The sequence below is a fragment of the Eurytemora carolleeae genome, unplaced genomic scaffold, assembly GCF_000591075.1.
Source record: "Eurytemora carolleeae unplaced genomic scaffold, Eaff_2.0 scaffold350, whole genome shotgun sequence".
NCBI classification, from domain to species: domain Eukaryota; kingdom Metazoa; phylum Arthropoda; class Copepoda; order Calanoida; family Temoridae; genus Eurytemora; species Eurytemora carolleeae.
In genome coordinates this window covers 23,045-167,223 of record NW_019396254.1, presented here as the reverse complement: position 1 = coordinate 167,223, position 144,179 = coordinate 23,045, and the positions used below count along the sequence as shown (strand labels likewise).

Sequence of the window (144,179 nt, the reverse complement as noted above, 5' to 3'; positions counted from 1 at the left end):
ATAGGAACATATCTCTCCGTCCCCCCCCCCCCCTCATGCATATTCAGTTAATTGGGGACATTACTAAAAACTGGCCTGATGATATCTAATTTTGTTCTCCCTAGAATTAGATCTTCAAAAAATCATTTCCCTCTCTCTCTTTATAATTATAACTGTTCAGGTTTATCGGGCGAGGGAATAATAAGCGGATGGCCGAGATTGCTGCGTCTAAGTGTGCACTTAGGAGAATGCAATACCGTCACAACTAAACTGAAAAAGATGAAAATTGATTCTTAATTACGCTTTGCAATGAATAGCAATTATGGACGTTATGTTGCATTTAATTTATGAATTATTGGTTATTGGGATGATGTTATCTACATCATATTTTGCCCCAATATAAATTGATCTCATCTCGAGTGTATTTGAGAGAGAAAATTGCGGGATTTTGATTCAATCCAATGCTTCCAAGTGTTTATTGTTGGTCTAAGCGTTTAAAGGTTTATGTGATTTGTTATTTGTGATTTTCAAGACTTCTTGGAGAAATAGAGACTTTCAGAACTTTTCATTCCATCTTGAAATCTAGATGGTTGCTGGAGATATTATCTGCAGCATTCAGATTTCAGAATCTTTAAAGACTAAGACAGGACTGGCTATCAACCTTGAGACCTTGGACAAAACTTGTTGATGTCCGAAAGACCTAGATAGTTATTAGACCTAGGTAGTCGGTAGGACTGTTAACGTAGAAACCTAAATGAATATGAAGTATACAAAAGACTAAATACCAAGAAACCTTTCGAGTTTTGAAGAACCTTAAAATTGATGGATTGAAATATTCTTGCATTTCAGTAATAGCAAAATTTCCCGAGGTATGAAGACGCATGAGAAACAGAAAACCCTAAACAGGGGAATCAAAAGAAAACTTAAGGAGTTGTAAGATTAAGAAATCTATATCAGAATAATTTCCTGGATGGCTAATAAAGATGAAATATTTTTGTAATTTCAAACCTAGTCTGTATTTTTATTTTTGTGTCGTACTGTTTTAAACAAACATTCTTGTATTGCGTATTATGCTAAAATCTTATATGTTATTATCATTGAGTAAAAACTGATAAATATCTATTAAAAAGTTCTGATTTTAAAGGTTATGCTTTGCTTTAAACAAATATTCTTGTAATGCGTATTATGCTAAAATCTTAAATGTTATTATCATAGAGTAAAAACTGATAAATATCTATTAAAAATGTTTTGATTTTAAAGGTTATGCTTTGCTTTAAACAAACATTCTTGTATTGCGTATTATGCTAAAATCTTAAATGCTATTATCACAGAGTAAAAACTGATAAATATCTATTAAAAAGTTCTGATTTTAAAGGTTATGCTTTGCTTTAAACAAACATTCTTGTATTGCGTATTATGCTAAAATCTTAAATGCTATTATCATAGAGTAAAAACTGATAAATATCTATTAAAAAGTTCTGATTTTAAAGGTTATGCTTTGCTTTAAACAAACATTCTTGTATTGCGTATTATGCTAAAATCTTATATGTTATTATCTTAGAGTAGATATCTATAAAAAATGTTCTGCAAAGCATAACCTTTTAAGATTTTTTTAACATCATATACTCCCGCTTTGGTATCAATTTTTCAATGTAAATTATTTTAGTTTCGATGCTTAAAATGTGATTATGTTGACAGTTACTTTTATTACAATTTATATTATCAAATTAAAATCTATTTTTTAATTCAGACCTATTTAATTATTTCAAATTAATAATTGAGTTAGAAATAATAATTTGTGGGTGTTGTGTTAGCTTAAAAATGGTCAGATTGGGGCCAAATGTTTTTAGGTTATTTGCGTTCACTGCAGGAACCGAGTCTTTGCCATACACAAATCTGTTTGTGTGAATGTTTGATAGAATTTGAGGGGGGGGGGGAGTTATTATTCTAGTGTAACTGAGCACTCGAAAGGGTCTTTAAATCATATGTTTCACTGATGACCCAGGGTACTGCTGAGAGCTCCACAACCCCCTGAGATGAGAAAAGTCAAAAGCTCTATTCCTCTCGTAACGTATTAAAAAGAAATCTGCAAAATGTTACAATTGTGCTTTTTTATATATTGAAGAAATACGATATACGAGAGTGGTGTAAAAGGGAGAGACCGGGTGACATGGTAGATGAACTGCGAGTGCGGAATTGTAGAGAAATGTTTTAGAATTCATTTGAGACCTATATGACGTTTTTACGGTGTAAATTGTTCAGAAAGAGTCCACTGAAAAGGTCTTTAAGGTTTTAATGAACAAACAAATATCTTTCCAGTGATAAACATGAAACTCTGGAATAGGAAGATGACTTCCAGATTTAAGTTATAACTTTAAATAGTCCATTGAACATTAACCACAGCAATTGAGCACTGTACAAGACTGATTATACTTAATTTTAGCGAATATTTAAGTGTCTAGTTGATTAGTAACAAAATCATAAACTCTGAATCAGTGTCTAAATGTCGTCTTCCTACTCCACAGTTTTCTGGTTTTTGCACTGGACAATACTGCAGTCTCAGCTCAACTACAATGTCTAGCCAGTCTCTCCCTTTAAACACTTTTTATTTTTATTTTAAAAAGCAAAGGTGAGAAAACAAAGAAAATTTTCCGTAAAATTGGGTGATTTCCTAGGAGACCAGTTACACTTCACAGGAACTTATTTTGTGTCACGTGACAAACCCTTGGATTAAAATACAGGATGTCCCAAAAAACATGGGAATTCAGTGACGAATTCGATGTCGTCTTTTTTCAGGATTAGTATTTTAATACCTGATGTAAAGACATATTATGTAATTTCGTCTGCAAGAGTATATTTTACGTAAACTTTAATAAAATGCAGTATTATTATTCTGTGTCTTAACACGAAAACGAAGAAAACTGAACAGCCCTGAAAAGTATTTTAATGAGATTGAAATGTTTGTGTACAAAACTAATTGTACTGTGGTGTACAATTATTCCAGTTTATTCATATCCATTAACAAGACAATAAATGCATTAATGGCCCCAATTCATAAACAAGGCCGATAGCGATATACCCTTGAGGAAAGAAGTTTCATTGTGAGAAGTTTTGAGGAATTTAAAACTTTAAAATGATCGTGCCCAGCGGGTTGTATACGCTTTTCAAAGAGCATTTCCTGGCTCAAAAGTACCAAGTAAAAGTACAGTGTATAGAATATGTGAAAAAATTCAAGCAGAAGTTTACAGTTCAGAACCTCCACCAGGGATATAGTGGAAGAAAAAGGTCTGTTCTTACAGAAGCAACCAAGGCCAGAGCGGAAGCTCTGCTTGAACAAGACAGAAACACTTCATATTTAATTCAAGCCGGCTCTGCTCGAAAAAAATAATTTTAACGTGTCTAAATCTTCTTGGAGTAGGTTGATGCAGGAGATGAATCAACAATGTTTTAGGTAAACATTATGTAATTACTTTTTAGTAAAAAGTCCAACTGAAAATAATCAATTTTTAGCAAGAAAAATAAGAATTTCACATTCTTTCTTGACTAGACAAAGGTTTTAAGAGTATGAATCGGAAACGCCACTGTAAAAATTTAATTTCACTGGAAATTTTGCCTTAAGCCCTTTTAAACTTTGTCTGCTTAACGATGAATGAGATATCCTCATTAGTAGGCTACAAAATTGATTAGTTTTAATTATAGTTTTTCTATTAAGTGAGTTTCGAATTTCTACTTCAGAGACAATAAGTAAATAGTTTCTTATCAAAATAAGAAAAAGAGGGGGGGGCAAGTTGACCCTTAGTCAGTCAGTTGGTAAACTAGGTGTAACTGAAATCTAGAAAATGGCATGTTTTAAACTTTATCATTAAAAATGACTATTTGATTCCGCTGCCATTCTCATTATATACATATGGACATTCTTTTACTTGTATTTTGTTTAGATTGATTACAGCACAGCAGCTTCGTCTATCACAGGGGGGGGACAGGGAGAAAAGGTTTGAGATGTGCGAGTGGCTGGTGACGCTCTCAGATGAAGAACTCATCAATATCGCTTTCACTGACGAAGCTAACTTTTACTTGGGTAAGAATTATAAATTTGTGTCAAGCAGAATGAACTTAATATTACTGTTTTTTTTTTCAAATAGATGCAAAGAAAAGAATTTTTTCACACTAAAACTTAAAATGGATGTTTAAATAAAAAATCTCCCTGCATTTTTATTAAGTCATTTCATTTCTCATTTAAACTGTAATATTTAATTATGTAATGGTAAACCCTAAATGAGCCATACATCGAAAAGAATTTTTAAATGTCGTCTTGACAATTTATCAATGGGTTTTATACTATTTTACGTAAATCTCAGTATTTGCGAAAATAAATAAATAGCCATGAATATGCGGGAACAGTTTTCAAGAGTTCTATATAATCATTTAATTAAAAAACTGAATATCTGCAACATTCCATTATGAGAAAGTGAAGAATACGACATTTGATGAATTCTTTTGATGTATGGCTTATTTAGTATATAGGGTGTCCCACGGAACATGACAGTTGATGAATAGCATAAAATGTCTTCTTCCATAATTTGTTAAGTTAATATCAAAATGCATAGTAAAAAATATTATATGGCAGTCAAATTATAGTAAAATTTAATCAAATTAAAATATATTTAAGTAAAAGATTTTTTAAAATAAAATTACCGAAATATGCTGTAAAATGTCTTCATTATCTAATGCAGTATATGGAAAAAGATATTCAAAACTATTCATCAACTGTCATGTTTCGTGGGACCCCCTGTGTGTAAATAAGTAAAATTTACATTGTAAAAATAGGAAGATATGTTTTAAGGGGGAAAGATTTTTCACACATTTTTCACACATTTTTCAAATAGGAAATACAAAATGTATTTTTAATTCTAAGAAACAGTTACAAAAGACATTTTTCGCTAAAATCAAAATTGACAATCGCAAATGGTCTTTTGTGATGCTAGTAAGAGTGTTTTTTTAAATATGTCGATATGGGCATAAAAAAATCCTTCTTTCAAGCCATATTCAATGGAGAAACCATTATACAAAATAATAAATAATAGCCAAATTTAAGCTGAAAACTAAGGAATTTTGTAATTTTCCTAATTTTTTCCACTTTAATGCTCCTAGATTGCTGCGTAAAATTAGGCTTTGCAAGGCGGATTTTGTTTTACCCATATCGACATATTTTGAAAAAAATAAGAAGCACTTGTATAACCGGTTTTTCGGCCCCAAATGGTCATTTGCGATAGTCAGTTTGGATTTTAACTAAAAATGCTATTTGTAAGTGCTGCTTAAAATAAAAATAAAAACATTAAAAGCATAAAATACATGCGTGATGAAGTTTTTCGCAATGCTGTACTTGGCATATCAGGAATATGATAAATCAAAACGTATCAATTTTGTATCGACCACTGAAACTTTGTGATGTAAATATTGCTCAATTGAACAGGTCATGACCACTGACAGGTTGGTCAAACTGGGAAGAATGGCAATGCACCCAAAGAGGCTTGCCTTAATTTTGGACATCAGTGTTTCAAATGCCTCCTTTAGGTTATTTTTAACTCTAAAAATAGACATAAAAACTACTTGCAGTCTCCTGCTAGAAAAATTCAATGATGCAATACAAAAATGGAGATTTTAAGAAAAATAAATATATCGAAAAACTAGTATCTGCTATCATATGATTATTTATACAATTTTGTAATAAAATTTGTTAAAAACATTTTTCTACCCTGTACTGTAAAGAAACTGTAATTTTTATATAGTAGTAAGGGGAAATAAATACACCGTTAGTTCTTTGTTTTCCCATGCTACAGGGTGTCCCAATAAACATGGGAATTCAGTGACGAATTCGATATCGTCTTTGTTATGAATTAGCTTTGCAATACCTGATTTTAAAAGCCATAATATTATTATGTCTGCTAGAGTTTATTTTATGATAACGGTAAATGGCTGTAAAAATGTGTCTATAATGTCTCCGCAAGATGAACATTGAAGACGGACAAGTTTACTCTGTGTGTATACTGTAATTTTCTTGTTTTACTCAGTACAACCGTATGCAGTCAAAACATAAACAAACAAATTGTAAACATAGCAGAAGAAAATCTTACGGATTACAGCTTTCTCAGTTGGTATCACTATACAAAATCAAAGAGTTTTTTGAAAAGACGATATCGAATTCGTCTCTGAATTCCCATGTTTATTGGGACACCCTGTGTTTAAATAGTACCAAGCCAAGCTGTCTTTCCGAGACGGAATCAGATGCTAGGGATAGCTTGGGTTTATCGATCTGAACGTGAAGATAGGGAGGGCTAGGCTAGTCGGCTACAATCTCTGACCGAGCACAGTACAATGGAGTTGTTTGTTTTCAAGATGTTTTATCACTAATATATTTTTATATCAACCATTTGATCTATTTTCATTATTAAAATAAAGTATTTGTTTCATGTTATAATTCAAGCGTCGTGAAGTAAGTTTGCTAATATGACTATTTATTGAGTTAATTTGATCAAGTCCTATAATACTAGAGTCTGGTAAACTCTATTTAATCATACATCTGACGGTCTCGCCTAAAGAAAGGATTAAGTTTGTATATTTTATTCAAATAAAACTCAGAATTGATATTCTTACATTATAATTTCTATCTAAACATTAATATCTGTTTTTTGACAATGCTTTCAAAAAATAAAACATATAAAATTAAAACATTTAACAATATTTTTGTGGAGAAAAAAATGTTAAATTTAGCCCATTTTAGTGCCAATTTTCCACAAACTTAGATTTCTTATTCCTATATCTTAACAACCTGATATTTAAAATTTAGATTATTCTTTCTAACAGAATTTATAGTTTAAAATATATATAAGGTTTACAACATTGGAAATTGCTGAAGTATAGAAATTAAAAAATCAGAGTTTGTGGCAAATGCTCAATTTGTTTTGAATCAGAAGCAGTAATAGGTTTTACAAGTTACCCACAAAGGATGATACTGCAAAGACGACCTAGAACTCCTTAAATATGATGAATCCTAGGTTAGGTTTTCTACCTTATATAGTCACTAAATCTATATAATAAAACAAGACATTTGTATATATATATGTTGCATATAGCCGGCCAAACGGCTGAACCAAATGGACTAAATTTGTTTGTGGACACTCATGGGTGGCCGGGGGGTGTTATAGGCTAAAAAAATCGATTTTTTTTCATAATTTTTTTCTATCTTTTTTAGCACGGGCAACACCGGGCCCCATCTAGTAGTTTATACATTGATTTGGCAAAAATAACAAAACATGGCAACAGTCGCGGGGAATCATAAATAGAAGAAAACAGACAGTACAGTACATTTTGTACAGTCGTATCTGAAGTCTCAATCTTTGTGGCTTACCCTGTTTAAAGGAGAAAGCACTGTATTGTGAGTCAAGGAAAGNTAGGATTATTTTATTGTGACGTATTAGGCTACCTCAGAAACTTGTTTTAGATATTAGTATTGTTAAAGTAGTGGAAGACAAGTCTTGAAAGTCGTCTTTGATTTTTGAAATGAATGATTTCGCCCAGAATTTGACAATTTCGGTTGTATTTCATAAATTGAAATATAAATCGAATTCTTTATATCTCTTGTAATGTTGAAAGTACAAAATGGCCGACCTTATTTTGGCAATTGCAGGACAATAGTTGTTATAGTGATTATTGTGTTATGAAAAGTATTTCTGAAATGGTGCTGTCAAGTAGAAGCTATTAAACCATTAAACAGTTGTAAGTGTACACACTACACAGTACAGTACGGTTTTATAGGTTGGCACGGTTAGCAGGTAGACAACTATCACCCCCCCCCCCCTCTGGTGTATTCCTTTTGCAATTTATATATGTTTACAGTAAATCTGGTTCTAAGGCTGTCCTATTACGTCATAGTAAACAATCTTCCTCTTTTATATCTAAATCCCTTGATGTTGTGAGTATCATATTGTACTGAATTTTCTTATTACAAAAAATTTTCTTTTGAAAAAAAATCAATTATTTTTGTAAAAACCTTACTTTCGAAATGTGCAGTTTTTTGTTTTAATGTAAAGAAAGGTTAATTCACGTTTCGATATCGGTGAAACAGCTTACATTGCTATGTGGTATATATACAGTGATAACCAGAAAACTCTGCAGAAAGACGGCTTTATTGCAAGATATCAGTGTATTTTCTAGACACTTACAGCTAAACCCTAAATAAGCCAGACATCGAAAGAACTCATCAAATGTCGTATTCTTCACTTTCTGATAGCGGAATGTTGCAGATATTTAGTTTTTAATTAAATGATTATATGGAGCTCTTTTAAACTTTTCCCGCATATTCATGGCTATGTATTTATTTTCGCAAATACTGAGATTTACATAAATTAAGGTTTAACTGTATATTAAATTACTACTTATGTGAAATGGGTCTATTTACGCTGCACAATTGCTGTGTCCCATGCTTATTGGACACTTGAAAGCCTTAATTTGAATCTTTTTCTGTTTTCTGGTTATCACTGCAGTGTATAATTGTTTTTAAAAAATTTTGTTAGTGCAGTACTTCTAAATTATGTACATTGTTGAAAAAAAAGACATAACCAACTGTTTTATCTTATTTGATCTTATGTACTAAACACAATATTTGATGAACTGACACCTATCTTTATTGACAACAGGAACGCTGAACCTAAATAAATAGTTGATACTATTTCGTAATATAAAAGATATCTTATAACATTTACCAATAATATAATTATGCATTTAGATTTTACCTGTGCGTTTTCCAGTATTTTTTGTTGTTCGTTATCACCAAGAACAATGGGAAGCTCTGTAACATCTATATCCTAAAAAATAGAACAATGGGAAGCTCTATAACATCTATATCCTAGAAAATAGAACAATGGGAAGCTCTGTAACATCTATATCCTAGAAAAAAGAACAATGGGAAGCTCTTAACATCTATATCCAGAACAATGGGAAGCTCAGTAATATCTATATCCTAGAAAATAGAACAATGGGAAGCTCTGTAACATCTATATCTTAGAAAATAGAACAATGGGAAGCTCTGTAACATCTATATCCTAGAAAATAGAACAATGGGAAGCTCTGTAACATCTTTATCCTAGAAAATAGAACAATGGGAAGCTCAGTAATATCTATATCCTAGAAAATAGAACAATGGGAAGCTCTGTAACATCTATATCTTAGAAAATAGAACAATGGGAAGCTCTGTAACATCTATATCCTAGAAAATATTATGATATCACCAAGAACAATGGGAAGCTCTGTAACATCCATATCCTAGAAAATAGAACAATGGGAAGCTCCGTAACATCTATATCCTAGAAAATAGAACAAGTGGAAGCTCTGTAACATCTTTATCCTAGAAAATAGAACAATGGGAAGCTCTGTAACATCTATATCCTAGAAAATAGAACAATGGGAAGCTCTGTAACATCTATATCCTAGAAAATAGAACAATGAGAAGCTCTGTAACATCTATATACTAGAAAAAAGAACAATGGGAAGCTCTGTAACATCTATATCTTAGAAAATAGAACAATGTGAAGCTCTGTAACATCTATATCCTAGAAAATAGAACAATGGGAAGCTCTGTAGCATCTTTATCCTAGAAAATAGAACAATGGGAAGCTCTGTAACATCTATATTCTAGAAAATAGAACAATGGGAAGCTCTGTAGCATCTTTATCCTAGAAAATAGAACAATGGGAAGCTCTGTAGCATCTTTATCCTAGAAAATAGAACAATGGGAAGCTCTGTCACATCTATATCCTAGAAAATAGAACAATGGGAAGCTCTGTAACATCTATATCCTAGAAAATAGAACAATGGGAAGCTCTGTAACATCTTTATCCTAGAAAATATGAAATCATGAAATTTTGTTCCTCAGAACAAACTACCGAAAGCATTGAAATTTCGAACGTTTTGCACAAAATCACGAACAGAATGCTAGATATCTAAAATATTGCAGATATCTCCAAACTTTTCAGTAATTTGTTAGATTGGTACAAACTATATTGTAAAGCTAGGTCTCAACTCTAACCGTGCAAGGTGTCCCAATGTAACAAGAAGGTTAGGCGACGACATTAAAATCTGTCATCAAGCTTCTTTGCCGGATCATTTTTTAATATAAATCATTAAAATAAAATTGTTAAAAACATTATTTTCCTACTTTTTTTTCAACAATTGGCTTCTCTGTGCTTTCAATATTCTCTATCATTGAGTCCACCAGGAACCTAGGCATACAAAAATACAGGGTGTCCCAATAAACATGACAATTGAGAGACGACTGTACGACTCAAAATTTGCCTTTGATCTTCAAAAAAAAAAGTTTACGATATTGTGAATCAAAAGAAGGGTTTTGAGTTTATGAAAAAAATTAGCTTAATTAGATTTTAACTTCACATTTTTTTATTAAAAAAGAATTATACTGAACATAATGTTGCACACCTATCATGACGATCCTCAGTAGTTACAATTCTTTGAACAACTCTATATATAATATGTATATATATATATAAAGATTCATGAAAATTCTTTTTATGCATTTTTTAAATGTGTACTTTTTTACACAATTTAGTATATATTTAAACAAGACCATTTCCTTCCATAATTAATCTTTGTTTCTCTCTACTAGTAAATATTAATTATGCAAAAACAGTTATGTATTAATTAGTATTTATCAGAAGTTTTAGAGAAAATACAGAATATATCAGAATGTGTTAACAGATTTACAGAGACTAAACTTTTGGTTAGTAAAGCGCTCAGCTCCACCATAGAATTAATTAAATTTTTAATTCTAGGGGTTTAACAAGGTTGTTGTTATGATGGACGCTACTACAGGGTGTCCCACAAATCTTAAGAGTACAAAGACGACTTAAAGGTTGTCTTGATGTTTGAAATAATTTGCAGCATCCACTCGTCAACCTACTTTTACATGTATGAATCATAATGACAAAATTTCTCTAGCTCTGACATTCCCAAAATGTGGTTTGCCCTGTAATATATATATATGTGCTTTTGCTTCATCATTACCATTTAAAAATATTTTACCTCTGATGTAGTTACAGCTCTCTGAACAAGATCGCATTTGTTTGCCAGCAGTAGGGTTGGTATTCCTTTTCCTTCGCACAAACTAACCTATGGTGGAAACTTATAAATGTTCCATCTAAACTGGGTTTAACTAATGCCAGCTATAGAAGTGGTCCTTCCTTCGCACACACTAACCTAAGGTTGAATCTTATGAATGCTTCATCTAAACTGGGTTTAACAAATGCAATAGGGTTGGTATTCCTTTTCCTTCGCACAAACTAACCTAAGGTGGAATCTTATAAATGTTCAATTTAAACTGGGTTTAACAAATGCCAGCAATAGGGTTGGTATTCCTTTACCTTCGCACAAACTAAACTAAGGTGCAAACTTATCAATGTTCCATCTAAACTGGGTTTAACTAATGCTAGCTATAGGGGGGTATACCCTTCCTTCGCACAAACTAACCTAAGGTGGAATCTTATAAATGTTCCATCTAAACTGGGTTTAACTAATGCCAGCTATAGGGGTGGTACACCCTTCCTTCGCACAAACTAACCTAAGGTGGAATCTTATAAATGTTCCATCTAAACTGGGTTTAACAAATGCCAGCAATAAGGTTGGTATTCCTTTACCTTCACACAAACTAACCTAACATGTCCTTTCAACATTCAAGAAAATGCTAAAGGGACTGTAAGCGAAAATGCAAGTAACCCTCTTTGCAAAGATGTCAATGCCCGATTCGCAACAGTACCATAGAAACTTGTTCTAATCAGTAATGGGGAAAATGTTGTATAGCTTGTCAAATTCATACTTAATCAGTTATTGCTTTTAAGGGTACCGTTGTAAATCGGACATTGCCATCTTTGCATTAAGGGATATTGAGACTAGGCTTACAGTCCCTTAGAAGAGGCGAGAGACACCAACTTAATAAAGTAGTAGATATAAAGACAACAAATAGTGAGGAATAAATAATGATATTATATGGGAATAGTAGATATAAAGACAACAAATAGTGAAGAATAAGTAATGATATTATGTGGGAATAGTAGATATAAAGACAACAAATAATGAGGAATAAAATAGTAGATATAAAGACAACAAATAGTGAGGAATAAGTAATGATATTATGTGGGAATAGTAGATATAAAGACAACAAATAATGAGGAATAAAATAGTAGATATAAAGACAACAAATAGTGAGGAATAAGTAATGATATTATGTGGGAATAGTAGATATAAAGACAACAAATAGTGAGGAATAAAATAGTAGATATAAAGACATAAAATAGTGAGGAATAAATAATGATATTATGTGGGAATACCAGTTATGTATAATAATATCTTGCATCCGCATGGCGGACAACATATTTCAAAAAAAAAATTTAAAATATTCATTTCTTCACCTTGCTGTCCAAATCAGCTTTCCATTTTCGTACACTTTCAAGGCTTTTCTTACTGAAACAAATAAGATTTTTATTCAAAAATAAATGGAAAAAATCATAAATTTTGAAAAAAAAAACTTAAACTTAGACAGAAAAAAAATCGAATACTTCAGTTACTTCAGTTTTATTTTCTCAATATTTTTTAACTTTTCAAAAATAGAAGGAGAAAATCCTTATTATTATTATTTAATGTCATTATGTCGGTACTTAATATTTTTTTTTTAACAAAATACGATATACCTTAAACTTTATTTTTATAGTAAGTGTATGAGCCCTATCATAAAAAAGTTGGCGCACCCTAATCAATATCTAATTTTTGAGTTACCATATAACTATGTTAATTCTACATTAAAAGTTCAAAGAACTACTTCCCTGACTTTTTAATAGAAAAATCAAATTATGGCTGCAAACTTTAGTATCTATATATAAATACATTAATATATCTAAATATATATATATCTATATATATATACTCAATTTATTATTCAATCAAAAAAACAGATAAAACAGATAAATATCCTTATACACAATGTTTCATAGACCAATTGTCATGGACCAATCTTCAGTGAGGTCTGTTCTGTTCTGTGTATATATATATATATATATAAATATAAATATACAGGGATACCAAAAAAGGATGAAACTTTAAAGACGACCTGAAACTCTATAAATCTGATGATTTCAAAGTTAAATTAAGTATTCTACCTTGAGTACAATCTTTTAAATGCTTATTCAATGGTTAGGGAAATAAAGAAACAAGTTGTAGTAAATAATAAATATTGGAAAAAAACAGACGGTATAAATTCTGTAAAGTCGTCTCTGAAGTCTCATCCTTTGTGGAGAACTCAAAAACCGAAATTATCGATGTTTTGGAAAAAATTTAAAATAAATAGTTTTGTTCGTAATTAAGGCATACCATTTTTTTCTTTTTGAAATATTAAAAAAAGTCTGCGAACAGGAAAAATATTTAAAATTTTTTGGGAAAATGTTTTCTTATTGTTTTCTAAAATTTTATAAAAATTTATTAAAAATTAAAAAATAACAATAAACGTAAGTCAATTATTTTCATTTGTGAAGACCAGTTGAAAACAATAAAAAAACATTTTCCAACAATTTTACAAAAATATTAGTTTAAAAAAAAAATAATTTAATTTCCCGGATTTTTTCCATTAAAGTTTTATTAGATTCGATAATATATTTCCATGATTCTATCCAAGATTTATAAAATTCGATTAAAGATTAACAAGGTTCTATTAAAGTTTACAAGGTTTTATCATACTTTTATCTAAGATTTGTTAAATACATAAAAGATTTACATGATTCTAACAAAGTTTTATAAGATTCTATCAAAGTTTTTATGATTCAATCAAAGTGTTAGATGATTCTATCATAGTTTTACCTAGTTAGATCAAGCATGATAATACAGCCCTGACTCTCTTTGAAGTAAACACGGGTCATCCAGGTGAATCTGGAATACAACTATCTGGGATTAAGCTCAGATTGTTGTAGAAGCTTGAGCTAAACTTGGACTAAACTTAAGTTGAAACTGGGTCAAGTTTAGATAAAGCTTGGATTAAACTTTGATTAAGCTTTGATTCAGTTTAGATTAAGCTTAAACTAAGCTTGGATTTAGCTTGGATTAAGTTGGGATTAAGCTTGTATTAAGCTTGGATTAAGCTTGGATTAAGTTGAGATTAAGCTTGAATTACTGTAAAGTTGAAACAAATGTATGAATAATTCCTTCAGAAAGGACTTTACTTGTCTTTGTAAAATTGTTTAATTATTATATAAACAGAGACGCGCCATACAGAATATACAATTTTCCAAGATAGATTTCCAGAATAAAATAACTAATATTGCTATATTTCAGACAAAAATTCCAAATAAGAGATATATGAAAACCATACCTTTCTTGACCGGCAATATCCCATAGCTGGAGCCTAAATATAATTGAAAATATTATTATTTTTATTATTTTAATTAATATTAATATTATTATTAATATCATTATTTATAGTAATATCATTATAGTTATTGAAATTATCTATATACAACGTAGAAAAATCTCTGTTTGTTTGTTAGTATGTTAAGAACCTCCGTACCGATTTGCCTCAAAGTTATATTATTATTGATATTATTTTTAATAATATTGTTTATATATTTCATATTTTTCATTTTCATAAATTTAATAAATACAATTATTAGATTAGAGAATATTTGTTATAAATAAACTAAACGCAAAATTATAATTTTCTAATCCCAAAATCTTTGCAACCAGATGATGTAGACGGTAGACCCACTATAGTTTCAGTAGGAGTAAATATCTCCATTTACTGTTAGCGCCTTAAAGGATTCATATCTCTAATTGGATGATGAGAAAGATAAAAAAATACATATACAATTTCTATTGGTTCAGCATTGACAACAAACACATGACTGAACCCTGATTGGATCAGGCGCTAATGAAATCTGTATACAAGTGTGAACCTTTTAGCTTTCAAAGTTTTTTTTATATTTAATATTTGAAATATTAAGATTTACATCTTCATTAATGTTTTGGAGAACAATTTTCATGTAATACAGCTGCAGCTTACCTACACCATCGTTAACCAAAAATATAATCTTAAACGAACATTGATGGAATATATTCTTAAAGGGAATGAAAGCGAAATTTCTGAAAATCCACAAGAAATAATTAAGTTTCAAGTGACCCTTTAATCACTTGAAACTACGCTTACAGTCCCTTTAATCACTTGAAACTACGCTTATAGTCCCTTTAAACACTTGAAACTACGCTTATAGTCCCTTTAATCACTTGAAACTACGCTTACAGTCCCTTTAATCACTTGAAACTACGCTTATAGTCCCTTTAAACACTTGAAACTACGCTTATAGTCCCTTCAAACACTTGAAACTACACTTACAGTCCCTTTAATCACTTGAAATTACGCTTACAGTCCCTTTAAACACTTGAAACTACGCTTATAGTCCCTTTAAACACTTGAAACTACGCTTATAGTCCCTTCAAACTTTTAAAAATAAAATTCGTTAATATTCTCTTTAAAGTTTGTAGAACTGAATAATGCCACCTGACTCTTGTGTTTCCTGGAAGTTCAAGAACCTTGAGGGCAAAATCTACCCCGACAGTTCCTCTGTAGTCAGATCTAAAAAGTACATTATAAAGGGACTGATCTAAAAAGTACATTTTAAAGGGAATGATCTAAAAAGTACATTATAAAGGGACTGATCTAAAAAGTACATTTTAAAGGGACTTATCTAAAAAGTACATTATAAAGGGACTGTTTTAAAAAGTACATTATAAAGGGACTGATCTAAAAAGTATATTTTAAAGGGACTGATCTAAAGAGTACATTATAAAGGGACTGATCTAAAAAGTACATTTTAAAGGGACTTATCTAAAAAGTACATTAGAAAGGGACTGTTTTAAAAAGTACATTATAAAGGGACTGATCTAAAAAGTACATTTTAAAAGGACTGATCTAAAAAGTACATTTTAAAGGGACTGATCTAAAAAGTATATTTTAAAGGGACTGATCTAAAAAGTACATTATAAAGGGACTGATCTAAAAAGTACATTTTAAAGGGACTTATCTAAAAAGTACATTATAAAGGGACTGTAAGTATATTTTAAAGGGACTGATCTAAAAAGTACATTATAAAGGGACTGATCTAAAAAGTACATTTTAAAGGGACTTATCTAAAAAGTACATTATAAAGGGACTGTTTTAAAAAGTACATTATAAAGGGACTGATCTAAAAAGTACATTTTAAAGGGACTGATCTAAAAAGTATATTTTAAAGGGACTGATCTAAAAAGTACATTTTAAAGGGACTGATCTAAAAAGTATATTTTAAAGGGACTGATCTAAAAAGTACATTTTAATGGAACTGTAGACGTCATTTAAAGAGGGCATACACCATTCACAACAGTATAAGTTCAAGTCAATAGTTTTCCATGTTAAAATTTGCCTAATTCAAGTTTTTGTAGCAACAATCTCAATGTGAACTCACAATAGTTTTCAAAGAGAAAAACATGGATATATCAATATTATTGTTTGACAACACTTCTAAGGTTATAACTGTGAATCATGCATGCTCCATCCTCTATGCATTGCATTGCTTATTACTTGAAATTATGTCTACAGTTCCTTAATTAATTCCGCGGTCTATTCACTTAGGAAGATTTCTTCTTTAGCAGAATAAAATTTTGATTTATGATGGCTAGCAATTGTAAATTTGGTAGCCATCACTTTTCGCGAACACTCCCTTTCAAGGCTTTAAACAAAAGTGCTTAACCCTAAACTTTAGAATTTCGTTTAATGTTTATTTAGATTTTTTTTAAATTAAAAGATTACCTAAAAGCGTTTGCTGTATACCGATGAACAAACGATGTTTTTCCAACTCCAGGATCCCCTGAAAATAAAAATTATTACCCTCCTCAAACTCTAGTTTTCTAGTCCTTATATCTTTGCAACCATACCCATTAAACAGAACTGGATGGAGCAAATACTCGTTGAAGAAGCAGATGAACTCTACAATAGTCGTGTAATAACTAGGTGTTAACACCGACTTTTGAACCAAGTTATACAAACAGGGATTCAAAAAGTCGAGTTAAAGTAGCGTTTTTGCCACCAAAATTCTCCAAGACTTCAAAAGTGGTTCAAAACTCAGAGTTAACACGACTATTGCAGAGTGTTACTCCGCTTTAAATCTTGACAAAAACTGCACTTCTGGAGGAGGCAAAAGAAAAGTTAAACTCGAGTTTCTGTTTCTGTTAAATGCAAGTGTCTGTTTGTTGAATTAGATTGAAACGTTAGATATTTTAAACTTTCAAAACTTGATTTACAGTCATAGAGAATAGAATATATAGAGAGGAATTTAATGGAAAAAAGTGTAAAACGGCCATTTTGTTGTACTGTTTCCATACTGCAGGTGTACTTCACATATTTATGCTGTATAACCTGTTGGGCCCTGGAACATCATTTTATAGAAAATCTCAAATTAATATTAAGAGAAAACCAAATTATGAAATAGGCTGGTTTCATGAATTGACCAATGATCATTTCACATAGACTCTATGGCTTCCACTTTACAAACAAACGATGATTTTCCGTAATAACTATAAATTAAATGATGTTTTTATTCACCTAATTCATTGTAAAGTTTATTTAACAGTTTAAAAAATTCGAAATTGAAATGAATAGTCTAGAGAACATACTGTATTAATGTACTCTACTGCATATAATTTGTGAACATTTACATGATTTGTACACTTTGAACTCCCTTTCAGGCTGAAAGGGACTGAAAAAATTCATACCGAGAGATTCTTTAAATTCCTCTCTATATATTATTCTATTCTCTATGGTTACAGATATAATCACAACGAAGCGGAAGTTTTTGATAATTTAGAAACAAATAAAAAATGCGCAAAGTTTGAAGTAGAAAATTAGAGATTGAGGCGAGTAATCAGTTGTATTACTGTGAGAGAGAAAAATTCAGTTTAGTTAACATAATTATAAACTTTTATTTACACATGTTAATTTTCCTTTGTTTTTTTTCTTTTGTGTAAAAAAATGGCAAACAAAAATGTCCCACGACTTTTTACACTAAGTAAAAAAATTTACAATTAAAAATTACGAAATGTTTTTATCATTTTCATTAATAGACAAAGTGCTTTTAGATTAACGCATTTAAAACACTTTTTAGGGTTAAAATAAAAACAATAAAAGTATTATTTATTTATTAATTATATTATTGAAAAATATATTTACCTATAACTAAAACTTTAAAGTGGTAGTCTTTATTAACCACTTTATTCAGCAGATTGGGCCTGGGCTTGATCAGATGTTCTGAAATTTTTTTTTTTTTTTAAATTGTTATTTTAATTTTTTGCATATTTTAAGGAAAACAAAGGGAATTAGGTCTTTGCCACAAACTTTAAATTTTTAAATCCCAAGATCTTTGCTATCCTAACGTCGTAGACTTTTTCAAACTATACAATTCTATTGATAACCTATTAGATTTAAATATTTGAGTTTGTGGCACGAACTCAAGTTCTTTGCTCCGAATAGAGTTTCTGTGCGACTGTCTAAAAACTAAAAGTACAATAAAATTAGTTCTTGTTAATTTCATCTTATCTTAATGTTCTCCGGTTACTGAAATTTAAAGTACTTTCATGGACAGAACTCTTTCAAGATAAAATATTAATATTATTAATATATTACAAATTAGCTCAAAAATTAGCTTCAAATTAGCTTAAACATTAGTTTAAAAATTAGTTTTCTCAATGTATAAGTAATTTGCGGATTTTTTGCCACAGAAATAACAAAATAAATTGTAAGAAATAAATACTTAACGATGGTAACTCAGATAAATATTTAAAGGGCAACATTATAAACTTTACATGCCACTCTTTATATTGAGGGTCACTAACAATTTCAACGACTGAAGTCCCTTTTCTCTGATTGAATTCAACTCTGACGACAGCTTGTGTGATGTGTCACGTGATTGACAGCTGCAAGATCTTCGGCTCGACTTAAGGAGTTAGGCCAAATGAAAATAAAACCGACCTTGGTTGGTTTTAGTACAGAATAAGGCTCATGCAATGTTGAGTATTGTTCTCATCAAAACCCAGAATGCGCCAATTCCTACCATGAAAATCCACCAAATAGAATATTAAACCGGTTTTTTGAACTCAACTCTGTGGAAAATAAGATGCAGCTTGAATCCGAAAGCTCAAGTCGTAGATAAGGCCCAACGACAGCTTAGACCTGAGCTGTATTTTCCCGATTTTTTTAAATCTTGGGCTCAGGTGATGTGCAATAATTTGGTTTTTTTTTTTTCAGGGTTTATATTACTTTTAAAAGTTTCCACACAAAAACTGAACAGTTTAACAAAGGAACTGAGGTTTGCCACACACTCAAATTTACTATAATCCCTTTTTCTTTGCAACCATTAATATTTCAAACTTATACAATGTAATCTAGCAGAATTCATAGTTTTAAATATCAAAGGTCTACAACAACGTGCTGCAAAGATATAGAAGGGGTTGAAAAATCAGAGCTTGCTGCAAAAGCTTCTTTTTCAAAATTTGCTTTTCTTACACTGTAGAACGTAGAAAGTTTTCTTAAAATATTTAAACAAAAAACAAACTAAAACATCTTTTACCTGGCACAGCTATAAGTTCTTCTACCAAAGTATCGGATTCAGGCTGAGAGTCTCCCGAAGAGAAAGAGACTGTTTCAATATCCTAAAATAGTAATGGTTTGGTTTAACATTAGGTGTTGATGATGCTACAAACCTTACAGAGTGAAAAAGTAGGTGTTAGTTCAACATTTTTTGAAAATATATTCCAGTCTTGGTTGACCCTCGTCAGTTCTAACGGTATATAACTATCAAAATCAATATTCAAAATAGTTTTTAAAAAACCCCAAGAAAATAAACAAAAAAACAACAACATGAAAATTGGTTGTCAAATGAAAAAGGGTAACAAACTCAAATTATGATTTTTGAAAGGATAATTTGTAAATATTCACTTTTTACTTTGTTTGTTTAGAGGTTCATTTATTTTTCACAGTATATCACAGTTTAACCCAGAGCGTTTCCTTACAAAACGTTTCTTTACAAAACGTTTCCTTACTGAATGTTTCCTTACAAAACGTTGCCTACACAAAAAATGTATTGTCACAAAACGTTTCATGCCACAAAACGTTTATTGTCACAAAACGTTTCCTGCCACAAAACGTTTCCTTACTGAACGTTTCCCCACTGAACATTTCCTTACTGAACGTTTCTTTACTGAATATTCCTTACTGAATGTTTCCTTACTGAAGGTTTCCTTACTGAACGTTTTTTTACTGAATGTTTCCTTTCTGAACTTTTCCTTGCTAAACATTTCCTTGTTGAACGTTTCCTTACTGAACGTTTCCTTACTGAACGTTTCCTTACTGAATATTTCCTTACTGAACATTTCTTACTGAACATTTCCTTATAAAACGTTTCCTACACAAAATGTTTCTTGTCCCAAAACGTTTCCTGTCCCAGTTTCCTTACAAAAGGCTTCCTGTCACAAAACGTTTCCTTACAAAACATTTCCTTACTTAACATTTCCATAACGTTCCTCCTAAAACGTTTTCTACACAAAACACTTCCTGCCACAAAACGGTTTGTTAAAAAAAGTTTCGTGCCCCAAAAAGGTTCCTTACAAAACGTTTCCTTACTGAACGTTTCCTAACTGAACATTTCCTTATTGAACATTTCCTTACTGAACGTTTTCTTACAAAACATTCCTTACAAAAGGTTGCCTATCACAAAAGGTTTCCTTACAAAACAATCAATTACTGAACGTTTCCTCACAAAACATTTCCTGTCACAAAATGTTCCCGTAAAAAAGTTTCCTTACAGAATGTTTCTTTACTGAAAACCTTTCCTAAACCTTTCTTTACAGAACATTTCCTTACTGAATACTCCTCAGAAAACGTTTCCTCACAAAATGTTTCCTACACAAAATGTTTCCTACACAAAATGTTTCCTTACAAACATTTCCTGACAAAATGTGTGTTACTAAACATTTCCTTACTGAACGTTTCATTACAAAACGAAATTGCCTCTACTACGTTTTTTTCTTTTGATGTTGACAACAATATACATTTTCTGCATCAGAAGAAATTCGAAAAGTTGTAATCGAACTTTTACTCAGTCCTCTTATTGATATTTAGCCCCTCTACAGTTTAATACAGTCATATGTATTTAAATCAATACAATAAAGACAACTTTCCTATATAAATTTTGCTCTCTAACCAAGGTTTTTTAAATTACAAGTTTACAATTGCAAACAATGAGAAGCTGTTTGTTTCTATGTTTATGTGCATCCCTGCTGCTTGAAAAATTGGTATAAATAAAAATTGAAATCAAAAGTCGTCTTCATTGTATTGATATATACAATTACAACTGTACAAGCTGTAAATCCAACCACAAAATTATATGTTTTCCTCTAATAGAAATAGTAAAAATCATTTGTTATGGTATAATGCACTTCTTCTTCTTTTCCTCTCTATTCTTCAATACCTTTCCTCTATTTACTACTTTTCCTTTTCCTCCTTTTCCTTTAGTTCTAAATTGTTTTTGTTTTCATTCAAAACAACCAACAATGGTTAAAGAGACCCTGACTAAATAAAATGTAAAAATTGTGCGATTCAAATTGTTTTTAGTTAAATATTTAGTCAAATATCTATCTATCTATGTCGATGAAGAATTATCTACTTTTCATATGTTTAGACTAAAAAACTCTTAGCAATTCCCGATTCAAACAACATCCTTAAAAACCTTCACCAGAGCCCGCGATTTTAAAAAGTAGGGAAATATGGCTCGGGTCTAAGCTGTCATTGGGCCTTATTTACGGCTGGTTCTTACGGATTCAAGCTGCATCTTATTTTCCACAGCAGAGTTCAAAAAACGGTTTAATATTCTATTTGGCGGATTTTCTTGGTAGAAATCGACACATTCCAGGTTGTATGAGAACAATACTCAACATTGAGCCTTATTCTCCATTATAACCAACCAAGGTCGGTTTTATTTTCATTGGGCCTAACTCCTTATGTCGAACCGAGAATCTTTGAGCTGTCAGTCACGTGACACAAGCTGTCGTAGAGTTGGGTCGAAGATTGGGTCTTAAAGTCGGGTTTAAAGAATTACGGATCAAGCCGAAGTTTTTAAAACGCGGGCTCAGATCAATGATGTGAAAGATATCATCATTTTCCTAAAAATAAATATAAAAATGTTTGACTCAGATAATTTCTATACATTTTACTGCTGTAGAAACCTCATATGAAGGTAATTAGTTTTCAAAATGAGATAACGTTTTTCAGGGTTACCATTGTAAATCATTCATGCCATATTTGCATGGAGGTTCACTTGAATGAATGCTTTTATTACCTTTAAGGGTATAATACAAAAATACTCTATTTGAAATGCATTTACCTTCATTTTCTTATGTTTCATTCTTGAAGTCGAGGGTAGAGACATTGTCCTCATTTCTAAATATTGGGAAAAAGATAAATAAAATTTATGCATAGTATTTTATTTTAAGAACATTATTAAATTCTCAGATTTTATTCTCATTTTTATAAACATTTGAATTTCTACTGCCTCAATATAACCTGTATCTGGCTTATTTAATCATAGGCCGAAAAAAGGAACAAGCTTATATTATCAGGGAAGCATTAATATAAGGAAACAGACAGTATAAATTCTGTGCAGTCGTCTCATCCTTTGAGGGAAACAGTGTAAAAAGAAAAGACTTTTTGAAAGTTAAGACCAAAAACTTTTATTAGATGGTCGTCTGTTTTCCTGTGCAATTTTAGAGGCTTTTGTCGTTAAAATAATTATCAATTTGTAATTGTAAATTCGTCTTGTACAAGATAAATGTATTTTAGCAAAAAACTTTATCTATCTATCTTTCTTCGTTTGGTATGTTATATAGAGAGACTCATAGAGCTGAAGAATAGGATTATGATTCTTGCACTAAAGTTTTAATTTAAAGCAATTGTGTAATGTACACAGACCCAATTTAGTAATTAGTTGGTTTTGCTTTTGCTATATCAAGATAGGGATCGAATGACATTTTTCCAGAACAAAACAAGAAAACTAACGTTTTAAAATGGATAAAACTCACCATATTTTGTTAATTACTACTGTTACATAAAATAACCAAACTTTGCATAACATAATCGTAATAAACCAAATTTTAGTTGAAACAACCAAATTTTATGTAAAGTTACCAGATTTTCAGTAAAATAATCAAATTTCATGTTAAATTACCGCATTTTATATAAAAGAATCAAATTTTATGTAAGTTATCAAATCTTATGTAAAGTAACCAAATTTTATGTAAAGTTACCAAAGTTTATGCAAAAGAACCAAATTTGTGTGATAGCTACCTGGAATGACATGTATTTCATTGATATCTGACATGATAGAACTGGTGTGTGAGCTCTGCTGCAGATACATAGATGACTCCTGGGAACCTGGTGGTGCACCAGTATTAATAAGTTGAAACAAGTTGAAGTGTCTGTAAACGTAGTTTAAAGTGACATCCCAAAGAATTACAATACTCAGATCAACAGCAACCTAATTATTTTATCTAAGACTAGCGGAATTGCCCGGAATCGTCTGTAACTTTAGAAACAATAATTCCAATTTTTTTAGCCAATTCGGTTCAGCCGTTTGGCCAGCAATAGTTAACATAAATATATATGTTCACATCCTAATATATAAATGTAAATGAGGGAAGAGTTTTATAATCTCATCATTCTTTTTTCCTAAATCATGTTGATATTGTTGAATCCTGTCAATTTCCTTTTTTAGTAATGTTGAACCATCCCCAAATTTAAATTTTATAGAAAAACCATGAAAATCACATTCATTTACATACTCTGTAAATAAATGATCAAATAAAATTAAAACTATAGTCTCTTTACAGTACAGTACAGTACAGTACAGTACAGTACAGTACAGTACAGTACAGTACAGTACAGTACAGTACAGTACAGTACAGTACAGTACAGTACAGTACAGTACTGTACAGTACAATACAGTACAGTACAGTATAGTTCGGTACAGTACAGTACAGTACAGTACAGTACAGTACAGTACAGTACAGTACAGTACAGTACAGTACAGTACAGTACAGTACAGTACTGTACAGTACAGTACTGTACAGTACAATACAGTACAGTACAGTATAGTTCGGTACAGTACAGTACAGTACAGTACAATACAGTACAGTACAGCACAGTACAGTACAGTACAGTACAGTACAGTACAGTACAGTACTATAGTCACTTTCATGTTATCATTTATATCTACATATTTAAATATTGACCTATTTTGTCAATGTTTTTATTTGAAAGATGTTTTACAAATTTTTGTAATTTCCACTTTTCCATTTAAAGCTATTTGTTTGTAGCTTATTTGGTTCAAAACGTTTCTGATATAAGATCTTGATTTAAATCTATACTTTAAATCTTATTCTCTGATTATCTGCACCTCTGAATTATAAAGAGGTCCGCAGTTTTCAGTGGATTATCGGTGATCTTGAACTCTTGATCTCGAGATCCAATGTGGCCACTTTTGAGGATCAACGCATTAATTACAGTTATTCTTGCAGTGTATAAAAACAACGAAGAAATCATCAAGGATTATATCAAATCCTTAGCTCTGCATAGGATGGAGATTAATCTTTGCAACCTGATGTTGTTAACCTTTGACATTTCAAACCTTTTCAAACCATTACAAATGTCTAGCAGATTTCATGCTTTGAAATATCAAAGGTCTGGTTGCAAAGATATAAAGATTTATAAATTATAGTTTGATGCAAGTAATCTTTATTTTATTTTTAAGTTTAAAAGTTTAAACCTAGAGTTCTAAGTTGATGTGTCTACTTAGCAAAACTAATTACAAACTTCTTAAACTGGAGAGACAATGATTTGGCATTTTCTAACTAAATTAACAAGTTTCATTATTTTTCATAATTAGGGAAAGCAGCATTAATGGGACTTTAAGTGTAATTTCAAGTGACATGCTATTTATAGGGGGTATATCTTATTCACAACAGTACCTGTAAACCGTTGTCTGAACAACAATGAGGTAGATACCCTCATTTGTATTTGAGTGCCAGGAGGGAGGGAAGGCATCCTCCCCCACACAGCTTCCAAAACTCATTTTACCTATTTGCGGGTAAAAAATAAATAAAAATTTTATGAAAATGATAAGAATACTACAGATGGACTACCATGCTTAAATAATCGAATTAGTCCCATTTTAAGTAGAAATTGACGATTTTAAATGGAAGATCATTCCCAGAAGACTGTTTGGGGAGGTTCATAAGCCCCATGTGGACGCGCACTGCCGTAAATAAAAAAGGTTTTGAAGCTGTGCGGGGGAGGATGCCTTCCCTCCCTCTTGCCAGGAGACTCAAATTTTCCAGTGTAGACTGTACACTCCGTGCTAGTGTACACTTCGTGCTAGTGTACACTCCGTGCTAGTGTACACTACGTGCTAGTGTACACTCCGTGCTAGTGTACACTCCGTGCTAGTGTACACTCCGTGCTAGTGTACACTTCGTGCTAGTGTACACTCCGTGCTAGTGTACACTCCATGCTAGTGTCACTCCGTGCTAGTGTACACTCCGTGCTAGTGTACACTCCGTGCTAGTGTACACTCCGTGCTAGTGTACACTCCGTGCTTGTGTACACTCCATGCTAGTGTACACTCTGTGCTAAAAGTGTACACTCCGTGCTAGTGTACACTCCGTGCTAGTGTACACTCCGTGATAGTGTACACTCCGTGCTAATAGTGTACACTCCGTGTACACTCTACAAAATCCTTGATCAATCAAAGGTTTAAGGATATTGTTGTGAATCTAACATGCCTCTCTAGAAACGGAAGGTCACCTGAAATTATGCTTACCACCAGTCCCTTTAAGATTAGAATAATTGGTGAGAATTTCTGTACTATAGCAATAGAGTTAAACATTGGTTTATTCAATGATGATGAAGATTGCCTGCATATTGTCTCTGAAGTGAAAATGTGCATTGTCCAAGTCACATTATAGCAAAAATGTGCATTGTCCGAGTCACATTATAGCAAAAATGTGCATTGTCCAAGTCACATTATAGCAAAAATGTCCACTGTCCAAGTCACATTATAGCAAAAATGTGCAGTGTCCAAGTCACATTATAGCAAAAATGTGCACTGTCCAAGTCACATTATAGCAAAAATGTGCATTGTCCAATTCACATTATAGCAAAAATGTGCATTGTCCAATTCACATTATAGCGAAAAACAACATTTGAAAATAATCAACTCTCAGCAAAAAGAAGATTAATAATATCTTGCATCCTTGATCAGACAAAGCTTTTCAGAGAACTCTCTAGTCGCTTGAAAATACGCCTGTATTCCCTTTAAAAAAGAAGTTTAAATCCATTAATTCTTGAATAGACTTTAACCGTATTTATTACACAGAATTCTTTATTGAAAATTCCACAGTTTAAAAGAACTGAGTAAAATGGACTGTATACGCGTAATTGCAATGCCCATTTCTTAACGGTACTCATGGCCCTTTAAAGCTTTGTCTGTACCAGAGCTGAAAACTTTAGAATGGTGGATATTGAGATTAATGCTTGATCCTCTCTTTTTCTTAATATTAAGATTAACCTAATCTTGTACTTATATCCTAAAAGTGTATAAAATTCAACCAATCAGAGTCTCATATATGAAGCCGATAAATTTGAAATGTTGAACGCCATATAGGCATAGAGAATAGAATATATAGAGAGGAATTTACTAGAAAAAAGTGTGAAACGGCCATTTTGTTGTACTGTTTCCATACTGCAGGTGAACTTCACATATTTATGCTATATAACCTGTTGGGCCCTGGAATATCATTTTATAGAAAATCTAAAATAATTGTTAAAAGAAAACCAAATTATGAAATAGGCTGGTTTCATAATTGACCACTGATCATTTCACATTTTCCGTTATAACTATAAATCAAATGCTGTTTTTATTCACCTAATTCATTATAAAGTTTATTTAACAGTTTAAAAAATTCGAAATTGAAATGGATAGTCTAGGGAACATACTGTATTAATGTACTCTACTGCATATAATTTGTGAACATTTACATGATTTGTACACTTTGAACTCCCTTTCAGGCTGAAAGGGACTGAAAAAATTCATACCGAGAGATTCTTTTTATTCCTCTCTATATATTCTATTCTCTATGCATATAGGATTATAGACAGAAACGGGAGGAACTCTCTAAATTTAAAAATCGGTTTTGATTCTTCAAGCTACAATATTAAAAAAAGAACGGGTTAAGAAGAACATAAAAAATGTGTCCATTGGATACTCAGATTAAGTATTAGGATTAAGGATATCTCATTCTAAAGTTTTCAGTTCAGTATGATTTAGATATCAACGTATAAAGTTATTAACAAATTATTATTTTCAATGGTAGAATCTCTTGAAAAGTTACTTAGGAATTTCTAGAGTAGGAAGACATATAATTATTAGAATCAAACACTTTTATAACCTAGAACAAGGACTATACTTTCCACATTGTTGATCAGATAAAGGATTCAAGGGTACCATTGTGAATTGGAAATTGCCATCCTTGAATGGAGGGTAGTTTGAGATTATCCGTACAGTCCCTTTAAGGACACATTAGATTCCACAAGTTTAAAATTAATACTGTACACTTTCCTAGATCAAAACCAGAATCACTTCCTCCAGTAGAGTCTGGATAACCTTAATGGTGGAATAGAGTCAATTTGAATTCGAACTGGCCCGACCCCTTGTGACCAGCCATACTGAAACTCCCGCCCGACCCTATCCGATGCTAGTTCGGTTTTAACTTTAATGACGCAGCCAGATTTGTTTTAAAAACTTAGAATACCTCAAGGTACGAATGCAAGGAAAGTTATTTCAGAGGTGTACGCATTTTTTGTACTGCAGTGTACTTTCTTTGGGCGGAAAAGTCTACAAAAGACGGATGTCATAGCCTAACATGGAATCCATAAAAAACTATAAAACTATCCAAAAAGTTCAATAGAAACTTTTTAAAATCTTAATAAAAAAGATTTTCCCTAGTTAGTAGAAAACTACTGTTCTTTAATTTACTTTTTCTAAGAATCTTTGATTCAAGTTCCTAAAACTTAATAATTGCCCCTCTAAAGGAACTGATTACTCGGCTCAAATTCTAATTTTCTACTCCCTATATCTTTGCAAAATGATGGTGTAAACCTTTTTATATTTTGATCTTTGAATATTTTAAAATATCACAAGTATCAAAGGAAACTTATTTAAAACAATTAGACCATAAATTTGAAAAAAAATCGAATTGAAGAATTTTTTTATTTAGGATTATGCCTATCCGTAATTTCCTCAATAAATTTTAGCCAATTTGGTCCAGCCGTTTGGCCAGCTTTAGATTTTATGAATATAAAATTGTAATCACTGTTTGGGTGTCTGTTTGTTTGTTTGTCCGATCATGACTTGGGAACCCCTGAACCGATTTGCCTCAAATTTTGATAGGGAACTCGAGAGACCCACGGGAATGTTCTTAGCTTGGTTTTGAGATTCCTAGTTGAGTAAGTCGACATAAATGTTAAATAGTAAAAATTCAGGTTCCCGGTAAAATCGTTCAAGTGCGGGTATATGGCGGGATTAACTTTTAGTAACCTGGGCAGCGCTGGGTTCCCAAGCTAGTACATATATATACATATATATGTGAGCGATTGTAATCTCGGTTTGTTTGTCCGATCATAACTCAGGAACCCTTGGACCGATGTGCCTTAAATTTTGATGGGGGACCTTGGGAGAACCACGGGAATGTTCCTAGTTTGGTTTTGAGATTCTAAGTTGAGTAGGTCAATTTTTGTAGCGAAAAATTAATGTCCCGGTAAAAATCGTCTAAGTGCAGATAAACGGCGGGGGTAACTTTTAGTAACCTTGGCAGAGCTGTGTTCCTAAGCTAGCTTATATTAGCGAAGAACTTTAATATATAGAGTATGGAGTTATTTAAAATTTTACTCATTAAGGATGAGACTGTAAAGACGACCTATAAATCTTAAAATTTGACGATGCCTTAAATATAGATTTTTATGTCATTTTTAATGATTGAGAGAGAATTATTATTTAAGGAAACAGACGGTATTTATTCTATATAATCTTCTCTAAACAGACGGTATTTATTCTATACAATCTTCTCTAAAGTCTCATCCTTTGCGGGTAACCCTGTACGTTCAAATAAGGATTCGTCAAAATGTCTTATTGTAAAACTACAGTGAGACCCTTAAATCTGTGGTATCAGAAGACGACGGTTAGAATCAAGTTATTTTTTACAAAAGGTTACTGATCATTAAATACTGACCCATTTCTCCAAATAAGTAGTTTTTCAAGCTACAATGTAACTTACTAACAAAAACTCAAATGTCGTCTTCATATTCAAAGTTTTATTGGTCTTTCTGGATAGCTAAAGCAGGTTAAATCGATTAAAAGATTTCTGATATTTAATCAGAACTTCAAACAAAACTTTAGCTTGAATTAACACATTTGAAATAAACTCGAAATCCTTAGTGTAAACTTTTAGAATGAAGGATTTAAGTTAGTTTGTTTTATTTTTGGGAATACACTGAAAATCCATAAGAAATAATTAAGGGGATAGTACGCATAATTTAAGTGACCCTCCATACAAAGATGGCAATCAAGTATGTATAATGATATTCAGGTTTTTTTTGTTAATTTTCATTTGTAGGGTCTCTGCAAAAGTAACATACTTATAAGAAACAAAAGACAAATTCACAGAAATAAACATTAAACACTCACTCACTCACTCACTCACTCACTCACTCACTCACTCACTCACTCACTCACTCACTCACTCACTCACTCNCAAAACATTTCTTTACGTTATGGTCAAAAAAGTTGTAGATATTAGAAAAATAACGTTACATTTCCACAAAACGCTAACGTTGGGGGTATATTCCTCTAACGTTAACGTTTAACGTTAACGTTAGGTATGAGCTCCTATAACGTTAACGTTTAACGTTCACGTTATATAGAATATATCCAAACGTTACACATTATTGTAACGTAATGTACAAAAACGTACATTTTACGTTACGTTACACTATCGTTGACATCTCTAATAAATATAAAGTTCTTTCAAATTATTCTCTGTAAAATGTCTAAAATATAGAATGTCTATTATCCACCATTTCTTGTTTTCTCAAAATTAACATTATAAGAGGGGGGGGGGAGAATGTAAGATTTTCCAGTGTAATGCCCACAACACCACCCCACCCCCTGACCCCAATTCTCTTTCTTACAAATCCTCTAAAAACTTTAAAATCCATTTCATAAGAAAACTTTGAAGCAAACTTTAAACTAACTAACTAACAATTGCTTCATCATAAAGGGATATTATTTTCCCCCACTTTGCTCCCACAATGATTTTCATAGAGTATTAAAAAAGACTCCCCCGCCATAAGTCATTTTTCTCATATTCTGAAATCATATATAACTTACCGATGCCATTCCAGTTGATCTGAGACAAAATTTAATGATATTAAGCTACCTCACTGAACTACCACATTGCCGGTTTAGATCTAATTCAACCGGAAGAAGGCAGTTTAAATTCATTAAATTCGGTTCCTGAATTGGTGAGTGCTTCTCTACGGCGTGGTATTATCATATCTGGGGAATTCGTGTCGAGGGCTTCTTTTCCTCGCGGTATTATCATATCCGGTTGATAAACATTAAACTCCGCCCTGCCTTCAGGAATATTGGGATCATGGGATGGCAACATCAGGAGAGATCGAGGTCTAAATATTTAAAAAGAATTAAAATATCAAAAACAAGAGAAAAAGGTAGTACTTGCAATTTTCCCAAATGCATTTTCCCAAGCGGCAACTTCCAAAATGTTCATTTTCCCAAGCACAACTTCCCAAGGCTGTCCTAGCCCCCACACTTGGCCCTGCGCGACTCAGATGGCCTAACTTTGGGAAGTTGCCGTTTGGGAAATTGTAGATGATGAAGTTGTACTTGGGAAAAACCACCAAAAAAACATGTGTTTATGTAACTGATAAATAGTTATGCTAAAACGTAAGAAAATAATGAAGTCGCATCAAAAAAGATTTTTATTTTAGGCAATACCTTTAGACATTCAGGCAGTTGACCAACTTAGGTTTTTGGTTACTCTTACACAGTGAGAACCAGAAAAATCTGGTTGAAATGAACCTGATACACTGCAATTGTGCACTGTTAACACTAAACAGACCCATTTCACTCGGTAACATATTTAATAAGTTAGTAAAACTATCTGCTTTGTAACAATACAAAATACTATTAATTATTGTTTTAATGTCGTCTTCTTATTCTACAGTTTTCTGGTTCTCACTGCATCTGTTCAGTGAAAGACTCCAATAAAAAGAGAAACCGCAATTGAAAATAACCAATCGGATTTGACAGTTGCTTTGATCCAATGAAGGCTGGAGGGTCTGAATCTGAACAGAATAAAAAATTCTAAAGTACCCATCTTTAATATACCGACCTAACAGTTGGTGAATGGTTTCTACGAGTTCTGGGCAGAGATTCTCCCTTGTTAGGTTAACGGACATTTAAAAATAATTTTTTTTAATTACAATTAATTTTTAATTACAATTTATTTTTCAGTGAGAACTAGACACGACTTTTGTTCTCTTTCAAATAGTCTAATAAACAGTAATTGTGCAGTGTAAACAATCCAATTTAACTTAAAACATGATTTATTAAATTATTAATAAGCTATTTGCTTGGATATAACATCAAATAGACATAAGTAAATTGCTATAATGTCGTCTTCATATTCCCCAGTAGTACATATAACATTTAGAAAATTATATCTGTTTAGAACTATAGCTTGATATTGTGTCCTTTCCTTGTAGATATTCTGAAATGTTTTTGCTGTCGTATCTTTCTGCATATATCAAAGGGTTGAAAATGAAAGCAAGTTTTAATTGTCAAAAGCTTTTTTCGAATTTTACAAGTTAAAAAGAAGCTTTTTCAATTGACAGCTTCTCTTTGTTTCGATTTTTTTGTGTATCCATGCTTGATATAAAAAAAATTAAGATCGAAAGTCGTCTTCATTATATTGATGTAATCGACGACTACCGTAGTTCATCTCTTATACATTACAGCGTTCTTTTCAATATGGAATATAATATTGGATAAGATTTAAAAATGATTTTTTGAATCAAAAAGTTTGTGTTCTTGCAAAGCTGTATACTAGGACCAAAGTTGTAATGCAAGGAAAGTTAATTGCAGTTGCGTATACTTTGCGTACATATTGAAACCAGTTCTCTCTTGGCGGAATTTGTAAACAAAAATAGATGCATCCGTGGAGGATAAAAGCATTAAATTTTGATAATTTTGATAATTCACATAATAGTTTCCTATGACCAGAATATTTCATTGATTTTTTATGTGAAAGATGGATCCCATGTCAGGCTTCGACATCCGTCTTGTGTTTACATAACCGCCCAGAGACAATACACTGCAGTACAAAAGATGAGTACACCTCTGGTATGTTTGAAATTGTTTTTCTTATTTCCAACTCTTCCCTGATCTTGAAACTGTACTCTGAAAAATGAACATATATTATATTAATATTATATTATAATATATTAATATTATAATATATAATATTATATTTAAGCAAAATTCTTTGTACAACTTTATGATCTAGTCTGATTACAATTTACAAATTTATCTAAATAGACTTATTAATTGTTCAAAACTTTTATGTATTTTAATTGTTCTTCAAAAAAAGATGTTTAATGATTGAAAACATTTCAGATTTCATGTTAAGAGTGAGGTTTACTTTTACTTGGCATAAACTATTTAGAATACATTGAAATAACGTGAATAGTCCCTTGAATTACTGATTTTTAATTTGCAAAAAGTTGTTAACAAAGAAATAAGTGGGAAAAAATGCGGGAAATTTTCTTTGGCGCATTTTTCCAGAAAGTTAATCACAATTATGATCTTGATCCCAAAAAACTTAAAAAGGAACTGAGTTTTTGCCACAAACTCAAATATTCTTATCCCTATATCTTGGCAACCCAATGTCATAGACCTTAGATATTTCAAACTATTAATACTGAATTAGATCAAATAACCTAAGTATGAAATATCAAAGGTTTATACCCTCTGGTTGCAGAGATATAGAAATTAGAAAATTTGAGGTTGTGTCATTGGTGGGGGGGGGGGAGAAATGTGCCCATTCCCTTTGAACATAGTTTACCTAGTTTCTTGCGTCTGACGTCTGAAGATAAGATTAATTCAGTTTAAAGTTTGGTTTTAGAATTTGTTTAACAAGGTTATTATATTGAAGCAAGGTTGTATAATAAGGAGGGTTACTCTCGATGCGCTCCAATGTACAGAAAATGTCGTCTCCTAAGACAGATAGATTCAAACCTAATAAGACGTTACTGATTATAGAAGAGATCTTCGTAGACGACATTTTCCGTATATTGGAGCGCATTGTGGAGGGGAGGAAGGCCAGCCACAACAATTTCTCGTCCGAACCATATTCTCCTCATTTTCTCGTCCGAGCCACCTCGAAATCCTCGTCCTTCGCTTATTATTATGTTTTTAAGTGTCTAATTCTTGAAGATAAAGCTATCTTTTAAAAATCAGGCCACGTTAGGACATACAATATGGATAGTATTGCAATGCTTACATCATGTTGAAATCTTCAAAGCCGTGAGAATGATGTCAAACTTTATTTAATTAAAACTTAAATCTCTTCTGCCTCCGTAATGGCAAACCTTCATGATACAAAATAAATAGCAAAATATTCGGCATACCTCTACCTGTAATTTTCCCCATGGAACCACCCGAAAAAATGCCATGGTTTTCGCTATAATTAACAAAAAAGATTCAAGTTCTATAAACTTGCGGCATTCTGCACCTAGATTATCTGTAAATGCGCGAAAAAAAAAGGTAAATATGTTTTAGGATATTGAATTCAAAAACTTTTATTCTATTGAAAATATTTTTTTCGATTTACAAAAATTTAATATTTAGTTTATGCTGTAACGTGACCCGATTCTTGAAAAATTGTTTTATCTTGGAGAATTGAACACTTTAAAAAGATAATATTCGATGGACTAGTATTTCGAGGTGGCTGGGACGAGAAAATGAGGAGAATGTGGCTCGGACTAGAAATTGTTGTGGCTTGCCTTCCTCCCTCCATTGAGAGTAACCAAACTTATTATACAAACTTGTATTAAAGAGATAAAGCAAGCTTCCCCCCTAAATATTTGCACCTATAATGGTGTAAACCTTTAATCTATATATAAATTTGGCTTGTCTGTCTGTCTGTCTGTCTGTCTGTTTGTTTGTATCCAATAAACGTCAAAACGGCTGAACCGATCGGGCCCAAATTTTTTGTGGGACATCTAGGGACCCCAGGGAAGGTTTATGAAAAATCAAAATTTCAAATATTTGTCTCCATCAAAATTCAATCGTCATTAAATTTAATTTTGTAAAAAAATTAAATTCTTGAAAATCCGCCAATTTTTTTTTAAATATCCGCAAAATTTTTTTTTTTAAATCGGCAAAAAGTTTTAAAATGTAAACAAAAAGAACCTGTTCACAATTTAAATAGATGGGGGCGAAGCGCCCTAAAAGCCTAGAAAGAAGGGCGCGAAGCGCGTTGAATTTCTAGTATTTCAAACTTATATTAATTTATCTGACAGAGTTTATAGTTTGAAATATCAAATCTTTAAGGTCGCAAATATAAAAAGGTATTAGAAAATCAGAGTTTTTGAAAAAGACTCAATTCCTTTACTAGTAAAACCAAATAAAATCCTAACTTTCCTTAAAGCTGATCGTGTAGGAAGTGTATAGTGTTTTCTGAAATTGCATTAAAGTGACTATGTAAGTGTAATTTCAAGTGTGAAGAGGGCAATGTCACACTCCTCTGCCGCTTTAGTAATTGTAAATTTGCGGTACAGTCCAATGTAGGACTGCAAAGGTTTGCTCGGCTTGGATATTCAAATGTACACCGGTGGGGAGTGGATTTACAATGGTACCTTTTAAAGCTTTGTCTGATCAAGTATGAATTATATAATATCCATGTTTTGGTTTATTTAAACTGCTCCTTTGTGGTTTCTCTTCAAAAGCGACTTTTGCATTTCTGGCTTACAAGAAACAATGGAGAAATTAACAAGAATAAACAGCAAGTACTCTTTCTAAAACAACGTTATCTTCAATATATGTTTTATTAGAGTAGCGTTTCCAGGGTACGTTTGTAAATCGGGCATTGTCGTTTTTGCACTGAGGGTCAATCGAATTTACGCTTACAGGAACTGAATACTTGTCTCAAACTCTATAATTTTTTTAAGCCAAATATTTTTGCAACCTGTAATCCTGTCATATTCTAAACTCAGCTAATCTATCATTTATAGTTTGAAATATTAGAGTTATTAGTGATTACTTTAACAGATTACGTATCAAAAAATATATAATAATTTTAAAAGAGGTGTAATGATTAAAAAAAAATACAATATTTTAATCCTATGCATACAATTTGCTTAAGCCTGCATAAGATGAAAATCAATGTTTAGTCTTCTTATTCTCAATACAAAAATTCTGATTTCAATTCCTTAATTTAATTTTAAAACTTAATTTGTTGAGAACTTTCCTACCTTGGATCCATAAACAGAGTGCTGTCTTCTACTCTTCTTAAATCCCTCCATCCCTCAAAAATTTGAAATCAAAAAATCAAAAAAAAAATAGATTACATTTAAAAAAAGTTATATTATAATTTTACAGGTTGATTTTTCGAGGTTTCCCTTTGGCTCTGCAAAAAGATAAAATTCTAAACTTTAGAAAATTTTGAAAATTTAGTAAAGAATTTACAAATTTATGTTTAAATGTTGTAAAATATTTTTTTTTGCAGTTCCTTGTTTTTGTTCCGCTAGTTTTCCCATTTTGTTGGTGTCCCTTCTCACACTTGTCCTGAGGTAGAGTTACAGGATTAAATATTTAGACTTTCAAACAAACATTTTTTTATCTATATCTATATTTATATAATAGATGTCTCTGTTTGTCTGGCTCACTGTCTGTTATTTTGTTTGTATAAGCTCATTTACCAATTTGCCTCAAGTTTTGATTGGGGAACTTGGTAGAAACACGAGAATGTTCTTGAATTAAACAATCTAGTTTAATTGTAAGTTTAAAGCGTTCTTTTTCTTCAAAAATGATTAAAACTAAATATGGTTAGTTTGTCAAAACTATACGTTGAACACATCTTCTCAAAAATCTTCTTAAAGGAATTGTCATTAAGGAGCTGATTCTTTTTGGCGTACCTGTTTGCCTTAAATAGTCTGTATATGTGTATTGTACAGCTTGCTTAAGCTACATTTAGCTCACCCCAGTCTTAAAACTGCATGAGCCTTGCCGGTACAACACGTGCTGTACATGCAGTCCGTTGTACTGTCCAGTCAGACTACCCAGTGTAGAGTTAACCCAGCAAGTTTTATGCAACAAATGTAGCCTGGCAAGACACGGTGGACTAAGCCAGTGGGGTCGGTCAAATAGGCCTAGGATTAGGCCGGGTACTGTAAAGTCCGAACGCGCCATGGGAGTTGTCATAGTTAGCCCTCCGACGGGACTATGCCAAGAAAATTGACCCCTGTCGTATGTTAGTCTGGTTAGGGCGAAGTACTGTACCATAGGATTGGGTCAGTACATGCTGTTAATTGGCATCCAAGTACAAACTGGGCAGGTCCTGTACGAATTCAAATTTACTACGGCCCAGAGTGAAGATCACAGTGAGCTGCTTTAAAAGTCGGTACGGTACTTGGACACTATGATCGATCTTGCCAGGCTACATTTGTTGCAAAAAACGCGCTAGTCGACTCTACACTAGGAAGTTCAGACTGGACAGTATACTTTGTACCGGTACAGATAAAGCAGCTTATAAAGGTGTGTGTGTGTAATGAATCGGAGATTACAGTGCTGTCAGCATACGCGATATTCCATGAAAAGATGGGAAATCCCAATTTACAACGGTACCCTTTGACTGATCATCGAGGGCAGAGAACTTTGTGTGTTTTTCTCGTAAACATTGTTCATATTGTTGAAAAATGGATTGCAGTGTACGCGCGCTAACGTAACGTTTTTTTGAAAATTTTTTTATTTTAAATCCCAAATATTCTACAGAGGTCGTCATTTATATTAATACAATGAAGACGACTTTTCTAATTAAGTATTTTCCAAGTTTACAAGTGAACAAAGAAAAGAGTTATTTAACGGCTTCTTTTTGTTTCCATGTTGTATGTGTATCCAGAATGTTTTAAAGCTTAGTAGAAATCAAAATCTGAAATTGAAAGTCGTCTTTTTTTGTATTGACATATTCCATGATGACTGCATGTTCAATGTTGTTTGCAAATATTTATTAGAAAGTAAATATTAATATAAAAAAGTTTACAAACAAGGTGTTAAAGTATTAAACAAGAACAAGCTGTTGATTAATAAATAAATACATAAATGTTGATTCACTAAAAATATATCAAATTCTATAAAAATGCTGGCATTGCAATTGTATTGTAAAAACTATGAATTCTTTTTTTTCTTTTCTTATCAATTAAAAATGACTGTAGACATAACTTCAAGGAACCCTCCATTTATAAAATGTCATGTCCAATCTACAACCTATGTTTGGTCAGGAATGTCATGTCTAATCTACAACCTATCTCTGCTCAGGAATGTCATGTCTAATCTACAACCTATGTCTGCTCAGGAATGACATGTCCTATCTACAACCTATGTCTGCTCAGGAATGTCATGTCCAATCAACAACCTATGTCTGGTCAGGAATGTCATGTCTAATCTACAACCTATGTCTGCTCAGGAATGTCATGTCCAATCTACAACCCATGTCTGCTCAGGAATGACATGTCCAATCTAAAACCTATGTCTTCTCAGGAATGTCATGTCCAATCTACAACCTATGTCTGCTCAGGAATGTCATGTCCAATCTGCAACCTATGTCTGGTCAGGAATGTCATGTCTAATCTACAACCTATGTCTGCTCAGGAATTTCATGTCCAATCTACAACATTTCGATCTAACGGTCGTGTCGAAGTTTCAAGAAAGCCTCGAGATGAACCCAACTACTCCTCTCCACGAGGATTCAAGCAACCTTCCTCCTGAAACCCCTCATCAGGAAGCTCAGAGATGTACAAGAAACAATCCTTGCAAGATGCAAGATTGTACCACGTGCCCAACACCCACCAACCATGTTCGCGATCTAACCGAGGAAATGGGAATCGATGATCCCATGCCAAACCTTCCGACCTCCTCCGGCCTCCCGCTTTTAAAACTGCAATCAAGGAGAATCAAATTCATATTCTGAAGGGCTTATCCAAACAATTCCTACACCAAGTAGACACCAACCTACAGTTCTTCATGTACGATCACTCCGACCTCGAAGCCTGTTACCAAACCGCAAATGACATCATCAACTCCCACTCCACCACCACTGCTGATCCCCCCACCCTCCTTCAACAACCTCGCGCCAGTTTCAAACCTCCCAAGCTTGATACACCTGCCTGGAGCGGCAAGTCTGCAGATTTCTACCCCTGGTTGTCGACCATCCTGAACGGGTTCAACCTGACTCAAGCTGAAGATAATGTTAAAGTGGCTCTCACTCAACAAGCCATCCCTCTTGCTAAACTAGGACCTTTCAACAACATCATTGACTGGCCCACCTTCAAGATCAAGCTGATAGAAGAGTTTGGAAGCATTGACATTTTTGGGAGAGACGTCAACCAAACATTCAACCTCCTCCCTCTTTACGAGTCTGTCCAGGAGGTCGCTGAAGATCTTTCACCAAAAATCAAGACCCTGCAAGCCAACCTGGAGATTATGCAGAACTTTCACGACAAGGAAGACCTTCACAGCGTTGCCCTCACCCAACACCTGGTGCAAAACATCATGAAGAGCCTGCCGCCAGAGGTGAGACCATCCTTCAACGATCAGTTCTCCAAGTTCCGTAAACAGTGTCCAGCCAATGTCCGACCTCCAGCCACCTTTGGGTTCCTCACACAGTTTGTGGAAGACTTGGAGAAGAATTACCGATCCACCCCTTATCTCTATGACCTAGATTCCTCTCCTCTAAACATTGGTGTCAATGTGGTAAGAAAAGGAACCTCCAAACCTAATCCTCAGCCTCCGAAGGTTTCTGGCTCACAACCTCGCCTCCCCCCAAGACCTTGTGCCATGTGTTCAATTAAAGGATTCGAAGCTAACCATTTCTCCCTCTCCAGCGTCTGTGGGACCGGCAAGTTGAGCTCACCCGAGATCCTCAAGTTGATTGCCGACAACGGCCTCTGCTTTACATGTGCTCAGGCTCATTACACCCCCGGCTTCAAGTGCAAAACTACCTACAGCAGCGGTATGTCCAAAGTGTGCCCCAAGGGTTGCTTAGAGAGAGGGATCCCCGTAAATAAGAAGGCCTGCATGCATAACAACCAGGCCCCCTTCATCTCCGTCTCCAAGGTTGGCGCCGACAGGTCAGTTCCCCTGGTAGAAACCATACTCCTGGACAACACCCCAATAGGGATCCAATATGACACAGGTTGTCAACTCAGCCTCATTTCCAGATCAGCCCTCTCTAAAATCCCTCAATCGATGTACTCCCTCGGGAGTTCTTCTCAAGTAAAGATTGCAACCTATGCTGGCGAAGGCAAAGTAGTACTCACCACAGCAGTTAAACTGAGGATTCAGGGCAAGACCCTGAAGTTATCCACAATAGAGGAAGACCTCAACAACGGGTCGGCCTTCTCCTTCACCATCCCACTCAAGTGGAGGAACCTCACGAAGACCTCAACATCAAATCATGACGGTCATGTATCCATTTTACTAGGGGGAGATAATCATCGTTTCTTTCCTACTGAAATTGAACGAGATCCCTTGGGAATGGCACTCTACCAGAGCACCATCACCAACAACTGCATGGTCTACGGCGCGGTCCCCTCCAACTCCATCACCTGGTCCGAGTCCCCCCTCGCCAACACCAACAACACCGTCATCATCAACGCGTTGACAATACAAGACATACAAGATCAACTCCTCCTCCTCACCTCAGCCGAAGAGTTCACCACCCCTTCCAATTGAGAACAGCTCCTCAAGATCACCAAGGAGAAGAACATCCAGGCCATCATGGACAACACTGTCGTGGACCCCGTCAAGGGCAAGGTTCAGGTTAATTGTCTCTACAAACCAAACCTTTCAAGTCTCGGCGAGAATTATTTTGGTGCAACGAAGAGAATCCATGCCCTTCATGTTAGAATTGCTGACAAACCTGAAATTGCGGCAGAGATGGATAAATATATCAATCAACAAATCAACAATGGAAACTACATTGAGATTAACCCCGAGGACTACAGAGAACAATATCAACTACATTTTGTGGCCTACAATTTCGTTGTGTCTTCCACCAGCTCGTCCACCAAAGTTTGAATGACCACGGACAGCTCCATGCGCACCGAGACCGGCCTCAGCCTCAACGACGTCTCCCAGCCAGCCCCAGGAAATGTTCCCAACATGAGAGACATTCAAAAGTTCTTCAGGTCCGTGCTCACTTCTACCAAGGACTCCTTCCTCAGAATCATGTGTGTTCCGTCAGGTTTCTTTTCAAGTGCTCCTACTCTTAACCCTACCTGGAGATACTTCCGAGATCAAGCGATCCCTTTCGGCGACAGCGCATCTGGCGACTATGCAACTTGTGCGAAAGTTGCTACTGTCAAGACATTCATCACAGATTCCCCCCCCCACCTCCAACCTGCCATCCTCCAAGCTATCCTGGAGGACACATATATTGATGACGAAGGTGTCGGTGCCAACTCTCCAAGCGAACTCACTACTCTGCAACAAGAAATAGAAAGGATCCTTAACAGAGGGGGATTCTCTATTAAATCCTGGGAAAAATCTGGTGAGAATGGAATCAGCAAGTACTTGGGCATGACGTGGGACAGAGTTAGGGACCTGTACAGCCTGAAGTTTCGCCTCAACCTCCACAAGAAGTCCCGTGGGATTCCATCCGGTGCGGATTTAGACTCAGATTTCTTGCGAGACGAATCCGTCCCTGTCACCAAGAAAAACATCCTATCTGTTGCGTGTCAGTTCTACGATCCCTCAGGATTAGCTGCTCCCCTCATGTTCTCAATCCGAGCCCTGTTTAGTGAGATCTGTTGTGATCCTCAGTGTTTCATCAACTCAATTCTGTCTGACGAACGAACTGCTAGGTTCAGAGATGCGGTGAGAGAGATCTTACTAACCAGGGGAATATTTTTCTCCAGACAGGTCATATTCCAATACCAAGCTCAACTCTTCATTTTTTTCGACGGCTCCCTACAGGGTTATGGAGCTTGTGTATATGCTCACTCCGGCGATCAGTTCAATCTCCTCTCCAGCTCCTCAAAGATATTGGGAAAGTCTGCATTCTCCGCTCCACAATCTGAAATGGCAGGAGCACTACTCGCCTCCAGGATGGAACAAAAGATAAAGCAAGAGTTGTTCAACGTCTCCCTTTCCCCTCCTACTTTCATTGGAGACTCAGAGATCGTCTTAAAGATGATCGCTAAAAATGATCCATCTGGAAACCCTGTATTTTATGGAGTCAGGTTGATGGAAATCCTAGCAACGTCATCACCTGACAGCTGGTTCTGGTGTCCCGGAAACCTCAACCCAGCTGACCTGCTCACCAGATCTGGAACCAGCTGCGCGCAGGTCAACTCAGAATTCTGGTTGAACAGTAGTTTCTTACCTCAGGATAAATCCTCATGGCCCATCACAGTCTGTTCTTCCATCACCTCAGGCGAAATTCCCACCAGGTCGGTCAACCTCGCTAGATTAGCCCCGAACCATCCTTCCCGGGAATATATTTTGAGTCTTTTGCATCACGAACAGAGCCTCGCCACTGTTATCCGTGCTCTGAATCTCCTCCACAAAGTTTGCAGATCCTGGAGAAATGACCCCAATCCTATTGCTACCTGGAGTTCCATCAAATCGTCCATCAAGTCCTCTGTCCTCAAGTGTTTTACCACGGAGTCGGAGCTCAGTATTGCCAACAACAAGATGAAACACCTCTTTATCCAACTAGTGGACGGAGTATATTATGTGTCGGACCCAAGTTTCCGTTCCAGAATCGGGGTTCCCCTCATCTGCAAGAAGACCATCCTAGCCAAATGCATCCTGAATGATGCTCATGCTGATCTGGGCCACGGTAGAGATGTCCTCCATGTGCTTACTCACATTCAATCCAACTTCTTCATTCCTGGTATTCAAAAGATGATCACGGCTCTGAAGAAATCTTGCCCTGGATGCATCAAACTGAACTAGGTTCCATTTGCTGCATTTGAGGCTGACGTCCCTGATGTCCTCAAATCCATCCAGCCTCCTTTCTCCTACTGTCAAGCTGACATTTTCGGACCCGTCTTTGCTCACAAAGACGGTATCAAAACCAAGAGGTGGATCCTGGTCATTCTCTGTCTTTCCAGTCGCGGGGTGAATCTAGAGGTCCTACATAACTACAGCTCCCAGAGCATCACCAGAGGATTTAACAGAACTTTCGCCCTGCGAGGCACACCTCGCATCATTTGGATTGATGCTGGTCTCAACATTGTTAAGGCTGGCAAGGACCTAGTTAACACAGAGATGAAGGTCATCTCCGACCTCAATCTGAAGTTCACCTCCATCGAATTCAGAGTTACTCTTCCCAAACACCATGCCGGTATCGGAGCAGTTGAAAGAATAGTCGGCTCTATTAAGAACACAGTCAGCAAGTCACTCGTCGGCCCTCACCAGCTGACAATGGACAACGAGGAATTGCTCACCTGGACACATGGAGTTATTGAAAAACTCAACAACCGACGTCTGATCCTCAGAGCTCCACTGGGAATCACCCTCACTCCCAACCACGTTCTCCAGGGGTTCAGAGAAGGTTACGGAGACGAAGTCAACCCTGTTGCTCCTATCAACCAACAGATCTCCAGGTGGAACTTAGCTCTCAACATGTTCCACTCACTATGGGAGCAGGAATATACTCGACGCAGATTCACTGTCACCTGGAGGAACCAGGGCAGCCTTCCCCAGATCGGAGATATAGTCCTGTTCAAGAACGAGCCCATATACAAGAATCCTATTTCTGCAGCCAGGGTGGAACAACTCCTTCGTAGANATTCCAGGAAGAGATTCAGGGGAGAAAGCAGGAGCAGGAAATCTAGCTCCAGCTCCGAAACCCAGACCAGAGCCTACACAGGATGAGTTCCACCCAGATCTCAACAAAATCAATCAATAGAACCATACCCAGCATCAACGCAGGAATCAACTATTTAAACATTGTTGTGTGTATTTGCGGCCGAACGGAAAGGAATTATCTGGACTGAATTTAGTTTCCTCCCCGGAGTTCCGACGGGCCTTTTTTGATCCAAATTCATCTAGCGTGTTGCTGTTATCTGTCAACAATGGTACAATTTGACTCGAAATGTGAATCCTTGTACTATACCAGTTCAAATCACGCAATGCGTACTGCAAAGTGCATTCTGCAAACTGCATAGTGTATAATGCAACTGCATGGAACTGAAAATAATAATAATAATAATAATAATAATAATAATAATAATAATAAAGACAAGCAGTGTAAATAATCATGCGAACTTTAAAACAAGGAAAGTTGTAATATTAAAGAAATGGGCAGTATGAATATATTGAATAGCAGACACTGTCCACTGTCCAGTGTAAATATTAACTAACAGACATTGTCCGATCTGAATATTAACTAACAGCCATTTTTCGATGCAAATTTTGATGAAAATAGAAAATAAACAAAAACAAAAAATTATCAATTTTTTTATCCAAATAACTCTCATCCAAGTTTTCCTGAATACTTTTATCCAATTCTTTGCCAATGGTTCTTAGGTATTCTGAATCCTAGAAAATAATGTTTATAAATAATTAATAATCTTGAGATTTTAAATATTTGATCTTCATTTCTTAAAAACATTTCAAAAATACTATTCGGCGGCACTTCTCAGAATTTAAAAGAATCAAAAGTATAAATTTCTGTATCAAAAACTCGATTCGATTGCATGAAATAAAACCAATTAGCTGGAGTTAGAGGGCGTTTTTTTCAGAAAAAAAATTATCCATCCTGTTTAAGGATTGCCAGGTTGCTACTTTGTACCTTTAAAGACGGATCAGCCCTTGAAGAGCAATATTCTACAGGACAGAACAAAAATTCTGGAAAGCCTAGGCCGGACCACAAATTGTTAGAAACCTGAAATAGATCAATATTAAGCGAGATTAGAAAATGTGCATTGTACATGTACTTTGTTTAAAAATTGTCTGGAATGTTTAAGTAAAAATATTGCAAAAAAGAAGAAAAAAGATCATTTGAAACTGAAAACCATAAAATATATATGTAATACAGTTGTATTATGTAAACAATTGAAAAGTAAGTTAACTAAACTGCCTTTATTAAACAGACCTTCAAGAGAGCTACTTCTTGGCTTGGGAATAAACGTTTTGTTCTTGTAAAGACGTGAATATTCGATCCATTGGAAAAATGGTGCCAATAATCAATAAATCATCTGTTGTCCCATCCTAGCACTTGAAAGAAGTTCTCCTGCAACTATTAAAAAAAGGGGAAATACCTCGCAATGAGCCTGTGCAAACGAGTTAAAATGTTTTGAATCATCTTCGCTTAGTTCAGGTTCAATATCGTCCCATAGAATGGCAAACCCTTAAAATATATTTAATGAACACTGAGGCCGAATTTAAAGAATTTGAGCAGCAGCTTAAATTTAAGCCACGGCTCAAATATGGTTAGTTACACTTAAAATTCTATTCAATGTGTCAAGATTTATGCCTGCGCTCAATTGAAACCGGTTTTAGACGGATTTAAGGTGCAACTCAAAATCATTAAATTCGGACTCTGATCAAAATTCTTATCCAAACATTCTTAAACCAGTTGTGTTGTTATAGAGTGCACAGTAAACCTAGTTTTTCAAAATGTAATCAACTATATTATATTTGTATCTTTAAAAAGCAGACATTTACATAATTATTTCTATTTAATTAACCGAATTAGATCAAAACTCTGAATCATTTTAGGAAGGTTCAAAGCTGACAGACCACAATTTGGAAATCCCAGTAAGATCAAAAACAGTTAGACGTCGTTTATTAGTACCTCAACTGAGTTAGACTTTAAATATAAAAATAGTTGTTCAATGTTAACCTTTACAACCGAGTTTTTGAATTTGTTTCATCTTCTCCAGAAGTTTGTTCAATTCCTCTTTCTTACTTTTCACAGGAAAAAATAAGTGAGCTACTAAACTTATTGATTGTAAAATTAAAAGCGAATGTGTCATAAAAATCCATTTGATGTTAAAAGCACATGGAATAATCTACATTAACAATAATCAGTTCTTTTTACAATCACATTTTCGTGAAATGTCTTCCTCATTTTATCTAAATTTCAATAAGGTATTTCTCTCCAAAATATTTTAAAAAATGTGTATTACTTTTAAGATGTAGCAAAATGGTGTGGCAAATTTTTTCATGTTCCTGTATGCCATATCTAACCCTGGTGAAATACCGTAGATAAACAGTACATTGTTTTCACTAAAATTAAAAGCTTATTTGGACATTGCAAGGAAGGAAAAGAGAAACAGAAAACAAAACAATCAAAACTTTTAAAATCTGGTTTGAATATTTTTCTAAAATTTTTATAATCCACTTTTGTGTTAACGCTTTCTCCATCCATTTTTTGGGCAAAAAAAAAAACCTAATTTTTAAAATAACAAGCCGCCCAAGCGGTAGCCCACTGTCAGGCGGAATATATTTTTTTTTCGACGTTAAATACACACACAAATGGTACAGGGTGTCCCACGAAACATGACAGAAGCAAGACAACTTTAACGTTGTCTTGGATTTTTGATATAATTTGCTGTATTTATTTGTCATCCTAAGTTTCTAGTAAAATACTACAGATAGTTATCACAAAATACTCCTAGTCCTGACAATTCCAAAATGTGGTCTGCCTTTTTTATGCTTTCGATATTACCCGAGTTATGAAGAGTTTCGTTCAGATTTCGACAGTTTTGGTTTTATTTAACATAATTGAAATCTATTCAAAATTCTTAATATCTCCGGTAACACTGACCGCACAAAAAAGGCAGACCACATTTAGGAAATGCAAGGACTAGAAGAATTTTGTGATGACTATCTCTAGAATTATACTTCTAAAATAAGATTGACTATTAAATACAGCAAATTATGTAAAAAATCCAAGACGACGTTCAAGTTGTCTTGCTACTGTCATGTTTCGTGAACACCCTGTATTATAAAAAAAGGTTTGTTAAAATTGAAAACAAATATTGTTAGAAAGCTTGTAATATATCCCTGCAAGCTGTGATGAGCCGATGAAGCTGCTCTGTCTCTGCATCTGTGTACAGTTCCCTCCAACTTGATCTATGCTTCCGGTCATCCTTCAAATATCGTTCGGTCAACTTTAAAGGGACTGTTTTCATAATTTAAATAAGGGCATGCCCGATTGATAACCTTTATCTGATCAAGAACATGGTCGTTTTTCTCGCAGTAAATTTCTTTGTAAAATGAAAATAAATAACATGGATTCTTGAGCACCCAAAGCGTTTAAGGTAACATTGTAAATCAGAAACGTTGCAAACATGTGACAACATGTGAGAATGTATGAGAATATGTGAAAATATCTGTGAGAATGTGTGAACATGTGAGAACATGTGAGAATATGTAAGAACATGTGAGAATATGTGTGAGAACATGAGAATATGTGTGAACATGTGAGAAAATGTGAGAACATGTGAGAACATGTGAGAACATGTGTTACATGTGAGAACATGTGAGAATATGTGGAGAACATGAGAATATGTGTGAACATGTGAGAAAATGTGAGAAAATGTGAGAGCATGTGTGAACATGTGAGAAAATGTGAGAAAATGTGAGAACATGTGAGCATGTGTGAAAATGTGAGAACATGTGAGAGCATGTGTGAACATGTGAGAATGTGAGAACATGAGAATATGTGTGAACATGTGAGAAAATGTGAGAAAAATTACTTTTGTCCAAGGGCGTTTCCGGAATTTGTTCTTAAATTTCTTTAAGTTCTTAAATTTGTTACTTTCTAGTGGAGGGGCTCAGCAATCAGCATTCATTTGGGCACAAAAAAAAACACTGAAAACCTTAGATTTCACAGACCCAGGAGGAAGCGGCTGAGCCCTCATAGCCCCCCTCCCCCCTAAATGCGACTAGCTTTTGTTCTTAACGAACTTAATTTCCTTAGGAGCGTAAAGGTAAGAGTTTAAGGAAAACTTTTTCATTTTCTTGAAAAGATCCAAACGTTGCTCCATAGTCCAAGGTCGATGATAAAACCCCTCGATCACTCCACTGTAAAAGCGGCCATTTTTCTCCGCCATTTTCTTCTGAAAATTAACGAGGAAAAAATATAAGAAATGCGCTAAAAATATTTTATTCGATAAATCAAAATCAAAGAAATCCAACTTTTTCTCGCTTTCTTCCCATCGCTTCCTCCTACAAAATGCCTTTTGTTTGTTAACGAAGTACATTTTAAACATAAACCTTAATCATTGTACGACCTTACTTGAAAGTAAAAATCAAAATGTTTTGCTGAAATGTAGAAAATAGTTATTTCAAGTAAGTTAAGAATAGAAAGTTAATTACTTGTCATCCTTAATTTAAAAAAAAGGTAAAAACAAAACAAAAAACGATAAAAAATTAAAACAAAACCATTTTCCTGTTTAAGTTTTTGAATGAGCTTAATGTTGACATCTACTCCAACCGCAACTGCCTGTTTCGTGGCGGACAAAATGCTATTCGGCTGGAAGCTTCCGCCACCAATCTGAACAAAGAAATATTACACATTAAAGGTAAAATAATTCTCCCCACAAAAAATAAGAAAGCTCTTCTTAAATTTAAGATTTTTGTAACAAATTAAGAACATTTTCCAAAATTAAGATTTTTAAGAACATGGTTTTGATATTGTAAATAGTTTAAGATTTATAGGAACATTTTTAAAATCCCAAAAAAATTCAAAAAAAAATGAAAACTTTAAAGATGGTAAAGTTCTTTTTTTTCAAAACTTATTAGTTCTTAAAACATAAAAATTTTTAATATTCTTTGTGAAAGTTAAACATTTGTACTTTTGTAGAGATTATATGTTTAAAAATATGATTAATCTAAAAAAAAATTACATAATATTTTAGAGTACTGCAAAGTTAAAATATAATTGATATTAGTTTAGGGTGTAAAATCATCAGCTTCTATTCAAAATATTCTTGCACACATGTCAAAGTATGATTGATAGTCAAATAGTTTAATGAAGAATTTCTAATATTTCTGGATTTATAACTTCTCTTATTTTAGCATTGTTGTGAGAGCCTGGGGGGCAATTACTCATATAACACTTAATATGATTAATTTTCTCTTCTTCTTTTTTGAAGATATTACAAAAATTTTGATTAAAATAGTGATAAAAAAATGTTAGGTGAAAAAAATTGATGAAGTTTAAGAACTCCCCCACCCCCGTAAATTTAGAACATTAAGAATTAATTGCAGTTTTTAAGAACAGGGGGCAACAATGAGAATAGAATTTGAGTTTTAATATCCGATCAGAGGTTTGAATGTCAAATTGTCAACAGGGAGGATTTCAAGGATTCCCTCCCAAAAAAATTTTTTTTTTTCCCGAATTTGGCGATAAAAACTTGAAAAGATTTCACACTTTATGCATTTCTCACATACATTCAGAATATATTGTGGAAATTTTTTTTTTTAAACTGGAATAACAACGATATCTTTTAAATTATTGATAAGATATAGGATTCGAATTCGGCATGCTCTTTTTAATCATCTTTCTTTCCAACATTGAGATAATTTATGAATACCTTCTTGACAGTAGTGATGAATCCTGCTGGGGATACAGAGACAAGTAGTGATGCAGAACTACAGGTTTCTTCCTCAGGGGTAGAATCAACTACACAGTGGTTCCCAATACGCGTTAAAGTTACTGAAACAGAGAGATGCAACACAGTGGTTCATTATACGCTTTAAAGTTACTGAACAGGGAGATGCAACACAGTGGTTCCCAATACGCGTTTAAGTTACTGAAACAGAGAGATGCAGCACAGTGGTTCACAATACGCTTTGAAGTTACTGAACAGGCAGATGCAACACAGTGGTTCCCAATACGCGTTTAAGTTACTGAACAGGGAGATACAACACAGTGGTTTACAACACGCGTTTAAGTTACTGAAACAGAGAGATGCAACACAGTGGTTCACAATACGCTTTAAAGTTACTGAACAGGGAGATGCAACACAGTGGTTCCCAATACGCGTTTAAGTTACTTAGGATTTGATAACGACTAACTATATTTTTAATTTAAACTTACAAAGTTAGAAAATATATCATGTTTTAAAATCACATCCTTTCTCTACGTGGCTTCTGGAAAAACTCCCCTTTTCTTTCTCCTTGCCACAAGAAGTTCTCTAAGGAAAGACGACTTTCATAGCCGCCACAAGCCCATACAAAACATATCACCACAAAACTTATCACTACAAAACTTATCACCACAAAACTTATCTTTTCAAAACTTATCAGCAACAAAACTTATCATCACAAAACTTATCAAATTACAAAACTTATCAAACTACAAACTTATCAAAACAAAACTTATCAACTACAAAACTTATCAAACTACAAAACGTATCAAACTACAAAACTTATCAATAAAATTCATGAATCTAATTTTCAAATCATGGAAATTTTCCATACAATTTTTTAAAAAGTTCAAAAAATTCGGTAAACTCTCAGTTTCCCAGCCCGCGGCTTAAATATGGTTGATTCCACTTAAAATTGTATCAAATGTGTCCAGATTTAAGCCGGCGCTTAATTTAAACCGGGTTTTGGCAGATTTAAACCGCGGCTCAAATTCTCTAAATTCCATCTCGGGACACCAAGATAAGAGTAAATCTAGATACAAGCGAAGGTCACAGAAAAGAACGTTTAAAAATGTTAAAAAAAATAAATTTTGTAGTTATTTTAATAAGTTTTGAGTTTGATATGTTTTATAGTTGATAAGTTTTGTTGGTTGATAAGTTTTGTAGTTTGATAAGTTTTGTAGTTTTATAAGTTTAGTGATGATAAGTTTTGTTTTGATAAGTTTTGTTGTTAGATAAGTTTTGTTTTGATAAGTTTTGTGGTGATAAGTTTAGTGACGATATGTTTTGTATGGGATCCATTTTCTGTTCTGATCATTCATAAAATTCTGTAATAATTATTTACATTTGCCTCAAAAGGAACTTCTTTCTCACCTCAAACTTTAATTTACTTATCTCTGATCTTTGCACAAGGGTGTATACTGTATAATGTATATTTTATCAAATAAATTTCCCCCCTCCACCTATTAAAAAATAATTTTCAACCCCAAGATGTTAGGTATAATTTTTATTTACCAAACTGGGGAAAACAATAAAATCTTATAGGAGAAAATAAATAAATGATAAAAGTATCAAAAAGGATAAAATTTTTACAAATAAATACCCCTGTCTTTGCAACCATAAATCAAATTAGAGTTTTAGGGACGTCCTTCTTACACAATACCATCACGAAGTGAATATACTAAATCGGAATGGATTTTATCTCGCAGAATTCATAGTTTGTCACCAGGTTGCAAAGATATTCGGATAGAAAAACAGGAATTTAAGTCAAGTGTTCAGTTTCTTAAATGTACCTGATGTGACTGAAACAATTGGTATTTTGGTTGAGAAGAGAGCAGATTTTACAGCCATAGACACAGCATCATACAGGTTACCACCAACCTCTTAACATCAAGGGTATTAGGAGGAGAAACTTTAACCTTCCATCTTTAAGAGTCCTTAATTCCGTTTGATTATATTTTCTTGATCCCCCTACCCCCGTAAAACCCACATCTTATCCTTGAGGCCTGGGGTAAAGAATTATTTTCTCATCATAATTATTCAACCTCAGTAATAGACAGTTTAAAAACAAGTCTAAAACGTCTTAGGGTGACCCCGGGCGCGAACAAAATGCGTATGGTAATGGGAAGTGCAGAGTGGCCAAAGTAGTCAAATCTAGCCATACGTTGTTTAACCAATTCTTTCCATTCAATAATTCTGACATCTGATTTTTACCCCCCCCCCCCCTTGTTGTCTAGTGAAGGGAAATATTCTCCAATGAAAAAAAACTGTCAAGATTTTACCTAATATAAGAATATCTACGTAAAGAATCCAGCATGTTTTCCCCGCAAGGATACACAGTTTATTCAAATTCATTACGTCAGGACTGTCATATGCTCTAAAATACATAAATGATATATTAGAGTGTGAATTATTTTTATTAAACATTCAGAAAAATAATAAACTATTTTTGTTCTTGAATAAGGGGGGGGGTTTGTATTGCCGAATACATTTTGGAAAACAATTTTATATCAAGAGGGTAAGTGAATAAAAGATCTTTAGATGGGAAATATTCATTACTGTAAAACATGATAACTTGTTTGAATAACAAAAGGATATGTTAAAATATCACCCCAATTGACATCTATTTAAAAAAAAATCAATGAATTCCCCCCCTCTCCCTTTAATCAAATCTTAAAAATACAAAAAAAAGATCAATAAATTTAAAAAAATATATATATATTTTCCTTTCAAAATAAATGACACTCAAAGAATCAAACGCCAACAAAGGCATACAAAATATTATCCATCTGATTAAAGTCAAGGGTGTATATTTAGTTACCAGAATACCCCCCCCCCCCTAGGGATAAAAAATGTACATTTGAACTTCATCTGGGAAGTTTTTACACTGTCAAATACTTTTAAGCAAAAACTTCATTTAAGCTTCCTTATTTGACTTTTTATAACCTAATAGCTGGGGGAAAAATGATTTTCAAGAGGAGGGAGGAGAAGAATAAATAATTTTTCAAGAACATTTTTAACCTTGATAAACATTATACACGATATGCAAAATTTAATAATGCTTTTTAAATATGTATCATCCTATGCAATACAATATACATGACACCTCATCTAAACAAATATTTTAATACAATCAACAATGTATGATGTGTATCCCTACCGTGCTAGTACTCTACTGATATCCGCAGCAAGATTATCCCCGCCTCTTCCTTCAAACCCTGGAGTTGCATTGGCAGAACAGTCGACAAAGAACTCTATCCGGCCTCTGAACAAATTCATTAAAGGGACTGTTGATTTATTATTATAAGCAGTGCTTAGGATCTGGATCCGCAAGATTTTGGCTTCCTGGATCCGGATCCGCAAAAATATGCGGATCCACGGATCCGGATCCAAGGGGTAAAATAATAAAATATCAGCCCAAAACTGCAAAAAAAACTTTTTTAATCCAAAACTCAAATCTGAACTTTTGAAAAAGAGAGATTATAAAAATTTCCTCATTTCTGAATGGTTCATCAAATTTTAGGATAAAAATAAGCGAAAAAAATAAAACAAAAATTTGAAAATTATTTTATGTTAAAAAAATTCAGTAAATCTTAAAGAAATGACCTGGATCCGGATCCGCATCAAAATCAAATGGACCCTACTTTAAAAGGGTTACATGAAACTTTATAAAGTTTAGCTTGGGAACTCATCTTTGCCCAAATAGGTCCATGGATTTATGAATTATGATAGGATATACAAACAGACAAACAGAAATTACTTCTTTAAATATATAGAGATTCAGAAAGTTTTCTTCATCTTTATAACATTTAATTTCAATATTTTTAACCTGTCCGGATATGCCGGAAGTGGAGTCTCAAGTTCCGCCTTAACTCCAACCAGAATATCTGTATTCGCCAACCTCAGATGACAAGACCCAGACGCGTGACTAGATAAACATACAGTTTAAATATACAGGGTGTCCCATCATATTATATCGTTTATAGCTCAAAATTAAGATTTAAGGGATTTTAGAAATTTTAAAAAGTGTATAAGGCTTATAAAAATTTTATTGCTGAAAATATCAGTTTTTTGAGTGTTATGTGCGTATTTTGGCGTTAAAGCTTGAAGATAATATGACGTTGTGTACAAACGTAATGCAAACAGCTGGGGTGTATTCTTACTTGGAGTTGATTTCTTTCCTTACAGAAATTTATCCGATTAATGATAAAAACGTACCTTTTTCTATTTAAAAAAAAACAATTTCCTAATTTAAAAATTTCAGATCGTAAGCTTGATTAGCAGACCTGACGATGTCAGTTTCCATGATGATTGGTCTCAACTCAGATCTTTGTCGGCCATCAACTCTGAACAACAAACAAAATATAATACTTTTTATTACTTGCATAGATTAATAGAGATAGAAAAGTAAAAGAGATACAAAAGATCGAACAGATAAAGATATAAAAGATTGCATGGGAATGGAGTATATGACAAATGTACAATAGAAAGATGAGAGAGGGGCCGGTGTCAAAAGCGTATTAATTACAAGCAGAATGTCGTTTTTAAGAAAACAAAAATTAATTTGTTTTGAAATGTGGACTCGCTCACAATGCCGAGTTTATTTTTTATAGGTCGTCTTTAAACAAAATAATATTTTTAATCATTTTTATTCTAAAATTCACCATTTTAACATTAAGAAAACTATGAACAATTATATTATTCCATTTCAAATTCCAATAACTGACTGAAAAAGTAAAAATAGGTTAAAAATTAAAAAAAACTAATTAAAGACGACTGTTAAAGATCTATTGCGGCACAATTCTTAAACTTGCGCAAACTCGCTTTATTGTTGACTTCCAGCTCGGTTGCAACCGGAAGTTTTTTTTCCGAGTTCGTCTTGTCTCACGCTGATAACCAAAATTCTTCATACGTGAAGGAACGTTAACAAAATATTTTCAATTTTATTGTGCCAGCAAATTTTTCTTTTACGCTGGTTTAGTATTTTATTTGTCGATTATACTATACTACATCGCAATTATTTTTTCTCAGGATTTATTTAAAAAATGGAGATATCCTCGGCCCGTGTGAGCCCTGTCACCAACTCCTCCCCCGCCTCCTTGAACAGCATGCAGCTGGCCATCATATCTTTAAAGGTTTGGTTTTATTAAGAATAGGGTAATTCCCTAATATTCGATTTTTGGACCTCCCCCCCCCGGGGTCCGTCCTAGAGATTGATTTTTGTTTTTGCCATTTCTATTACTCCCTTTTTGCTCCCCCTAACCCCCTCCTATCAATTATATACATGACCAATAAATTTCAGCATAATTAACAATGCTAATTTTTAATCTTTGATATTGAGAGAGTTAACCTTAAATTTTCATCAAAATAATTTCAATCACAGGGATTAAATTTATTATTTTGTGTAAAGACTCAAATTCAGAAAAATCTAGGTTCTCTAGCTAGGAACAAGAAACAGATATTCTTCATTATGTTTCCGGTAGATAGGGGATTTTTGTCCATAAAAATAATAAGTTAAATCACTTACTCTGTTTCAGAACATGGAAACCCTTTCATAATTCATCTTAAATAGTATCTGTTCTATTAACTTGTGTCACCACCTGCGAGACTGATTTTCTGAACAATTCCTTTTCAGGACAAATGTCAGAAGCAGCAGAAACGGTTGGAAGAGCTGGAGGGAGAGAAGATAATATTAGAGATTAGCAAAGAGAATATTTACTCCGAGATTAAAAAACTTCATGAATCCAATGTCAAGCTGAGGGACAAAAACCTTCAACTGAGTCACGATTTACAGGTTTTGAGATATTAATTTTTATGATTTTAATAAAAGAATAGATTTTTTTTCAAAAAAGTCACATTATTCTCTCAAAATATAACTTTTTTCCAACGGTAATCTTGAAATTTATTGTCTAATATTCGAATATTGAGTCAGTTCAACAATTATTATTCTATCAGAGTTAAATGTCTAGGTGAAAAGTATAGAATGTACTGAACTACGACGTACACTAGAAGACAAACAATTTAACGAGACACAGAGCGCAAAACAGATAGAGAGGTTACAGAACCAGATGGAGATAGCATCACATAGGTAATAACAAAATTTCTGGGGAATATTTTCCCGAGAAATCAATTTTCTTCCCCAACCCGTCTTATTGAAAATCTTATATGTTTCCGCGGAGCAAAAAAAAATTTGTAGTTTTTTTCGCGGAATTGGGGAAAATAAATGATTTTCCGGGGGAAATAAATGAATTTTCAGGTAAAATGTATCTTTAATGTATAAAATTTTCTATTTTTTCTCCACAAATGTTGAAAAATCATTTTTTAAATAACTTTTCTGTTTAGAGAGTTAAGTTCACATTCGGTCTCATTGGTTTCCATATCAGAAGAAGCAAGAGAATCATTTCATGATGATCAAGAGTCGTCTATTAGCGAAGCCCGAGAGTCTCTTTCCAGTCGAGAGTTTTTAGTGCCAGTATCTCATCAGGACACCAAGAGTTTAGTAGATCAAGTTTCTACAAATTACAAAACAATCAAGCAAGTTGAAATTAAATATATTCCTAAAATTAGAATTTAAGATAACAATTTAAAATCATAATATAATTTTTTTCTGTTTCTACAGGGATCAACTTTACAAGGAGCAGAAGAAGCTTCGCCTAGCCCTTAATGTACTGCAGCAAAACAAACTAAATTCCGGTGAATATGTTTGTTTTGTTAATATTGGTTCTAATGTTATAGAGATTAACTTTGTAGGCGGGGGGGGGGGAATATGGTTTTCTAGGAATTTTTTCGGCAAGTGTTCTCCAATTAAAAAAATATTTTACTAAAAAATTATTTTTTTCAAATAAGTGAATTATGAATACTCAATTCTTAGTTTGTTAATTGTTCGGATATTTTTTAAAGTTTACAGTTATTTAAGACAATCCTATTTTCAGATCAGAAAATAGAAACATTAATATCCGCGACCCTCTCTACTGCCCGAAGCAAGGCCGGCGAGCAGGTTTGTAATTTTCACACTATATTCCATAAATAAAATTATTTTAGAAATTTTGATTTTAATTTTACAGACTTTTTTCTATTCAAAATATTATCCTTTGAAATGTTCATCACTAGATCAAATACTGAGTACATTTTTAATTATTAAAATTTGAAGATCTCTTGGTGCATTCAACTTAAACATTTCTTGCATATATTTAGAACTCACGAGGGAGGAAATGTCCAATGTGTGAAGTAGAGTTTACTATGGAAACTACTCAGGTAGCGATATTTTAACTTTTTAAGGATTCATTACAGTGGGGCCCATAAAATTATAGAATATGAAAACGACTATTAGAATATAGTTATGATTTTAGATAACTTCAGACTAACATTAAACACACTATTTTACTTAATGAACTGATTTTTAAGAAACTGGTAAAAAATTGTTGCTTTAAAACGACAACAATGCTAAAATATCGTCTTCTGATTCCACATTGTGGTTCTCTTTGTACAATTTGACGGAAAAAGGCATATTCTGGATTCGTTTTCGTAAATGTTTAGATAACAAGAGTGACAACTGAAGTCAGTGTTTAACATTAAAATAATCCTAGAAAAGACCTTTTTATCCATTAAAAAGCAACAAAGGAAAACTAGGCTATCTTCGATTTAAACTTTTAATTGTTGCACTTTTATCGATTTGTTTTCGTAGATTTTGAAAAATCGAAATTTTTTAAGGACACTTTTTAAAATTTCTTACCATCCATAAACCTTTCCTGGGATCATATAAGGTTCCGCAAAATTTGTTGGCCCGGTCGGTTCAGCAATTTTGAAGTTAATCGGTTACAATCAACAAACAAACAGAGAAGCAATGAGTATCAAAAACGTTGTTTTTTTTAAGGATGAGTTTGAGTGCCATGTGGTCGAGCATTTCAATTACGAAGAATCGGAGACTTTGAGGTAAATATTTTTTATTTATTGATTCTATTCAATATATTTAAATATTATGTTCAGAAAAGATGAGTATCTGAAGTAAAAATCTGATTACTAGACACAAAATCTATTTTTCTCTTCTCTGTCTTTGCACTCTTTAGATCTTTAAGGCTTCAAATTATAGATTCTCCTGAACACAATTAGGTTGCAAAGACATAGGAAAATAGATTTTGTGACGAGTATCCTATTCTATTTCATTATTATTCTATTTCAGGCATTTTGATACAGTACCAGATGCTTTCTGGAGTTGTAATAACAGTTTGGAACATCAGAATTCATCTTAATCGCTGGAAACAGAATAATCAATTTTAGTTCTTTGGAGCAGCATAGTTGACACTAGCTGTTTGAAGGATCAATCCCAGCTATTTTGAGCAGCTAAAATATTTTGTCAACAAATTTAAAAAATCCGTCCATTAATTATTATTAATAATTATCGAGGGTTATACATACATTTTGTTAAATGTTGTGAACTTATAGAGAAATCATTTATTTTCTGAGGCAACTCGACAACATTTTAACGTTTATTTGGAGCACTTGCAAAACGTTTCCTCCACAAAATGTCTCGTGTTTATTTTCGTAATAATGAAGCATTTCCTTGCCCTTAAAAAAGGTTGTCATATCAAAATTTACAAAAAAATACCCCTAATAGGATCATTTTTAAAATTACTATAAATTGTTATTTAGTTAGAAAAAAAATTATTAGTAACTAATTATTCATTTACAAAAATTACCCTTAGTGGTCATTGTGTCGACAATTGGAAAAAAAGAAAATATCTTTGTATTTATTAAAGTTATTGTGATTAAATGCAAATGTTACACATCAAATTTTTTCCTAAAAAAAAAATATTGTTTGTAAAAAATTATTTACTCTCAATGATGATATTTAAGCATTTATCAAGCGTAAACTTATCTGACAATTTATTTATAAAATCAAACCTTTTTTGTTTAATTGATTCTGGTGAATATAGTATTATTTTCATAACTCTGTTGTATAGTTGTAAAGGTCTAAATGTTTGATTATTTCAATTAATTTCTGCCAATTTTAAGTGTTTCAATTGAAACCTCAAAACTTTGGTCAAAACTTATGGTTAAAATAGCTCTATTCTAAAACACTTGATCTCGATATTCACTATAATCATTTTTTTGAAATTTGAGAAATGTGCGGAATTTAAATACTACGCACGGGATATCCAAGAGGAATTAATTTGATCCGTTGAACTGCAAAGTGCAAATCATACGGATATGTGCTTAATCCCGTGATTTACATTTTAACCTCGGGTCTTTGTGTCTCATCTTTTTAACTTTTTTCAATATTTGTAAATTTCAATTTGTCAAATATATTTCTCGCAAATAACGGGACTATTTATTGCAGATTTGCAAACCTATGTAATATGATGGAATGTTGAAAGAACAATATAAGCTAGCAGGTAAAAACAACTTTGTAATTGTTCTATTAGGGTTAAATTGTCAAGTCACTTGTAAAATGTTGAATGTATGTTAAGAATATTTTCATATTAAAAAATAGAAATTTAGTATGTTGGTATCTTAGTAATGGATACATTTTATCACTTACTTATCTGTATCTCATTACATATTTAGAAGCTAAATATTTTTAGATAACAATTTTTAATAAGAATTTTTAAAAGGTAAAATATGGACCAGGTACATCCCTCCTACAGGGGATCAGGAGATACTAATGATGAGGGATCTTCAAATCCACCTCAGTCCTCCTCTAACGACGGTTTGATCAGAAAATTGCTACAGGTTTATCATTTTTCTTTCTGTAACGGAATAAAAATGTATCAGAAATATCTTCATATTTATTTCAGTCTTCCCCACTTGAGCTGTCACAGCTGTCAGGATCTGGGTCTCAGCAGTCACAGTACGATTTATCTGAAAATCATTTGGCGCAATTTATCAGCCCTGTGAAACAGCTCCCGCCACGTGCTCTTCTTAGTCCTGGCCGCCAGCAGACGGTGAAATACCGTTTAGATGAAGACCGTCATGTTGGACCAGCATCAAGATTAGCTGGGACTGATCGATTGATCGCTTTGATCCAACTTGATCATTCCTATTCTAAACCCTGGAGACCAGATGCCTCCAATACATTACCAACTAAAATATTGTTTTCTGATCGAGTTGGCAGTAGTACTACAAACTTTAACATTACAGGTTAGCGCACGTTATAAATATTTTTTATTATCTTGAACCTATCATTTTTGGCTGAGTCCCTTAACGGCCGATGTTGGTCTGGATCCACGATAATTTTCATTATTATTATTATTGATATTGTTATTATTATTATTATTATTGTTATGTTATGTCCCATCATGGTGTAAGCGAAGGAGAAAGCGGAATAAAAAGAGAAGAATTTATTATAAAAACTCTAATCGATGTATTTTCAATTATTTTTTACTCTACTGGTTCAGCCATATGGACGTTTAAATACTGTTAAAACAAATAAACAGATAAACGTATATAAATGATATTTATTAAGATGACGATGATGAGATCAACATTGAACTTGATCCCATCAAACCTGTTCCTCCATACGATCCCCAGCAGGCTAGAAAGGTAAACTTTCTCCAGCAGGCAGATTTCTTTACTCTGGGTTTTGGTTGATATTATACATTTCTTTGTTTAATTCTCAGATCTATAATTGTTAGCCTTGCTCAAAGGGACTGTAAGCATAATTTTAAGGGACCCTCCATGAAAAGATAGCAATGTCCGATTCACAACGGTACCCTTGAAACCTTTATCTGATTGATAATGTGAAAGTTATTGCCTCAAAATATTTATAACAATTTCTATCTTTTCCTGCTGGAGAAATATGCAAGTCACTTATGTAGAGAACTCACCAATGAAGATTTTCATTTTTCAAATTTAAAAACATTGAAATTTTACGAGAGCAAAAATTGCTGTTTTTCATAAAAATACTCAACTTTCAAAAATGTGAATTGCAAAAAAAGTTAATTTTGGGCATAACAACTATATTTATACCTTTTACTTTACCGAAAAATTGTATTATCGACCGAAATTTGTTTTTAAAACGCGCGTTGCATAATGTGCTCATTTGATTTGTTTATAAGGCGATGTCCGAGTGTAAGAGATTTTCTAGTTTTGCCAACCCACATCTTCAAGATACAGAAGGACAAGGGTGGGAGGAGGCGGTTGTTAAGGTAATCTTGATTTAAGAGGAATTGTAATATGGACACTTAACATTGTACAGTTATTATTATTATTACCAATCAACCTACTGTCAAAGTATCATGTCTTATATATGTTAAGTTAATCTTCAGGGTCTAGCTCCAGTCACTCCGCTTGGGTTAAAAATGTTGTATATGGTTATAATAAGGAGATGTATATTACAATTTTACATAGTTGCATGTCATTCATGCTATTCATATAAATAAAGAAGACTTTTTCTCAATTTTTTTTTTAACATTAAGAATTTTATTTTTTATTTTAGGATGGTTGGACACAGCAACAAAAAGTTCTCTACACAAAAATGATAAAAGTAGGACTTTTCGATTTTTTTTTCATTACGTAAACATTTTCAACTCAACCTTTATTTTTTTTATTTTTGCCGAAAATAGATCAAATTTTCCCTAAAAGATAACTTTCGTAAATCTTCCATTCAAAATGCTTTTGAAGAAGGGGGGGGGGGAACAAAGATATACCTCTGATAACAACTCAGATTATTTGTGCCACAATATGTCCCTGTTTAATTTAGGGGTCCATGAATAAATTTTATGGCAGGTGTAAGTCCTAATTTTATGGACGTAGATACCTTTAATGACAAAATTTAGAGAATTCCTTACTGATTTACAATGGAAAATTTTCTGTGTCTTAATGATGTCAAATGACATTTTTAACTCCTGGATGAACTTCCGATTAAGTGCTGTTAAAATCGCATATTTTTAGGTTTTACATTTGGACAGACTTAGCCGGTTATCTCAAGAGGGCCGGGATAACGAGCCAGTACTCCGTAGAATAACAGTGGATAAATCAGCAAAGTAAGTTGATACAGTGAAACCAATAAAACTGTAGAGTGTGGAATAGGCAGACGACGACTGCTAGACTCGGCTTTAATTATTTTATATTTAGTCCAATGAACATTTAAAGCAACAATTGTGCCACTTTCACAAATTCATTTCACTTGTAGTTGTTAACATGGTTTTCAATTAACTGTCCAAATTATAATTGCATTATGACGCCATTAATTTCGTTTCTACGTTAACATAAAATTACCTTCTTTTCCACAATTTCCGTTCTGTGGCGGTTATTTTTGAAGAGGGTTGGCCGAGATTTCTACGATTTAATCAGAGCAAACTTCTGCCATTAACTTTTATCCTTTGCTGTAGAAATTCAATTCAATACCAGTGTGAATTATCTCTGACAAAACCTTTAATTGTAATAATTTACCAGCTTTTTTGTCATGGGTTTCGTTCTCTGAGTTGGCAGGGGGGGCAAAATTATAAATCATGAATTTAACAGATGTAATTGTAGGATGATAAAAAAAAGTTTGAAAGAAATGTTATTTTTACTTCGTCTGAATTCCTTATGCTCTGTTTCAGGAGAGCCCGAAGTGTTCTGTCCTCACACCCTGTGTTGTGGGATACAAAAACCATGCAATGGTTGCATTCTGTGTTCTCAGAATACCTTCCTAAACCATACTTAGCTGCCTGGATAGATATTATACAGGTATACTTGTGATACCTTCCTAAACCATACTTAGCTGCCTGGATGGATGTTATATAGGTGTTCATACAGTAGTACCCATAAATCTGTAGAATAGGAAGATTTGCAAGTTATTATTATTAAAAATCCAATGAATCTGAAACACAGGAGTGTTTATAGATGAAATGTCGTTTTTCTATTCCATAGTATTATGGGCCCAATTGTACTTGCAGAAAAGGATTACACATTATTACAGGCAGGGCCTTAATTTAATTTAAGAAATGACAAGTCTGAATATCTTTACTTCATATTATTCAAACAATCATAATTTTTGTATGCATGTGATAGTGCAGCCTGAACAATTAGATTTGATAAAAATATATTGCTTATTTCTAGACTTTAAAGAGCAAAGTGCCAGCATTGATTGATAGAATGCTTACCCTTCATCTCAACCCAACCTCGGAATCTAAAATTCATCAGGTAAAAACGTTTTTTATACATTTTGTTGTTTGCGATGTTATAGCAACAAATCTAGAGGCACCTAATTTAAAATCAGATTATTGATCCCCCCCCGCCTTCGGCCTCAAACTACCACTCTTAAAGATTTCACTGTTCAATATGATAAGGTGTTCAATTTAGAAATGTGTAATTTGAAATATTTCAAAATTATATAATCCACGAAACTTGTCAGGAAACGGATTTATTTGGTAAAAGGTTATGATTTTCATGAACAATGAACATCTTATTGTCGCAAACCTCAGATGTCTTTCTAATTCTAAAAATTTCGATATCTTGTGTATTTTGAAATAATTCAACAATATCTTTTAATTATGGTTTTATTTGAGGTATTACGTGTTTTCAGAAATAAGTGAATCATTTAATTATTTTAGATCATGGCTGAGGGTTTCTCCGTGTTATTGAACCGACCCTGGGATCCTGCAGCTAGCAGTATAACCCGGAGAAGGTTGGAAAAACTACCTGGAAATCCGATCATCATTGTGGCTCCGTCAGGTAATAAAGATGGCTGACCGAGTGCTGCAAAATTAAAACCAGATCTGCTTTAGTGATAAAGTCAAATGTGCTCGGAAAACTTTGCAAATTCTGAAAGTTTCTTTTGATTTGAAGAGTTGAAGGCCCTATGAGTCTTATTTGATTTGATTTCAGCCAATACTTAACAAAATGTTGGAGAACCAACTTTATGTAGTTCAACTTGTATAATTTTTTGATTATTTATTCTTGGACATAATGAATTTTTCTAGAAAATATAAAGACAAATATTTCTAATAAATAAAAAAGTGATTGTATATTCCAGGGCCCGGGGATCCTAAGAAGATGTCACGTCGTCTCCGACTTTGGAACAACCAGCTTGGGTGTCTAGGAAAGGTAGAAAAAGATAAAATTTAAAAAAATAAGACATTCAAAAGTGATAGACTGATTAAAATTATTCTGAAAAGGTCTTAATAGCTCAATTTGCAAGTTGTAAACTCTTATTTTAATCCCAGTTTAGTAGAGTCATGATGGGATTGCGATGTTATCATAGCGCGTCCGTAAAAGTCTGATTGATTGATTGATTAATTCAAGACTAAGTTCGTATATTTCTCAGTGTATGGAAAAATAATTATGTTCATTGCAATAATAATCGGTTAGTTGAATATTAATTTGGTTGATCTTTACAAAAAAACGTTTCAATAAAAAAAGTATTAGGACATTATTCAGATTTTCACCCATACTTTTATTTTAAAAAAATCGGTTTAAAATATATTTTTGTTTTTATCTCAAATCATAATTTTTGTTTCCTAGTTAAAGAAGATCTTGTAGTTACTATTTATTGCAAACATTTTTGTGCAGGTTATTGTGATAAATGTTCCGATGTTTAAAGGAGAAGCATCATTAAATCATACCGTCAACCATTACCTTTATCAGATGGTATCAGCAACATTGGGCAAGGTAATATTTTGAATAAATATGTAGAAATATCGGGGGTCTCTGTGGCCTGAAATAAGTAGACATGAGCTGAAATTTACTGTTCATTAACTTGTATGTTTTTTTTTATTAAACAAGGCTTTCGGACGCGAACCGCCTGTTTTTGTTTTTAAATCACAGATATTTTAAAGGTTTCGCAGATTTTTCGGGTTTCATTGGATAATCAACAATTTTGGAGGCAAGTTTTTGTCTATTCTATTGGCTAAACTCTTAGGTCCACGGACTCCACGAGGTCTTAAAAGTTGTATTGCAAAAAATTCCAAAATGGAGGGTATGGAGACGGGGGGTGGGGGATGGGGAGGATGGAGGGGCAGGTCTGTGCTTAAATATTTAATTCGTATGTGAATTGGTCTTTAACTTAAGGGTAATTTATTCATTTGATTGAAATATAATCATTAATATTTTCTCCCTTTTAAGGTTCGGGAATGCAAGAACAATTTATCCGATCGACCAGTTGTATTGATGGGTTGGGGTGCAGGGGCTGCTATTGCAGTACATATAGCTGGAGTAGAGAAACTAGCAGGTATCAGATCTACCAGTTGTATTGATGGGTTGGGGTGCAGGGGCTGCTATAGCAGTACATATAGCTGGAGTAGAGAAACTAGCAGGTATCAGATCTACCAGTTGTATTGATGGGTTGGTAGATCGTGAGTGAGGAATTAGGACGTCCCTTAAAAACTCTAAGCGTAATTTTAAGTGACTCAACGCCTAGAGATGGCAATACCCGATTCACAATGGTACCCTTAAAAGCTTTGCTATAAATCAGATAGCCTTGGTTTTCTTTTACCAACTGATAATTTTCATCATCTTCTAATGTGACTTGCGTATTTCTCGCTGATGCTCAGCAATGGTGCAATTAACAGTTTAAAATACGATTTTATCTTCTTTATTTTTGACCAGATTAAGGTTTCAAGGGTACTGTTGGTAATGGGGCATTGCGATATTTGCTTGGAGGGTCACTTAAAATTACGCTTACAGTCCCTTTAACAGTCTGATTGGATTTAAATCATAGCCACCAATCATTGATCGGTCCAAATCCATTCTTCTTTTAAGTGGTTGAAATAACTTTGTGAATACATAAACTTTATTGTGTTTGATATTGTTTTTAGCTTCTCATATCTCTTTTTAATTATGATATAATAATTGAATCTTTGTAAAATTTGAATCGGTTTTCATAATTAATCTTATATTAATCAATCATTTTTATTGTTCAGGGTTGGTTTGCCTGGGGTTTCCAACTATGAGCTTATCAGGGAATAGAGGAGAGCTTGGAGACCCATTGCTAGACATCAAGACACCAACCTTGTTCGTTGTCGGAGAGAAGTCCTCCTTGTCGAACACAGACGACATTGAAGATTTCAGAGAACGCCTGCCTGTCGAAACGGGACTAGTAATAGTTGGTTCAGCCGACAACAACCTCAGAATGACGAAACGTAAAAAGCGCCAGGCTTGTGTGACACAGTCAATGGTAGATCAAAGTATTATGGATGAAATCCGCGAGTTTTTGGCGGGAATTTTAACAAGTTCTTGTCGGAATAGTTATGCTACATTTGCCGTTCCGAGCAATGACAATATCCTGTCTGTCGGAAGTTCGACCAAGAAGGCCCGTGGGAGGAAAAGAAATAATTCTAGCCAGGACGGTTCAGGTTCATTTTTTAAAATTTTATTTAAAATCTCAATTATATCCATTACGTTAAAGGTGTAATGACAAGTAACTCAGTGCATAGAGGACAATCCTTGATTCACACATACATCATTGATACATTTATTTAATCAATAATTGTCGTTTTTAATAGGTTTATAAAGTTTAATTTGGATAATTCCTTTATTTTTTCAGGTTTATAATGTTTAATTTGGATAATTCCTTTATTTTTTCAGGCAGTAGAAATGCGCAAGCCACTTATGTAGAGAAGTCACATTTGTAAATAATCATTTTTCAAAGTTTTTGACATTGATATATACTTCGAAGCTTTTCAGGGTATCGTTGTAGAGATCTGGCATTGTCATCTTTGCATGGAAGGTCGTTGAAATTACAGTTAATCTCTGAAAACCAAGCTAATTTCGTTCGGCGTTCGTGAATTTCCGGAAAAGGAGCAACTCTTGTTGACTGCAAAGTTTGACCCTCGAGTTTTTCCTAGACGCAGAACTTGCCACCGAATCTATAGTTAACACAGTGCTCTGCCTCTAGATAATGTGAAAATCGATAAAATAATTGTTGAACATTTCTTTTCGGTAAATATTTTCTGTCTTGTATTTGTCTTGTTCTGGAATATTGTATGTTTTAGGTCCTTTGTCTCCAAACAAGAGGAGGCCTGGGAGTAGACCAACTACTCCAGGTTCTGCTCCAGGAAGCGGGGGGAGTACTCCGATAAAACTTAACCCAGGTGGGTTCATCATTAACATGATTTATAGCAAATGTCAAAATTAAGTTCAGATCCGGGCTGCAAAACCGTTACACAATCTGGAAATCAACCTCCAGGCTGTTTCATGGAGCCTAAAGCTTTCCCTAAAATTCACGATTTGATTTTATTTGATCCATTAATTAAAGATGTTCTGAAATTTTTCAGATTTTGAAGAACGTTAGGAATAAATTATGTGACTTTTTATGTACTGTAGAATAGAATTTTTTAATATTTAGGAATAAAGATCCAGAACAACTCATCCTTAAAAATGGCGGTCTGGGTTTTCCTTTGAGGGGGGGGGGCGGGAGCTATTAACTCCCTTTTAATGATATTTCTGAAGTAATTCGTCACAAAGAAGTCTGACGCTTCATCTAACCATACAATCTCAGAATGTATTTAAAAAATCTTCTTGTTAAGTTCGTTAATTAGATCGACCCCCCACCCCACCCCCACTCTATACACGCACATCTACACAGTTTGTTTTTAATCTTTGTGAAGAAACAATCTCAAGGAATATTAATTGTCTTAAAACATTTTTTTTTAAAGTGAATATTTGCAAATTATCTTTTTCCCATCTCATAATCTGAGTTCGTTTCCATTATGTCCAATTGACAGCCCAAATTTTTATTTTGAATAATCTTTTTTGTTTGTTTATCTTCTTGTGATTTTTTACATTTTTTATTTTTTTTTTTATCGATTTTGATGGTTATTATATCGTTAGAACGGACGAGGGTCAACCCAGACCGAAATATATTTTGAATAAATGTGGAACTAACATCTACTTTTTTACTCTACAGAGGTTTGGTCCATCACCATCACCGAATTTTAAATCTTCTTGTTTAGGTTCCCCTGCGAAAAGAAGAAAGAAGGCTCGCAAATCCCTTTCAGCAGAGATAGGAACCAGTTTTCCTGCGCAAGGTATTACTTCACGTTATTAAAATAAAAAAATTAGAAAACATTTGCTTTTCTCACACAATGCCAGATTTTGGCCCTGAAATAAAATATAGACATAACGACCAACACTAGCTGCGATGGTTCAAATAATATTATTATTTTATTATAAAGATCCTTAAAACTTCAGTATTTTGGTAAAATTTCTACCCTTTTCTCAGAAAACTTATAAATGCTTATTGTCAAGATTCCTGTTTTAACGAAACAGATCAAAATTGTTGAATTTTCTCATTGGTTCAAACTCTCAACTGCCTAAGAGGCGAAAATTACATGTTTTTTGTCAAATACTATATTTTCTCTAAATTAAGTAAAATCTACATCATAAAGCTCTTAGCTCATAAATATATATTTATATTATATATATACCAAAATTATGATTCAAATTTTAAACCTAGCACGGGTGAACGGCGGGAATAACTAGGACTATATATTAAAAAATTAACAAAATTCTGTTTCTTTCAATAAATTACATTTTTTTAGTTGTTGGATCTAATCCGTTTCCTCCCGGATTATTATCCATCTCCTCTCCACTTCCACAATCCACCCTAGGATCAGATTCTACCTCACCACCTCCCCTCACCATCAGGTAGATTACTCACCACCTCCCCTCACCATCAGGTAGATTAAAGGGAACATTCATGTAAATTCAAGTGAGCATCCATTTAAAGAGGGTCATGTCCGCTTAACAACCGTGCACTTAAAATAACATATTGTAATCAATCATGTCCAGGAAAAAATCGCCTCTACCTTGAAAACTGTTGAAGTAAAAAAAAGTCTGTGACATCAAAAAATCACTTATCACTTATCACTTGATTAAAATTATTAGATTTTAAAGAGAAAACAAAGATATCTTTTCATTGGTACCTTTGTGATTTGGAAAACCCACCTGAAGAAAGAATTGTTTGATATTCTCGTTATTCAGGGTTCCGATATCTCTTCCTACAACAATATCTCCAGTAACCAGTCAACATACCCACCCTGCTCTTACTCCAGGTAGGAGACAGTCATGAGGAGGAGCTCCTGTATTGTGTATATAATATATATATGGATGGGACTTTTACAATTTTCTGAAAAACGAATTGATTGTTTTAATAATGACGCAGAAAGAACATCTTACCTTTCTAGGGTTGTTTTATGTTTGAATTTTTAATTCATTTTTTTGTTTTAAGCTGGAGGACCACAGCTTGCAGGAGTAAGATCTTCCAACCCTATGTTGAGTCCTCAAATCAGGTTTGGATTATTAACTGAGATGGGAATTCTTGTACTGTGGATATTCACGTCAATCCTTGTTATCGATCTTTTGTTAATCAAGAGATCGAGATTGCTAGTATCCAATACAAAAAAAATTCAATTGTCATTGTACTTATGAATAAGATTGACAAGATCATGACTTAATTAAAATTGTGATAAATTAACTTTTTTGTTGAACCGAAATGATTTTAAAGTGGGTTTAATCTTAATTAACTTTTACAGAGCTCCTGTTCCTCCACCTCCTGGAGTACGAATCCAGAACAGTAGCAGGATGCCTTCTCCTGTTCGAGGACCAATTCCTGTTAGCCAATGGGGACCTGTCAGAAACCATGCACCACGGGGACCTTCTTCTGCCATCAGGACGTCCACCGTTCGGGGACCTACGCCTGTACTAAGTCCAACTCCAAGGGGATCTACTCCTCAAAGAATAGTCAGAAACCATGCACCACGGGGGCCTACTTCTGCCATCAGGACGTCCACCGTTCGGGGACCTACGCCTGTACTAAGTCCAACTCCGAGGGGACCTACTCCTCAAAGAATGCTGTCGGCTATACCAACTAATCCCAGACTATTGCTTCCTTCGTATTCCTCTACTAGTGGAATATCAAGGACAAGTTCAGGAACAGTAACTGGTTCTCTAGCTTCATCTCCGAGAGTAATTCAGTATGCGGCGAAGAGCAACAAAGCACTCAATCAATCAAGCTCTGAAGGTTTGTTAATAAAAAAATTAAGCTTCAAGAACTATGATTTTTAAACCATTTATGTTTATAGGGAGTGATCCGAAAGCCCCGAGTCAGTTCCAAAATAACGTATTGGGGCGACCAGCTGGGGTGCCTGGCAGTTTGGTACAGCAAACTCTACCGGTTAACCAGGGTGTCAGTCCGGTACAAGGTGGTCAAGGTGTACAGGGCCGACCGAGCGGCCAGGACAAGCTCTTTATCATATCTGTACCGGCCGGTGAGGCGGGGAAGAACACTATTAACAATCTTTCATTACCCACGACAAGGTAGGAAAGCAAAGTATTTTGCTTGGTTCTGATATTCTCGAAAGAATTTTTAAGTGTATAAAGTATACTATTACTTATAAGGGTGATTAGGGTTTTGAAGTCTTTTTAAACATGTCGAATTCTTGAAGGGTCTTGTATAACAGTTTTTGATTCAAATTAATTGTTTCTGATACGAGGAGGTTTAAAATATCAGAATTTTTGGTTGTAATAATCAGTGATCATAAGTCTTTAATCTGCACGGACAAAATCCTATAAACCCTTCATGGACACCTTTTTATTTTTGTTTTAATTAGGCCTGGTGGATCTTCATTGCAAATCACACCTGTAAACCAATCACAAAGCCAATCTAAACCAACATCCGTCATATCTTCTTCATCCACTTCACCAGGAAAACTTCCGGTCTCCAGTCAACCTGCTTCCGGTTTTACACCAGTCTCCACTCCACAGCCGGAAGTGAAGAAACCGGAAGCTGTAACAGAACGTCAGGACGTGGCACAGATACTGGCCAGTTTGTCGGGGTTTGTGGGAGATAAATCATAGAATACATATATATTGTACAGTGTTTTTCGGTCATTTTTACTTTGTACAGTTTTCATACAAAGATTTATGTAATTTAAGTTTGAAGTATTCTGCTAATTGCCAATGATCATGAATTTATCAGCTTTTTTATTTTTACCTCAATGCGTGAAATAAAACTTATAATTAACTGTAAAATTTCAGAAATTATGTGCTCTGACCTCAGAAGACGAACTCCGGTTAAAAGGTTAAAAATTACAAAAAACTTTTTCTGATGTATTATTTAGTGTCATATCAATTGGTTAAATGGTCGATTGGACTAACGTTCGTTTGGACTAATGTTAATTTGGAATAACGTTCAAAACAATTATATGTTTAATTAAACTAACTTTTCGATTTTTAAAAAATTTCCTCCTTTAAAGTTTTAAGTATTTTTTTCACAAAAAATTATATCATGTAATCTTATTATTTGGAGGGTTAGGTTAGGTTACGACACAAAGATCTCTAAAATGGTAATGCCAGTGTGTTAAAAATATATATATATATTTTTTAAATATAGTTTATTGGAACAAATGGACCATACACCGGTTTGTGAACAGCTGATTAGTGCAATTGTACGTTAGGCCAATAGTCCTATTGATATAGCATCTATTATTTAAAAACGAGTTGTTATTAGCGTATTGACAATTTAAAATTTCCCCTATTTTACTCGTTTCATTTCCCAGGACTATGTCCTCGTCTGTTGTTGAGGAGGCAAGGACTGTTCGTGAACGATTGTTTAGACTGCGTTCAGACCGCCCGCTACACAGACCACGGTACATAATAGGGAACACTCCCTTACTTTTTACTTTTATACGCTTTTTTTTCATCTTGCACAGGGGTTTCTTTGATTTTTCAGAAATTTAAAAAAAATCAAAATTTTACCATTTATCAAAATCATGACATAACTTACAAAAAGAACGGGGGGGGGGTTATTTTTCAAGATTTATAATGTTTTTAAAAAGTCTATATTTAACTTTATTTAATATTCCCTTACTTTAGTTATGTTTAAACAGTTTTTGTCATGGCCCCCCCAAAAGATTTCTCAATTGTATGGGATACAATTTTTTTTAACATTAATCTTTTAGAGATCAGGGTTTACAGGAGCTGGGTTGGAACTGCAGCGGGTTCCCGAGCTGGGCATCCGTCCTTCTCTCCCTCATCCTCATTAAGATGTTCCTGGAGAACATCAACAAGGAATAGACGCATCATGCCTTATCTTTCGGTGCAAATTTGTTCGCTTACAATGGTTGCGCATGCGCGGCTCACGGACGCTCTTTAGAAAATATTAATAAATTCACGTGACATGCGTATAGGGTACATGGCATACTCACAGTGCACTCGACGCAGGCTTATTTATTTCTGTTAAATAACGTCTTAAACTGTAAGGTTAGTTTATGGATGTTAGAGACATCTGTAAGCTATATGAATCTTATCTAAATGATTTTCTAATTCCAAAAATATATTTATTTGCACAGTTGCCAATAAAAAGGGAAACGAGTAAAACGCTCTGGATGAATAATTCTAAAAAATATTCCTGAAAACAAATCAGTTTCTAAAAGCTGTTTTATTTAAAATTTTAAGAAAAACGTCCATATTTGATCTAACTGATGATGTTTTGTTAGACTGGGGTAAGGATTAAGCCCAGTTTGTGGATTAACGCGGCCTTTGGACAGATACAGCCCTCCAGGAACTTATTTTATCTTTTTAGCAAAATTTTTACACGACAAAGATAATTTATAGCTGAAAACCGCTGTTGGAGATGACTTCTATGGAGTTTTAAAGATTTATTAAATATTTATTGATAAATAAACTTGTGAAGTAGAGAATATCCTGTTCTAACTCTTCTCCTGTACATAAATCTACCTCTCATTGTAGCGCTCAAAACTGAGCTGGGGTTAGCACAGGTAACAAATTGGAGGACTCTAAATCTTATCTAACTTTTAAAGTCAACTGCCAATTATTACACATTTAGTTTGAGGCTTCAATTTCCTAACTTTTTTCCCCTCTACTCTGAAAAGTGTTAGCACAAAAGAATTTCTAAAAAGTGTTTAAAGTTTTTTTTAATCGAAATGCCAGTTATATAACTAAACTGATAGATTTCAATAATAATAAAAAAAAATTTGTTTGTTTTGACCTTTGAGCTTAGTCTATTTTAAATTCATAAGAGAAAATAAAAAGATGGAAATTATCATAGAAATAAGTGAAAGAAATAAACCGAGTTCAGCTACTTCGGTTAACCTTTTGATTTCAAATAATGACAGTTAAATAGTTCAACCACCTCTCTTACTCATCCTTAAACTCAGGATAAAAATAGAGGTCATTAATAAAAAACTGGTTATCAATTCATATAGTTCTCTCGTTAAATAGTTTTTAAGTAAAAAACGTAAAGTAAGGGAGGATTGCTACCGATGGCGTAACATTTTGATTTGGCTGCCGCCGACAATATTTGATGGCGGCGAATACCAACTGCTGTGGTTGCAACCTCTTAATGAAAAAAGAAATTATTTAGGAGAAGATTAGCTGGAAGAATGCGTTATCTATTCACATCGCAAATCTTCTTTCTCTTCTAATATGTAAGTTTTCCTTAGCATAAATAACTGAGTCCGCGATTTAAAATATTCGACTCGGGTCGTAATTCTTTAAACCCGGAATGCGCCAATTCCTATACCATGAAAATCCGCCAAATACGATATTACACCGGTTTTATGAACTCAACTCGGTGGAAAATAAGATGCAACTTAGATCCGAAAGCTCAAGCCGTAATAAGGCCCAACAACAGCTTAGACCTTAGTCGTATTTTCTTCATTTTTTTAATCGCCAGCTCTGCGAAGGTATTTTCATATGACCCAACATGGAAAAAGTGGAATATCTGATTCACATTATCTTGTCCTTTTTGTTGGGAATCGGATTTCTCCCTCTTAAAGGTTGTAAGCCTTATACGGCTTTGTAATTGTAGGTATTTTTTTTTTGGAAAGAAGGCATGAAAGTTTGTTTTTAAAGATTGTCCGTTAATTCATTAATGTATAACTTCCGGTATGTTAATTCATCTTTAATGTTGACTTCTATGGCCAGTCAATATTGAAATGTTGTATTCTAGAATATGATAAAAAATTCAATGCAACAACTCATACGTCAAATATTCCGAGAGACGGTTTTATAATTTATTTTACTTCATACAAACATTGAGAAAGAAAATACTATACGATCGATTTGCAAAATATAGTACCCCTAGATAACTATGATCGCAACGATCTTAAAATCCCTTGAACCGCTGATCGTAAAAGATCAACAAAATCATAACATCATTACAGTATTTATTATTTCACTCCCGGGGTTTATATTTTTCCCTCTTCCTTCTTGCTCTTTTCTTAAAAAAAATTTTTAAGATGCTTTTTGATTCGTTTAAAAATGTTTGATTTTTTTTCTCGCTAAAATGAAAATACATAAATTTTTATTAAAACATATCAAAAAAAACGTGAAAACTTAAACTTGACACATGATGACCATTATTTGATGACAATTATTATGTTTTAGTTCCCGTTTTGTACATAAACCATAAATGTTCCATAAGTTTCATCAATGCGCTTATCCTCTGTGCCATGTACAGCTGTCTCTTCATGAAACTGGTCAGCTATGTCCAGGTTATCTTTCTTTTTAATTTTTTTTTATATATTTTTTATTCAAATAATGTACAGAATCTGAACGTGATAATCTGTAAAAAGTGGAATGAATGTCGTCTCCGTTCTTACTTTTAATAAAAATGATACAGATGATTTTAATTATTAATTATACCTTTGAATCGTTTCTTGATTATTTAGAAGAAAATGTCGGTAATCTCTAGAAAAGATTCCACATTTATTATGTGGTAAGGGCAAAAAATATAAATGTAACGCAAGCTTCAAGCAGACTGAGCTTGGATTATGAATATTAAGATATGTTGTTGAAAGAAGTGGATTAACTTAGTCATTGTGGTTCAACTTTATCTCACTTTTCATTAAATCTGAGGCCGAATATAAAGAATTTGAGCCGCGGTTCATATTTAAGCCGCGGCTCAAGTATGGTTGGTTCTACTTAAAATATTTCAAGGTTAAAGCCGGCGCTCAATTGAAACCGGTTTTTGGGATATTTGAGACGCGGCTTGAATTCATTAAATTCGGACACTGGTTCCTTGTCGTAGATTTAATAAGTTGAAGACATAAAACTTCCCTAATGTTATCATTTTTGTAAGATTTTTTAAATTTCTGAACTAATTTTTAGGTAAACAAATGGTGTAGAGATGCCGTTATTAAAACCAATAAATCTGTGAAATGTGAAACTCCTAGGAAAGTTAACATAGACAGCACTTATCTCGATATCTTCTTTATAATAAAACAAGACATTCGTATACATATATATGTTGCCTATAGCCGGCCAAACGGCTGGACCGATTGGGCTAAATTTTTTTGTAGACACTCAGGGGTGGCCGGGGGGGGGGGGGTTATAGGCTAAAAAAACTCAAACATTTTTTTCTCAATATTTGAAAGAAAAAAAATTCCGCGGGCAACGCCGGGCTCTCCAGCTTGTATGTAATATAATACAGAGAGACTCATAAAATTGTGTAATAGGAAGACAATAACAGAAATACGATATTTAAGCAATCGAATGTTTATTTTTTTACAATTTGTTTGGAAAATCTACCTTTTTGAAATTTGGTTTTCCACACTGCTCAATTGCTGTTTTTTTTATGATCATTGGGTCAAATCTTAACTTATTTGTCTTCCAGTTTTCCAATAGTTTTGTATGAAAATCTACATTGGCTTGCACCAGGGGCGTATACAGGTATTAGTGAATATTTTTATTAAATGTCCATTAAACCTAACTTCTTCAGTTTATGTTGATTTATTGATCAGAAAACCTTCTGCTCTGACAAATGTTCCAGCAGCGGATACCAATGGTTTGCGGCGACGTCGTTTCTACAGCATCTCCCCGGACTCCATCAGTCCTGCTGGAGACGTTAAACCTTCTGGATCAGACTTGGATAATGTTAAACACAATCCTGGTTCACCTTCCCCGCTCCAATCCTCACTATCACCAGCAGCACTAGATTTATCTCAAGAACTCTCCGAAATGAAGAATAAGTTAGCAAGTCAAGAAAGAAAAGATGTAATTTATCCCGACAATCTTAATATTAGGGAAGCAAATACTTTTTAAAGGATTAAAATGATTTAGATGATTTAATTTGATGATTGGCGGGGAAAATATAACGGTAATAATATAACTGACAAAAATATAACAGACGATGAATATAACCAAACAAAAATATGACCATTTTCGACCAAAAATTAAACAATTTTTTTAGCCAAAAATATATATGTTTTCTAGCCCAAAATGTAACTATTTTATAGCCGAAAATAAAACTTATTTCGACCATTTAAAAAACAATATTTAAGCCAAATATATTTTTTTGGCTAAAAATTTAACTTTTTACACTAAAATTATAACAATTATAAACAGAACAGACCAAAAATATAACCATATTCGACCAATTATAGGTTTGTTTCGGCTTTGTCGAAACCACACACAAAAACCACACACACAAACCAAACACACAAGCCTAACACTCAAGCCCAACACCCAAACACCTAAACCAAACACCCAAAACAAACACCTAAAACAAACGCCCAATACAAACGCCCAATACAAACGCCTAAAACAAACACCCAAAACAGACACCCAAAACAAACACCTAAAACAAACACCTAAACCAAACACCTAAACCAAACACCCAAACCAAACACCCAAACCAAACACCCAAAACAAACACCCAAAACAAACACCCAAAACAAACACCCAAAACAAACACCCAAAACAAACACCTAAACCAAACATTCTAACCAAGCACTCAAAACAAACACCCTTAACAAGCCACCAAAACAAACACCCAAAACAAACCACCAAACAAACGTACACAGAGTGATTACTATTATTTATACTTCTCCCGTTAAAAGATATCGTTTTCCTCAAAAACTTACGATAATCTAATTATTACAAAACAATATTATATTTAAGTGTTTTAAAATTAAAAAGTCAATTTTTATGCTTCTGTTTCTAGAGATATTTACTACTTCTGGTTTGCACCGACTCTTTGTTATGAAATTAACTTTCCTAGAACAAGGTACAAAACATGAATTAAACCTTCAACATTCTACTACCCCCCTCCAAAACATGTTTTTAAATTCCAATTTTTCTTTTTTTCTTTGATATTATGATTTTATGATTGTCCAGATTTCATAATCTTATTTTAAGGAGATTTCGATTGAGTTTTCTAGTGAACCGAGTCCTTGAAATGATTTTTGGATTAATCATTTGCTTGAGCATCTTCCAACAATACTTGATACCCTCAGCTTTAAAGGTAGGGGTATACATTTTCTTTAAAAATAATTTTGTATATTTCGTTTAGCATAATTGAGAGGGGATTTTTTTCTTCTAATCTCTCCCCCCTTTCCGTGCATAGGAGGAAAATTCTTAGAGATAAAAATGTTATCCCTCTGTTTCAAGGCCCTGATACCGTTCTCCAAGATGGATCAGAACGTACCCCTGGCACTAGAAAGGATACTTAAGCTCGCGATCCCTAATCACTTGATGTGGTTGATCAGCTTCTACATTCTCTTCCACTCCTTCCTCAATATACTCGCGGAGATCCTTCAGTTCGCGGACAGAAGCTTCTTCCAATGCTGGTGGAACGCGACCAACCTGGAAATGTTCTGGAAGAATTGGAATCTCCCGGTTCACAGGTAGAATTTTACCAGGGGTATTTATTTTCTAGAAAATAATATTTTCCTCCACCCGTTATGACAAAAATCATTTTAATTGTTTTCTTCTTCTTTTTTCGTTTATTTTTTTTTCAAGAAACTTGATTTACTATCTAATGATTGGGAAGGTTTTAATGATATTGTTGAGAGCAAAAAGGGGGGTTTCCGCTGTATTAAAACTTTGCCACTTAGATTCACTTTTTTCTTACAACTGCTTTTCCTAGATGGTGTTTAAGACATGTTTATAAACCTCTGCTGTGCTCTGGGTTCTCCAAGGTTACTTCCATCCTGGCAGTTTTCTTTGTTTCAGCTTTTTTTCATGAATACCTCGCCTCTGTTCCTCTCAGGTTAGAAATTAATAGTCAACAGAAATATGTAAGAAAAATATTAAATCAATCAAATAAAACATGAAAAAAAATGTAATCCATGGATCCCAGAGGACGACTAAATACCATAGTGACCACTGACCACATTTATTTATTATAAAAACTCTCAAATTATTTTCAGGATGTTTAAAGTTTCGTTAGGGTTGGGTATGTTGGTGCAGGTTCCAATAATCTTCTTTTCAAGGTTTTATTTTTAATAACACTTTTTTAAAGAGATGTGCACAACCATTCACCACGGTACCCTTTAAAGGGACTGTTAACGTTATTTTAAGTGACCCTTCATGTAAAGATGGCAATGACCGATTTACCGATTGTTTATTTTCATTCGTGGTTTCTCTGCTTTTTGAAAACAATGGAGAAATTCACTTAAATTAACACTTTTCCGAGTCATCGAGAGTCATTCAAAATTACTTTTGCATTTCCTTTAGACATAATATAAATATTTTTTTAGAATTGTAGAGAAAAAGTGTGGTCCGAGGATCAGTAACATGATGATGTGGTTTTGTTTGATTATTGGTAATTTATAATTTTACCTTTTTAATGTCCTTTGGGATCATGATCCTTTGACTATAGGTTGAATGTTAATAATAATAATAATAATGTTGCTTTTCACGCCGCCATTTTTTCTTCGTACATCTTAAACTAACAATTTCGCGGATTTACTATTTTTTTCAAAACTTAAAGTCTCTAGTCTCTAGCTGGGGGAGTGATAGCAAATTAAAAAATAGTCAAAATAGTAAATTTCCCAAATGCCTGGGTATCTGGTAAATTTCCCAAATTCCCAGTGGTTTGGGGAATTACCCAAACATCAAGTCATTTGAGAAATATCCGAATTCTTAAAAATATACCACCCTCAAATTTGGGAAGTTTTGGGAATTCCTCAAATGCCTGGGAAGCTCGTAATTTCCCCAAATACATGGGAATCTGTGAAATTCCCAAATTCCTATTTTCTTCAAAAGTATTATCATGTCTCTAGCTTAATTAGCATAAAAAGGTTATTAAATAAATTACTCAATAATTTAAAAAATAGAGTTCTTTATTTCTTTCAATTTTAAGTAAAATTGTAACGACATTGATATTAAAAAAAAATATTATTAAGAAATATTTTTAATGGGCTATTCGGGGCAGACCGTCCAACAATAAGTCTCCTTCCGGGACAATGTGGGGCATTGTCCATGGACACGCTCGGTGGACAGGAGCGCCGGCCCCAACTTCACTGAACGACGGGTTGTCATTTAATAACAATTAATAATAATAATAACGGCAAATATTAACAATTATCTAAAGATTAATATATCTTATTTTTTAGGACACTCCGTGATCATCATGACGTACTTTCACGATTTTGTGGTTCTTCACTACGGAAGAGATCATATCGAGAGTTTTGGGAAATTACAAATTTAAATCATATTTTAAAAAGGAATTTTATTTTATATCAAGAGTATGTATGAATCTAATTAATTATTTACCTACTGTGATATGTTTTCAAGCTTTTAAATTTTATACGTTTTTTGAATTTTAAAATTTTATATCGTCTTACTCCATACGTTTGTGACTGAAGAAAAATAGAAAATTGGATAAATGGTACGCAAATCCAATATTTAATGGCGAATTATAATTTTCAGATGAATATGGGAGATGAGAGTAAGGTTGAGGAGAGCTTATTATCTATATCCTGGCATGACTCTGCCTGGATCCCGATCCTTAATCAGGCAAACGTCATGGATTACTTCTCAGAGAGATCAAATCCTTTCTATGACAGGTGATGAATAAATTTTGCTTCTCCAAAATAGCATTTTAATTTTTAACTAAAAAGACGATAAACATGCATTTTTGTAAATTGAGGCTTTTTCTCTAGTCTTAATTTCCTTTACGACCTTTTTTTATATAATAATTTAATACGTTTCTTAATATCTAATCAGGGGTGTATACTGTATATTTTCCGAAAAACTAATTAACCCCCCTCCCCCTTTTCCCTTTGAATATCATTTGTTTTCCTCCAGAGGCTAGAACCTAAATTAGGGAAAACGAATGGATTTTTGGGTAAACAGTTTTAAAAAGAATGAAAAAAGTTCCCTTTTGATGTTCAATTTTTATTTAATTTTTTCTTAAATCACCAAAATAATCATTTGGTGTGGGGTAATTCTGAGAAAAAATACACCTGCTTGCATTAAAATATTTTTAAAATTCCCTCAAGAACAATATTATTTCAGGACATGTAATAACGAAGTGTTGAAAATGCAAAAGCTCGGAGTAGCTGATGTTCAGCTTCAAAATATGCAGGTCAGTTTCTAGGGGTCAAACGTTCATAAACTAGGAATTTAAGCCAATAATACAAATATAAATTTTTTGCATTAGGAAATATTTTGTTGATGAATATTTTGCTTGGCTTTTTAGTAACCTTCCATTAGAGGCATGTTCGATTTTCATTGGTACCCTTCAAACCTTGGTTTGATCAAGGAAGACCAATTATAATTAATATTTTTTGAAGAATAAAGATGACGATATCATTGTTACTCATATGTAGGTTTAAAGGTCGCCATTGTGAATCAGACATGCCACTTTTTTTAAATAGAGGGTTCCTTTAAATTACGTCTTAAATTCCTTTAAGCGTTGAAAGTTCTAAGGATTATATATATATTGTTCAGGGAACAGAATTCCAGTTGCTGCATGTCCAAGAACCCATTCTTTACGTTATTAGAAAACAGACAAGACACTCCCCAACACAGGTTTGTACTGTGTACTGTGTACAGTGTACAGTGTACTGTGTACAGTGTACTGTGTACTGTGAACTGTGTACTGTGTACTCAACATTTTTACACAATTCATTAACTTATTTGACTTTAGTACATTTTAAAATAATATCCGTAAATAATTTAATAGAATTTTCGGCCTTCTTTTAAAAATATATACAAATTAGGTCATCTCGTTTTATAATTTTAGTATCACATTTTTCCTCCTAAGATTAGAGTTTCCAATCGGAATTCCGTTGCGCGGAATTGCGCGCAATAATTGCTCCCGCCTGCGCCATTTCATTGTAAGGAATTGCGCTATAATTGCAAGCAAGGAAGCAATTAAATATTCGCGGAATTGTGTGCATCGGAATTGCTTTTCCTGTAGTAACCTAATATGTTAGGTTACTTCATTATCAGATCATTAAATGGATTCCATTAAATATACAAAGTAATATGTTTTAGGTTACTCCATTATCAGATTACTATATAATAGCAGGAGTAGTCTATCAAGCACCTGATCTAAGTACACTTCTAAACTCCAGGTATATAGTTTTTAATCAATATTCAGGTATATAGTTTTTAATCAAGATTCAAAGTAACTGTGGACGTATAATTTCAAATGACCTTTTATTTAAAGAGTGACATACCAGATTCACAATGGTACATACTTCGGGCTGATATACTGATTCTATCTTGGAAGAGATTAATTCAGTAATATTTTATTACTGTCACTTCTTTTCGAAAAAAAGCAAGACAACAAACATGGAATATCCTTAATCTTAGAACGGTTTAATGAATACCGTTGTTTATGACGATGGGGCATGTGACTCTTTAAATAAAATGTAGACATTCGGCAATTCCAATAATCGCTGAAGTTTTTGGGATTGTATGCCTAAGTTTATCTTAGAATTTTTATGTGACAATTACCACTAAAAAAAGGGTTAGAAATTATATTTTTGCTTTTTGCAACAACAGCAAGTATGTTTTTTAAACATCTTTTTATGCATTGTTTTTAGGATAGTTTCTGCTGTATCTCATTTACAAGGAGCATTTGAAGAGGCCAGAGGATACTCTAGATATCATCCTTCCAGAGGTTATTGGTGGGACTTTGGGAAGGTATACTTGAAGATTTTCTCCAATTAAAAGAACCGCCGGCGTGTTTTCACTTTTATAAATTGCATTTTCATTTCACCTTCATTTCATCATAATTGTTTTTCTTATGAAAAGTGCTAAATTCTGACAATAACTTGAATTGTGTGTGTTGCATTAATCCCAGATCAATTTTTTATAAAAACCACATTTGGAACGTTATAAACCTCATTGTTTTTGCGAAAACAAATGTTTAAAGGGTATGATTTTGCATTGGGCATGCATTTTTTTAATATATATTTTTTTTATTTCACTTTTAATATTATTTTCATTTTATCATGTTTTTTTTTTAGCTATAATATTCAATCTTAAAACTTGTGAATATTTAAGGATAAGGATAAGGAAAAGAAGGCTGCGAAGGTGCAAAAGAAGAAGAAGGAGGAGCCGAGTAGTCTCTTCCAGAGAAGAAGAGTTGATATGCTGCTCGACCATCTTACCAGACAGTTTCCTTTCAGGGTTAGTACAGCTAAACAGGACAAAGTTAGTAAAGTACGAAGTTCATTGAACAAGCAATTATCTTTTCGAATAAATTAAATTTTTTATTTTGTGAGTTACTAACTGTATCTTATGTCTTATCTTAGCAAATTACCAAGTTAGTTAAGTACAAAGTCACTAAAGTTGGTACCTTAGTAAAGTTATTACTTTATAAAAGTGCGAAGTTAGTAAAGTTGGTACCTTAGTAAAGTACGAAGTTAGTAAAGTTGGTATCTCAGTAAAGTGTGAAGTTAGTAAAGTTGATATCTTAGTAAAGTGCGAAGTTAGTAAAGTTGATATCTTAGTAAAGTGCGAAGTTAGTAAAGTTGATATCTTAGTAAATTACAAAGTTAGTAAAGCTGGTACCTTTGTAAAAGTACGAAGTTAGTAAAGTTGGTATCTTAGTAAAGTGCGAAGTTAGTAAAGTTGATATCTTAGTAAAGTACGAAGTTAGTAAAGTTGGTACCTTAGTAAAGTACGAAGTTAGTAAAGTTGGTATCTTAGTTAAGTGCAAAGTTAGTAAAGTTGATATCTTAGTAAATTACAAAGTTAGTAAAGCTGGTACCTTAGTAAAAGTACGAAGTTAGTATAGTTGGTACCTTAGTATTATTATCAAGAATCAACCTACAGTAACAAAGTACCACGACCTGTAAACGGGGTTGAGCTCCCCCACTTGCCCTGGTCTAAATGGATTATGGGATCTAGTGGTTCACGAAATTAGTAAAGTTTGTACATTAGTAAAGTGCAAACAAGTTTTAAATCAGGGGTTTACCAAGGTCAACTTTTTGTGAAATTATTGAAAAGACTTTTAAGGTTCTAATTGACGAGAAAAATCACGTCTTTAACCAAAATTCAGTTGGATCCTGATCACATTCCTGTTTTTGTCTGATAAAACTATTGTTGATGGATTAATATAATTTAACTCAAATGATATTTTAATCAATGTTATTTTCTTTTGAAGGTTCTAATATTTTGCTATAGAAATAAAAGTGTTAGTTTGATTGGTCTTTTAAAAATTTAATTTTTAATTAACTTTATATATTAGACTCCTGCTGCCCTGGAGGGGAAGATGGAGGAGGTGGAGGGTGAGGGGGAGAAGGATGCCGAGGTGGAGGACCAGGAAGAGGAGAACTCTGTCAAGACCGAGGGGGTGAAGAGGGAAAGGGAGAAGGACGGGATCAAATCGGAGAATAAACGGTTAAAACTGGAAAGATGAACGTGGACGACAGTATTAAAGAGAGAGTCAATCAAATCTAAAGAGTGAGTAAAATGAAGAAAAAGCATTAAAGTTAGATGTCGAATTGTTTATGGTTTTTATTGAAATCTTTGTCCGATGCTTGTTTTAAAGGATTTTAGGAAACCCATACTCATTCCACAATCTTCAGAGGCTCTTAAGTGCTGTACTACTCGAATGGTTTATTTTTTACCAGGCTACATTTAGTTTTATAAAAACCATGTTTCTACCCATATCTTCTTTTATTATTAAACACCCCACCTTAGAGAATAAATTTTTATGTTTTATATTGTATTACAGAAAAATGTCTAAATTGCTGGGATTAATCGATTCTGTGAATGGGCTTCCCGACCCTGCTAAAAAACGGTAAAGAAGTTTAAATTTTTTTATTACATCCTAGTAGAGGCACCCGGCGTTGCCCATTCTCAACCTGTTTTGTTCGGGTGGCTGTGTGTTCCATTAGCATTTTTTAACTCAAAGAAGACGACCTTCTGTGCAGTGCATAGGATCCTTGGGGGAAAATCTCAACCAAAGCCTGCTAAAACACAAATATCCATTGTTAACAAATATGTGTTTAATAAAAACTTATTAAAAAGAAAACAATTATCTTAATGGTTAATTAAGTTTCAGAATAAAAATAATTTACAAATTTTAATTTGACTTGTTATAAATTCAAAAAATATCATGCACATAAATTGTGCGGTGTACCATATGTTACTAAATATATTGATATGAAATACAAGCATTATAACCAGATCCAATACACACAAGATTCCTTGGGTTTCACCGGAAAAGCTGTACTGCATGATAATATCCAGGGTGTCCGCTGTACTGGGTAGTATTGTAGCAGACGCTGCTTCTCTACCGTTAGAATGGATTTACAAAGATTCTACAATGAAGGTAGCAGCCTTAAAGGGAGTGTTCGCGAAAAAATAAAGGGTATATTTAGGCTTACGTCGAATAGTATTCAACGGAACTTAAAGTTATTTAAAGTAATCATGCTCTCTTCTGAAATATTGGCCTCAATTTTCTTACAAATATTTGTAACTGTACTGGCGTAATTAAATCAGGAATTAAAAATTAAACTTACTGAAGCCTATTTTGATCCTGTTTTTATATTCCTGAAATTGAAATTACGCATACAGTTCCTTTAAAAGGATTATCTGTTCAGGCTAAAACGCAAATACTTTCCCCCTCCTACCAAGCTACCGATAAAACTTTAAAATCTTGAAAATTATTTATTTGTTTCTTAAATAGGAGATTGTTGGTGATAATAATCCGGAATTCTGGAAAGAATGCAAGTGTCCTTTTTTCACTGTTCCAATGGGACATAAAAGGTTTGCATAATTAAAACTTAATTTTTGCTACAAACTCGGATTTTCTTAGCAACCCAATGTCGCTGACCCTTAAAATTTCAAACTAAATTCTGTTTGATATAAAAGTTTGAAATATAAAAGGTTTAATTTTGTAGTTGTTATGGCGACGAGATGGCAAATAGTTTAAAAACTTTGGCGGGCAACGACGGACAGGTATATTTTTTATCATAGCAGTTTAAATATGACAATTATGTCTTTTTCCCGCTCAGCATTATTGCGGTAACACAATTTAGAAAACTGTCCGAAGTCAGTACTTTAGTGTTGTGAATCATGGGATCAAGCATTCATCTCCTCAAGTCCATTTTCCATCCTCTGGAGACTAGCAAATTCATTAAATTTCTTCTCGATATTCTCAATTCTAAGGAGTATACCACATTGGATTTCGTGATCAAGCAATCATCTCCTCAAGTCCATTTTCCATCCTCTGGAGACTAGTAAATTCATTAAATTTCTTTTCTTTCTTTCAGTTCTAACAGTATACCACATTGGATATCATGATCAAGCATTCATCTCCTCAAGTCCAATTTTCCATCCTATGGAGACTAGCAAATTAAATTTCTTCTCAATATTCTCAATTCTAAGGAGTATACCACATTGGATATCATGATCAAGCATTTATCTCCTCGAGTCCAATTTTCCATCCTATGGAGACTAGCAAATTAATCAAATTTCTTTTCGATATTCTCAATTCTAAGGAGTATACCACATTGGATTTCGTGATCAAGCGTTCAAACAAATTTGTGAAAATGTCTAATATCTTCGTCAATTTTGACGATACAAAGAAGGCAGACCACATTTTGAAGCCCTAATAAAACGTACATTTTTTTTAATACTTTTTGCTATTTTTCAATTATTTGAGATCAGAGACGTTTTTAAAGTCGTTACTTAAATCCAATGTTTATTATGAGGAAAACCTGTATTAATATTTGTTTTTAAGGTTGACCTCAAGAAAATATCATCCGCTCTAAAAGCCTTTTATGGTTCTCCGGACAGTCCTTACCAGGCCGCACTGGCACGCCGGGCAGATAAGAAGTATCCTGTTGAGGGGCCTTGGATTAACGGGGGAGTAATACAGTTCTTGAAAAATTCTAGCGCAGGACAGGTGCCTCCAGGGTCCGCGGAATGTGAGGATAATGATGGGTTTGCGCTCAGTCTACCAGTCTTCCTTAAGGATTCTACTCAAGTAATATTTGCTAATAATTTGAACAGACTTTTGACAATTGTAAATAGTATCATAAACGATTTTGTTGATTTTATATTTGATATAAGTTAGGAAATATTATATTTTAATCTGGACAGTAAAATGAGTTTCTTGTGACATTTTATTTTACCTGATACCATGACAAAAATGAGAAAAATTAGTTCTGCTAAAGTGGTGCTCGCCAAGACTTATTGCTAAGGCTTTAAAAAAGAAGTAGTCTTGAAAGTCTTTGTATTCAAAGTGACTTATTTACATCAGTACTCCTTGAACCTTTATCTGATCGATAATGTGAAAGATATCGTCGTTTTTGAAGCTTGAAAAGCGTTAACTTGAAAAGCATTAACTTGAAAAGCGTGAACTTGAAAAATCCACAATTTATTCTTGAGCAGAAATTTATAGAATAGAAGACCCACAATTAAAATAATCCATTCTCAAAGTTTAAAACATGGATATCTTACTTATTCTTGATCACACACTTTGACACCGTTGTGAATCGGACATTCCACTCTACAAACGAAGGGTTACTGGAAATTACGTCTACACACTCTATAGTCTGTATTAATAATTAGCCTCTTTATTCACGTTTGCCGCTAGTTCAAAAAATAAAAGGGGAGAAACAAATCTTCCATTTTGATGTATTACATTTAGATTAAAGAAGTTGCAGAGCTGCTTACAACGAATCCCATGGTTCTTCAACATCTGGCGGTTCAAACCAGGATCTTAAAACATTATCTGGAGGGTACAGAGGATCCTGTTAGAGTATCACAGTCGGAGCTTAAAGATAAGTTTCCAGAGGTCTGTCAAGAAATTCAGGAGGTTGCAGATGCGGTGAATGCGAAGAGTTCATTAGGTTGGAAAATTTGACTAAAAGTTGGCCATTGGGTACTGTGGTTGTAAATTATTTTCAAATTTAAAATTGTGTTAAATTATAGCAATTTCTATTGTGTATTTTTTAGCAAGAATTTTTTTTTTTTTCAGAGAAACCACAATCAAAAGATAAATTTTTAACGAGAAAAACATAAATCTCTAATTTATTCTTGATCATGTCAAGTTTTGCCAACCTTTTAAATGTCTCAGTTCTTTAAAAAAAAAAAATAGTTTTAATCGGCATTTTTCGTGAAATATTTTTTATTTTACAAAGTTTTTCTTGCTAGGTGATATTGTTGAACAGTTTGGGAAAGCATGCGGTCTACCAGGCTCATTTCAAGGATCTATTGCCGCGTTACTTATCCACAATGATTATGTCGGGTAAGAAATTGCCTTTGTTTTTTAAATATAAATTGACGGCTCCGGACTCCAGAGCCTATTTTGGAAGCTGACCATTTTTAATGATTTATTAGCAAAATCATTTAAAATTGTCCCTAAAGAAATTGCCTTAACACTTAAGTTTGGTCAACAATTTTAAGATATTTGTCTCCATTTTTTACTTCAATATGGTAGGAGGGACATTAACATTTATATTATTATTTTTTTTAGGGTGGGTACAAAACGTCTAGTTTCAAAACGCCGAATAATAAAACGTCGAACACTACAAAACTTCGACTTCTACAAAATGTCGACAGTTAAAGAATGCTCCTATTTTAGTGCCTTACCCAAACATAACAATTAAAACATAAAAATTATGGTTGGAAAATTTAGTTTTCAGACGTTTTATAGCAGTCGATCTTTTGTAACTAAGGCATAATGTTATTCGACATTTTGGACCCACTCCTTTTTATTATTATTTTCAATGTTATTTTTATATTCAGTGGAGTGCGTGGAACGATACTAGCTGGAGGAGATTGCTGTTCTAGAAATTTATTCGTGGGGGCGTGTCTAGCTGCCAGGGGCGGAGTAAAGGTTAGTTCAAGAAATATATTGGGGGGGGGCGTGTCTAGCTGCCAGGGGCGGAAATCCAAACCAATTGATACAATTTGTGATATTATCCAAAGCCGAACTTATAAAAGTATTAATTTATGACAATTATTTCAGAAATCCAACTTAAATCAAAATGGCGCCAAATCTCGAGAGAATGTACGAATGCGGAGATCTCCTCGCAAATATCAAAGATAAATCTCATGCACAGGTAAGATTTAAAGGGACTGTAAAGGAAAAATACCGTATTGGATGAAACCTGAGAATCTCAGACGTTGAACGATACATATAAGACATCTATCTGATGTTTCTGTCTCAAGAAATTGATATTAAACTGTGTCAAAGTTATACGAAAGTTCATATATATGCAATTTTGTATAAAAGTTGTAGTATAAAACTGATCATATTCCACAAATACGAAACCAATAAGAAAACGACGATATCACACAGAAACCTGAGAATCTCAGGTTTGCTCCTGTTATAATCATTTAATTTTTATTTTGAATTTTTAATAGAATTGATAATATTATTGCATATAGTCCGTATTACGTCACCATAACTTCAGCCAATATCAGTGCAGTATACTGGTCACGTGATTTCCGCCTGTATCACGTAACCAGTATACTACATTCTCATTGGCGGAGGTTCATATGACGTAATACGGACTTTTAAATAATCTTATCAATTATATCTACTAAAAATGCAGAATTAATTTCATTTTTCCTTTGCAGTCCCTTTAAAGGGACTATAGGCGTAATTTCTAGTGATTCTCCATGCAAAGATGGCAATGCCCTATTTTCAAGGGTACACTTGAAACCTTTGTCTGATCAAGTATGAAATCAGATATGCATGAATTTGTTACTTTAATTTGTGGTTTCTTTAAAAAAGTGACTTGCGTATTTCTTGATGCTAAGAAACAATGAAGAAATTCACAGAAATAGAAATTTTTCGAGCCAGTAAATCGACGTTATCTTTGATGAAAGTACGGTTTCAAGGGTACTGTTGTAAATTGGGCATTACTATCTTTGCATGGCGAGTCACTTAAAATTATGCTTTCAGTAATTTAAAGTAACCCTTCAGCTTAAGATAATATTAAAACCGGGAAATAATGAAGATATTGTTGTTTTTCTATTTTAAAGTGTTATATTCTCACAACTTTTGTTAAACTCGATTTTTAAAATAATTTTTTTTTTCAGCACTTGAGTGAGTATGAAGAGATTATTAGTGGGGTGAAGGGAGATGACCAATGTAAGCGTCTTGCCTCTCAATTCATCGCAAGGTATGCCCCCCCCCCACACTTCTTTAAATACACAGCCAAACTATGATTTTCAAAAAGCTCAAAATCCATATCTTTCCTTAATAATATTATAAAATAGAAGTGGTTAAACAAACAGTTATTTCCATATTGCCATAATGTCTAGCTTAAATTCCTGGTCTAATAACTAGGTTATATTCCTGATTTATTATCTAGGTTCTATTCCTTCTATCTTGATCTATTATCTAAATTCCATTCCTTCTACTCTGATCTATTATCTAGGTTCTATTCCTTCTATCCTGATCTATTATAAAGGTTCTTTTCTTTCTATCCTGATGTATTATCTAGATTCTATCCTGATCTATTATCTAGATTCGATTCCTTCTATCCTGATCTATTATCTTGGTTCTATTCCTTCTATTTCGATCTATTATCTAGATTCGATTACTTTTATCCTGATCTAATATCTAGGTTCTATTCCTTCTACCCTAATCTATTATCTAGGTTCAATTCCTTCTATCCTTATCTTTTATCTAGATTCTATTACTTCTATCCTTAACTATTATCTAGATTTTATTCCTTCTGTATCAATCTATTATCTAGATATATTCTATCACTTCTATCCTTTCCTATTATCTAGGGTTTACTCTTTTCATTCTGATCTATTATTTAGGTTTTATTCCTTCTATCCTGATCTATCTGAGCAGAGTATCAACGCTATCCTGGATCTATGTGAGGATATTAACGTGGATATCAGGAAGCAAGCGATCAAGGTTGGTGGGATAATTTCTCAAATGACCAGAATAGCACACAAGACACGAGACTTAGTAAACACTTCATATTTTCTCAACAAAGAGTCGTCATTAAACTAAATAAGTCCTAGAACCCACAAAAAAGTAAAAACTGAAAGACCAGAGAGACCCAAACGACTGAAAAGACACGATGCACCACCGTAAAGGACCTGAAAGACTGCAGTGGACTTCATTATCAAAACGTCAAACATCGTGTCAGCGAGTAATCAATCATTATGTCACTAAACTAAACTATTATATTTTTTAAGGATTTGCCAACACTGTGTCGTGACAACAACAAGACAACCTTAGCTAAGATTGCTGATGTTCTAACTCAGGTCTGTAGTTTCATCAATAGTTAATAATAGATTAAGTTGTTAGGATTTAGAATATTTTCAGTACTTTAAATAAATAGTGAGTACGGAGGCTTCAACTTTTGTGCGTGATACATTCTTTTTTGTTTCTGTTATCTATATAATTTACATTACTAGCAATAAGACCTTATTTCATTCTTGATTTAATAAAGTCACTTCGATTTTGAAGCGTGGCTGGTAGGACCTCCTTAGCAGCCTGATTTGATTTGATTTACCATTCGTTTTATTTCTTTGATACAACTTTGGATTTGATTTTTTTAAATGAAGAAGTAAGTAAAAACGTGCGTATAAACTTCAGTATGAACATATTCTAAGTATCTCTTAACATTCTTTAAACAAATTTTCTCGAAGTGCTAATCACATGATGAATAAAATCGATTTTGCGTACCTAGTCGACTTAAGGTCGATTCATGAGGACTTAAATCTTCTCGCTGATTCCTTGTCGGCCATTTTATTTTTTCCGAAGCTAACTGGCGGATTTAAAGAAAATGAATATTTCAGCTGTTGAATACTGAAGACCAGGGGGAGATGACAGTTATACAGAACTCTCTGATGAACCTTTTCAGGAGGGACCCACAGGGGGCCGTCATGGGCATCTTCTCACAGGTTTTGAACTCATTTGGTTTAGACACAAATTTAATTTTTTTGTTTGTTTCATAAATGGTTTCTTGCAGTTTTATACATGTTTCTTTGCAAAAGTATGTCTCATTCTTTGTGGGTAACCCTGTATTTATGAACTTAATCTCACAAAAATTATATCGAGTAAAACTAAAAACTTTTTGGAATGAACAAAGTTTTTCTTGTGTGGAAAGACTAGCGAAGATTTTGTTTGTTTTGATTTCTTTTACTAAACCCATTATAACAGAATAAGATGCTTGACACTTCCTGAGACCGAATTTACTGAAAAGCAGAAAATAATTGGACTACGCAGACTAACTTGAACCATCTCCCTTAAATTTGAACCAGCTCACAAGAGAAGGGGTCTGGTCTACGTTGTTCAACACTGTTTCCAATTCATAAAATTCGGACCTTGGGAAAATACTTTTAGCTCAACTTCTTACTACTCCAGGTTCATATTGGAGAGGATGTAGTTCGTGAGCGCGCACTACGCCTGCTGCACACTAAGCTGACCACCGCGGGGCAGGAGATTTTAAACAAGGAGGCGCAGGCGCAGATTGTTGCTGAGGTCAAGAAGGTCTTTGCCTCGGTGAGTATAGTCAGATCTTTACTCAAAATGATTCAGGGGACGAAAGTTCCAAACTGTGCTTATGGTTCAAAACTGACATAAATGTCTGGTTTATGTTTTTTGTCATCTAATCAACGATTTCAGAATTGCTCAGGGAATTTTTCAACAGCAAAAAATATTAACATTAAATTAACATTTAATTGTCTTCTTTGGACAGAAATCCCTTTTTTGAACCATCTTTTCCTATATTTTTGTGAAATCTAAAGGATCACCATCAGGCTGAATCTTAATTCATAATAGAAAAGTCGAAAGGTTGTTTAGTAATTAGATATAAAAAGTGGAATATGGCTTTAATAAAAAACGCCATGCATTAAAAAATATTCACAAAAAAGTGGAAGAAGAAGAGAGACAATATTATAAGATGAGATGCCCAAAAAATTAATATTTACTTTAAAAACTAGAATTAGATGAACGATCAGTTATTTTTGTTTATTTTATATAATGTAAGCACAAAAAAATGCTAAGAAATGAGTTCTGACATTGTAATACTTCTCAAAATTTTGTTGAATCTTTAAAAGTCCAAGAAGTTTAAAAGCCTTAACAAAAAACGAATCTTAATGCCAACACTAGCTGTTGGCATTGCTGGGATATAACTATTCCACTGATTATAAATGATCGTATAGTAGAATGGATTAACAGCTGATGAATTTCCTCGACTGATTGCACTGCAAAGATATAACTATCTGACTGATAATAAATGATTGTATAGTAGAATGGAGTAACAGCTGATGAATTCCCTCGACTGATAGCACTGTTAAGATATATCTATGACTGATTATTTGATTTTATAGGAGAATGGAGTAACAGCTGATGAATTTACTCGACTGATGGCACTGCTAAGATATATCTATGACTGATTATTTAATTTTATAGGAGAATGAAGTGACAGCTGATCAATTCCCCCGACTGATGGCTGATTATTTGATTTTATAGGAGAATGGAGTGACCGCTGATGAATTCCCCCGACTGATGACTGATTATTTGATTTTATAGGAGAATGGAGTGACCGTTGATGAATTCCCCCGACTGATGACTGATTATTTGATTTTATAGGAGAACGGAGTAACAGCTGATGAATTCCCCCGACTGATGGCACTACTGGGGCATACAGGGTTACCTAAAACGTTTGCTGGGCAGCTTGAAATTGTTAACATGGTAAATATCGGTTTTGTCATTTTTGATCAAAAGAAAAAGTTTCCCAAGATGGTTTATTTCTTGCAAAGTATCATCATATTTTGGCAAAAACTATAGGAAAACCTTTATTTTTACTTTTATTGAATTTATTGAACTGATTACTCCCCTTTAACTCTATATCCTTATATCTGACTAACCTGATGGCGTTTACATCCATGTGATGTCTTGAACATTAAGTTGCTTAAAATATAAAGTTTACACCATAAGGTTTCAAAGATATTTGGATTAGTAACTATCCTTAGTGATTACATTTCCATCTCTGTATTTAGATTATGGGGATGGCAGAGTTAGACAAGACCGCAGATTTTGATTATACCAGCGTCGAACTCACAGATAGACTCCTGCAGTGCGCTCAACATTGTCTACCTTTCTTCTCTACAGGGGTAATTAGTTTCTACCTTTCTTCTCTACAGGGGTATTACTTTCTACCTATCTTTACAGGGGTAGTTAGTTTCTTCCTTTCATCTGTACATGGGTATTTAGTTTCTTCCTTTCTTCTCTACAGGGGTAAATATTTTCTACCTTTCTTCTCTACAGGGGTAGTTAGTATCTACCTTTCTTCTTTACAGGGTTAATTAGTTTTTTACCTTACTTCTCTGTAGGGGTAATTAGTATCTACCTTTCTTCTCTATAGGGGTAATAAGTATCTACCTTTCTTCTCTACAGGGGTATTTAGTTTCTACCTTTTTTCTCTGCAGGGGTAATTAGTTTCTACCTTTCTTCACTACAGGGGTAGTTAGGTTCTACCTTTCTTCTTTACAGGGGTAATTGGTTTGGTATGTTTGTTTTTTAAATAAACTTCAAACGGCTGAACCAAATTTCTTGTGATATCTAACAATGTGTTTGAGAGACTGATTGACAATATTACAGAATGTGTTTGAGAGACTGATTGACTATATTACAGAATGTGTTTGAGAGACTGATTAACTATGTTACAGAATGTGTTTGAGAGACTGATTGACAATATCACAGAATGTGTTTGAGAGACTGATTGACTATATTACAGAATGTGTTTGAGAGACTGATTGACAATATTAACTAATGTGTTTGAGAGACTGATTGACAATATTACAGAATGTGTTTGAGAGACTGATTGACTATATTTCAGAACGTGTTTGAGAGACTGATTGACTATATTACAGAATGTGTTTGAGAGACTGATTGACTATATTACAGAATGTGTTTGAGAGACTGATTGACTATATTGCAGAATGTGTTTGAGAGACTGATAAACTATATTACAGAATGTGTTTGAGAGACTGATTAACTAAATTACAAAATGTGTTTGAGAGACTGATTGACTATATTACAGAATGTGTTTGAGAGACTGATTAACTATATTACAGAATGTGTTTGAGAGACTGATTAACTAAATTACAGAATGTGTTTGAGAGACTGATTGACTATATTACAGAATGTGTTTGAGAGACTGATTAACTAAATTACAGAATGTGTTTGAGAGACTGATTGACTATATGCCCCTCCCTCCTGTGGAAGAGGATGGGTCTCTAACTGAGCCTCCAGCAATTGAGTTTACCAAGGTATTAGATACAAAACCTTTTTCACTAACAGGTTCTGAAAGTATATATGGATTTGATGATAACTGGTTATGACTACGTTTACATCCGCCTTTATTGAATATTGATCATCTAGTAACAACTGGTTTTATTTATTGCTTCATATTTCACTGTATTGGTAAACTAGTTATAACTGGTTTTATTTAGGTTGAGTGCTTGATGTTTACATTTCATTGTATTGGTAAACTAGTTATAACCGGTTTTATTTAGGTTGAGTGCTTGATGTTTACATTTCACTGTATTGGTAAACTAGTTATAACCGGTTTTATTCAGGTTGCGTGCTTGATATTTTACCGTATTGGAAAACTAGTTAAAACTAGTTTTATTTAGGTTTAGTGCTTGTGATTACTGTATTTGTGAACTAGTTAAAACTAGTTTTATTAAGGTTGAATGCTTGATGTTTACATTCCACTGTATTGGTAAACAAAGTGACGTGTTCTTGAAGGAGGATGAGGAAAGACTAAAAGATTTTAGGATAAGACTTCAGTACCTAGCCAGGTAAGATTGGCCCACAAATGCTGGGTCAAAGGATCAGTTTCTTTGTCCCCCTACTTTAGGTTGATGGTTTATCTTTCGACCTACGCAATTCCGCTATACTCCACTTCTGACCTACGCCAAACCACTATACTAAACATCCGACCTACTATCACGTGATTTACATAGGCTAGATGGACTACTGGCCGTAGCGCCCGGCCCCCTAGCCTGTTCTAGTCTATCCTTGTCGCGGCGCTCGGTCCCCTAGCCTCTCCTAGCCACAGCGTTCGGCCCAGAAATTGTCTTAACTTAACTTAACCCTCAAATAATACAAAAATAAACAGCTGGCGTAGGTCCGATATTGCAGTAGGACGGAAAGTTAGTAGGTCAGAAGTTCAGTAGGGGGATATTGCGTATGGACTAAGTAACATTGCCCTTTAAGTTACATTATTGTTTCTCTCTGACAGTACACAAGGTCGAACTTAGGTAGAGCGACTGAGAAACTGAACTACTATTATTCATATAATGCGATAAGTTCTACGAATATTTTGATAAAATTACCTAAAATCAATCAGACAAAATTCCCTTAAAAGGAGAGAATTAATAATAATTAAAATTCAAATGTTGGAAGAAAATAAATTAAATTCAAAGCATTTAATTAAATCTTTTTTCTGGTTTAGTTATTTTTAACTTTAAAAATAATTATTTATAGAATTTTAATAATATCGCTGGAATTAATAAATGGGTTTATAATATTTTGAAAAATTATCTCAGCTTCACGTTTAGGGGGGGGGGGTGTGATTTTGGAGTTTTGAGGGATGACAAATGGGGAATTCTCTCTTGATATTTAGTCAAAAAAAATCTAATTCAGCTTTAAAATAATTGCAAAATGAAAACATTGATTATATACACTACAGTATCATTACACATGTCATGCTAGCTCAGTAATCCATGTAACTGTGAAAGGTACTAGGGACTGTGGGAGAGGGTTGGAATGATTTTGAAGAAAATATACACTCCACAGCTGGGAACTTTAGAATGGATAACCTTTAATTCCAACTACTTAATTTGAATATCCACTGTAGAAACTTTTAATTTTATTCCTTAATCCACTCTTTTTCTCTCTCTATGGATATCTTTACATTGTTTTCTCCAATGAGAGTGTAGAAATAGAGTTCGTAAATTGTATTGACCAATGATAGTCTTGAAAATAAATTCTATCCCATAAGAGAAATCCGCAATTTTATAAATGTCGTCGGCCATTTTGTAAATTAATCGGTGAAGAAAAATCTGGAGTTCCTAGAATCAAATTTGTTGGATCTAAATATTAATCTGGAGACTAACAAAATCTCGAGATTATGTTGGTCTCCAAATTAGCAAAAGGAGAGGATTAAGCGTTAATCCTGATATCCACCATTCTAAAGTTCCCAGCTCTGAATGAATATTGTTGTGTTCAGAGGTGTGACAGGATACTTGAAGAAGTTAAAGGAGTTCTTCAATTCTCCTGCTGGTAAGAAAACAGATTCTGAAGATGTCAAGATTAAACAGATTGCTCTCCGCTCAACACAGAACCTTCAGGTAACAATTTTTATTATTTATTTAAATATTAGATAGAGACTTAATCATTAATCATGTTAAATTTTATTGTATTGGTATTTAGATAATAGACAGAGACATATTCATTAATCATGTTAAATTATATTGTAATGGTATTTAGATAATAGATAGAGACATATTCATTAATCATGTTAAATTATATTGTATTGGTATTTAGATAATAGACAGAGACATATTCATTAATCATGTTAAATTATATTGTATTGGTATTTAGATAATAGATAGAGACATTATCATTAATCATGTTAAATTATGTTGTATTGGTTGTATTTTCTTGTTTTCCATGTACTGTACTGTACTGTACTGTAATTTAATGTACTGTAATGTACTGTAATCTACTGTACTGTACTGTAGTGAACTGTACTGTACTGTACTGTACTGCACTGCACTGTACTGCACTGTACTGTAATTTACTGTACTGTACTGTACTGTACTGTACTGTACTGTACTGTACTGTAATGTACTGTACTGTACTTTAATGTACTTTACTGTAATATACTGTACTGTAATGTACTGTACTGTAATGTACTGTACTGTAATGTACTGTACTGTCCTGTAATGTAAGCTGTACTGTAATTTACTGTACTGTACTGTACTGTAATGAACTGACTGTACTGTAATGTACTTTACTGCACTGTACTGTAATGTACTGTAATGTACTGTAATGTAATGTACTGTAATGTACTGTAATGTATTGTTCTGTTCTGTTCTGTTCTGCTCTGTTCTGTTCTGTTCTGTTCTGTTCTGTTCTATATTGTGTTTTATTGTATTGTATTGTAGTAAAAATAAAGTCATGTTTTTCTACTGAAGTAAAAGAATTCCAGTTTGGATATTGTTGTAGATGATGATCAAGGACCTGTTCCACACTCCACCCCACTACAAGGTGGTCATCTCCCTCTCTTGGAAGGACGGGAAGGAGAAGATGGCAGAAAAGAGAAGACTCATTTCAGCTCCTGCTGCAAATGGTAATATTATAAAATAATCATATTTAAATTTATAAATAAGAAAATTTAATTAATTTTCAAATTTTTACCCATTATTAACCCTTTAAAACTTTATTGGTAATTTGAAAGTGATAAATGCTTTAATAGATCAAACTTGGTCGTGTGCTGGAACCTATTTTAACAATGATATGGCTGAAGAAAATAAGTTCATAAAGGACTTGAATCTCCGTTCTGAAACTTGGAAGGTGTTTGCAAATCTCCACATTTTTTATTTGATTTGACTTTAGGATCCAGTTAATAAAGATATTTATGTTTAGGTGCTGGGTTAAAGAAGCCCAAGACAGCTGACCGCCAGCTGTACATGGATTCTCTAAACCAGAAGAAGGGTGGGAAACCAGTTCCTGCAAAACCTACCATCTCCAACTACAAACCTGCCGGTCGTGTGGCCCGACCCACTGGTCTCTACCAGCCTCCCACCGGACAGTATAGCGGCAAAATCAAGAACAAAATCACTTGGGATTAGTTTTAGACGCTCCCTCTCCTCTAACTGTCAGTAGCATGATTTTTAAGACATTTTTGGACACTAACTTCCCTTCACCCGGGGAGTGTTCCTCCTCCTAGTGAAATGAACTGTTCTCGGGGGCACCCCCTCTTTCCTAACAGATTTTTTTGTAATTGTTAGGGCACATTCTCCTCCACCAATCCCCCGCCGCCATACCCGGCGGATATTGTTCCTGTTAGTGACATGAACTGTAATCGGGGGCACATCCTCCGCCCCTTTCCCAGTTCCTCTCTGTAAATAGATGCAACCTGACAGTAGTGTACCTGAGACTTAAACTCTCTCTGCGCTCTTGAGACTAATCTAAAATCATAATTATTTTACAGGTAAGACAGGTAAGTATTGTATTTTTTAAATATTTTTTCAGATTATGTTCATCACGTTCCTCTTCAATCAGCAGACTATAATTTTGTCGAAGTCGTCTTCACTTCCCACTGATCTTCACGTGTAATCCGCAACTGATCAACATGTGTAATCTGCAACTGATCTAAACGTGAAATCCGCAACTGATCCATACGTAAAATCTGCATCAGATGTTCACGTGGAATTCTCAAGATGCGTTAAGCTTTCTTTTCCTTTGTTGTTTAACAATAGACAATTGTACAGAATAAATAGTGAAAATTGTTTTTGTGGAACACAGCTTACTTATCATCACATTTTTTTTTCGTAAAATACACGTTTGATTAAGTGTGCTATTTTGTCATTTTTTCAGATGCGCAGATAAATTTAAAATGCTAGAGGATACCTTGGACCCGCTCTGTATCATTGTGGTGAAATCAGGGGCTGAGGGTGGGAAACTCATTTTCAAGGTTCGTTATTCTGAAATTTGTTAACATCTAAGAGACTGTAGACCCAAATTATCAGGAAAGAATGATATCGTAACGATTGATTGAACTTTTCGTCTTGAAATTAAGTTTAATTTGAAGTATTTTGCGGAATAAAGCTGCTGAGATTATGGAAGAAAAAGTGAAAAATTTTCATTTTTTCATATCGAAAAATAACGATTCTTCCTGATTATTACTGAGACATGGGTTTACTTGTTACTGTTGTGAATCAAACTTGTTATGCTATTCTTCAAAAGAGGTGTACTTGAAATCATGTTTACATTGCTTGTAAGAACTAACGGGGAAATTATTAAAACGGTATCAATGAATCTGATTAGCAGAGATAATAATGTCAAATCAGTCAGGCGTAAAATTGAATCTGATGTTACAAATCACATTTACAAAATCTTTAAAACTTTCTATATAATATGTGATAAAGGGTTTGACTTCCACTGGTCTGATATAATTTGTTGGGTATATTTGCGTTTTTACAATTTACAGCTTTTAGGATTAAATGGCTGAAAGAAAAAATACATAGTGACCCACGGAACAGGACAGTTAGTGACTAGTTTTAAATGTCTTCTTCCATAATTTGATATGTTGTTTGATACTAGAGACTAAATACCTTTTTTATATGACAGTTATACTATGGTAAAATTGATTTCACAGTAAAATATATAAGAGTTAAACATTTTCTTAAAGAAATAAACTGCAAAAAGTCTTCAATATCTAATGCAGTATGTGAGAGAAGACATTCCAAACTATTCACCAACTGTCATGTTTCTTGGGACACTCTGTATCTTAATAAATTACAATGCTTGAATCCGGATCCATAGGATCTACAACATTTTGGCTTCCTGGATCCAAGGGGCAAAATATTAACCAAAACTGTAAAAAAAACTTTGCTCACAAAACCTTTATCTGAACTATTGAAAAAAATATAGTTTATCTAAAAATTCCTTAGTTCTGAATTTTTCTTAGTTTTAGCATCAAAATTAGCGAAGAAAATAATTTAAAAATTTCTCTTTTTTGTAAATTAACCAGTAAATCTCAAAGAAATGTTCATGGATTTCCAGGATCGATCTTAATGAAATGGATCCTATCCTATGCACTGATAAATTGTAATGGGTATCATATGATTTATCTTGAAATGCGGAGTTCAGAAACGTCTAATTCACAAGAACTTTTCAGATTTTTTTTTACCTTAAAATTTTTTTTAACATGCGTATTGCTCTTTCTAAAACAGACAGTAAAACTATTTTTTTTTAGTGTAAAAAGAATTTTCAAAACATAACAAATTTCTAACGCGAATCGGGGAACTTAAATTAAGAAGAAATTTTGACTTTAAAAAAATATTTTCAGTATCCGTTTTATCACGAGGCTGGAGATGAAGAGGAGGATGACCTCCCTCGACCTAATCCATATATTATCAGGATATCAGAGGATTTGCTAAACCTCAGGTATATATATCCTCTAATCCATATATTAGAATATCTGATTAACTAAATTACAGAATGTNTAATCCATATGTTAGGATATCAGAAGATCTACTAAACCTCAGGTTAAATTAGAGGCCGATAATGACCTCAACCTATGCTTAAACGACTATATTAAAAGGTTGTTCTAACCTTCTAATTATACAAAAGTATTTTCAAAATATCATTTTATTTATTTCAGGCTTTTCATTATTTCAGGTTATAAAATCTATTAAAGGCTGATAAAATATCTATCCTCTCTCTAGAAAGAATTGTCATTTTGAATGTTACTTTACATGAGAGCATGTAATCTTTATTCATAATAAAAACTTACTCATTTTATTGGGAATATTCAAAATTCAGATGAATTTTTTTTCTATGATAGTTTTATTCTTATCCCATCCCAACGGCCCTCCTCCCCACTCTGGAAAACAATTTTTACCCATGTGAGGTCTGACAAAAGATTTTTTTAATTTTTTTTTTACCCAAACAAACAATCCAAAATGAAAGTCAAAGCAAATGCATATTAATGCTAGTTCTAAATATAGTCATTAAAGGCCCCGCTATGACCCTTGTAAACCATCATTTTACATGGAAATCTGACCAAATCCTAATTTTAAAAGTATTTTTCAAAAAATCCGAATTGGTTAAAAGTATTCTCCATCTGTACACAATTTCACAGAAGGGAATATATTTCTGTTTTACACCATCATCACTCATCAGTCCTTACTTTAGATCGTTTTTAAACAAATACCAACCCAACTCTTTCTCTAGAAGTACATCATTTTTTTCTCAATATATTTCGCCAAAACCTTTTGTCATCATCACGTGTTTGTCCTAAATTATCACAGATACAAGCAAAGAAAAATAAAATATTAGACAATAAATATAAAAACTAGCTGATTTTAAGGGCCGTGGTAAAATTTTTTTTTAAGAAATAAAAAAATAATCTATTTTTTTAGCCTATAACACCCCTCGGTCACCCCTGAATGTCCACAAAATATTCAGTCCAATTAGTTCAACCGTTTGTCCATCTATACGCCACATGTATACGAATGAGTTGTTTACAATAAACATAAAACTTCAGTATTTTAAATTTTCGCGGAATGATGGTTGATCTTTTATTTATTTATTTATTTACAGTTTTGAACTAGTTTAGAAAATATGTTGACTAATGTTAAATGTTTAGGGTTAATGCTGAACCAACAAATATCAAAGATAATTACCTGGTTGGATTCATAATCCCGATCGCTCGATCTCGATATTCACTGTGGGCACTTTTAGTTTGAGAATCTATAAATAACTTTCCATATCTTCCTTCTTGTTATTCCTGAGCTGTGATCAAAGCTCCCTACAACCCCTGATTTTGGTACGATTAGGAAAGGGATACAAAATAAAGATTAAATTAATCTACAGATTAACAACAGATCGTGAGTTCATGAGTTCCTACTCTGACTACACTTGAAGTTCTGTGGATAAAGAAATTTATTTTTTGACATAAACTCAAATTTTCTAGTCTCTGTATCTTTGAACATAATGGTGAAAACCTTTGATAATTCAAAATTAGATTCTTTGATATAACAGAGTTCATAGTTTGAATATTTATATTTTATGGCCTACAACATTTTATTTCAAAGATAGTTATTTTCAGACAGTTGTTACAAGTTTCTAGGTCCCGATCAATCCCCTAATACTTGACTCTAACTCTAATAACAAGTCTTCCCGACTTTATCTCTAGCCAACCCTGGCTCTATACGTCTGTCTTGAACAAAGATTCGTACTATACTAATTTATTGATAAAGGTAAATATAGATTGACCGGACTGGCCGGTCAGGGTCAAATAGAAAAATAGATAATAGATAAGCAAAACATAGATAAGAAAGATAGTAAACTAAACATAATCCCCTGAATTTATTACAGTCCGAATTTAATGAATTTGAGCCGCGGCTCAAATCCGCCAAAAACCAGTTTCAATCGAGCGCCGGCTAAAATCTTGAAACATTTAATACAATTTTATGTAGAACCACCCATATTTGAGCTGCGGCTCAAATTCTTTAAATTCTACCTCAAATAAAAAATTTAACATAATGTAGATTATAAAAGCAAACTTGTCTATCGTGCAATTTTAGAATAGGATCTACAACCTGTGGACCCTTTTTAAAGTCTGAAATCATTAAATGTTTCAAAACGGACCTCAAAACGATCTTCAGCGGGAAAGGGGGAGCTAATGGAATATAGACTGTTGTAGTAAATCTTAAGATCTCCTCTAAAAATGTAGCTGAGTTTCCCTTAATAAGTCTCCACTGCAAGGGTGGGCCATAAGAGAATTTATTACTGTACACAAATTTATTCTGGAAAACATTTTAAACTTGGTTTCGGTGGCTAAAAACTGGTTTAGCGTTCTGCTTTACATTCAATTCAATTAGGCTTATGTCGAAACAATAATTTACAGTTTCGACATAAGAGGGGGGGAGTAGCCCAGGCATATGTATACCAATATAACTCCGACTAAGCTAGGTTTGAAAATTCTCTTATGGCCTTACCTTACCTTGCTCCAATGTAAGTTAAAGGGAGTGTTGAAAATGGAAGACAAAAACAATAAGGCCAGGGGAATAAACATGGGAATCGAGAGACGATTTGAATATCGTCTTTGATTTCCGATAATTGATAATTGAGCTTTCCAAAATGGGGTCTACCCTCTTTTTGTTTTCGATAATTAACGGAGATATTAAACATTTGATCAGTTTTGTTGATTTTTAATATCTGGAATATGGACAAATTTCCTAGTAGCTCCGTCAATTTTAATGGTAACAAAATGGTAGACCACATTTTGGAAATCCCGGCACTAGTAGTTTTTTGATTGTGATACTAATCCCTAATAATCCCGCATGGAACAAAGACATAATAGAAGTCGTCATTTAATTCCCATGTTTATTGGGACACCCTGTAGTTAAATTATATTTTCAAGGCGAGGATGGCCAGTGGAAGACGACAGTTAACATGTTCCATATCGTCTTTGCACTAAAAGCTGTTGCCAACTATTCTATTGTTCAATGCTATCACGAACTAAGGTATAGGGATATAAAGTAAAGATTGAAAATTACTAAATGCTTAAATTAATGAATGAAACCGTTTCGATTCCTCTTACATTTGCACATAAAAGATAGCTTACTTTACAAACATTTTATTTCAATTATAGGGACTGTGATTTATGTGAACGTAATTTCAAGTGACGTTGATAGAGAAATATATTCGATTTACAACGGTACTCTTAAAAGCTTTCTCTGATCAAGTATGAATTACAAATTCATGTTTCTGTTAAAAAGAAATAATTATTTACATTTATGTTTTCTCTGAAAAAGTGACATGCGCATTTATTGCTTTAGAAACAAAGGATAAATTAACACAATTAAACACATAAAAATGACTTTATCTTTCAAGGGTATCTTTGTAAATCAGGGATGCCCCTTTATTAATGAAGGGTCATTTGAAATTACAATGACAGTCTCTTTAAGTAAGGAAGTTATCTATAGTATTATTATTGTTATCTAACGGGATTTAATAACCATCGGCAAAATATAAAATAAATAAAAATTGTTTTTTTTTCTACAACGTTAGGTTCCATTATAGATTTTCTAGACATTTTTGGGAAATAGGAAAAAGTTTAACTATCACATAAGACAGACAAAGTATAAATCTATATATAAACTAGATTGGAAATCCAGCTTTGTCTGGAAACTTAACTTACTTTACAAAACCAACTCAACCTTGTATTTAAAACCAAGCTAAAACATTTCCGTGGTTCTTCCGAGTTCCACAATCAAAATCTAAATCAAATCGGTCATGGGGGTTATGAGTTAAATATAAACAAACAAAAAGTGATTAATACTTTATATACAGGGTGTCCCAAAAAACATGGAAATTCAGTGACGAATTCGATATCGTCTTTGCAATGTATTACCATTGTAATACCTAATTTCAAAAGCCTTATTATGTCAGCAAGATTTTATTTCATGAAAACAGTAAATTGATGTCAAGTTGTGTCTATAATGTCTCTGCAAGATGAACTGTGAAGACGGACAAGTTTACTCTGTTTGTATACTGCAATTTTCTTGTTTTACTAAGTACACCCGTATTCAGTCAAAACATAAACAAACAAAATGTGAACATAGCAGAAGAAACTCTTACAGATTAAAGCTTTCTCAGTAGGTATCACTACACTAAATCAAAGAATTATTTAAAAAGACTATATCGAATTCGTCACTGAATTCCCAAGTTTTTTGGGACATCCTGTATATGTAAAGATATTTTCCAAAGAACCTATAAAACTGCGGAAACCCTCCTCAAATCAATCTTATTTATCTTTTCCATTTTCCATTTTCTATTCCACAGTTTTATGAGTTTCTCTGTGTAAGAAAATTGGATTAATTTTTCTAGTCAACGGCTTGGTTTGACCTTGATGCATGAAGAGTTAAGATCTGGATATCTGAGCTCACAAACTAAATGTTTAATTGCTGCTATGGATGAGGTAGGATCAGTGCTGACTTCTTCATAATCTCTTGTCGGAAGGGGGGGGGNATCACACATCACACATCACACATCACACATCACACATCACACATCACACATCACACATCACACATCACACATCACACATCACACATCACACATCACACATCACACATCACACATCACACATCACACATCACACATCACACATCACACATCACACATCACACATCACACATCACACATCACACATCACACATCACACATCACACATCACACATCACACATCACACATCACACATCACACATCACACATCACACATCACACATCACACATCACACATCACACATCACACATCACACATCACACATCACACATCACACATCACACATCACACATCACACATCACACATCACACATCACACATCACACATCACACATCACACATCACACATCACACATCACACATCACACATCACACATCACACATCACACATCACACATCACACATCACACATCACACATCACACATCACACATCACACATCACACATCACACATCACACATCACACATCACACATCACACATCACACATCACACATCACACATCACACATCACACATCACACATCACACATCACACATCACACATCACACATCACACATCACACATCACACATCACACATCACACATCACACATCACACATCACACATCACACATCACACATCACACATCACACATCACACATCACACATCACACATCACACATCACACATCACACATCACACATCACACATCACACATCACACATCACACGTCACACGTCACACGTCAACACGTCAAACGTCGAGGATGTAGGTCCAGAGATTGGAACTTTTGTCTGGAGTCTCATTAATCTTGAATGCTCGATCTCGATATCCAATCTGGACAACCATGCTTGATCTCTTCATTTTAGTTTTCCCCTACAGGGAATGATCACTACGGGATATCGAAGATAAATCTATTTTAATCTGTATGTCTGTATATATAAGATTAAGATCAATGCTTGATCCCGAGATTTATAAACACAAAAGTTCCGACTACAGGAACCCATTTTAATGAATTTGAGGGTCGCTAAACTGACAAAAGCCATTTAAAAGTTGAATCACCGATTCAAATTCTTTCTGATTCTTTCACACTAAATCGGGGGTTCAAATTTGAACCGCAACTGGAAGTTCAGATTTCATTGAATTTCTGAAATCTTGAGCTGTTGTTGACATCCAGCCCGACAACAATGACTAAAACTTTTTTGATGATAACGTTTTCCCTTGAACAGTTTAGCAGTAGATAGATCCAGTCTAGCCAAGGGAAACAGTTATGAAAGCAAAGAATAACTTCACAAAAATATATTTAGTAATATATAATAATTTTTTTTTGTTAGAAAGATTTTTTTATATTCGACAGTTTTATGTTATTTAATAAACTTTCATTGCCCAATGGCCAATGGATATGGATAAAGCCTGTATTCTAGAAGTAAATATATCTTACAAACATATACTTACAACATACCTTATTTTCTAATTCTTATTCATTTGAACCCTATATATCAAACTATTAATTGATTTCTGTTCGATTAAATGTTTAGAGTTTTTAACACCAAATTGCAAAGTTTTAGTGAATTCAAAATTAGAGTTTGAGACTAATAATCATTTCCTTTCGACCGATATTAAAGGGGCTGTAACCGTAACGGTAACGGTACCCTTGAAATTAAAACTTTAATCTGATTAAAAATGAAGAAAATACCGTCATTTTTCTTACTCAGCAAGTGTTTATTTCTGTGAGTTTCTTCATTACTTGTAATAAACAAGAAACATGCTGAGTCACGTTTGCAGAGAAACTTCATAAGAAAAGAAACAGATTAAATGAACAAAATCTTTTAATTTTAAGTTTAACTATATTGGACAACATTTTTCAGGGTGCCGTTGTAAATCGGGCATTGTCAACTAGGCATGAGAATTTTTTTTTTTATTATTTTTTTTTTAATTTTTTTTATTTTATTTTATTTTATTTTATTTATAAATGTTTCTGAACGAAGGATATTCAAACTATCTACCATCATCTCTGCTCTACTGGCGAGATCAGGAAAATATAAAATGTTTAAAGTTCAAAATGAAGTGATAATCCATAAACTACGGAATTATTGTCGTCTTTGCTTTTTCAGTTTAAAACCACTAATACATCACTGTATATATCCCTGTAAACGTGCTTCTGACTTTTTAAATTCAAGCTAAGAACATTTTCGTGTTCTACAGAGTTCCCTTGTCAAAATATGAGGCAAATCGGTCAAGGGGTTAATGAGTTATGATCGGACTGACACAAACAGACCAAGAGATATTGATATTTTATAAACATATCTCTTGATTGAATTGAATAGCATTTTTACATGTTTTTACTGTTTATATATTATACATATAATTATATACGTATTTCCATTAAAACTTCCAAGTATGTAAAATATTCACTCATGTGTTATTAACAGTTTCTTGAGCATTCTTGATGAACTATATTATCTTCCATTACGTGCATACACAACTTTGCTTTTAACAAACATTATTTCATTATTTGGTGCATTGAAACATTACACTTTCTATGCTAGACGTTTATTTTTCACCAAGAGTTTACAATTGATGCCAGCTTTTAATATTTTTTCCTTTTCCTACAATTTCCATACCAGCTCTCAAACCTATTATTTCAAACACTTTTAGAAAGAACTAATTTGTTGAGCATTGGGAGGACTTGAAATTGGCTAAAATTTGTGGGCAATATACATATCTTTTCTTCAGATCAATTCACTGTCTTTATCAATTGGTGTGGGGGGAGGGTTGCATTGTTAGTGTGCTTCATCTCTCAATTTGATTTGCTTTCTCAGAAGAGTGAATTGTAATTTTTTTTATACTGATGGTTGTTTTAACCTAAATTTTTAAAAATATTTATATTTATTAGAATTTACATAAATAAATGGATCGAATTATCCTTCTGTCTCCCTCACAAACTTTATAAACTAAACTTCCCGAGCAGCTGCGTAGAACCAGAAACCATCTTTCAATGCCTAGAACAGCTCAGGTAAATAATACCCATTTATATATAATATTTATACTTTGCATGTCTGTTTGTTTGTTTCCAATAAACGTCAAAACGGCTGCACCGATCTGGCCCAAATTTATGTGTGGTATGTGTGGTACCCAGGAAAGATTTGTGGATGCTCAAAATTATAAAAATGCTAAAAGATTGAACAACAATTAAAAATTGAAATAAAATATGGGCGCAGCCTAGCCTTGATAAAAAGCTCTAAGCAAATCTGCAAGTTCTAGGGTTGTGATATCAAGTTCAATAATTTTCTGTTTTTGCTCTTCTCTGCAGATTAGTTTAATCTTTATGCGATATCCAGAAAAGTGTCTAAAATTCAACCAATTAGAGTGTCGTTTGCAGAAACTGGTTCATCCAATAAGAATCCGGGAAAGTTTGCACTTAATCAATGAGAGAAGTTGGTCGGAACCCAGCAGGGATTTCCTAAAGAGAGGATTAAGCAGAAAATCAAAAGTGCCCACAACGGATATCGCTATACAAGAGTTTCAGGCTCTGTGGAATGTATAGATAAAATTAGAAAATTCCTTTCCCCCAGGCAAGCTTATAAAACTATGTATTGATCTGGTATCTATCTTTTGCTGCTTTTCCAAAATAGTTTAAGAGAGGTTTAAAAATATTGTGAAACTCTGCATAGTATTCTGAGAAAGCTAATCTTCTCTCAATAGGTTTTCAGATAATATTTATCTTTAAAATTTGAAAAACATTATTTTTAACTAACAGGGAGGGATAGTTGAGCTGAGAAAATACTGCGCTCTTAAACCATTTACTTTAAGAAATATCTGTTCATGGAATCCAGCATTTAGCAATAATTTCGCAATTTTATAATTATTGTATTTATTTTATAATTTTTTTTTAACCGATTCAAGGGAAATTATTATTTGCACCCATCTTTCTGATAATTATCTACTTTTTGTTACTAATCAGTCTGCAAACCTTCTGTATAATCATGTTTATAAATAAATCAGTTGAATACAGACTCTTGTTCAGTAGAGACGGAATCGGTCTGGGTAGACCGATTATTAGAGTTAGAGGCAGTTTAGCCATACAGCAGTCAGGGTTGACTGATAATTAGAGTTAGAGGCAGTTTAGCCATAAAGATTAAGTGAGGAGATACGGGCTAGGTTGTTACACTTCTATACATTTTGATTTTTTTTAAATAACGAGACAAAATTTCTATTTCAACTGGATAATTTCCAACATTTAAAAAATTTGAAAGAATTTGTAAGCATTTTCGTGGGACTGGTTTTATAGTCTTAAAAAGAACATTCTGCCATATTCTTGGATAACTTTATTCTATTTTTTCCAGTATTATAGCATGTAAAAATATATTCTCTAAAAATAGTCCGCAAAATTGAGTTATTATCAATGTTCAACCTTCCAAAAGAATAAATAAGAGAAAGTGAAACTTTGTAATAAAGCACCCTGAACTTTTTTTACAGGGTTTCATGTTAAGAGTAAGTGTAACTCCAAGGAAGAGTTTGCCAAAAAAAATTTTGCAAGCGAATTGTAATTTTGGCGTGCAAATTACAAATATATTAGTCAAATGTAATATATAGATAAAATAGAATATTGTACTCAGTGTACACTGTACACTGTACATGTATACTAGTATATACCCTACCATAACCTGCTGTGTACACTGTACATGTATAGACCCTACCATACCCTGCTGTGTACACTGAACATGTATAGACCCTACCATACCCTGCTGTGAACACTGGACATGTATAGACCCTACCATACCCTGCTGTGTACACTGTACATGTATACGGTATAGACCCTACCATACCCTGCCATGTACACTGAACATGTATTTTGTATAGACCCTACCATATCCTGCTGTGTACACTGTACATGTATACTGTATAGACCCTACCATACCCTGTTGTTCCTGGTGAATGAGAATGAACTCCTGGACAGTTTGTCTACAGACGCCAGCCCTGCCCTCAGGTACCTCAAAATTTGTATACAGTGGTACCCATAAAACTGTGGACGACATCCTAGCAATCTTATGCGCATTTGAAAGCAAATAATGCTACTGTAGTACCTTGAAAATCAATTTATTTAGTGAAATGGGCCTGTTTACACTGTACAGTGTAAACTGCACAATTGCTGTGTTCAGTTCAGGAACTGACATTTTTCCGTATGGGGAGGGGATAGGGGGGTCACACAGAGTAAACATTGCGGGCAAAAGTCATATTACCAGTGCTTAGGATCCTCAAGATTTTGGCTTCCTTCTTGGATCCGGATCCGCAAAAATTTGCGGATCCACGGATCCGGATCCAAGAGGCAAAATATCAACCAAGAACTTTTTACTTTCAAAACCCAAAAATGAACCATTGAAAAAAGAGAAGTTATCAAAATTTCCTTATTTCTGAATGGTTCATCAAGTTTTAGCATAAAAATAAGCGAAAAAAAAATAAGGGAACAAATTTGAAAACTTTGTTTTGTTATAAGAGATGAACTGGATCTGGATCCGGATCCGGATGATGTCTTGTTTAATCTTCAATATTTGGTCATTTTAAAGCACTTAAAATGTAAATTTCAGAAATTCTCTTTGTACGATTGATTGTTACTAATAATTATCATAGTTGTCATTTTTCATCTATTATTAATATTATTATTATTGATTAAAATTTGTTAGGCGTTTGATCCGTCAGTCCTCTCCTATGAAATCTTTTCGTACTTTGTCAATAGATACAGATCTCTCCCTCATGCAGGTTTTTCAGCTCACAGGTAAACAAGAAATATTTGGGTAAATATTGTATAATTTTTATTTTTTAGAAAATCAATTCATTTTTATTTTGAATGATTATTGATCAAAGTTTTTTATATTTATTTATTAATTAATTTATTTATTGAAATTTAATAATGCAATTATTAAGTGATCATTTATGGTCATTATTCAACTAATGTACTGTTGTACTGTAAACCGTAGTTTATCTATTGCACTGTAGGTCACCTGTTGTACTGGGGTAAGGCTACAGTGATCTACCCTATCTGTGAGAGTAATATTTATGTACTCTCCAGTACTTTACCAATACCAGTTCCCAAACTTCTTCAGATTAAGTAAGTACAAACAATACTTTTTTATTTTTGTGCATTTCTTGGAATAAATATTAAAAAATTGTAAATTTATGTAAATGTTTTTTTATTTGTTGATAAAATAAGATTCCAGTTTCCAAATAATTCTATAGGGTGGGGGGGGGGGGGCTTCTTTTTTGTTTTATAATTGATTTATTCTTAGAGATTACTCTTGGAGGGATTACTTTTAAACTGTTAAAGGAACAGTCTTTGTAATTTCATATGACTCTTTATGTGAAGAGGGGCGCATGCCCAATAACAACTGTGCACCTCTAAAACCTTTAACTGAAGAATAATTTGTAAGATATTGCAGGTTTTGTGCTTGAAAATTATTTAAATTGGCGATTTTATTTATGTTTTTGTAGCAACTATAAACTCAGTTTAATAGAGAGTTTAAAACATGGATATCTAATTCATTCTGAATTATATAAAGTTACAAATAAATTTTAGTACAATAGGTGGCAAAGTAGAATTAATTTGTACACTTTCCGTACAACTGTATTCTTACGTCACAAGTGTCAACTTAGTTTTTGTTTCCGACAAAATTATTAATAATAGTGATAATATTAGAAAAAAAGTGCTTATCTTACAGAAAAATAAGTGCAATTTCATGTGTTCTTTATTTTCTGTTTTTTACACTTTTTTATTTAATCTTGGAAAACATGTCAACTAATGTGAGAAAATTTCGTTTTTCTTGTTATATTTGACACTTGTGACGTCGTGTATAATTAATCCATTTCTCTGTTGCTACCAATTGTACTTGATAATCTATTTTCAAAGTTATATGGGTACCATAGCGAGTGCCACACTAAAAATGGAGGGTCACTTGAACTTACATCTTCAGCCTCTTTAAATAGGTTCAACCAAATTTGTTTCAGGTTTTTTGAGAAGTTTGGTGAAGAGTCTCTGATGGAACGCCTGTCATCCTTCTCGTTGCCCTGTAGACTGCAGGCAAGTTGTTAGTTCCAAAAATGTCTGTCAAGTGTCGCTAGTGGTCTATATTAATAATTATTCTTTAGGTCCCTCCTCCCATGTCTCTGCATCAAAACAAGATTACAGAAACTATTGTCTGGTTACTCAAACATGGACTCATTGTACAGCTCCATACCTACGTTACTTTAGGTAGTGTGTCCCAAGAAACATGAAGTAATGACTTTTAAATCTTCTTGGATCCATTCTGCTTTTATTTGTAGATCATACTACCAATACCAATAGATCTCTTATCGCGGGATTTTAAAAATGCGGTCTGCCTGTTGTTTGCCTTCAAAAATCTAGAATATTTCCCTCATTTTAAAGCTATAACGACGGTAGACTAAAGGGTTGCCCACATAGAATGAGACTAAATACAACCTAAAACTCATTATGGCTTTTATAAGGTTAAACTGAGTAATCTACCGAAATAAGACTCTTGTTATGGCCTTTTTAATGATTGGGCAAAGAAATAAACAAGTTTACACTTACAGGGAATCATTTATCATAATTCTGTACAGCCGTCTCTGAAGTCTAATTCTTTGTGGACGACCCTGTGCATTATCAAACGCGTTTTTGATAGTATACGGGTAATTTCAATGTCGTCACTTAATTCCCATGTTTTCTGGGTCACATCCAGAACTTGCAAGAATGTTAAAATTTAAAGGGATTAAATAGAGTTATAGAATTAGCCATAATTTTCTAAATCTTAATCAATATGGATTCCTTCCGATGTTTTTCTTATAAGCATTTGATAAACCAAGTTTCCTTGCAATTATCCTGGCTTCTGAGTATTCATAAAACTCGATAAAGAAACATCGATTGAATCTAAATTAGTGCCAATCTTACATTTTATTGAAGTTTCATCCTACGTCACATACAGTGAATCCCAGATATATGAATACATAGCAAGAGTTTTTTATAATGTCGTATTACATATTGAAGATTAAATGCCGCGGAAAAATGAGTTTAATATTAATATATCAATTGCATTCATATTTCAGGGCTATTAATTTACCTTGAATTAAAAATAAAAAGAAGTTTCTTTAGAATTATCAAAAAACTTAAAACGGTCTATGTATGCATATATCTGGGATTCACTGTAATAAATTTCGTCACCAATTCCTTTATTTATCTAGTTTTTTATGTTAACTTGTAACATTTCATATTTCATATGTTTATTTTACCACAAAGTATTAAATATTACAAGTGAGCAATCATAATTTACTATGCAGTTTGAACCCGCCTACCCAGGGTAGGTTATTTTAAGGGGTTGGCCCTAAGTTAGTGAGCGCTAATGAAATAGTTAAATACGCACATCAAATTCACATATGTTTTGGGATAAGTAAGGAGTTGATTGAAGGGTAGGATTGTCAGATAATCTGTGGCAGGGTGGGATCAGAGGCATTAACAAAAAGATAAATTAAATACAGGGTGTTGAAATAATGAAGATATATTTACATTGTACTTTAATTTTTCTAACTTTTTTCTGTTTATGTCAGCTCTGACTCCAGATATGGCCTGGAACTTTAGGCAGGGTTTCAAACACAGTTGTTATGCATTTTTTTTATATTTGAGTAGCTTGTCCGATTGACATGTTTTTCCCAGTGATAATTTAGAAAACAAAAAACAGATTAATGCAGCAGAAACAAATAAGTAATTGAACAGAATCAAGAGGTTCTAGAATAGAAAAATGACGATATCTTTCACATTATTGGTCAGACAAGATGTTAAAGGTATTGTTATGAATCAGACAAGGTGTAAAAGGTATTGTTATGAATCAGACAAGGTGTAAAAGGTATTGTTATGAATCAGACAAGGTGTAAAAGGTATTGTTATGAATCGGGCAACTCTTAATTCTAGGTTTATGCCAAGTTACATTCACAGTCTTCAGGAGTCTGAAATTTATATTTTTTACAAACCAGTGCTCAGGATCCGGATCCGTTGGATCCAAAGATTTTGACTTCCTGGATCCGGATCCAAGGGGCAAAATATCAACCAAAAACTTTTTAAAAAAACTTTTTTACTCAGCGAAAAAAAATAGGAAAAATAAGAAAAACAATTTGACAATGCTGCTTTGTTAAAAAATCAGAAAATCTTAAAGATATGTTCATGACCTAAATCCGGTACCAATTTTTTACCAGTGCGGATCCAGATTCACATCAAAATTAAATGGATCCTAAGCACTGTATAGAAGCTTTGATTTAAAAATGTTTAAAAATAATATCTCTGAAACCCTTGAATCTGGATAGGGAGGAACGAGAGGAAACTAGGGTTGATATATTTCCTGATCCCAGTTTAGATTTATTTAAAAACCAGGTAAAATTCTACTCTTATCTTTATTGTTTATACACAATATTTTAAAAGGATTTTCTGGTTTACTAAGACAAATGTTGGCAAAAGTCAAGGATATATGAGGGTTAAAAGATGAATTGTTATCACTGGTCGTTACACAGAAGTTAATACTCACAACTTTAAGCTTGAGACTCCGGTACAATCCATAGTCATTGATCCAATATATGCCAGGTAATTATTTAAGAAAAGAGAATTTCATAAATTCACCAAATGCACAAACTTTATTTTTCGGTGGACCATCTGGTGTATCATTATCTCAGGAAACTCTAGCAAGAGCTAAGACAGTGTTGGCAAGCGCAACCTTTAGCTGGGGAAACTCCTCTGGGAGATGAGTATAATGAGCTTGGAGCCGGACAAGTAAGAGCTGACCAAACCCATAATTGTCAAAGACCTTCTGGAAATGAAGAACCTAGAAGCATATTCTCCATTATGTTTGTTTGTTTTGTTGTCCTTTTTTATGTGTGGTGTGGTGCTTAGCCACTTTCAGAACAAAATGGCCTCTGGAGTTATTAATATTTCAGTTTTTGTGAGAATAGAGTGTGGTGCTTGGCCACTTCAGATCAGATCAAAATGGCTTCTGGAGTTATTAATATTTCAGTTTTTGGCTGAGTAAAGGGTGGTACTTGGGCACTTTCAGATCAAAATGGCTCCTGGAGTTCTCAACCTGGAGTAAATATGAATTCTGGAGTAAATATGAATAATGGAGTAAGGAGTAATCTTGGACTAAAGATTCAAATTGGAGGAAGCATGAATCCTGGAGTAAGCATGAATTCTGGAGTGAGCATGAATCCTGGAGTAAGGATGAATCCTGGAGTAAGGATGAATCCTGGAGTACAGATCAATCCTGGAGTAAGGATAAATCCTGGAGTAAGGATGAATCCTGAAGTAAGGATGAATCCTGAAGTAGGGATGAATCCTGGAGTAAGTATGAATCCTGGAGTAAGGATGAATCCTGGAGGAAGAATGAATCCTGGAGGAAGGATGAATCCTGGAATAAGGATGAATCCTGGAATAAGGATGAATCTCAGAGTAAGGTGTTCTCAACCTGGAGTTAATATGAATTCCGGAGTAAGCATGAATCATGGAGTAAGGATTAATTTTGGAGTAAGGATTAATCTTGGAGTAAGGATTAATCTTGGAGTAAGGATTAATCTTAGAGTAAGGATTTATCTTGGAGTAAGGATGAATCCTGGAGCAAACATGAATCCTGGAGTAAGCATAAATCCTGAAGTAAGGATGAATTCTGGTGTAAGCATGAAACCTAGGAGTAAGCATGAAACCTGGAGTAAAGATGAATCCGGGAGTAGAGATGAATACAGGAGTAAAGATGAATCCTGGAGTAAGCATGAAACCTAGGAGTAAGCATGAAACCTGGAGTAAAGATGAATCCGGGAGTAGAGATGAATCCAGGAGTAAAGATGAATCCTGGAGTAAGGATGAATCCTGGAGTAAGGATGAATCCTGGAGTAAGAATAAATCCTGGAGTAATGTCTGGACTTGGAGAAAAGTTACATGCCATGAAGGAAGAGATAAACATCAGACAAGTAATATCTGCCTGTTCTTTGTGGACAATCTAGTCCTTATCTCACAAACAAAGGTGAGAGGAATGGAAAGAATGTTAAAGGAGGTATCAAGGTTCTGTAACCATATGCATATGAAGCTGTTGATTGAGAAGACAATAATACTATCCAATAATACTATACTTGACCTAAAGAGCAGGTTTGGAAAGTAGAACAGGGAACACCAGACCTCGAAGCAACCTTGGTTAGTAAGTACCTGGGAATAGATATACAGGTTAAAGGCAGGAACCTAATCAAGGCTAGAGAAGAGCATAAGATAGGCATTGCTAAGATATTAGCCGGATTAGACAGAGCACTAGTATGCTGTGAGATCCATGGTTTTATCAATTAGCGTAATTACAAGGCTAGACACTAGACAGCATCCAACACCAAGTAGCGCATTTTATACTCCAATTACCAAGCTCAGCAGCCAAAGTAGCAGGATACATGGAAGCAGGGTTCTAAACAATAAAAGACAAAATAAAGGAATGAATAGCATTGTATGTGTAGGAGATCATGCATAAAAAAACACATTCAGATCCTTACCAGTGTTTTCGACGTGGTTATCAGAGCACATGACGACCCATGGGCAAGAATGGTTGGGGACCTGGTAGCTGAATTGGGAGTTGATCTGTTTTATGGTCCCAAGTTAAGGTTGAAGAAGAGGCTTACCAAAGTGGCGGTGGCCGGGGTTCCAGAACAAAAACATCAGTTCGTGTCTCTTAACTGCATGCCCACCCCAAAAATCTGGTTTTTAACTTGAGCCGCATGTATGCAACAGCAAGGCAGGAGGACTTTTAACTGAATAAGAGAAGGAGATACAGAGCTTGGTAACCTTTGCCCAAACAACCATGGCTCTACTACAAAGTGGTGTCCACTCTGTCTTCTTTGTCTTGACAAAAGGTTAGTTAACCACCTTCACCTTTCTGAACACCATGTTGTCATATCTTGTCAGGCAGTGGCCTATAAGAGGTCAACAACAGGAATACAAGGACTGTAGTAGCACCGAAACCCTCACAGGAGTCTTAGTGGGAGACGATGCGTTTAAAGAAGTGCTGCTGAAACAAGCTGACAAACTAAACTTGATCCTGGATGACAGGATGGACCTAGTAGGATCACTATAAATTCCGTTAAACCTATAGGCTTTACCTGAACGGTTGTCAGATACCAACCAACCAATGGCATTAATTGGTTTTTGCCAACTTTCCAGAAGTATCTCCTTGATTCCACCAGCAGGGGAATACCTAAACGGGTGTGGGATGATGCTTCCCTCACCTGGCAGCGGTCTGGGGGTCCACATTGGGATCTCTTACAGATTCCATTTCCTTAAGTTCCCTCCTTAAAAAATGTTAGATGGAAAAAGTCGAGTATATACGTAGGCCAATAGACGTTAGATGACCAAAGTCAAGGATATATATATGAGGGCTAAAAGACAATAGATAGCATAAGTCAAGGTTATATAAGGGCTAAAAGACCTTAGATGGCAAAAGTCAAGGTTATATGAGGGCTAACAGATACTAGATGGCAAAAGTCAAGGTTATTATGAGGGCTAAAAGAGGTTAGATTGCAAAAGTTTAGGATATATGAGGGCTGAACGACTTCTCAAGAAAGTTCTGAGTGAGTACATTTTTTGAAATGTTCAACAAAATAGATAGCCAATCTTTGTAACTATGATAATCTTTGTTCTTAAGAAAGTATTTTTTACATAAATATGATTAATGAAATTAAATGGTTAAGGTGAAAAACGTCGTCCTTTCAAATAATTGCATAAGACAAGGTAAATAAACTATGTGGGACTTCGGTCAATAAATAGAAATATTCCTTTAAATATTTTTTTTCCTATTTTAAATATGTACAAGAAAATTTTAACGCTATACTTGTTACTTTAACAACAATATTTACATTAAATAAGTCTTTTTCAAGATAAAGTTTTGACGATGTTTTTTTATAAAGCAGTTAAAGCACATATTTTATTTTTATCATTATTTAGGGAAATTCATCTTCAGGATCCTTTATTGATCCCAGTCAAACCGGTTCCGATGCAGGTAAACAACAATAATTACAAATATTTTTTAAATGTTTGTTAGGCAATTCTTCAGTTGAATGCTGAAAAATTTACTAAATAATGAGATATTATTTCAGTTAAGATAAAGTTCTAAATGGTATGATTATTATTGTTGAAAATGCAGAAGATATATTATATTTTTGATTATGGATCTGAAACGAAGATTTATGAAAGCTGGGCAGTATTGTGAGAAGAGAGAATTCTAAGGGACTGTTGGCTTAATTTTAAGTGACACTCCATTTATAGAGTGCGGGACCTTTTACACCTCTGTCTGATCATGGATCATTGATATATCCTAGTTTTTTTAGTTTAACATTTATCATTTTCTCTTGGGGATTCTATTGTGACTCGAGGATTTATGCTGCAAAGACAATGAAGAAAACTATCAGAATTCACAACGTTTTAAGAAAGGAAAACGACGATATCTTCCTCGTTGTTACTCAGATAAAAGTTTAAAAGGTGCCGCTGTGAATCAGACCTGTTACAGTCGCCAGCATTGTTTTCTCCAGTGCTTTTAAATTGTAAAATTTAATTGACTTCTTTTTATTTAATTTAGGAAGTTACTCTAGTGAGAGAATGGTTGGAAGTATAGGAGAGAACAGGTTAAATTTTTAATATCCATTATATGCGTTTTTGTATATCTAAAGTAACAATTTTGCTCCAAAAGTTCTGTATTTGATAAGGTATGCTCTTATCATATTTAAAATGTTATTGTTTATGAATGTTTACATGAAATTTAAGTAAAAAGATTTTTTTATTTGACGAAATAATATTGGCTTTGCATTTAAAGAAAGTTTTCGTGAAAAATGGAAGGGGGGTTAGGCTGAATCGTTATCTAATTTGGATTCGATTGCTGCTAAATTTACTTCTATCTGTTGAAAACGGTTGAAAAACGCTTGATACCCAAAAGCGTTGAGTCCATGTAAATAATAATGTTGCGTTATTCCACTCAACCCGTTAATAATTCAATTCTATTTGAAACTGATATATCATAAATAAATTTAGGATTTGATTCGGGTCATTGATATTTCATACAAAAATTATTTATTTAGCCGAGTTTAATTTTGAAGAATATTAATTTCCTCAATTTAAAGGTTTCTAAATTATATTTTGAAGACGACATTTTCATATTTCCCAAAAGCGTTCGAAAATCCAGCTTCAAAAAGTCCAAATTCTCAACAACGACAAAAAACCTAACAAAATGTGTGTAAATTTTCTTTGGACTCCGGTATTTTCTGGCGGACTGGTTTTGTTTATGTTGGGTCTTTATTAACATCTAAGGAAATTTATAGGTTTGCCCTCGGTTGTGTTTACTCAAAATATTATAAGTAGTAGAGGGAGAGAAAAATCACACTCCTCTACCGCTTTATTAATTGTAAATTGGCGGTACAGTCCAAAGTAGTACAGAAAAGGTTGGCCCAGCTCGGATATTCAAATGTACACCAGTGGTCCGTGAAGTGCAGGAATGAAAGATGAACAAGAAGAAAGAGAAGAAGAAATATAGAAATATCAAAATATTTTCATCTGATATCATATAAATATTCAAAACTATTGTAAAATTTAATTAAAAATAAATTAAGTTAAAAGAAATGAATACAGACCTTTATCTGATAATATGCTAAGCTGTCCATCTATATATATATTTATATTTAGCAGTCTAACTTTATATCTACCTTTTTGGCTTTCTGTCTGTCTTTCTATCAATTTAACTATCTATTTATCTATAAATCGATCCATCTATCTATATGTCTAAACTCTAGAAATGTCTAGATAGATTTAAATAGACCAAGGAAAGGATGTTTATATATCTATATCTATCCATCTATATCTATATATCTAAATCTATATGTCTAGATCTAGTGAAGAACTAAAGGATGTAGGTCTAGAACTACGAATAGACCAAGGAAAGGATGTTTATATATCTATATCTATCTATCTATATATATCTATATCTATCCGTCTAGATCTAGTGATGAACTAAAGGATGTAGGTCTAGAACTACGAATAGATCAAGGAAAGGATGTTTATATATCTATATCTATCCATCTATATCTATATATCTATATCTATATGTCCAGATCCAGTGAAGAACTAAAGGATGTAGGTCTAGAACTACGAATAGACCAAGGAAAGGATGTTTATATATCTATATCTATCCATCTATATCTATATATCTATATCTATATGTCTAGATCCAGTGAAGAACTAAAGGATGTAGGTTTAGAACTACGAATAGATCAAGGAAAGGATGTTTATATATCTATATCTGTCTATCTATATCTATATCTATATGTCTAGATCCAGTGAAGAACTAAAGGATGTAGGTCTAGAACTACGAATAGACCAAGGAAAGGATGTTTATATATCTATATCTATCTATATCTATCTAAATCTATATCTATATGTCTAGATCCAGTGAAGAACTAAAGGATGTAGGTCTAAAACTACGAATAGACCAAGGACAGGATGTTTATATATCTATATCTATCTATATCTATATGTCTAGATCCAGTGAAGAACTAAAGGATGTAGGTCTAGAACTCCGAATAGACCAAGGAAATGAGAGGGAGAAGAAGAAGGAAGAAGCTCTAAGGAAACCATTCATAAAATCATTTTCTTTTTTGATTTGATTTGATTTGATTTGATTTGATTTGATTTGGACCTGGTTTGGTTTGGTTTGGTTTGATTTGATTTGATTTGATTTGATTTGATTTGATTTGATTTGATTTGGACCTGGTTTGGTTTGGTTTGGTTTGATTTGATTTGATTTGATTTAATTTGATTTGATTCTATTTGATTCGATTCCATTCCATTTGATTCGATTTGATTCGATTTGATTTGATTCGATTCGATTCAATACGTACGTCCATTATTCATCAACTCTTATATATATTAGGCCAATTTGAAGTGTTATCTGTACTTCGATTGGTCGAACTGAACCCAATAGGGTCCACCTATACTTATGATGCTCTGGACACAATTTCTGGTTATATTGAAGGTACTTCAAGTGCTTGTTATATTGAAGGTACTTCAAGTGCTTGTTATATTAAAGGTACTTCAAGTGCTTGTTATATTAAAGGTACTTCAAGTGCTTGTTATATTGAAGGTACTTCAAGTGCTTGTTATATTAAAGGTACTTCAAGTGCTTGTTATATTACAGGTACTTCAAGTGCTTGTTATATTAAAGGTACTTCAAGTGCTTGTTATATTAAAGGTACTTCAAGTGCTTGTTATATCAAAGGTACTTCAAGTGCTTGTTATATTAAAGGTACTTCAAGTGCTTGTTATATTAAAGGTACTTCAAGTGCTTGTTATATTAAAGGTACTTCAAGTGCTGGTTATATTAAAGGTACTTCAAGTGCTTGTTATATTAAAGGTACTTCAAGTGCTTGTTATATTAAAGGTACTCTAAGTGCTTGTTATATTAAAGGTATTCTAAGTGCTTGTTATATTAAAGGTACTTCAAGTGTTGGTTATATTAAAGGTACTTCAAGTGCTTGTTATATTTAAGGTACTTCAAGTGCTTGTTATATTAAAGGTACTCTAAATGCTTGTTATATTAAAGGTATTCTAAGTGCTTGTTATATTAAAAGTAGTTCAAGTGCTGGTTTCCAGTTTTTAAGTAATATTTACCAACACGTTTTCGCGCAATTCATGTTGGGAAATTAGCGAACAAAACTTAAAAAGAACAAATGATTAATGATTCAATTTAAATATTTTCCAAGGGAATATAATTAGAATTAAAATAAACAAACTAACGAAATAAGGACAAACAAATGACGAAACGTGATGAAACGTGCAAACTAAAAAATGATAAATGAATGGATGGTAAAACTATAAAATGATGATGATAAAACTATATAATGATGAATGAAAGGATGATAAAACTTTAAAATAATGAATAAATGGATGATAAAACTATAAAATAATGAATAAATGGATGATAAAACTTTAAAATGATGAATGAATGGATGATAAAACTATAAAATGATGAATGAATGGTTGATAAAACTATAAAATAATGAATAAATGGATGATGAAACTTTAAAATGATGAATGAATGGATGATAAAACTATAAAATGATGAATGAAGGGATGATAAAACTATAAAATGATCAATGAATGGATGATAAAAAATATAAATGATGAATGAATGGATGATAAAACTTTGAAATGATGAATGAATGGATGATAAATCTATAAAATGATGAATGAATGGATGATAAAAGAGAGTTTACAGCGGATGAACGTGAATCTTTGTGCTCTATTCCCGCAGCACAAAATATAGAAGATCTAGTAAGGTAAATATTTTTATTATTAGTTAAAAGGACTGTAAACGTAATTTCAAGTCATTCAATAGTTCAAGATTCCCACCTGAGAAACAATGACGAAGATATCGTCGTTGTTGAAAAGAATGAGATCCGGATCCTAAGCACTGTTTATAAGGATACCATTGTAAAAAAGTCATTGTCATCTTTGCATTGATGATCACTTGAAATTAAGCTTACAGAACATTTAAGGGAATTAATGTTGATTATGATGATTGATGATAGTAATTACGTTGATTGAATGAATATTATCTAACTATGAACTTTTATATTTTTATGATAAGTATGCGTATTCCATTTAACTGTACACACATAACATTTGATTTTTACCTCAATTAAGCTCAAAAAATAATTGTAATCCAACTAATCTTAATTAAATGAAGTGAACAAGAAAAAACATTTTTATTTTTAGATTTGTTCATTTGTGTAAATACTTCCGTGGAACTCATCACTTAGAGGAAATAATGTATCTCGAGAATATGAGAAGGTTAAATTCATTTTCTTACAAGGGGGGGAGGGGGGGTCCAGAGGGAGAGAGTTAAGGGGGGGCCAAGGGAGAGAGAAGGGGGATCCCGTGAGAGATAGAGCAGGGAGGGGTCGAAACTTTACATTGCGTTAATATTGTTTAATGATGAAAAGTTAGTGTCTTAAAGCTTTCGAACAACAAGCTTATCCTAAATTGTTTAAAGGAAGTGTCGTTTTTACCAATATGGTTAACTTCTTTAAAAAAAAAAGTTCTGAATAACTCCTCGGATTGGTATATGTCTCTTTCCCTCCGATTTTTAAATGTTTTATTACAGTAGTGAGAAAGATATATAATCTAATGTTCGCTTTAAGGTTTTAAACATTATTAAATTTTTACCTTTACCATTTTTTCTAGATCTCGTTATTTGAAGTTTTAAATTTACGAACAAAATATGGCTTTCTTTGTTCAAATTTTCAATGTGCTTTTTAAATTTTCTTTTAAATTGTATACTCATCTTTGAACTAAGGTTTCAATTTAATATTTTTAACAGGATTTCACTTCTCACAATTATAATTTATGAAACTTTAACAGATCAAATTGAGCTGATATAAAAGTGAAACACCAAAAATGTTTCGTGGATTATTTGTCCATTAAAAAGATCTTTTTTAAAAAATTAGATATTTTTGTTGGTTCTGAATAAATGTTAATTTTAGAGTTTACAAAATAATTGGTTATAAATGAACTTCTGGTGACTGACATTCTAGTAACGGAATTTTTTGTTTTCTTTTATTTAATTCTCTCCCCTCCAGACACCCCACCCCCCAAGACCGCACAGACATGTCTCTGTCCTTGAAATGTCCGATTTCAGTCGGAATAAATCTTCGAGTGACCAACATCAATCTTATTTATGGTTTTTCTTCTTTATAATATTTGACGACAGTGAGGCCAATACAACTGTGGAATAGAAAGACGACTGTTGACTCAATTTATGCTTTTGAATGGTTAAATAAACATGAAGCGCATAGCTTGTGTATGAGATTGTATTTACTATATTTACTCAAATTTTGTCAAAACGTTCCAACATATCAATGCCATGAATAATTAATATGCAAGCTGCCATATTAGTTTTCATCATTAAAAACAACATTTTAAGTTTCAACATTATTAATGAAATATCAGCCAAAAGCTATATACTCGGAAACCGTACAAGCATTTTAGGTAATTTCCCAGAGAACGATTTTTGGACCCCCNATAATTGACCATGTGGCCGCAGCGCCCGGCCCCCTAGCCTGTCAGCCGCGGCGCTCGGCCCCCTAGCCTGTCCTAGCCGCAGCACTCTGCCCCCTAGCCTGTCCTAGCCGCATTTTAGACATTTACAATCCTTTTGATTAGAAATCTGTTATTCCCTAAACATTTTAAAATTATGCATTTGACGTAAAATTTATATTTTAATTATGTAGATCCTCCCTACTCCATCTAGTGGATAAATTTAGAGATCTTCTCATTAAAACTGAACACGAGGATCCGGTTGTGTCTACATTCTGCAACGGAACCGGATGCTGAAACCGGATGTAAAACGGGGGTCTACATGATGTTATAGTAAAATATAGAAAGTTTCAAAAAACATGAAAGTTGGTTAATCTTTTTCATGAATTTTCGAAGTGACTAGAAATAATATGAATTTAAGATTCAAGCAAAAATCTTGAGATACAAAATTGAAATTTGAAAATTTGTACGGTGGTAGGCGATTATATCGATATAATGAAGACTACTTTTGATTTCAATTTTGATTTATATCAAGCTTATAATCAGCATGAATCCACAAAAACCTGAAAACAAAGAGAGGTTGTTAATTAAACAAGCATTTCTTCAATTACTTGTAAACTTGTAAGTCGAATAAACCTGGTTAACAATTAAAACGTAAATAAAAAAGTCGTCTTCATTATATTGATATTATCGCCTATCACCGAATCTCTTTCGGATAATGGATGAATAAAGGATAAATTCTATTTCCGTTTTATAATTTACGAATATTGATTTGTAACATTTGGAAAGTTTATTTTACTTTTTAAGTGTGATGTACTATATTTATAAATATTTTTAGATTTATGTTCTATATTTTCAGATTTCGGGAGGATCGGTCTGAGGGGGATATAAAATGGACTTTTCAGATATTATCACGGGGTTTACAGATTCTAAGAAAATAGAACAAAAGTTTGAAAATGACAAATTCAAGATTGTTCTTAAATCAGGGATTAAACTTATTCGCATACTTATTTTATTTCTAAAAAAAAAATATTTTAAATTAACGACAGGTAAATGTTCACTATCGTCAGAAAATTATTTTATTAATGAACTTTATTTAAACCAAGTTCTTTTGATTCCTACGAAATGATGGATGATTGGTTACTGTCATTATTATTATTATTAGCATTTTTAGTTTATTTAATATTATTATTAATTGCATTGTTATTATAAGCATTATTATAAGTTTGATGAATTCTAGTAAGTGGAACTGGGGCAGAAAGTTTTGGGGATCTTTTTGAAACTCTTAGAAGACCAGGGGATGGGGTGGACACGGGAAGCCTTGCCTCCGGAGGACACGGGGTCTATGGCCTCCGATATTATAATTGGAGGTCGTTAATGCAAGTGTTGGTGGAAAGTTTTGAGGAGGCATTCTGGGATCCAACATTGTTCAGTGACGAGATGTGCTCGGAGCTGATTAGTTCTGCTTGTTCGGAGGTTCATTTGGAGGATTTAAACGACAGCTGTTGGAGGAATATATTTACCTGGTTTCTCAATCTGGAGGGATTCGGACTATTGGCCTGTACACTCTCAAGGTTAGGTTAGCACCAGATTCGGACTATTGGCCTGTACACTCTCAAGGTTAGGTTAGCACCAGATTCGGACTATTGGCCTGTACACTCTCAAGGTTAGGTTAGCCACAGATTCGGACTATTGGCCTGTACACTCTCAAGGTTAGGATAGCACCAGATTCGGACTATTGGCCTGTACACTCTCAAGGTTAGGATAGCACCAGATTCGGACTATTGGCCTGTACACTCTCAAGGTTAGGATAGCACCAGATTCGGACTATTGGCCTGTACACTCTCAAGGTTAGGTTAGCACCAGATTCGGACTATTGGCCTGTACACTCTCAAGGTTAGGATAGCACCAGATTCGGACTATTGGCCTGTACACTCTCAAGGTTAGGTTAGCACCAGATTCGGACTATTGGCCTGTACACTCTCAAGGTTAGGATAGCACCAGATTCGGACTATTGGCCTGTACACTCTCAAGGTTAGGTTAGCACCAGATTAAATGAGAAAATGACATCTTCTGATAAATAAATAAATTTCTCTAAAATGTGTCTTGATAAGATCAAATGCATGAAATAAATCTAAGTTTAATATTTATCTTATTATTTTAATAAAAATATTTTCTCTGTAACTCGAAGGTTTTCATTAAAAAAAATTCTGTCCAAAACCTTAACAGCACTACTAAGATTAATAATAGTGTAAAAAGCACTACTAAGATTAATAATAGTGTAAAAAAATAGGTGGTTTAATATTTCTAACTAAGTTATTAAATCACGTTTATTAGAAATAAAATATTTAAAATTTATCGAAAATAAGATTTTGATAAAATAATTGTTTAGAAGAAAACAGCAGCAGTTTGGGGGATGGATTCAAAAATATAAAGAAATATGGCAAAGTGCATTTAGGTAAAAATATTTTATTTTTATTATTATTATTATTATTATTATTATTTTAACTGTTATTGTTATCGTCATTGTTAATGTCATTGTTATTGTTATCATTATTATTATTATTATTATCATTGTCATTATTCTTTCTTTTTAATGTTATTGTCATTGTTATTATTAATGTTCTTTTTCTTGTTATTGTCAATGTCAAATGTCAAATGTCAATATCAATGTTGTAATTAAAATAACAATCCTAGAGAAGAATACAGTCCTGGGGCATTATTCCAACGGTTGCATTTTCATTATATCCACGCCAACAGGGAGAAGTTCTTCAATATATTCCCTAAAGTAGAACTGTGTCTCCGACCAACTCTAGAACAAGATGTAAAACTGTTCACCCTCTACCTCAACTCCGAGCGGAGTATTAAGGTTTGTAATTTAATATTTTTCTTTATCAAAATTAATTTAGTTTCCAAGAACGCTTAAGCTAAGTATTTATATTTTTAATTTAATTAATGGTTCAGTGAGATCCGTAAAACTATAGAATATGAAGACGACGCTACTGTTAGACTCAAGTAATTTTTCAGTTAGTGCAATGAACACTGAACAGGCAACACTGCGATTGTGCAGTTTACACGACTCTTTCTAGTCTATCAGTTAATTTTCAAGCTACTTGATATGCTTTCTGCTAAATATACTCGTCTTTCTAATCCATCCTTTTTTGGGTCTCACTGTACGTTGTTAAAGTATCTTATCGTCTGAGGTTAACTAAGATAATCAGTTTTACTGCAAATGTTTTATAGCAAGATACATAGGGGGAGAGGGGAGGGTAATTTTAGTTTACCCGAGAAGTTTTAATGTACTCTGATATGGCAGACATTGTACAAAGCACAGTATATTCATGCCACTTTTTAATAAACTATTGAATAGTCCGATTTTTAATCTAAGTTAGATGGAGTGTTTGGACCTGAACCCATCCCCCCCCCCCACCCATCTTTCTCCTATGAATAGCCCTATTAATGAGAGAATAGTTATGCCATAATAATTTTTTTTATTTAAGTTGGCACCTGTAGAAATAATTTAATCTTTTAGATTGAGTTTGAAGTTAAAAAGAAGGTGCCGTGCGCAACATTACAAGACATTGCCGCGTTGGTTGTTTTAAAGAATATTCGCTCACGCGGCGATGAAGACGATCTTGTTATTCCAGCGTGTTTTACTCCGCTTCTCCGGACAATGCGAATGCACAGAGACTGGACTGAAGTAGGACTGATGTAAAGATATCTACGGTAGAGTTGTTGACACAAATAAAAGAACAAAAGGGATATTCCTTAACTTTATTGAATAATAGCATGAAATGAGAAATAAAATCAAATTTGTTTTAAAATATTGACCTTTAAATGGGAGTATCTAAACGGTTGGAAAAGAAATAACATTGATTATTGGTAATGAAAGGAATGGAACAGTTGGAGCTTCATGATGGTCAGCTCGCAGGTGTCAGCATCTTGGCAGCAAAGGGTTCACATCTAGGCGACGGTCCTGGAGGGAGGGAGGATATAGTTTAATGTATTGTAAATCTTGCGCGGTCAACTGTGCTACACATCGGTAATCGTCTTCGTATTTTCTTGAATTCGTTACAAGAGTGTATACGTATAAATATGTAGGCCTTCTGTTTATTAAATGGCAGGTCCGGCTCACAACAAAACCTTTAAATTCTTAACAGCTTTGTTAAATCAAGAAAGAATGAAAAAAAACATTTTTAACTTGAAAAATTTATTTTTTTTATTTGTGTTTTTGCAAAAGTGACTCACGGAGGAAACTCAACATGTCTCAAGTTATGAAAATGACGATATTTATTATGATATTGCGAGTAATTTTATCTAAGGCAATTTTATTAAGAATGGTAATGTAAACTTCTTAGATCTCATATAATGGGCTTTTGAATTTGCATGAAAATTCACATAAATTGAATGATTTGTTAACAAGGTACTAACTATTATATAATAATATATTTTATTAAAAAAACATGGTTGATTATTATTCTTCATTTCGAAAATATCTTAAAGAAGAGGTTTTTACCCAATAATACCAAAATATCTTCGAAGCCTCTGAAAAAATGCCAATATTATGCCCAGGGCTCTTTTTACTTTTGTATGTGCAGAATGAATTTGTAAATGTATATATATTGTATTTTTATTTTATTTGACTTTGTAAGCACAATGTTAGGCTAAAATGAATTTTGAAATGTTTATTTTCTCAATAAATTTCATAAGTTTTTACTAATTTTATGTTTCTCTTTCCCTGGGGCCAAAAAAAAGTTTCTACGTTTATTGTACAGTTTTAGAACTTAAGCGTTTTTACTAATAATTAACAATGCCTGCAAGTATAACTAGAGCTCAAAAATCCTCAACCAAAAAAAAAACATTTTATTGTCCATGTTATTTCCCAGTTATATGCTTCTTAAAGGGAGTGTTGGCGAAAAATGAAAGGGGGTACAGGCTTAATGCGATAAAAAAGCGCTTTTGATCAATACTGATCTTACTTCTATCTGCTGCGTCTATAAGGAGATAATTGTCAAAAATGACTCGCACCAAAGAACGCAGCGTCCATACAAATTCGGAAAGATGCTACATTCAACTCAGATCGTAAACAAATCAATTTAATTCCAAACAAATCATTCAGATATTACAAACAATAGTCATCGATTATTTTTCTTGAAAATATGTTTAAAAGTGATATTAATCTTCGATTATATATTATATAATTGAATTATGTTTAATTCTTTCTGTTTTTCATGTGAAGGTGTTGATCTTAACCCCCCCTCCAATTTCTATAACCCCCTTCCCTCCCAACTCCTGTTAATTTTTTTAAGACCATTCAAACAGCTATGCTAGCTAAACTACTGTTAACTATAGACAGAAGTAGAAGGCAAAATTTATTCGACACTACTGGTACGACTTTGTGACCTTGTAGCTCCTCTAGTTTTAACTTTAGACACAAGTATGAGGAAAGAAAGACACAAGTATGAGGAAAGAAAGAAAAAGATTTATTAGACATTCAAAACATTTTTGTTCTTCTCAATATCTTTTTTAATAAAAGGAGTTATGACGGGGAAACATGAATCAGATTTTAACCATATTTACAATCAGTTTGAAGTTATAGCTACTGTTTCCTCCTTGACAAGAAAAAATCTTTTATAAACTTTAACACGATTTCATTAATAAATAGCAAAATAAAATTAAAGGTGTTTAATCAATAAACATATTACAACTTCGTAAATTAGCTCATTACAATTTTACTGTTTAGTCAAACATGTTTTTATTTTTTTTACATTTTTGTAAAGATAACTAAACATATTGTAATGTTGGACACACTGTATGGTTTATAAGGGATACAAATATATTGTTGGCTACTGATAATATTTGTGACATGAATTGATTGTTTAGTGGTCTGTGTCAACTTCCAAGAATAGAATGTTCTAGAAGAAAAAAATTGAATTTTTTTATTTTTAAATTCTTTTCTAACAAAGTTGAGAATATATATTGTGATTTTGAACTTGTCAATTTAAAAATTTAAATTGATTTTATCTTTTTTAATCAAAATAACTTTATTTTAATGAAATTGGATAATTTCTAACAGAAAGAAATGATATAGCATGCAGTTTGAATTTAAAACAAAACTGTTTAGGACACCCAGTATAATTGATATAAATTTTAGTTCAGAAAATATCTTGGTTGTCTACTTGAGAAAATAATACAGGGTATTCTGAAAAATGGCCAAACGTTTTGGAAACTTGCAATAGCTTGATATCTGAGAATTAGATGAGATGTAATGTCATTAAATGAAGGGAAAAAAATAACTAGTACATATTTTTTTGTCTTTCGTTTTAAAACTTAATTTTAAATGAATTAAATAAGAAAAGAAAATAGAAACTTTATTCTTGACTTATAGCTTGAAGAAGGATAAGATGGCGGGAGAATATTCATGCCGCGGAAATTTACAATCTTGGCACGTGTCGCCTGACAGCTGAATCTTATGGAGAAATTAAATAGATTGATGAAGGGGCCGGGAGGGGGGACTGATATACACATTATACATTATACAGGGATAAAGGATTTCCATTTGGGAGAGGGAATTATTCGTTGTGTTAAAATATTGAATAAAATTTAAATTCCATAAATTTTATGGGGTAAACTAAACTATTTTGGAAAAGACTAAAATTGAAGGGAAAACAAACTTTAATATAGAATAAAGGAGTACTTTTTGATGCTTCTTGAAAATATTATATCAGAAAATATAATTGTGTCAGATTTTAGATTTGATATTATAATTCTTAAAATTGCAAATCAAACCATTTTAAATCATTTAACATATAGAATAATTGCAATTAAAAAACAGTTGCAAAACTTTTTTTAAATATAAAATGCTAAAGTTTATTTCCCCAATCCGTTTTGCGATATATAGAAAGATAATTATTCTAACCACGGCTAGTTCTATGACTATCTGTGACACAACACCTAAATCAAATTGGTTAAAGTTGATCCCGACAGGGCATAAGAGAACTAGTTCGACTAATTCTTTTACGATCAGCATAGAAAAATCTGCTTTAAAGTCTGCCCGATGAAAACAGTAAATCTGCAAAAATGTTATGTCTTTAGTAAAAAAAGAGCGAAAGATGTTCAGAAGTATTACTAAAAAAAAACTAAATTACGTTAAACCAAAAATAGAGCAACGTATTTTGTGCAATTACCCCTTATAAGCTTGCAAGTCGAAGCTGTTTAAACAAATTGATGAAAAACTTTCAGAGTTTTCTAGATTTCAGAGATAAGTATGTTAAATTAATGTTAAGCATCCTGTAAACCTTGTACTTTACATTGCGTAAATCGAAAATATGTTAATCTAATATTGTTGGAAATTTTCACAACTTCTTCTTTGAAATCAACTTTTATGAAATAATTTAGAAATCTTATTTTGAAATTTCGTATTCGATTTGGAAACAGTTAAAAAGATTTCAGAATAAAAGTTGCTTCATATTAAACCAAAATATGAAAAATTTAATTACAAATGAATTTATGCAAAGTTGAAATAGTTCAAAGGTTTAAAGTCTTTATTTTGAGCAAACAATGACATTTGTTGAGAAATAAATATGAAAACCGTTACATATATAAATCACGCACCTCTGACCCTTCAGCAAAAGTAAATTCAACCTAAAGTCTGACCGCGTCAACCTTGTTGCACCGGCTAGTCCTATTGAGTGTCTGCTTTATTAACCCAATGTCCGGGTGATACAGTACAAACTGGGACCGGAAAGGTTGACCCGTGTCAGAAATTCAAATGTACTACGGCTGCCCGTGAAATCTATATGTATATAATAGAGTAAAGTCTGTTTGTTTGTTTGTCTGTCTGATCATAATTCATGATCTTTATGACCAATTTGCCTCAAATTTTGGCTGAATAACTTGGTAGAACTAAAGCACTACGAGAATTGAGTAGATTAACTTATATCATCAAGAAATATAAAAAGTTTTCCGGCAAAGCTGGGCGCTCCAGCTAATATATAATATAGCAATTGGCGGCATTTTCTATTTTAAAATGAGCGAAGATGAAATTGATTCCACTGCATATTGGTAACCACTGTATACTAGATACTACACTTGACAAGGATGCTTATTTTGCTTGTTCTAAGATCACATATATAATTTATTATTCATCATAAAAAAAAAGAAAATCCTGATATCTTTTAGAAATATAAATCCTTGACATTTTCTGAAAGCTTTCAATTATTGAAAAGAGGTTGAAACGTTTTAGTAAGATAGCGATAATTTACAAAACTTAAAGGGACTGTTAGCATAACTTTAAGCGACCTTCCATTTAAAAGATGAGAATCCCCGATTCACAAAGGTACCGGCCTTTACACCTTCGACTGATGAAGGATGTGTCTGAAAAAATGGTTTACTGGGAAGCTTTTAATTGCTAAACACTTTGTTGCAAGCTCTTATTTTTATTTAAGAAATATCAATAGTTTCTTTCTAATAGAGTGGCAGAAATATATATTTATATATTAAGGTACTAATGCAAGGAAAGTTAATTGCGGTTGCGTATACTCTGCGTACATATTGAAATCAGTTCTATCTGGGCGGAATTTGTAAACAAGAATATATGCATCAGTGTTCGTCTAGTATCCGGGGAGGATTAAAGCATTCAATTTTGATAATTCACATAATAGTTTCCTATGACCAGAATATTTCATAGATTATTTTTGTGAAAATGGATTCCATGTCAGGCTGTGGAATCCGTCTTGTGTTTACTTTTCCGCCCAAAGACAGTACACTGCAGTACAAAAAATGCGTACACCTATGAAATTACTTTCCTTGCATTAATTAGTACCTTGGTTTTATGGATGTTTAAAAATGTTGTTACCGTGAAACAGTTAATCTGCTTTCGAGTTACAGCTCAGAAAGATCTATCTACATATACTCAATTGGTTACCATGAATGAATCAGATTGATTTGTTTTGCGCTCTGTGTGCTACACTTTTGGTCTATGTATTCAGGGAAAAGTGATTTTTAATATTAATGGTATTTTTAGCATTCTATAGACAACAGGCTTTTTAGGACTTTATGTAGTACTAATTTTAGTTCTTAAATGTTGCTGTCCATGGTACCACGTTTTCGATGTTGTCAATAAAAACTAAAAAATCTTTCAGATTTTCTCGTTTTCATTTGTGGATTTTATTTTTGTTTTAAAATTTCGATCGACTGGCCAATGGCTATTAAACGTATCTGGGGGTCATGTGAGGTATTATTTAACGTTTTTACGCTTATTTGACACAAAATGTCTGGGTTAAAGAAATTAATCTGGAGGTCTCTGTAATTATTTTATCTATAGAATTATACTGCATACTTATCATCACTGCTAACTAACCAGGGAGGAGAAGCTCATATCCAATTTACATTACTGTTACGGCTTTGTGACCCCTTTGGTCATGTAGTACTGATTTTACTCACGAGTATACGAATAGCAATTTATTCGGTTACATAAAATAAATTCAAACCACCTTTGTTCATTAAAAATTCGGTGATGGTGATGAACCAAACCTGTCTAGAGTAATTGAAGTAGATGCTAAGTTCCACATTATATGGAAAACATATATCGGTCTGGGTTGACCCTCGTCAGTTCTTGTTATTGTTTTTGCACATAAAGATTAAAACATCTCAATATCTCTTCAATAAGAGAAGTTATGATAAAAAGTATTTCAGATTTTAATCTTATATACTTTAGATTGACGTAACATACAAAGTTCAATAAAACTAAACTGAACAGAGTTTGCTTGTTACAGACAGTTTCCATTTCAAATATTAGAACTTTTTCTTTCTGTTTCATTCATTTTCCATCTTATGTTGTAAAAAGATATAAGTATAGGTCTATAGGTATTTTTTTCAAATAATAAAGGTCTATTTCATCTATTTTGTCATTTTCATCTATTTCATCTATTTCATCTATTCGTCATTTTCATCTATTTCATCTATTTCACCTGACCTTGCTTTATGAAGTTTATATTATTTTGTTAAAATGTATCGAGTTACGGGTGTAATTAACTGAAATGAGTGACCAGCACTTTGCAACAATCTTTCCATAATATTGCAAAATTGTTAATCTGTGCAAAATTACAATGATGTTAGAAAAAATCAATGATAGCAAACAATTACAAAACTCAACAATTATAAGTATCAGAAAATAAGGATGTTGAAGTTTATTTCTGATCAAATATATTTTGTTTTTGATCAATTGCAGGGTGAGTAAAAAAAAAACAGGGATTATTGTTGTTTTGGACAAAATTTTCAAAATTATTATTTTGTTCGGATTTTAGGCATAAATGAAATGTTACGAAAANCAATTTTTTTTTTTGAAAAATTTAGGCATAAATAGAATGAAATACGCTAAAAAAAATTCAAAATTATTTTTGAAACATTGAAAAAAAAATCTTCGGGAAAATGTTTATTCAATTGTTTTCAAAATTTTATATTTTCAATGATTTTTAATGAAATTTAGGAAAACAATCTGATCTACATAAAAATGTAGTTCAAATTTCAAGAGTTTTGTCTTGACTCACTCTAAAGTATAACCGTAGATAACTTGATATTCAAAATAAAATTCAATATTTTATTCAATATTTGAGAGAGCAAACCACAATATATTGGTCAAAAAAATCTTTCAAAAATGGTTTCGTACAAGTGAATTTATATACGGTACAAATACACTAGACCGGTACAAGTGAATTTATATAGGGTACAAATACACTAGACCGGTACAGGTTCGGATCATGCAACGATTGGACCTGTTAGCAACATTTACCTTCTTAGTTTAAACGAAATCTTTCTTTTATTATATAAATTGAAAAAGAAAAGAATAACACTATTTCTGTATAAAAGTAATGTTTTTTTTAATAATTCTTTTTTTGTTTCATAATAAGTTTTTAAATACATTTTCTTAAGACACACTGTTTTGACCTGCGGATGGTTCCATGGTATGTGGTTACGTTATATATTTGAATACATAATGTCCCTTGCTACCCTGGCGGGGTATATTCTAGAGTAAGATAGCTAGATATGGGGGGGGGGAGCCCCAATATTATATTTGTCTAGTCTCAAATTCTCCGACTTCGACTCTTCTCTCATTCTCTCTCTCTCGCTCTTCCTCTCTCCGGAGTCTAGAGAAATTCCGTCCTTACTCCCATAGATATACTGGAGAACCAGGAGAATAGTGAACCATAGATATACTGGAGAACCAGGAGAATAGTGAAACATAGATATACTGGAGAACCAGGAGAATAGTGAACCATAGATATCCTGGAGAACCAGGAGAAAAGTGAACCATAGATATACTGAGAACCAGGGGAATAGTGAACCATAGATATACTGGAGAACCAGGGGAATAGTGAACCATAGATATACTGGAGAACCAGGAGAAAAGTGAACCATAGATATACTGGAGAACCAGGAGAATAGTGAACCATAGATATCCTGGATAACCAGGGGAATAGTGAACCATAGATATCCTGGAGAACCAGGAGAATAGTGAACCATAGATATACTGGAGAACCAGGAGAATAGTGAACCATAGAAATCCTGGAGAACCAGGGGAATAGTGAACAATAGATATCCTGGAGAACCAGGGGAATAGTGAACTATAGATATCCTGGAGAACCAGGGGAATAGTGAACCATAGATATCCTGGAGAACCAGGAGAATAGTGAATAGTTGGCAATAGTTGGCAATAGTTGGCAATAGTAGGCAATAGTTGGCAATAGTTGGCAAAAGTTGGCAATAGTAAGCAATAGTTGGCAATAGTAGGCAATATTTGGCAATAGTTGGCAATAGTTGGCAATAGTTGGCAATAGTGGGCAATAATTGGCAATAGTAGGCAATGGTTGGCAATAGCTGGTTATAGTTGGCAATAGTAGGCAATAGTTCCAGGTCTTCTCAAATTCGCCACAAATCCATAGAAGATAACATACGTAGAAAGTATATTTCAATCCTGTAAAAAAGTACGGTTAACAACAATGAATTGATATAAATTGATTTATTATATAAATGTTAACAATGCTTTATTTTATAAAATATTCTTACTATTAGAGGATAATGGGGTAAATTGAGGCGTCTGGTTATCAAGAATAAAACGACATTTAAACTTCTGAAATAAAATGACAGTTGGTTGCAAAGATTTATAAATCACGAATTTTAAAGCTTTTAATTATATATATTTGGAGCGTGAGCGCTACACGTGAGGGTGTTTACTGTTCTGACAGAGGCATAAAAATGTTTGGTTTGGCCACAGAGAATATCTTGGTCAAAGACGACCTTACAGCGGAGTAAGCTTTAATTGTTTTAGTTAACAAGTGTAGAAGATTATGATTGCAAAGTTGTTCTTCATTCAGTTTTGAATTTTCTTTAATCTTAAAAAGATATTTCAAAATAAACACTTGAAGTTGGGTTCAAACATATTTTCAAACTTTTTGGAAAGAAATCAATATAATAAAATATTCTTAAACTAATTTATTTGATTAGACAAATCTAATTATGAGCCCCTGGCAACTTTATGCTCTGGGGACCCAATGGGAATGTTTGCCTCAATGCATTATTTTTCACAATTGTCTCGATAGCTGCAAAAACCAGTAATATCAAATAAATAACTTTTAAGAACAGCATACAGTGGTAGGCGATTACATCAATACAATAAAGACGACTTTTTATTCAAGTTTTGATTGTTAATAAGCTTTTCTGAATTACAAGTTTACAAGTTATCAAAGAGAAGCTTTTTCAATTGACAGCTTCTCTTGACTCCATATATATGTGTATTCATGAAATCCGTCTTCATTGTATTGATAAAATCGCCTACCATTTTAGATGTAGTAAAATAAATTTCCTGGCTCTTCATGTTTGAGTTTTGATTAACTTTTTAAAGAAATTAAAACTTTTTTCAAAAATTATAGAAAAGGGAAATGTAATCCTAACTTTTCTCTTTTTTAATTATATTTTCTCGCCAGAGCTATACACTGTATCATTTCATCACGGACTTACAGTGCTTTTCTTTCTTAAAAGGGAGTGTTCGCGATAAATTAAATGGGAGTTAGGCTGAATTCTAAAAAGTCGGGTGCAGTCCCTACTAATTTTACTTCTATTTGTTTGTTGCTTCTGAAAGGAGAAAAAGATAGAAAACGATTAATGCCGCGGAAGGGCGTTTTATTCCAATCAAACCGTAAATAATTCAATCAAATCTGAAAATAATAATTAGAAATAAAGAGCTACGATACATAAATTCAATTTTATATTATTTTTATTTTTATATGATGCCAGTGTAACTTTTGAGAATATTAATTGCTGAAATTTCCAGGATTTTTAATAATAATTTTTAGATTTCCCAAGAAATGTTTTAAAATATTTTCAAAAGAAATCATCGGATCATGTAAAATAAAAATAAAAAGACACTTCTCGATAAAGAGAAAATTTCTGTCCAAAAGCTGTATTGCACGTCCTGCCAAAATAATAGTGTTATAGATATTTTGTGAAGCGCTGTGTGCTTGTCTTATTGCAATGGCTAATTCTAGATAAAATAATCTATTTAGAAAGCAGATATAAAATTGTAAAATATTAACTAAGATCGAATGATCCGAAAATAAACCCGGGATTTGTAAAGTGTAATATCTGAATGATTAGTTTTAAAGTTAGTTGATTTTTTACGGGTTGATTGGAATATCAGCAGATAAATGTAAAATTAGATGCGATCGGATCCGACTTGATTAGGATTCAGCTTAACAACACTTTTTTAACACATCTGCAAAAGATAAAAAATCTAAAAAATAGTGTTTAAAAAACTGAGCATATCATGTGTCATAACATATCTTGCACTCCCCTCCCACCCTTCTCAATACCAACAATTGGGAAAAATAAAGTGCTTGTATTTAATAATCCACCCCATCCTCCCTATCCCCCCTATCCTCCCCATCCTCCCTATCCTCCCCATCCACCTCATCCTCCATGTAAAAATATAATCCAGTGTTTACTGTGTGTTGAGTGTTTAGAACAGAGATGATAAAGAATAACAGAGCTGCCAGGCACAGTATAAACAGTTCTTAGATAAACAATGTTTTGTGCCGCGGTAATTCACAACTAAGTATAATCATGGAAATATAACTAAAATCATTATTTTTATACTTTTTTTTAGACATTTTTTAAAGTGACAATCAGCTGAATTCTTACAGTGAATACAGTGGGAACTATAAAACTGTGGACTAGGAAGAAGATATTTCAGAAATCTAGTGCTATTTGATGTTCTTGGTACCAATAGTTTGAAAATCTACGAATTAAAGGCAATATATGCGTATTTTCATACAAAGATGACAATGCCTGATTCACAACGGTACCCTAATAAGTTTTGTCTAAACCAGTATGAATTAGATATCAACGTTTAAAACTTTAAAAGGTTTCAAGGGTACCGTTGTGAATCGGGCATTGTCATCTTATAATCCCTTCAAGAGACAAGGAGTTGTGTACAACACATAATTGCAATATTTAATGAATTTATTTGACGATTTAATCATTACGGAAAATTAACATATGCTATATGGGTTAAACTGTGTCAACTTAAACTTGTCACTGCGTCTTGGCTTCTGATTTCACCTCTTTCTTGGATATCCATAAAGAAGGTTTAGTATCAATCTACTCTGTATCCATAAAGGAGGTATAGTATCCATCTACTCTGTATCCATAAAGAAGATTTGGTATCCATCTACTCTGTACCAATATAGAAGGTTTAGTATCCATCTACTCTGTATCCATAAAGAAGGTTTGGTATCCATCTACTCTGTATCCATATAGAAGGTTTAGCATCCATCTACTCTGTATCCATAAAGAAGGTTTGGTATCCATCTACTCTGTATCCATATAGAAGGTTTAGCATCCATCTACTCTGCATCCATAAAGAAGGTTTGGTATCCATCTACTCTGTACCCATATAGAAGGTTTAGTTTCAATCTACTCTGTATCCATAAAGAAGTTATAGTATACTGTATAATACTATATACTTATAGTATTTATAAATATACTCGATAAGATGCATTGGCCAAAGAAAGATATTACCAATCTCCACACTCAAGGGCGTATTCAGGATTCAAGAGGGGGGGGTCAGTGTGCGGAGCCCCCACCCAAGAAAGAAAAAAAGACGCTCCCCCTGAAAAATTCCTGAGCAGGTTTATATCTAGAAGGAGGCAAATGATGCGCGAAGCGCACATCATTTTTTAGAATTCGTAGAAGTGTTTACTTAAAAGTGGGAAATGTAAACATTTGTATATTTTTATATTTGTACATATACTTCTAGTTTTCCAGTCCTGAACTATAAACTAAGAGAGTATAAGACTCTCTGCAAGTGTTGGTTATCTGATCTTTGGCAAATTCTTGTATCCCACATAATTATCATTCATGTAATTCATTTACCAAATAATTAAATGTACAGATGAAAAGAAATGGTTTGTATGAAAGGAAAAGAGGGAAACAGTAATTTTGCACATTTTCGGGAAAGGTGAAATGAAAAAACGAAAAAGGATAAAGGGTGAGAAGGAAAGAGAAAGAAATAAAGAAAAGAGGAGAATAAGGACAACGCAAATTTTTAAAAAGAAATAAGCATTAAAAGTGAGTATTTTAAGTACTCAAAACAGAAAATTACTCTTATAGTATGTAAAAATATTTCTACCTTACAATTTTTTCACTCAGACATATTACTCTATAAAAAAATATATTTCCATTTCCATTGGCAATACATAATTTCTAATTACAATTTTACATATTGTTTAAGATTAATATATTAACTGCAGAAGGTTCAGGGTGTTTTTTCATGTGACTAATTACGTTACAAGTTACCCCAAAGGATGCAATTTTAAGATTGTAGAGTTTTAATCTGTTCTTAACTCCTATTCTTTGTTAACCCTGTAGGTTTAAATATAGCGATGGGCAATTGCTAGATCGTTTTACAAAAACTTTTAGTTCTTTTGGACTTTTAAAGATTTACGGGTTCAACGATTTGAAATTGTCTTCTGTAGAAGTTTACTATTATCAAACATACAAATTTGTTATCCTAGGTGAAAACATAAGGCAAAAACGAACTGAAAACAATCGTTTCAAAAACCCCAAAACTATCATTTTTGCCTTATATTTTCTTCTAGGGTAACAAATTTGCATGTTTGGTAAACTTCTACAGAATAAAGTTTTAAAATGTTGGAACCTTCTCATATTGTCGTAATACCTTTTAAAAGTCTAAAAACATACAAAGTTCCTGTAAAATGAATCTGGATTTTGCCCATTCCTATTCAAATTTTTAAAAACAAATCATTTATATGTAAACTATACTAAATATGATTATTAAAAGTAAAGTTTGCAAAGTTGTGTAAAGATATAAGATCTAATCTTCCAGAATAAAGAAATAATGTAAACTTTGTTATGCATTTTTATAATTATTTTTTTTTGTTAAAAAATGAAGATAAATAAACTCTGAACCTATTGAATATATTTAATTCAATTTTACGGGTATTTTTGTCTATAAAAGCTTTTAACACTTTTGTGGGTTTTAGGGTTTCTAAGATGTCTCTATGAATGTTCATTATAGGGCCAGATCATTAAATCATGCTGGTTTTTTGTTAAAGAGCATATTAAAGTATCTGCTGGAAAACAAGTTACAGTAAACGTTTAGTCTTTCCTTGGTTTAGAACATTTTTTTTTGGAATTAAGTATCAGAGTTGTAAATAAAGGAAATAAGATTTTGTAAAAAACTCCAAACTTGTAATCCCTATATATCTTTGTGACCCGATATCGTAGATCTTTGATATTCAAACTATGAATTCTAAGAACTAAGAAAATTTTAAAATAAGGTTTACCACAAAATTTGAGTTTGTGGCAAAAATTTAGTTCCTTTCTTGCCANAATTTAGATTTTTTTGTGCGGGTGCTTCTTTTTAATGCGAAGTAATTATCGTTTTCTTTACCGTTTTTCTACGTCGTTAATGAAACGATTCGTTCGTTTTTCATAAAAGTGAAAACGATCTATTCCCAGTCCTGCACCTTAGTGATCGCTAAACAGGATGTCTCATATAATTTTGTGTATTAGTCTTTTTGTGAACTTATCAGAAAATTTATGAAAATTAAATCATAACATAATTATATCTACTAATGGAGATAATTGTACAAAATAACCAAAGAACTGTATTCAACTAGTTTTATAAAAAAAAGTTTCATCCTTTGTGGATAACACTGTATAGTGAATCATAAATAGATTATCATAAATGGTTTGGAAACCTGGGGAAAGTATGGAGCTTAAAGTAAGTAAAGATAGAGGCTTGATGATTTGTATTTCAAATACTGCTATAAATCTATTTTAGAAATAAAAATATAGTTTGTAGGAGGGGGGGGGGGGTGAAATTTATGCTAAATATGCATAAAAGGATGTTAGGTAATTTCCCAAAGTAAGTTTCCCAAATGATAATATTATAAATCCCAAATGTATAATTTGACCCATGTGGTAACATCCTAAATGTATAATGTTACAAGTGGTAACATCTCAAATGTAAAATGTTCCAAGTTGTAACATCCTAAATGTATAATGTTACAAGTGGTAACATCCGAAATGTATAATGTCCTTTAAGTGGTAACATTCAAAATGTATAATGTCCCAAGTGTTAACATCCCAAATGAAAATATCTCAAGTTGCAACATCCCAAGTTTATAATGTCCCAACTTCCAAGTGGCAGCATACCAAATGTGTAATGTATAATACTGTACTTTATTAAAAAGTAATCTCAACTTTAAAGCGTTGTCCCAAAAATTCAAATATAGAGCCAAGTAAGATACAATGTGAGTCGCAGGACACTCTATAGAATAAGATATAGTTTGTCTGGGTGAAAACAGTGTTAAACAGGAAACAGAGGTAAACAGGAAACAGTGTTAAACAGGAAATAGTGTTAAACAGGAAACAATATTAAACAGGAAACAGTAGGGAACAGGAAACAGTAGTAAACAGGAAACAGTGGTAAACAGGAAAAAGTAGTAAACAGGAAACAGTGGTAAACAGGAAACAGTAGTAAACAAGAAATACAAATTAAATTAGTCTTTGTTCTTTTATTGTCGCTTAGAGCTTTGTAATTTGTTGTAATTTGTTGTAATTTGTTGTAATTTGTTGTAATTTGTTGTAATTTGCTGTAATTTGTTGTAATTTGTTGTAATTTGTTACAACTTGACATATTATTAAAATTATTAGGGCTCATGTTTAGAAATGAGTCAAACATTTGTAAACCACTTATTGACGTTTTCTAATGAGAAGAAAGAATGAGAAACATTCCACTGTTTTTTTGGTCTCACTGTACTATAAAATTAGTAAAATTGTAAAATATTAAGTAACAAGTTGATTTACCCTGCATTTGTAGATTCACCTTAAAGGGACCGTTAACGGTAAACGATGGTTTCTCTAAAATTAGCAAGCAACGGTTATTTTATATCTATAAACGATCAGAATAATTTGCGATTAACGACATTTATCGACAACGATCAGAACCATTAAAAATTAACGACATTTATCGACAACGATCAGAACCATTAACAATTTTCGACATTACACGCGTATAAACATTCTTTTAAATGGAATAATCATTTTTAGAACAAAGGAACTGAGTTTTTGTCACAAACTCAAATTGTCTAATCCCTATATCTTTACAATCTGATTATGTAAACCTTTGATATTTCAAACTTAGAAAAGAAAAAATTTAAGATATTCTTTTTGTAAACATTGATTTTAGCTTTATATTTTTTTTAAAGCTTGAAAAACATAAAAAGTTAGCTTTTTAAGGAAATAAGGCAAAAAATGATTTAAATAATATCCAAAGTTTTGTCACGGATGACCTAATGTAATAAATATCAGGTAACACGATATTCTGTAAACCTGCAGTACGTTGTACATTATTAAATATCTATGTTTGTAAACTTCTACGTAAGAAAACCATTTTTCATTTAAACTGCATTTTAATTTTAAATGAATACGTAGCATGATCAGCTTAATAATGTGATATATAATGAAGGTATATACTAAATTGAGACTGTTTTAACTGTGCTGTAATACATAACATGATTGCCTTAATCATGTGATGTAGATAACAATGTAGGAATTGTAATTACTTCTATAAACTTTAACTTGTAGTCTGTACTGTTTACTGCGAGAGAGTAATCGTTCGATGTTTTGATAAACAGGTTGAGGATTATGTCCTAGTTGAGACATTGATAGTCCATGCCCATGTAGTTGTGAAGATTGTGTCCTAGTTGAGACATTGATAGTCCACGCCAAAGTAGTCGTGAAGATCATGTCCTAGTGGAGACATAGATAGTCCATGCCAAAGTAGTCGTGAAGATCATGTCCTAGTGGAGACATTGATAGTCCATGCCAAAGTAGTCGTGAAGATCATGTCCTAGTTGAGACATTGATAGTCCATGCCAAAGTAGTCGTGAAGATCGTGTCCTAGTTGAGACATTGATAGTCCATGCCAAAGTAGTCATGAAGATCATGTCCTATTGGAGACATGGATATTCCATGCCAAAGTAGTCGTGAAGATCGTGTCCTAGTTCAGACATAGATAGTCTATGCCAAAGTAGTCGTGAAGATCATGCCCTATTTGAGACATTGATAGTTTACGAGATCGTGTCCTATTTGAGGCATTGATAGTTTACCAGATTGTATTCTAGTTAAGGAATTGATAGCTCGAGATCGTGCCCTAGTTGAGGCATTGCTAGCTCAAGATCGTGTCCTAGTTGAGGCATTGATAGCCCAAGATCGTGTCCTAGTTGAGACATTGATAGTGTACGAGATCGCGCGAAGTGGTAGTGGCGTTGATCGATTAAGAGTTTGTGTCCTGGTTGACCTTGATAGTTGACCAGATTGTATCTGGGTTTAGACATTGTATAGATAAATGAAAACTAGATTGTACCTGGATAGATAAGGGTTAGAGAAACCATTCTGGAGTAGGGTATTTGCTACAGTAAGACACATAATTTAATTTTGGAATAAAACTAAACAGAAAACATCCTTCTTACGATAACATTACTGATATGGAAAGATAAAACTGTCTTTATGAAATTTAAAATGATCTACAGTGTAACCTATAAAGAATAGCGAACAAATGAATTTATTATTGTAAATGATAAAAACTGAACTAAGAAATCAAATCAACTAATCAGCTGCAACGATCCTTAAATTAAAACTGTAAAGTTACCATTAGAGTCTCATCCTATGTGGATAACCCCATATTTGTTGATTTTTATTTTATTTAATCCTTATCTATCAATTTATAACTTGGCATTTTCCAATTTAATATTATCAAAATAAAATAAAAAAATAAAGAAAAATTATCATGTGTTCATTTAAGATTCAATTATTCTAAATTCTAAATTTAACTACAGGGGTTTTAAGGTTAATTTAACCCTATTCCTGCTTCTAGAGGAGGTGGTCAATTTGCCCCCCCCCCCGCAGTTTTCTTACATAACTCAAAAAGTATTAGTTTGAGGCTGTTAAATTTTATGACTTTTCCCTAGCCCTCCCTGTAGGTATTAAACCGGGCTCTAATACTTACTGCCTGAGTCCTCAGACACACTGCCTGAATGACTACTTTTTCCTGTAACAAACTAAATCTTTGTTTCGACCCACTTTCAGTTGTCAGATTTTGATAATTTTTAGCTTTTTGGAAAGCCCATGACATAAGGAAACGGATTGCACAAGTTTTGAAAATTGCAAATTATTTGCATACAACCCGTCAAAAGAAATTTGCACATTTTTAGTTTTTCTTAATTACACATCAGTTTATTTAAAATCTTGCAAAAGCAAAAAATTTTGCATATTTGATATGGCATGGTCAAGGGCTTTTTAAAATTGTATATTTTATAATTTTATTGACAATTTTTTTTTGCAACTTTTTTACTTTATAACTGGATTTTGAAAAAAAAAACGTTTGCAAATTTGATGTTTTTTGCAGGTTCTA

At 33.2% G+C, this 144,179-nt stretch overlaps 11 protein-coding genes and 2 long non-coding RNA genes across 19 annotated transcripts in view; 10 read left to right on the top strand and 3 right to left on the bottom strand.

The window, feature by feature from the left end:
- LOC111699460 (endoribonuclease dcr-1) overlaps positions 1–979 on the top strand; it is a 64,096-nt gene extending 63,117 nt beyond the window's left edge. For both annotated transcript variants that reach the window (XM_023470146.1, XM_023470147.1), the window contains 2 exons: positions 161–223; positions 829–979. In XM_023470146.1, the coding sequence (XP_023325914.1) occupies positions 161–223; positions 829–916 (151 nt within the window). In that variant the 3' untranslated portion in view covers positions 917–979. The remainder of the gene's footprint in view (positions 1–160; positions 224–828) is intronic.
- A 7,615-nt stretch (positions 980–8,594) lies between these two features.
- On the bottom strand, positions 8,595–10,258 carry LOC111699462 (uncharacterized). The gene is made up of 3 exons (XR_002764755.1): positions 10,193–10,258; positions 8,772–8,843; positions 8,595–8,686 (listed from the first exon to the last, which is right to left on the bottom strand). It is a non-coding gene; the product is annotated as an uncharacterized LOC111699462 (long non-coding RNA).
- Positions 10,259–11,043: 785 nt separating this feature from the next.
- Positions 11,044–23,600, bottom strand: LOC111699461 (ras-related protein Rab-7L1). 2 transcript variants are annotated; one of them, XM_023470148.1, is made up of 10 exons: positions 23,453–23,600; positions 22,494–22,549; positions 19,683–19,764; positions 18,287–18,364; positions 16,871–16,928; positions 15,584–15,658; positions 14,402–14,434; positions 13,894–13,962; positions 12,456–12,507; positions 11,044–11,160 (listed from the first exon to the last, which is right to left on the bottom strand). In XM_023470148.1, the coding sequence occupies exons 1-10, from the start codon at positions 23,520–23,522 to the stop codon at positions 11,059–11,061; spliced, it is 675 nt and encodes a 224-aa protein (XP_023325916.1). In that variant the 5' UTR covers positions 23,523–23,600; the 3' UTR covers positions 11,044–11,058. The 2 variants fall into 2 exon arrangements, with proteins under 2 accessions (XP_023325916.1, XP_023325917.1); XM_023470149.1 differs by lacking the exon at positions 11,044–11,160 and adding an exon at positions 11,370–11,608.
- A 16,992-nt stretch (positions 23,601–40,592) lies between these two features.
- LOC111699449 (uncharacterized) lies at positions 40,593–43,397 on the top strand. The gene is made up of 2 exons (XM_023470127.1): positions 40,593–42,374; positions 42,474–43,397. The coding sequence occupies exons 1-2, from the start codon at positions 40,593–40,595 to the stop codon at positions 43,395–43,397; spliced, it is 2,706 nt and encodes a 901-aa protein (XP_023325895.1).
- A 4,227-nt stretch (positions 43,398–47,624) lies between these two features.
- LOC111699448 (exosome complex exonuclease RRP42) lies at positions 47,625–54,036 on the bottom strand. The gene is made up of 9 exons (XM_023470126.1): positions 53,981–54,036; positions 53,413–53,472; positions 52,956–53,054; positions 52,287–52,391; positions 51,409–51,503; positions 50,920–51,009; positions 49,073–49,194; positions 47,926–48,030; positions 47,625–47,702 (listed from the first exon to the last, which is right to left on the bottom strand). The coding sequence occupies exons 1-9, from the start codon at positions 54,034–54,036 to the stop codon at positions 47,658–47,660; spliced, it is 777 nt and encodes a 258-aa protein (XP_023325894.1). The 3' UTR covers positions 47,625–47,657.
- Positions 54,037–54,135: 99 nt separating this feature from the next.
- On the top strand, positions 54,136–58,464 carry LOC111699458 (uncharacterized). Its single transcript, XM_023470142.1, has 9 exons — positions 54,136–54,261; positions 54,762–54,920; positions 55,096–55,214; positions 55,469–55,660; positions 55,746–55,819; positions 56,059–56,123; positions 56,321–56,380; positions 57,000–57,058; positions 57,306–58,464. Exons 1-9 carry the CDS (start codon positions 54,172–54,174, stop codon positions 57,373–57,375), a joined length of 888 nt encoding a protein of 295 aa, XP_023325910.1. The 5' UTR covers positions 54,136–54,171; the 3' UTR covers positions 57,376–58,464.
- Positions 58,432–70,087, top strand: LOC111699455 (KAT8 regulatory NSL complex subunit 3). 2 transcript variants are annotated; one of them, XM_023470137.1, is made up of 23 exons: positions 58,432–58,518; positions 58,738–58,855; positions 58,921–59,263; positions 59,589–59,665; positions 60,181–60,270; positions 60,561–60,608; positions 61,016–61,107; positions 61,669–61,795; positions 62,168–62,251; positions 62,662–62,782; positions 63,084–63,154; positions 63,620–63,718; positions 64,172–64,277; positions 64,969–65,400; positions 66,040–66,138; positions 67,000–67,074; positions 67,588–67,693; positions 68,030–68,100; positions 68,277–68,337; positions 68,581–68,718; positions 68,830–69,068; positions 69,130–69,364; positions 69,658–70,087. In XM_023470137.1, exons 2-23 carry the CDS (start codon positions 58,745–58,747, stop codon positions 69,902–69,904), a joined length of 3,072 nt encoding a protein of 1,023 aa, XP_023325905.1. In that variant the 5' UTR covers positions 58,432–58,518; positions 58,738–58,744; the 3' UTR covers positions 69,905–70,087. The 2 variants fall into 2 exon arrangements, with proteins under 2 accessions (XP_023325905.1, XP_023325906.1); XM_023470138.1 differs by having other exon boundaries at positions 68,581–68,771; positions 68,883–69,068.
- Positions 70,024–78,616, top strand: LOC111699456 (diacylglycerol O-acyltransferase 1). Of its 3 annotated transcripts, none has more exons than XM_023470140.1 (17): positions 70,024–70,127; positions 70,606–70,695; positions 71,008–71,116; positions 71,545–71,609; positions 71,745–71,826; positions 72,432–72,495; positions 73,457–73,563; positions 74,180–74,244; positions 74,685–74,740; positions 74,790–75,093; positions 76,014–76,076; positions 76,208–76,313; positions 76,460–76,695; positions 76,938–77,060; positions 77,221–77,283; positions 77,551–77,615; positions 78,409–78,523. In XM_023470140.1, the coding sequence occupies exons 1-17, from the start codon at positions 70,045–70,047 to the stop codon at positions 78,501–78,503; spliced, it is 1,776 nt and encodes a 591-aa protein (XP_023325908.1). In that variant the 5' UTR covers positions 70,024–70,044; the 3' UTR covers positions 78,504–78,523. The 3 variants fall into 3 exon arrangements, with proteins under 3 accessions (XP_023325908.1, XP_023325907.1, XP_023325909.1); XM_023470139.1 differs by having other exon boundaries at positions 71,742–71,826; XM_023470141.1 differs by lacking the exon at positions 74,685–74,740 and having other exon boundaries at positions 71,742–71,826; positions 74,812–75,093; positions 78,409–78,616.
- A 76-nt stretch (positions 78,617–78,692) lies between these two features.
- LOC111699459 (mediator of RNA polymerase II transcription subunit 6) lies at positions 78,693–83,527 on the top strand. 2 transcript variants are annotated; one of them, XM_023470145.1, is made up of 8 exons: positions 78,693–78,861; positions 79,313–79,382; positions 79,748–79,828; positions 80,297–80,376; positions 80,851–80,950; positions 81,320–81,439; positions 82,503–83,057; positions 83,510–83,527. In XM_023470145.1, the coding sequence occupies exons 1-7, from the start codon at positions 78,704–78,706 to the stop codon at positions 82,671–82,673; spliced, it is 780 nt and encodes a 259-aa protein (XP_023325913.1). In that variant the 5' UTR covers positions 78,693–78,703; the 3' UTR covers positions 82,674–83,057; positions 83,510–83,527. The 2 variants fall into 2 exon arrangements, with proteins under 2 accessions (XP_023325913.1, XP_023325912.1); XM_023470144.1 differs by having other exon boundaries at positions 81,314–81,439.
- On the top strand, positions 82,996–86,520 carry LOC111699447 (crystallin J1A). The gene is made up of 7 exons (XM_023470125.1): positions 82,996–83,057; positions 83,447–83,591; positions 83,949–84,028; positions 84,163–84,220; positions 85,005–85,250; positions 85,917–86,118; positions 86,423–86,520. The coding sequence occupies exons 1-7, from the start codon at positions 82,996–82,998 to the stop codon at positions 86,518–86,520; spliced, it is 891 nt and encodes a 296-aa protein (XP_023325893.1).
- Positions 86,521–87,176: 656 nt separating this feature from the next.
- Positions 87,177–97,866, top strand: LOC111699446 (apoptosis inhibitor 5). Its single transcript, XM_023470124.1, has 13 exons — positions 87,177–87,333; positions 88,319–88,401; positions 89,051–89,150; positions 89,438–89,506; positions 90,044–90,148; positions 90,612–90,749; positions 91,842–91,943; positions 92,252–92,521; positions 93,431–93,523; positions 93,945–94,057; positions 95,491–95,611; positions 96,492–96,615; positions 96,912–97,866. The coding sequence occupies exons 1-13, from the start codon at positions 87,259–87,261 to the stop codon at positions 97,115–97,117; spliced, it is 1,599 nt and encodes a 532-aa protein (XP_023325892.1). The 5' UTR covers positions 87,177–87,258; the 3' UTR covers positions 97,118–97,866.
- On the top strand, positions 97,863–123,546 carry LOC111699445 (GATOR complex protein NPRL3). The gene is made up of 24 exons (XM_023470123.1): positions 97,863–97,962; positions 99,340–99,437; positions 100,642–100,681; positions 101,712–101,763; positions 102,421–102,523; positions 103,890–103,980; positions 105,268–105,309; positions 106,038–106,084; positions 106,946–107,065; positions 108,959–109,039; positions 109,734–109,825; positions 110,047–110,158; positions 111,052–111,124; positions 111,193–111,295; positions 112,645–112,675; positions 113,395–113,461; positions 117,047–117,101; positions 117,678–117,723; positions 119,200–119,413; positions 119,532–119,536; positions 119,628–119,714; positions 121,351–121,422; positions 121,862–121,936; positions 123,376–123,546. Exons 1-24 carry the CDS (start codon positions 97,885–97,887, stop codon positions 123,476–123,478), a joined length of 1,887 nt encoding a protein of 628 aa, XP_023325891.1. The 5' UTR covers positions 97,863–97,884; the 3' UTR covers positions 123,479–123,546.
- A 1,228-nt stretch (positions 123,547–124,774) lies between these two features.
- LOC111699444 (uncharacterized) lies at positions 124,775–125,904 on the top strand. Its single transcript, XR_002764753.1, has 3 exons — positions 124,775–125,215; positions 125,574–125,639; positions 125,879–125,904. It is a non-coding gene; the product is annotated as an uncharacterized LOC111699444 (long non-coding RNA).
- Positions 125,905–144,179: the final 18,275 nt, after the last annotated feature.

Bases quoted from the DNA above. Each gene is read 5' to 3' on its own strand.
- LOC111699461 (XM_023470148.1), bottom strand. From the start codon at position 23,522: ATGTATCTGCAGCAGAGCTCACACACCAGTTCTATCATGTCAGATATC. The intron at 12,508-13,893 runs GTAAAACTATGA...TATTTGTTTCAG, and splicing joins ATCATGCTTGATCTAACTAG to TAAGAAAAGCCTTGAAAGTG. The intron at 11,161-12,455 runs GTGAAGAAATGA...TTTCCACCATAG, and splicing joins AAGCTGATTTGGACAGCAAG to GTTAGTTTGTGCGAAGGAAA.
- LOC111699448 (XM_023470126.1), bottom strand. From the start codon at position 54,036: ATGAAGAATTTTGGTTATCAGCGTGAGACAAGACGAACTCGGAAAAAA. The intron at 52,392-52,955 runs GTTAAAAATATT...GAATTTGTTCAG, and splicing joins CTTCCGGCATATCCGGACAG to AGGCCGGATAGAGTTCTTTG. The intron at 49,195-50,919 runs GTACATTTAAGA...TCTCTGTTTCAG, and splicing joins AATTGTTTCAGTCACATCAG to TAACTTTAACGCGTATTGGG.
- LOC111699458 (XM_023470142.1), top strand. From the start codon at position 54,172: ATGGAGATATCCTCGGCCCGTGTGAGCCCTGTCACCAACTCCTCCCCC. The intron at 54,262-54,761 runs GTTTGGTTTTAT...ATTCCTTTTCAG, and splicing joins TGGCCATCATATCTTTAAAG to GACAAATGTCAGAAGCAGCA. The intron at 54,921-55,095 runs GTTTTGAGATAT...TTAAATGTCTAG, and splicing joins AACTGAGTCACGATTTACAG to GTGAAAAGTATAGAATGTAC.
- LOC111699455 (XM_023470137.1), top strand. From the start codon at position 58,745: ATGGACCAGGTACATCCCTCCTACAGGGGATCAGGAGATACTAATGAT. The intron at 68,719-68,829 runs GACGTCCACCGT...TTCTGCCATCAG, and splicing joins GGACCTTCTTCTGCCATCAG to GACGTCCACCGTTCGGGGAC. The intron at 69,069-69,129 runs GTTTGTTAATAA...TTATGTTTATAG, and splicing joins CAATCAATCAAGCTCTGAAG to GGAGTGATCCGAAAGCCCCG.
- LOC111699456 (XM_023470139.1), top strand. From the start codon at position 70,045: ATGCGTGAAATAAAACTTATAATTAACTGTAAAATTTCAGAAATTATG. The intron at 74,245-74,684 runs GAAAGTTAACAT...TTTGTCTTCCAG, and splicing joins GTGAAATGTGAAACTCCTAG to TTTTCCAATAGTTTTGTATG. The intron at 77,061-77,220 runs GTTAGAAATTAA...AATTATTTTCAG, and splicing joins CTCGCCTCTGTTCCTCTCAG to GATGTTTAAAGTTTCGTTAG.
- LOC111699459 (XM_023470144.1), top strand. From the start codon at position 78,704: ATGGCGAATTATAATTTTCAGATGAATATGGGAGATGAGAGTAAGGTT. The intron at 80,951-81,313 runs GTATACTTGAAG...TGAATATTTAAG, and splicing joins ATTGGTGGGACTTTGGGAAG to GATAAGGATAAGGAAAAGAA. The intron at 81,440-82,502 runs GTTAGTACAGCT...TTTATATATTAG, and splicing joins CCAGACAGTTTCCTTTCAGG to ACTCCTGCTGCCCTGGAGGG.
- LOC111699447 (XM_023470125.1), top strand. From the start codon at position 82,996: ATGTCTAAATTGCTGGGATTAATCGATTCTGTGAATGGGCTTCCCGAC. The intron at 83,058-83,446 runs GTAAAGAAGTTT...CATTATAACCAG, and splicing joins CCCGACCCTGCTAAAAAACG to ATCCAATACACACAAGATTC. The intron at 84,029-84,162 runs GTTTGCATAATT...TTAATTTTGTAG, and splicing joins GTTCCAATGGGACATAAAAG to TTGTTATGGCGACGAGATGG.
- LOC111699446 (XM_023470124.1), top strand. From the start codon at position 87,259: ATGGCGCCAAATCTCGAGAGAATGTACGAATGCGGAGATCTCCTCGCA. The intron at 88,402-89,050 runs GTATGCCCCCCC...TCTATTATTTAG, and splicing joins GCCTCTCAATTCATCGCAAG to GTTTTATTCCTTCTATCCTG. The intron at 96,616-96,911 runs GTAATATTATAA...ATTTATGTTTAG, and splicing joins TTCAGCTCCTGCTGCAAATG to GTGCTGGGTTAAAGAAGCCC.
- LOC111699445 (XM_023470123.1), top strand. From the start codon at position 97,885: ATGCTAGAGGATACCTTGGACCCGCTCTGTATCATTGTGGTGAAATCA. The intron at 105,310-106,037 runs GGAAACAGTTAT...TTCTGAACGAAG, and splicing joins ATAGATCCAGTCTAGCCAAG to GATATTCAAACTATCTACCA. The intron at 121,937-123,375 runs GTTAAATTCATT...TTAATTATGTAG, and splicing joins TATCTCGAGAATATGAGAAG to ATCCTCCCTACTCCATCTAG.